At 47.6% G+C, this 142,749-nt stretch overlaps 5 protein-coding genes, 2 long non-coding RNA genes and 4 pseudogenes across 7 annotated transcripts; 5 read left to right on the forward strand and 6 right to left on the reverse strand.

Moving 5' to 3' along the window:
* Window positions 1–6,873: 6,873 nt before the first annotated feature.
* LOC129550273 (myeloid-associated differentiation marker-like) lies at window positions 6,874–8,158 on the reverse strand. Its single transcript, XM_055417792.2, has one exon. The coding sequence runs from the start codon at window positions 8,024–8,026 to the stop codon at window positions 7,088–7,090; it is 939 nt and encodes a 312-aa protein (XP_055273767.2). The 5' UTR covers window positions 8,027–8,158; the 3' UTR covers window positions 6,874–7,087.
* Window positions 8,159–15,401: 7,243 nt separating this feature from the next.
* Window positions 15,402–16,209, forward strand: LOC148774564 (myeloid-associated differentiation marker-like; annotated as a pseudogene).
* Window positions 16,210–25,955: 9,746 nt separating this feature from the next.
* LOC148774565 (uncharacterized) lies at window positions 25,956–50,018 on the reverse strand. Its single transcript, XM_088829635.1, has 2 exons — window positions 49,900–50,018; window positions 25,956–26,917 (listed from the first exon to the last, which is right to left on the reverse strand). Exons 1-2 carry the CDS (start codon window positions 49,938–49,940, stop codon window positions 26,611–26,613), a joined length of 348 nt encoding a protein of 115 aa, XP_088685761.1. The 5' UTR covers window positions 49,941–50,018; the 3' UTR covers window positions 25,956–26,610.
* Window positions 50,019–50,116: 98 nt separating this feature from the next.
* On the forward strand, window positions 50,117–85,735 carry LOC148774566 (uncharacterized). Its single transcript, XR_016035656.1, has 3 exons — window positions 50,117–50,427; window positions 75,136–75,226; window positions 83,400–85,735. It is a non-coding gene; the product is annotated as an uncharacterized LOC148774566 (long non-coding RNA).
* Window positions 50,422–52,242, forward strand: LOC129550272 (myeloid-associated differentiation marker-like). The gene has a single exon (XM_055417791.2). It carries the CDS (start codon window positions 50,662–50,664, stop codon window positions 51,637–51,639), a length of 978 nt encoding a protein of 325 aa, XP_055273766.2. The 5' UTR covers window positions 50,422–50,661; the 3' UTR covers window positions 51,640–52,242.
* LOC129550274 (myeloid-associated differentiation marker-like) lies at window positions 64,030–65,059 on the reverse strand. Its single transcript, XM_055417793.2, has one exon. It carries the CDS (start codon window positions 64,915–64,917, stop codon window positions 64,030–64,032), a length of 888 nt encoding a protein of 295 aa, XP_055273768.2. The 5' UTR covers window positions 64,918–65,059.
* LOC129550053 (myeloid-associated differentiation marker-like) lies at window positions 77,006–77,847 on the reverse strand (annotated as a pseudogene).
* A 973-nt stretch (window positions 85,736–86,708) lies between the features above and the next one.
* LOC148774567 (uncharacterized) lies at window positions 86,709–92,931 on the reverse strand. The gene is made up of 3 exons (XR_016035711.1): window positions 92,622–92,931; window positions 88,864–89,016; window positions 86,709–87,347 (listed from the first exon to the last, which is right to left on the reverse strand). It is a non-coding gene; the product is annotated as an uncharacterized LOC148774567 (long non-coding RNA).
* On the reverse strand, window positions 91,377–92,423 carry LOC148774568 (myeloid-associated differentiation marker-like; annotated as a pseudogene).
* A 2,545-nt stretch (window positions 92,932–95,476) lies between the features above and the next one.
* LOC129550052 (myeloid-associated differentiation marker-like) lies at window positions 95,477–96,445 on the forward strand (annotated as a pseudogene).
* Window positions 96,446–108,673: 12,228 nt separating this feature from the next.
* On the forward strand, window positions 108,674–111,304 carry LOC129550271 (myeloid-associated differentiation marker-like). The gene has a single exon (XM_088829638.1). The coding sequence runs from the start codon at window positions 109,420–109,422 to the stop codon at window positions 110,398–110,400; it is 981 nt and encodes a 326-aa protein (XP_088685764.1). The 5' UTR covers window positions 108,674–109,419; the 3' UTR covers window positions 110,401–111,304.
* The last annotated feature ends 31,445 nt before the right edge of the window (window positions 111,305–142,749 follow it).

Here is a 142,749-nt window from a genome sequence, read left to right on the forward strand (position 1 = left end):
CACAGGCTTTTCCTCCTTCCTCTCCTCCCGCTGCCCTCCTGCTGGGTCTATCCTAGTCTCCAGGGACTGGTTCCTACCACCCAGGACAGCAGAGTCACTCATGGAGCCTCCTGCCCTGCAGCAGACCATCCCCAGGATGTCGAGGGCTTGAGAAGGGCACAAGGGCAGGTGTTCTGTGAGCCGAGATGAAGGACAACCTGGGGACGCACACCCTCCCCCGGCCCAGGACAGGATGGCAGAAGCAACAGAGCAGAGAGAAGGTGGGGGCGGATGGCGGGAAGAGGGGCTGGGGAACTAACCTGGAGAAGCAGAGGGGGAAGCTAAAGGGCTTGGGAAGAAGAGACCGAAAGGCGAAGGGTGTTGAGACGCACAGCTCTCCCTTCTCCCTGTTGCCTGGGGTGGACCCTCACCTGCTCTTTTCAGAACTGAGGGCAGAAGAGCAGGGGGCAGTGACCTCCATGCGGATGCCTGAACAGGCTGGAGCATAGTTCACCATGAGCCCACTTGTTTCCATGATGGCTACGGAGTCGGGACTATTATCCCTATTTCACAGAGGAGACGACTGAGGCGGGAGTTGCCCAGATATGAGTAGAGCCATAGGTGACAGCAGGGCTCCTGGGTTGTCCCAGGTCAGTCTCTGAGGAGTTTCTCCCAGTGGTCTGCTGGGGAGGACAGAGCAGGGGCTCCGAAGCCAGGCTGGGGTCACTGGAGGACTGTGAAAGATGCCATGTGTGAAGCACGGAGCCCAGAACCAGTCACAAAGCAGCCCCTCAACAGACATCACCTCCCATGCCTCCTTCCATCACAACCTCGGTGCGAAAACCCAGCATTTGCAGCATCAACCCCAGGTGTGTGGGGACCCAGCTAGGTCAGGGGTCCAGAGGGGCAGCAGGGGCGGCTCTGCCTTTATTAGGAACAGGGGTGATGGTGCTGTTCATGCGTCCCACCACCCCTAGCCTGGTGCTGGGCACCTTGCCTATGGGGGACCTCAGCTCCCTCTTCAACACTTTAATGGATGGGACCCTGAGCTCACAGAAGCAGACATGGAGTCAGGTGGGCTGACTGGGGTCTCTCTAGAGCATCAGCCTGTGCTTCTCAGGTGCCAGCGCTTCACCCCTGAGAGCTGGCTGTGCAGGAGGCACAGAACTCATGTTTGAGAAGTGCTGCCTACATCAGGCGACTGTGCTGTGCAGCCACGGATGAGCCACTGGCCTAAGGGCTGAGCACCTCCAAGGGGACTCCAGTGACCGGTCCAGCCTCACCCCTACCATCTCCCTGGGCTGCCTGTTCACGCAGAGGGAGGACGTAGCCCTGCAGGACATGCCCTAAACAGCCCACTGCAGGGATGAGGGGCTCCAGGGGAGGTTAAGAACCCAAGGGATTGAAATCCAAGTTCAAACTTTGGAGAAGGAAATGGCAACTCACTTCAGTGTTCTTGCCTGGAGAATTCCATGGACACAGGAGCCTGGCAGACTACAATCTATGGGGTCGCAATGAGTCAGACACGACCAAGTGACTAACAGTTTCATTTTCACTTTCACGACATCAAACTACTGTGCTTTTCACTCGGGGGTGGCGGGGGACGTGGGCGTGGGAGGGGGGCGCTGCTTTACAACAGCAATGCCTGCTATTTGTACCACTGAACCAGGTGATGTAGGTGGTACCACCTGGGAACCAGGTCTGGGAGAGTGGGGATGTGTAGCCTGACCTCTCAGGGTTCTCTCCTGCTCTGGCTCTAGGGTTTAGGGTCATGACCTCTGTTGTTGTTATTATTATTATTATTTTAATAAACTTTGGAAGCTGTTGGGTTGGGTGGGGCTGCCCGAATGGCTGTGAGTGGCCACCAGGGAGAGCCCTTGGTGACAGGTTGTTGCTGAACCATGAAAAGACGTTGGGATTCTTGGCTTCTGGCAGAGAATTCAATCTGGGGCCAGAGACGAGGCTTGATCGCTCAGAGCTTTTGTGTAATAAAGTTTTATTAAAGTATAAAGGAGATAGAGAAAGCTTCTGACATAGATATCAGAAGAGGGCAGAAAGAGTACCCCGCTGCTAATTTTTAGCTGGATGTTATATAGTCACTAGCAGTCTGTTAATGAAAGAAAGGAATGTCTTAAAACTCAGAGAATGGCACCAGGCCCCTCATCCATAAGATGTATTTGGGGATAATCTTGGCACCACACGAGTCAGACTGGGCCATAAAATGATTGACTTGAATCTTATAGAGAGGCAGATTACCATACGAATAGTTTCATTTACATAGATTAGGGGAACAATGTCTGAGTGTAACATATGGTTTGTCAAGTGCTTCTGAGCCATTAGGCGGAACCCTCTTGAAGACAGAGTCTGAGGTAAATGAATAGTATATTAACATAGCTTAAGACAAACATTTCCATAAGAAAAATGCATTGGTTAACTCAAGGTCTGAGAATAGTTAACTTCAGGTGGAACCAGGTGTCATTATGGCAACACAGTATTTTAAGAGAAACCTCCTTTTAAATCTGTATAGAGAAGGAAAAAAATATATCATGTTTGTTTCCTCCTGCCGCTTAAGAGAGAGATAAAAAATGTCTGACACTTGCAGCCCATTTCCTCCGTTTGGAGACCCCTGGCCTTCCTGCCTGTTATCCTCTCATTGGGTCATCTCTCCCCCAGGCTGACTTGCAGGTAGAACCAGTTCTGGCAGGAGGTGTGAGGGGCTGGGTCTTTAACATGGGTAGGGGGTGGCCTAAGGAGCTTTAGATGCCCTCACTCAGCCACTGAGCTGAGGCTCAGGGCAGCTGGGGCAGTGCTGTGGCCTGGCCTGGAGGGTGACCCCAGGCTCCCTGACTCCTAGCCCCTAGTTCCTTCCAGGGCTTCAGGCTTCCTCAAAAGGACAGGAACCAGGATTCCCAAAGGAAAACCTTTCCCAAAGGAAATCTCTAACTCAACCTCCGGCTTTGGCTCTGGGGTTTTTTTGTCCCCAGGGGAAGGAAAAGCTAGGGAAGCCTCCTTACCTCCCAGGTAGGTGCTGAGGAGAGCGAGCTTCAGGACCCAGAGGGTAGCATGTGCCGTGGCACCAGCCCCATCTCGAGCTCCACGCCTCCTGCACAGCCAGCTCTCAGTGGAGGAAGCATGGTCTTGGGGGAGGCACAGGGGCTTCCATCTCCACGTCTGAGTCTCCAGGACTGGCAAGTCCAAGGGCTCCGGGAAGAGGGGGGCTGGGAGGGTCCAGGGTCTCTGGCGCCCCTCCCCCTCAGCAGATGAGAAAACGGACTCAGCAGCAGAGAGTGCCCTCCTCGGGGGGACGGGCAGGTCTGTGCAGGACGAGGGGGGACGGGGCAGAATCCCAGCCTGGAGGATGCTGCTGCCACACTTGTTCCAAGCAGCGTGCGGCCGTGGACGGACAGCCGGCCTGGGGACAGGACACCTGGGTCCTGACTCTGCCACACACAGGGTGACTCTGGACAAGTCCTGTCCCTCCCTGGGGTCCAGCTGCTCCTCCTCTATGACAAGATGGTTGGACTAAGCAGAGGACCTTTACACTCTCTTTTGAGCTCCACAGTGAGGGGACTGGACTAACCCTGGAATTATGATAAATGACCCTTAACCCCCCAGCAGCGGGGATGGAGCAGCTGCCCTCCTGAACCATGAGGCTTGGACAGTGAGTCCCTCAGGTGAGCCCACCCTGGGCAATTCTTTTACTAAAGCAGAGAGGTACCTTCATCTTCCTGAGAAGTGAGGTCCCAGGGTTGTTTTCAATTTGATTTAGGAAAATAGAAGAATGTGAAAATCCTGTACCTAGACTTACTGGGATAAATGCACAGTTGCTTTTCTCAATGAAAAAAAAAAATTAATCACTAGTCAATCTAAGGAAGAAACTGAAAACTTTATTCAAGCCCACCTGACAACTATAACCCAAGTCCCAGTTTTTCAGGAAACTATGAGAACTGTTCTGAAGACATAAGGCAGGAGCCTAGTAGGTATGTGATCTGGGGGAAGGGGAACATGCAAACAAGCACATGGCTTGGTAGAGGCTTACTGCTCTTCCTAAGGAAAAATACTTTAGCTAATGGCTTTCATGCTTTTCTAAGTATGAGAAGATGCAAGAAGAGAGTTCATAAAATTTTCTGCTAAAAAACTATCACTATCTGAGGGCAGGTTCTCCCGGTTTTCCCAGAGCACAAAATGCCTCATCCTGAGTTTCCCCCTGCATTCCTTCCAGGATGGACTGTAGGTCAGTGACCGCAGTGGCTAATGATTGATTCTTGTACAGCTGGGTGGTGGGTGCACAATCCCCTTCTTTTTGACCTTAATTTCAAACAAGCTTTGGGAGGCTTTTTGGCCAATTTGTCCCGGGGTTCTAGGAATGCTCATTCCAAAATCAATCCAGGAATTTGTCGTTAGGCCACTGAATGCGCCGTCACTCACCCAGTCCTGGTAACAGAAGCCAAAGCCTCTGGACCAGCTGCCTTACTAGTCTGTCAGCTCCGGGGAACAGCTCCCTCTTGTTGCCACTTTGCTTTCTGTATCCAGAGTCACACTGTTACAATCAGGGATGTTATAGAACTTTACATCAGATCAATTGTTTCAAGTCCCTTGTTCATCATGATTGTTTATTATAGGCTCAATCACTCATTTGTTAATGCAAGAAACAAGAGTCTTGTAAAATAAGCAGAATAAGTAACACAGCCAGTGACATTAATAAGGCCCTAAATAAGTAAGCAGCAGTACCTTCTAAGGAGTTGCATGTGTGCACCAGAGAAACTCAGCTTTGTGTTTCAGTAGGTATTTCTGCCCTTGCTAAGGGCTGGTTAGCACATAGTACAGATGCACAAAGCATGCTAGAATGGAGGGAAAAGGCCAAAAAAGACAGAGAGAGTTTCATCTTTAAATTTTTCTTATCTTGGTTTAAAATGCAAATTTTATTTCAGTCCTTCTTAGGATTTCCCCGTGATGTGGACGGCCTCCTGGGAGCCCTCCCCCACCACCCCACCTGCCTCTGGGTGGTGATCACACGCTTCACCCCAGGACAGGAGTGAGGGGCAGCAGAGGGGGTCCTTCCCCTCCCCTCCCCCACAGCTCTGCTTGCCTGCCTCCTCTGGCCCTGGTGACAATAGGATGCTGAGCTTGAGCCTTTGTGCTTGAGGCCAGGAGACTGAGGGGCCTTCACAGCCATCAGTTACTGTAAAGGGCTGTGGTCTCAATGCAGGGAAGCACATGGTCACACACGCATGGGCACACACATACCTGCACTGAGCATGCACACAGGCACACGCCTTTCTGGAGAGGCATCCAAGTGTTGTCATGGCCCCTTTAAGGGTTAGAGGAAAAGATGCTGGCACTGGGGTGGAGCCCAAGCTCTTGTGTCACAGGCTGGGCCACACCCCCAGGCTCTGTTCCAGTTGTGGATGGGAGTCAGAGGGAGGGGCTCCCAGAGACCTAGCTTTGGTGAGGGTGGGAATTGCCTAGGCCCTTCAGAGCTCTAGACAAATTTGGCGCAGTTGGAGTATGTGCATTTGGTTCTGGAGTTTTTTGTCTTGGTCTTTTTCTTTCACTTTTATAATGAGATTAAAAAGCTACGTTATGAATGTGGAAGAAGGGACAATGCTATTCTCAATGATTGACAGCAGGGACTGATGGGAACCAAAAGCTCTGGGAATAAAAAAAAAGAAAAGAAAAGAAATTGTATGCAAATTCGCTGATTTGCCTGAGTCCCAGAGAATCAGGAAGCAGCAGTAGAAAGCAACCAGCATACAGAAACACACATGTGGACTTCCCTGGTGCTGCAGTGGATAGGGTACACCTGCCAATGCAGGGCACATGGACTCGATCCCTGGTCTGGGAATATCCCACGTGCAGCAGAGCGACTAAACCCGTGTGCCACAACTACTGAAACCGGTGTGCACCGCGGTCAGTGCTCTGCAACTAGAGGCAGCCCACGAGCGGAGTCTCGGCCAGCTGAGCCTCAAGCAGTCAATAATTAAAAAAACTATAAAAGAAAAAGAAGACCTGTGCGTCACTGCACACTCAAGCAAAGCAGTTCTCTTGACGATGGGAACAGCAACTCCCTCCCCTCCTCCAAACAACCTGCCCAAGAAAATTTGAAAAGAAGCTTCCCCTTTAAGAACAGGGTCACCCAGTAATTTTTGCCCTCCCAGTCAGAAAAAAGAGCAGAAGAAAAAACAAAAGCAGGCTATCGTCACTTTAAGGCTGGCAGGGGCCATGTTCTTCTCCCTGCAGAGGAAGGGCTGCAGTTTTGATCACTGAGGCAGGAGGGCCACATCACTGCCCCTCACCATCACAAACCTAGGGTTCTTCACCAGCTCCTTTTGTGTTTCCCAGAGCATAGTTGGGATGGAAGGTATTGACCCCTGGCTTCCTCTAAGATGCCCTCTAGGGAGTGGGTGTTTAGTGAGCCTGCAAAAATTCTGGAGCCACTCTCAGGTGGGGCTGAGCACCAGGTGGGGCCCAGGGGCCCAGGGTCTCTGCTTTAAATCTCCTGCCAGCTGGGAATTACTGACCTCCACAGACTTTTTTTTTTTTTTTTTTAGTTTAAATGGGAGGCTCATTGCACACCACCCTCCAATGCTCCCTGGGAGAAAGTGTCCAGTGACTTGCCACCCACCTTCACTCTCTAAAAAACACACAGAAAATTACCAGCTAAGGCACCCCCAGGTGGACAGACACACTTTGGCAATGAGGCCCCTCCGGAGACCCAGGGTGTGAACAGCTGCACAGAGTCTGCGTGCTGTGGAGTCAGCACCTTAGGAGGTGGGAGGGGGCGGTGGGCAGAGGAGGAAGGAGTCCCAGGTCCTGACGGATCAGAAGAAGGAAGATGGGGAGAGGGGGTCATACACAGAAGGTGAGGAAACAGACACTCAGAGTGGGGGTAAAGCAGAAAGTGTAGAAAGGATGAGCGAGGCAAGAGGAAGAGGCAGAAGGGAACGGGGGCTGTCACACAAGACAGGAGGAGACAGAGCAGGAGGAGAGATGGGAACAGCAAGGAAAGGGAGACGACGGGGAAGGACGTGCGGAGGGAGAGAGGACGCCAGGAGGAGGGCTTCAGAGAAGGCAGCGCTCGGTAGAGACCCCCTGTGAGCAGAGAGGATCAGGAGTCTGTGGGTTGACCCCTAGTCCCTACAGAAACCTGGCGGGCCCAGTACCCCAGGTCGGCCACGTAAACCAGCAGGTTGATGGCTGTTAGGACGGCCACAGCCAGGCGCTGGTCCCAGGCGCACAGGCCGTTGGTAGTTCTATCAATGCAGTTCGCATCGCTGGACGGCTGGGGCTGCCCGCCGTACTTCTCATCAAACTGGTAGAGCAGCCAGAGGACCAAAGCAGTGAAGTGGAGGAGGGTAGACAGCAAGGTCAGTCCCAGATGAAAAACGGGGAAGGAGATGGGCAGCCTGTTCTCCCATTCATCCCGGTCCATCAGCATGGCCACAACTGCCAGGATGAAGCAGATGGAGTACATGGCCACGCACCACTCCAGGGCCAGCTGGTGCAGGTACAGGGAGGTGTTGCTGAGGAAGACAAAGATAACACAGGCCACGAAGGTCTCCAGCACCTTCAGCAGGCCTGGCATGGTGTGCACGTAGCAGGGGATCTCCTTGAGCTTGTAGCATTCCCATACGCAGGCCACTTCCATGACATAAACCACACATGCGATGCAGGAGAACACAGTGGCGCCAATGGCCCGGTTTCTGTTGGCATCATAAGGCAAGAACTTGATGTAGGTGATGGGGTAGAAGATCGAGGCCAAGAGGCAGATGAGGGCAGCGTAGCAGGTGTAGGTGATGGAGAAGTTGTACCAGCAGAAAGGAAAGTCGTTCGGGAACCTATATAACTCCAGTATGACGATGGTGAGGGTGCCGACGATACAGAAGCACCAGCTGAACATGATCCGGCTACTTATGTCCCCCCACCGAATCCCCATGTCGAGCACTAGGAAGAAGGCCGAGATGATGCAGACCAGCTGTGGCAGGCGGAGGCAGCTGAACATGATGTACAAGCCACACTTGTCTGGGGATGTCCTACCTGTGGACATGGTGTTGTGATGATCAGGCAAGTCACTGTCACCAATATGGCAGTGGTCTTCACTGAGGACCCACCAGCCAAGGTGCACGCTCTGGAGGCGGATTAAGTCAGATGCCTGAAAAAGTCTCGGGGGCCTGAGACTGCTGAGGCTCAGGGGCCTAAGACTGCTGAGGCTCAGGATCTGTGGAGTTAGAACCACTCACTCACTCACTTGGGCAACAGCACCACCACTCTAGAATGATATTCCCCACCCATCACCCTTGACCTTGTAACAAGACTATTCTATTCCAGACCTCACAGTCCAGTTGGTTTTGCCTCATGCCATAAAGACTTTTTATCTCTTTGGCTGTGTGCCATTATTTTTGGAGATACAGTGGAATGTGGCCCTTATCTGCAATCCCAATATTTTAAGACTCCAAAAAGAAAAGAAGAACTTTTATAAATTCCTTCGGCTAGAGAATCTGACCTGAACAGAAATGAGAAAATTTATTAGTTCAGTTCAATTCAGTCGCTCAGTTGTGTCCGACTATTTGCGACCCCATGGACTGTAGCACGCCAGGCCTCCAGTCCATCACCAACTCCCGGAGCTTGCTTAAACGTATGGCCATTGAGTCTGTGATGCCATCCAACCATCTCATCCTCTATCATCCCCTTCTCCTCCCACCTTCAATCTTTCCGAGCATCAGGGTCTTTTCAAATGAGTCAGTTCTTTGCATCAGGTGGCCAAAGTCTTGGAGTTTCAGCTTCAGTATCAGTCCTTCCAATGAATATTCAGGTCTGACTTCCTTTAAGACTAACTGGTTTGATCTTGCAGTCCAAGGGACTCTCAAGAGTCTTCTCCAACACCACAGTTCAAAAGCATCAATTCTTTGGCGCTCAGCTTTGTTTATAGTCCAACTCTCACATCCATACATGACCACTGGAAAAACCATATCTTTGACCATATGGACCTTTGTCAGCAAAGTAATGACTCTGCTTTTTAATGCTCTGTCTAGGTTTGTCATAGCTTTTCTTCCAAAGAGCAAGCGGCTTTTAATTTCATGGCTGCAGTCAACATCTGTAGTGATTTTGGAGCCCAAGAAAATAAAATCTGTCACTGTTTCCTTTGTTTCCCCATCTATTTTCCATGAAATGATGAGACCAGATGCCATGATCTTAGTTTTCTGAATGTTGAGTTTTAAGTCCACTTTTTCACTCTCCTCTTTCACTTTCATCAAGAGGCACTTCAGTTCCTCTTCACATTCTGCCATAAGGGTGGTGTCATCTGCTATCTGAGGTTATTGATATGTCTCCCAGCAATCTTGATTCCAGCTTGTGCTCCACTCAGCCCAGCATTTTGCATGACATGCTCGTATATTAAGTTAAATAATATACAGCCTTGACGTACTCCTTTCTCAATTTGGAACCAGTTCATTGTTCCATGTCTGGTTCTAACTGTTCCTTCTTGACCTGCACACAGATTTCTCAGGAGGCAGCTAAGGTGCTTTGGCATTCCCGTCTCTTTCAGAATTTTCCACAGTTTGTTGTGATCCACACAGTCAAAGGCTTTGGCATAGTCAATAAAGCAGAAGTTTTTCTAGAACTCTCTTGCTTTTTTGATGATCCAACAGATGTTGGCAATTTGAAACCACCAGAGTGGTTTCTCTGCCTTTTCTAAATCCAGCTTGAACATCTGGAAGTTCTCAGTTACATACTGTTGAAGCCTGGCTTGGAGAATTTTGAGCATTACTTTGCTAGTGTGTGAGATGCGTGCAATTGTATGGTAGTTTAAACATCGTTAGGTATTGCCTTTCTTTGGGATTGGAATAAAAACTGACCTTTTCCAGTCCTGCGGCCACTTCTGAGTTTTCCAAATTTGCTGGCATATTGAGTGCAATACTTTAACAGCATCACCTTTTAAGACTTGAAATAGCTCAGTTGGAATTCTATCACCTCCACTTGCTTTGTTTGTAGTGATGCTTCCTAAGGCCCACTTGACTGTGGACTCCAGGATGTCTGGCTCTAGGTGAGTGATTACACCATCATGATTATCTGGGTCATTACGTTTTTTATTGTAGAGTTATTCTGTGTGTTCTTGCCACCTCTTCTTAATACCTTGTTTTTGTTATGTCCACACTGTTTCTGTCTTTTATTGTGCCCATCTTTGTATGAAAATTTCCCTTGGTGTGTCTAATTTTCTTGAAGAGATCTCTAGTCTTTCCCATTCTATTGTTTTCCTCTATTTCTTTGCACTGATCACTGAGGAAGGCTTTCATATCTCTCCTTGCTATTCTTTGGAATTCTGCATTCAGATGGGTATAGCTTTCATTTTTTCCTTTGCCTTTAGCTTCTCTTATTTTCTAAGCTATTTGTAAGGCTTCTTCAGACAATCATTTTGCCTTTTTGCATTTATTTTTCTTGGGGATGGTCTTGATCACTACCTACTGTACAATGTCATGAACTTCCATCCATAGTTCATCAGGCACTCTATCAGACCCAACCCCTTGAATCTATTTGTCACTTCCACTGTATCATCGTAAAGGATTTGATTTAGGTCATCCCTGAGTGGTCTAGTGGTTTTCCCTACTTTCTTCAATATAAATCTGAATTTGGCAATAAGGAGTTCATGATCTGAACCACAATTAGCTCCCAGTCTTATTTTTGCTGACTGTGTATAGGCCTTCTCCATCTTTGGCTGCAAACAGTATAATCCATCTGATTTCTGTATTGCCCATCTGGTGATGTCCACGTGTAGAGTCATCTCTTGTGTTGTTGGAAGAGTAGAGTGTTTGCTCTAACCAGTGCGTTCTCTTGGCAGAAGTCTGTTAGCCTTGGCCCTGCTTCATTTTGTACTCCAAGGCAAAACTTGCCTGTTACTCCAGGTATCTCTTGACTTCCTACTTTTGTATTCCAGTCCCCTATGATGAAAATGACATCTTTTTTTGATGTTAGCTCTAGAAGGTCTTGTAGGTCATCATAGAACCATTCAGCTTCAGCTTCTTTGGCATTAGTGGTTGGGGCATAGACTTGGATCCCAGTGATATTGAATGGTTTGCCTTGTAAACGAACAGAGATCACTCTATCATTTTTGAGATGGCACCCAAGTATGGCATTTTGGACTCTTTTGTTGACTATTATGGCTACTTCATTTCTTTTAAGGGATTCTTGCCCACAGTAGTAAATATAATGGTCATCTGAATTAAATTTGCCCATTCCAGGAGTTGACAACAAGATGGTGGAGTCGAAGGATGTGCGCTCATTTTCTCCTGTGAGAACTCCAGAACTGGCAACTCATTGCTGAACAACCATCGACAGGAGAATGTTGGATCCAACCAAAAAAGATACCCCACGTCCAGGGGCAAAGGAGAAGCCCCAACAAGATGGTAGGAGAAAATTTAGAGTCTTTATTTATTTCACTTAGTGCGAATGTTCAAAGGTTCAGTGCAAAAACACTAATATGTTTGTTTATAAGGTGCTTTCAGACCCTCAGAAAAAAGGGTTTGAAAAAAGAGATTGTGGATTGTACTGTGGATGACTTCTATATTGTTTTCCATTCACATCTTTTTGTGGTTTACTTCTTCTCATGTATGCACGCATGCTAAGTTGCTTCAGCTGTGTCTGAGTCTTTGCAACCCTATGGACTGTAGCCCACCAGGATCCTCTGTCCACGGGATTCTCTAGGCAAGAATACTGGAGTAATAAATGCATTAAAAAAAATAATAATACTGGAGTGTGTTGCTCTCCTCTAGGCACAACCCATGCCTCTTATGTCTCCTTCATCGGCAGACGAGTTCTTTATCACTAGCACTGCCTGGGAAGTCCCTTCTCATACATAATTGACATAAAGTAGGACTATGATCATCTCCCATGTCCTGGGTTCCCCTCTTGGGCATGGTCAGGCTTCCTCCTGCTCACAGGCGCATCCACCCTTCCATCCATGTCCTCAACCTTGTGTACAGCCTTCAGCACATTTCAAAGTCTCTGAAATCATATGTAGAAACATGTGTTCAGTTCAGTTCAGTTCAGTTCAGTCGCTCAGTCGTGTCCGACTCTCCGCGACCCCATGAATCACGGCACGCCAGGCCTCCCTGTCCATCACCAACTCCCGGAGTTCACTCAAACTCATGTCCACAGAGTCGGTGATGCCATCCAGCCATCTCATTCTCCGTCGTCCCCTTCTCCTCCCGCCCCCAACCCTTCCCAGCATCAGAGACTTTTCCAGTGAATCAACTCGTCGCATGAGGTGGCCAAAGTATTGGAGTTTCAGCTTCAGCATCAGTCCCTCCAATGAACATCCAGGATTGATCTCCTTTAGAATGGACTGGTTGGATCTCCTTGCAGTATAAGGGACTCTCAAGAGTCTTCTCCAGCACCACAGTTCAAAAGCATCGATTCTTCGGCGATCAGCTTTCTTCACAGTCCAACTCTCACATCCATACATGACCACGGGAAAAACCATTGCCTTGACTAGACGGACCTTGGTTGGCAAAGTAATGTCTCTGCTTTTTAATATACTATCTAGGTTGGTCATAACTTTCCTTCCAAGGAGCAAGCGTCTTTTAATTTCATGGCTGCAATCAGCATCTGCAGTGATTTTGGAGCCCAAAAAAACAAAGTCTGACACTGTTTCCACTGTTTTTCCATCTATTTCCCATGAAGTGATGGGACCAGATGCCATGATCTTTGTTTTCTGAATGTTGAGCTTCAAGCCAACCTTTTCACTCTCCTCTTTCACTTTCATCCAGAGGCTTTTGAGTTCCTCTTCACTTTCTGCCATAAGGGTAGTGTCATCTGCATATCTGAGGTTACTGATATTTCTCCCAGCAATCTTGATTCCAGCTTGTGCTTCTTCCAGCCCAGCGTTCCTCATGATGTACTCTGCATATAAGTTAAATAAGCAAGGTGACAATATACAACCTTGACGTACTCCTTTTCCTATTTGGAACCAGTCTGTTGTTCCATGTCCAGTTCTAACTGTGTACATACATGCAAATATGGTTTTAGGCAGTATCTATATTTTTTTTCCATTTTATAAACATGAGACAATATCATGCACACGGCATCTTGCTTTTCCACCACACCCGACAGGTGCAGCTGGCCCTCTCCAGGGGCCCTAGTCCTCTCCATCCCCTTTACTTATTTCCTTCCCTCCTTGCTCCTGTGGGCGTTTGGACTGATCACCTTTCTCTAGATCAGTGGACCCTCCCCTGTGAGTCTCAGACACTGGGGGACACAGGATATGACCAGGAGTCCTGGGATCCATGTGACTACCATGCTCTAGAGCAGAAGGTCAGCAAGCTTTTCTGAAAACTTAAAAAATATGACAAAGAATATACTTTGTAATTTTGGAAATTCATCTTGATTTTCTAGGGTTACTGCAGTGAACTATCACAATCCTGGTGGCTTAAAACAATAGAAATGTGTTCTCTCACAGTTCCAGAGGTCAGCGTTTTGAAACAAGGTGTCAGCAGGACTGTGTTGTCTCTCATACCCCAGGGGAGGTCCCTCTTTGTCTCTTTTAGCTTCTGGAGGCCCCTTAGCCGGGTTACCCAACTCAGGCTTGTTTGCTCATTCCTCAAGAGGCCGAACACTGAGAGATGAACATTGGGCTTTGCCTGGGACAAAGTGCTGCACCTCCGCTGTGAACACAATCATCACCCACATCTGCGCATCAGCCCAGGATGGGCAGCGGGTTGAAAAATATACTAATAAACGTTTCCACCATTTTTTGTGGATAATCTCTGTAAAGAGGATTGGCAATTATCCAGTTTAGTAGGTCTGAGGTTGAAAACAGTGTAAGTCCAATAATAGCCGATGGGCTGTCCTCCTGCAGAGAACTGTCTTAGTGGAAATCCAACACTACCCACCTTCGAGGACACATTGAGGCCAAGCTGAGTGACCTGTAGGTCTTAAAAGGAGAGACTGCTTCAGACCCCCTTTTTCCTCATGCCGTGGTGACGCCAATGCTGTGCCCCACCCCCACGTTAGAACCCCTCCTCCTTCCAGAGACTCGGGGAGCCTGGCACAACCCTCAGGGCAGCCTCTACTTGGGGCTTCGGGATAGGAACCCCAGAGGTAAGGGTGGATTCAGTTCCCTAAGAAGCTGGCCCCCTCTTCACCCTCCTTTGCCTGCAAAGTCTCCTCTGTAAAGAGTGCAGGCTTTTCACACTTTAGTTTCCCCTTTGTACAATTAATTTAGTGCCGTTGTTGGAAAAATCCTTATTATGAGTAACAGGAAGGCTCAAATATGGAATAGCCTCCCACTTAACCAGATCTCTGACAAAACAGTTCTAACTGCAAAATAGGGAGTAATTTAGAGACCCACCTGGGACTACTGCTTTTCAAAATCAGAAACATATGTGAGACAGGCGGTATTATAATTTAAAAACCTCGTTTTTCTTGGTTACAGAGTTACAGCTCTGGTTTTGCCAATCTGTCAAGATGCATCCCAGTGAACTTCTAGAAGGGATGGATAAAGACACCCCTCCCCCACACCCCTGTCCATGGGATTCTCCAGTAAGAATACTGGAGTGGGTTGCCATTTTTTTCTCCAGGGAATCTTCCCAATCCGGGGATCAAACTCTCGTTTCCTGCATTGCTGGCAGATTCTTTATGTCTGAGTTCCCAAGGGCAAAGATTATGTCCAAATGGGTGGGAATGGGGGCTCCCGGGGCGCACGACCCTCTACTCACTCAGTCAAGAGCTCAGCTGCTCCTTCAGAAGCCAGTTTCCTTCTCTCAACAGAAAGTGAAAACAGGCTGTCCACAATGAGTGGGGCGGGATAGGGAAATTCCAGAAACTAACGAGTTTAGCAGCTATAAAACTTACCTGTAGATCCTCCCCACCTTCCCAGCAACAGCCATCTCATCAACCCAGTGTAGCTAGAGGGGCATAGACTAGGGGACCTGACTCCTGCCTGGTTGCACAAAGGCTTTGTCACCAGGCTCTGATTAGTCTGCTAAAAAGCCAATACAGAGAGGTAAGTGTTGGATGAAAGAAAAGTAACTTTATCTTAAGGAAGCCGGCAACCAGGGGAGAAGGTGGTAACCAACACCTAATACCGCAAGGTTCAACTGGGATTTATGCAAGAGAAACATGAAATGGTTGCAGGTTGCGTGCTGGGGGTGTGTCGTGCTTCTAGTTTTGAAGACTTTGCATTAAACATAAGGCGCCTTGGTGGACTGAGAACCTGAGTGTGTGGTCATTACATTGTCCAAATCAGCACATTTGCTCTAGGGGTGAGTGGTCATATATTCCTGGAAAAACAAAAACAAAGAAACAGAACAGGCAAAGTGAAACTGAACCAGTCCATCAAAACCCAGAGCTGTGTAGTTCACAGATTTTATTGTAAAATAACTGAGATTACAGTATCAGTGCCAGTGACCTGCCTGACCGTCAACGTCACCATGAGAGCGTTCCCAGGCCCAGGCTCCAGGACCAGCGTGGGCTTCTTCCTCCACTTGGGGCAGCTGCCCTCCCTCTGTGTGCCCTCCTTGCCGGTGGCCAGCATGGACACCTGGAGTGAGCGCACAATTAACCGGACCCCATTCCTGTGGGGCTTCTGCTTCGGTGGGACCCTCGCTGTCTTCATCGTGGAGTTGTGTGGGCGCCAATCCCGCTTCCCCTTGTCCTGCTATGGCGTTCTCTAACACTAAGCCTTCTGTTTACCCTTTGCTGCCTCGTTATTTTCGCCATTTACTATGCTCAGTTTTTGCTCCAGGGTCCCACCTGGAACCAAGCCATCGCCGCCACTGCCTTCTCCTTCATCAGTTCTGTGCTTTATGCCACCAAAGAGGCCTGGACCTGTGCCCTGACTGGACACATCTTGCTTTGTGCCCACTGGTCCAGGTGTGCTTGGGAGCCTGTTGATCTTCCTGGTCTGTGTCATTCTTGCCTTCATTTATAGCATCCTTATCAACTGTGACACCTGTTTCCAGTATACTTCTGCCATGGTGAGACAAATGATCCTGTGCTCCATCTGCTTCTACCCGGGGACCATGTCCACGCTGTTGTTCAAAGACGACAATAAAACACACATATTTGTGTATCATCCTTTACACAAATGGAGACCATGCTCTCCATCCTCCTCTATACCAGCTCTCTGGTCCTCTGGCCATTCTACCCCTTTGAAGAAAAGCTGGGTGGGAGCCCCTGAGGTCCAGCGATGTGAGCTGCTGTGATTAAAAGACTCACCTGCTCTGTGTGCATCTGGGATGAATGTTGAACAGTGGCCATCTTGACATTCACTAACCTGCTGATTTACTTGGCTGACTTGTTGTACTTGGCCTCGGAGGCTTTGTAGGGACTAAGGATGGGCCCCAGGGCTCCTGATTTCTCTTCTCACCTGCAGTTTCTTCACCGAGCTCTGGATGTTCTCTTCCTGGTTCCCTCTCGCCCTTCTCACATCCTTCCCCTTTCATCCTTCCCTCCCTGTCCATTTCCTTCCCTCCTCCTGCTCAGCCTTGTTTTGTTGGCCCAAGCCCTGTTTTTCTTCTTTCTTCTTCCGCTCTCATCTTTTCTACATTTTCTGCTTTTTGCCCCTTTTCTGGTCATCCTTGGTTTTCCCATCTCCTGTGTCCTGACCACCTCTCCCCATTTTCCTTCTTCTGATCCGTCAGGACCTGAGGCTCCTGTCTTCTCTGCCCACTTCCCCGTCCCCCTCCTGAGGTGCTGACTCCACAGCCCACAGCCCTCTGTGCAGCTGTTCACACCCTTGGCCTCTGGAGGGGCCTCATTGCCAAAGCGTGTCTGTCCCCCTGACGGTGTCTTATTTGGAGATGTTGGGGGAAGGGCTGGTGGTGAGGGTGGATAGCTAGAGATTCAGGCCCCCATCTCCCATGGTAGAGGAGTGTTCAGTGCACTTGCCTTTTAGCTTAAAATCTCTGGAGGTCTATAATTTTCACTGGCAGGAGTCTTGAAGCAGAGACCCTGGGTCCCTGGACCCCACCTGGTACTTAGCTCCACCTAGAACTGGCTCCAGAATTTTTGCAGGCTCACTAAACACCTGTTACCTAGAAGCCTTCTTAGAGGAATCCAGGGATGAATTCCTTCCATCCCAACTACTTTCTGGGAAATTAAAAAAAAAGAGCTGGTGAAGAACACCAGGATCTTGAAGACAGCTGTCTGCAGTGTTGGTGTGGGGCAGAGATGTGGCTCTCCTGCCTCAGTGATCAAAACAGCAGGTCTTGCTTCTGCAGGGAGAAGAGCATGGCCACTGCAGCCTTAAAGCTGATGTTGGCCTGGAATTTTTTCTTTTCTCTTTTATTGTGTCAAGGGCAAAATTTACTGGATGACTGTCTATTTATACAGAAAGTTTCTTTTCAGATTTTTATTGGGGGTGGTGCTGGGTGGGTGGGTATTGCTGATGCCACAGTGGAAGAGACTGCGTTGCTTGAATGTGTACTGAATACACGTGTGTTTCTGTGTGTCAGTTGTTTTCTGATGCTGCTTCCCACTTCTCTGGGACCCACATATCTTTTGATCTAAATAAATGTAAATACACATATATTTTTTAATTCTCTGGAATTTCTGGATACCATCAAACCTTGCTGTTCTTAGAGAGAAGGCTGTCCTTTCATATCTATAATGTTTTTTTTTAAATGTCAGTACAAATATAAAAGAAAAATATACAAACCAGCCATAGCCTAATTGTCCCAAATTTTCTTAGAACTCAAAAAAACTGAGCAGATTTTTATCTCATCTCTGGGAGTCCTTCCCAAAGTGTCTCCCATGTCCCACCTTTCCCCAGAACCTAGGGACATGGCCCAGCCCCAAAAGACTAGCAGTTGTGCCCCCAACACTAGATTTTCTGTCCCCTTAGCTCTTAAAGGGCCCCACCCTGGATGACTGTATTTAAAGGTGTTGTCCCTGCGTGCATGCCCAGTGTGTGTGTTTGCTGTGTATGTGCCTGTATGTCTGTGCTCCCATGTCCACTGGGACCAGCAGACTTTACAGTAGCTGGTGGCCAGGAAGACACCGCAGTCTTTCTCCCTCACCTGTTCTCAGCCACAAAGCCCCAGAGCTCAGCATCCTGGTGTCACCAGGGCCAGAGGGGCCAGGCAAGCAGAGCTGTGGGGGAGGGGAGGGGAAGGACCCCCTCTGCTCTCCTTCACTCCTCTACTGGACTGAAGCATGTGATCTTCACCTAGGGGAAGGTGGGGTGGATGGGGAGGGCTCCCAGGAGGTGGTCCTATGGCAGATAAATCTTCGGAAGCAATGAAATAAAATTAATACTTTCAGGCAAGACCAGAAACATTTTAAAAGCTTTCTCTGCCTGTTTTGACCTCCCCCCTCCCCTTTGGTGTGCAGCGTGCATCTGCGGTATGTGTTAACCAGCCCTCCTAAAGGCAGAAATACCTGAACTCCTATAAAGATCAATTTTTATTCCTCTGACCTCGGCCTTGTATCTTTATTATGATACTGCCTACCTATGACTTTATTAATGCCATTAGCTATATTACTTGTATTCTCCCACTTTACAAGAGCATCGTTTCTTACATTAACAAAAGTGTCCCTGAGCCTCTGACAAAAATGATAATGACCAGCTAACTGAAACACTTGACCTCATGTACAGTTCTATAACAACCATGATTGTAACAGGATGACTAGACTGGGGAAGAAGCAACAAGAGGGAGCCACTTCCCAGAGCCTGAGGGACTAGTAAGACAGGTGGTCCAGATGATTTGGCTCCTGTTAACAGGACTAGGTGAGTAATTGCACTTTTAGGGGTTTATCAATGAAATCCTTGCCCCGCCTGGGCGTGAGCATTCCTAGCACCCTGGGACAAAATGGTCAAAATTCCTCCCAAATCTTGAGTGAAATTAAGACAGAAATGGAGCAGATTGTGTGATGAAGATTGTTACCCACCACCAGATTCTACAAGAATCAGGTCACTAGCCACTGCAGCTCACTGACCTAAAATCTGCCCTGAGAGGAAGTCATGGAAAAGGTCAGGATGAAGTACTTTGTGCTCTGGGAACTGGCCTTCAGAAACGTAGATATTTTCAGGAGATTTTTTTATGAACCCAGTTTCTTGCATCCTCCCATACTGAGCAAAGCACTAAAACCACTAACCAAGATATCTGCTCCTCCTGAAGAGCAGTAACCTGTACCAAGCTGTGTGCTGATTGCATGTCCCCCTTCCCCCAAGTCACATACACACTGTCCTCCCCTCCTTATCTCCGCAGAAGAGTCCTCAGAGCTTCCTGAGAGACTGTCTCCCTAGTTACAATCCTCAGGCTGACCAGAATAAAATTTACATTTCTTTCTTAGGTTCAATATTGACTAATTTTTCATCCACAAAAATAAGTAGGCATTGATCTCCCCAAGTCTGCTGCAGGAATCTCATATTCTACAACTTCTCTGAACCAAATTGAACACACAGCCCAGGGACCTCACTTCCCAGGAGGAGGGAAATGCCTCTATGCTTTAGTAAAAGAATTGCCAAGTGCCAGCTCACCAGAGAGACTCACTGTCCAAGTCTGTGGTTCATGAGGGTGGCTGCTCCATCCCACCCATTGGGGAGTTAGAGGTCATTTGTCACAATTCCAAGACAAGGTCCAGTCTCTTCACTTTGGAGCTCAAATGGAAATTTAAAGTTCCTCTGTTTAGCATAGCCCTCCCCTCGGTCCACCCTCTCTGCTTGTTTCTTTCCTCTTGGCTGCTGGGTTTATTGGTCAGTTTATTGATTTATTGGTCACATCCTTCCTGATTACACAGACCCTCCTTCCCCATGACCTCTGCTTGGTGGTAAACATGTTTTTCTCTCATAACATGAGTTTTCTCAGTCACTTCCCAGTGGTCCAACTCTCCAGTGATGCTTTTCAAAAATAAACTGCTTCCAGGTGTCCCCTCCATCTGAGGTCTCCCAGACTCCCTTGTTCCTGGACACTCTTCAATTTCTCTTCTTCAGAATCCAGTTCAGCAGCCTAGATGCTCTCATCCTGTTTGCGGAGCTCCTGTTTCCTTTACGAAACACACAGTCTTTTCTGCTGAGAGAACAAAGGGACTGACCTCAGCAGGGGAAGAGGAAAGGGAAGACTAGGGTGAGAGCGAGGTAGATCAGGGGCCACAGCCGGGCGACAGTCACATGTGGTTCTGGCTCCAAAGCAGACTGGCTGGGGGAGCTGAGAGAGGCCCGCATAGGCCTGTCTCCAAAGGCAGAAGGAAGGGAGGCACCTTGGGTCCAGGAATCTGGGGAGGGGGAGCTGTGGCCCCCAAGCCCATCTGCTGCATGACCAGGGCCTCCCCCAGCCCTTTAGCACAAACAGTTGATGGAGAAGATCCCCTATTTGCCCAGTGCCCAAGCCTCAGGCCCTTTCCTTGCTCCCTTCCTGGCCTGGGCTCCCTGTCTCCCGGGGCAGCGGCCAGAGGCTCCTCCATGCAGGGTGACTCCAGCTGATGTCCCGCCAGACTGTGTCCTGAGCCCCATCCAAAAAAGAGCCCGGAAGAAAAAAAAAAAAAGAGCCCAGGGCACAGCTGTTCCCATCCTCTGGCTTTCTGTGGCAAATCATGGAGATAACTTCCTCAGTCGAGCTTTGAGTGGAGAGGAGAGGGACCCTTTTCTTCTGTGGCCTCAGGCACCTGCCTGTCCACCCTGGTTGGGGGTGGCAGTGCTGGCTGCCAATCCATGTGGCCTTTGTCTGTGTGGCTGGCTCCTGTGTGAAGGTGCCTGTAGGGAGTCATGTGAGCTGAGGAGAAGGCAGTGAGGCTCTGCTGCTGCTGCTGCTGCTAAGTCACTTCAGTCGTGTCCGACTCTGTGTGACCCCATAGACGGAAGCCCACAAGGCTCTCCCATCCCTGAGATTCTCCAGGCAAGAACACTGGAGTGGGTTGCCATTTCCTTCTCCAATGTGTGAAAGTGAAAAGTGAAAGTGAAGTCGCTCAGTCGCATCCGACCCTTAGCGACCCCATGGACTTCAGCCCACCAGGCTCCTCCATCCATGGGATTTTCTAGGCAAGAGTACTGGAGTGGCTTGCCATTGCCTTCTCCGAGTGAGGCTCTAATCAATGCCTATATAAGGTCTCCACACTCTGCCATGTTCCGGCTGGCTAGTCAACAGGAACTGGTCTGGCTGAGATGGCAGCACTGCTGCAGGACATCTGAGTGGGGCACTGCGATCAGAGCAGGACAGACAGAAGTCAGGAGACGATTCTCGGACTCGAGAGTAGAGGGAAGGGACTCAGCATTTCCTGAGGTAATTTCTATTACCTGCTGAGCTTTGCAGGCAGACAGATTTTTATTCAAATCCTGACACTGTCAGGGAATTGCTCTGTGACCTTGAGCAAATGATGGAATATACAACCTGAGCCTCAGTTCCATCAGCTTTTAAATGGGGATAATACTAATAATATCCCTTATGATGAAATGATGTGGAGGTAGTAACTCACCCAGTTAGTCTGTTGCTGCTTTGAAAATGTTGACTACTCTACCTTTCTTGGATATAAGGTACAAAGTCAATGCCAATCAGAAATTACTATCCTGAACTCAAGTGCCTGGGTTCAAATCCCAGCTTGGCCACTTACTCAATGTACGATCTTGGCCAGTTCAGCTCTTTGTACCTGTGAAAATGGAGACAGTGAGTACAAAATTCACGGGCTACTGGAAGGAACAAATGAGTTTAAAGCAGTACCTGATATGCAGTGAGAGCTACACCTCTTAAAACTTTTATGTCCATAACTACCCCATTGGCACATGGCAGGGGTTTGTTAAATGAGTATAACATAAACTTATAGCTCAGGCTCCAGGATGAACCTCCTGACTGGGAGACATTCCATCCTGCCATTTGGGGAAATTTTTTTGAATCGCTGAGTCATATTTAGTCTCATTTAATATTCCTAACAACACTTGGCCTTGTGTGATGGACGTTGCCTTGGAGGGGAACCACTGAGAATGTGAACTTCCTGCCATATTTGAGAACAAGCTCATTGTGTGAGTCCTGGCAAGAGACTGGGCCTCACCCTCAATAAGAATCTTAAAAGGCCAGATAAATATTTGACTTGCCCCATAGGTGGGTCCTGGACACGCAAGAACAGGTGATACACAGAAAAAAAGACAGATCAGAATTCCTTCTGCGGGGCCTGCAGTGGCATCCAGTGTGTGCTTCCAATGGCCACGGTGCCTGGACCAGCTGCCCTTGGCTGTGAGCTGGCTGCCCAGCACCCCTCCTTCCTGGTTTCAGCCTGTAGTCAGGCTGGTCCCTCCCTAATGAGTCTCCAAGCTATGCTGCATCCTTCTAGTACAGTTATTCTCTGCTTAAGTGACTGAGATGTTCTCTTCAGGGTGCAGTTAACAGCCTCTATGACTAAACGCAGGAGCTCTTATCTCCATTTCCTGGATGAGCAAGCTGAGGCTTAGAGCGGCTTTGACTGGGCACAGGACTGACCACTGTGAGCCGGGCTGAGTTCTCGTCTCAGCTCAGGTTTGGGTGGTGTGCAGACATGTGAGGTGAAAGGCCCTGAGATCCCAAAGAGGGATTGGAAGCACTTGTCAGTGGCTGGAGGGAGGGAGGTGAGGAGGCTGGGGAGGTAGAAAGGAGCCTGAACTTGCAGGGCTTTGGAGGTGACGTTTTGGAATCTGTTCCATCCTAAGGGAGCAAACAGAAACATTCAAAGTATCTTACTTTGACTTTACTCCAAGTCATACTTTGAGGGAAAGGATGGAAAGAGAGAAAGCAACTAGAAGCTTATGGCAGGAGTGCCTGTGAGGGGACGGACAGATGGCCTCAGGTGGCTCTAGAGATGAAGACGAGTGTGTGGGTTCACAAGTATTTTATGAAGAGCATCTGTGAAGGTGGTGCCATTGACTGAGACGGGAAGATGAGGAAGGATCGGTATGTGCTGGGGGTGGGGGTTGAAGAGGTGGGACTGGACGTGTTGAGCGCGACGTGTCCTGAGACATCTGGAGGGAGAGATCAGGAGGCGGTTGGCTGTGACTGTGGATCACAAGAGAGATCAGCTCCGGAGGCAGGAATGGGGAGTTGTCATTATACAGCCTATTCGCTTCATTCAGTATCTTCTTAAATGTCCACCCTGCCCACCCACCTAAAATAGCAGCCTTGCCCCCCACCCCCGCATAGGCACTCCAATAACTCTTCTCACCTGTGTTCCTTTCATGTGGCATTTATCCCTCACTGACTCGATGTTATATATCGATGTGCTCATCTCCTGTGCTAGAGTGCAAGCTCCATGAGGGCAGAACTCTCGGTTCTGTTCTCTGCTCTCTGTCCAGTGCCTAGATCAGCGCCTGGCACACAATCACTCGGTGCTCAATGGTATTTGTTGACCATGTGGAGTCTTAAAGTCATCTGACTGTTTATGAGGCTGAAAGGGCTCCCAGAGAAGAGGTGGTCTGGGCCCAAGTCCTGAGGAAATGGTTCCCTCCTGTTGCTTCTTCACATATCCATACTTGTTTAGTCACTAAGTCATGTCCAACTCTTTGCAACCACAATAACTGTAGCCCACCAGACTGCTCTGTCCATGGGAAACTTGTGGGGCCTTTATAGCCACCAGTTACTGTAAAGGGCTGCCCGTCTCAATGCAGGGGAGCAGTGGGCACATATACTCAGACACACATACAAACACACGCAGAAACACACACTGAGTGTGCACACAGGCATACACCTTTAAAGAGAGGCATCCGGGTGCTGTCGTGGCCCCTTTAAGAGTTAGGGGGACAGGATATTGGCACTTGGTGGGGTCCAACCTCTTGAGTCGCAGTCTGGGACACAACCCCTGGCTGTGGTCCCAGAAACCTAGGTTTGGGTGAGGGTGCACATTGGCTAGGACCCTTATGACCTGCTCTGTCTCTGCTGTGAGCAGATTTGGGGCATTAGTATATGTGAATTTGTCTTGCAGAGTTTTTTTCTTTTTTTTTTTTTGTTTTAATTTTATTTATTTATTTTTTTGCATTACAATAGTTTAATATGAACAATCAGAACTAATTAACAGTATAACAATATTTTACAACTGAAATAATTAAAATAAACTATAAAATTACTACATAAAACAGGTCTGATCTAGCTTATTTACTTTCTATAATCTCTTCAGTGCTGCAAAACCATTTATTTCTTTTTTTTTCATGTTTTAATAAACACTTCGTCTTTTTGTATTGCTTTTTTTTTTATCACAATAATAGAAATATAACATCATATATCACTGTAAAACACATTTCCACATAAATGCTGATAAGCACAAAATATTTTTCATCATTTACATTTTAACTGTAATAATATATGGCAGAATTAAAGCTGCATCCATCATGTGTCTAACTCACCTTGCTGTAATGAATTTTTAAATGTAATGGTTTCTGTCGCAAAGTAAAATCGTACATAATGTCTAGTGACACAGTACGCTGGTGGATGGGTGGATTTGGAAAATGGAAATGCAACTTCATTTTTAATTAGATTTATAAACTTCACCACCTCCAGCCAGCTTCCCAACCCTCCCTCCCACCACCATTATTTATTTATTTATTTATTTTTTTAAAATGAGGCTTTTAATTAATGTTTGACAGAGCTGATTCAGGTTGAATAGACTAAATTTCTTTAAACAAACTTACTTATACTCCAGAGTCCTTTAAAAACTTAATAGCATTTATACATTGAAGGTATTTGATTTTCTTGTAACTAGCACTTCAAATGCAACAAGCACTTGAAGCAACAAGCATTTGACCCAACAAGTAAAACTTTCTACAGTTCATAACTTTTATAAATAAAATAAATTAAATGTACAGTGAATAAGTTCTCTGAAATATTTCAATATTTCTGCAGGTTTAGTAAATCGTAAAATACATTTCAACTAAAATTCACAAATCTAAAAATCTGTTAGGCATTTTTAGGCGTTTTAAGTTGGAAATGAAGACCAATGTTACATTGTAATATGCCAATTACAAATTGTACTTCAAATAGCAAATACTACAGTTTGTCCCAAACTTTAAAAACTATTCATGAACTCAACACTGAACTATTGATGGCTATAAGAATTGTTTCCTAGCCTTTTTGAAAATTTCAACCCATTTACGTTTAAGGTAATTATTGATAAGTACGATCCCGTAGCCATTTTCTTTATTACTTTGGGTTCAAGTTTATACACTCTTTCTGTGTATCCTGTCTAGAGAAGATCCTTTAGCATTTGTTGGAGAGCTGGTTTGGTGATGCTGAATTCCCTCAGCTTTTGCTTGTCTGTAAAGCTTCTGATTTCTCCTTCATATTTGAATGAGATCCTTGCTGGGTATAGTAATCTGGGCTGTAGGGTATTTTCTTTCATCACTTTAAGTATGTCTTGCCACTCCCTTCTGGCCTGAAGAGTTTCTGTTGAAAGATCAGCTGTTATCCTTATGGGAATCCCCTTATGTGTTATTTGCTGCTTTTCCCTTGCTGCTTTTAATATTTGTTCTTTGTGTTTGATCTTTGTTAATTTGATTAATATGTGTCTTGGAGTATTTCGCCTTGGGTTTATCCTGTTGGGGACTCTCTGGGTTTCTTGGACTTGGGTGATTATTTCTTTCCCTATTTTAGGGAAGTTTTCAACTATTATCTCCTCAAGTATTCTCTCATGGTCTTTCTTTTTGTCTTCTTCTTCTGGGACTCCTATGATTCGAATGTTGGAGCGTTTAACATTGTCCCAGAGGTCTCTAATATTGTCCTCATTTCTTTTAATTCGTTTTTCTTTTTTCTTCTCTGTTTCATTTATTTCTACAATTTTATCTTCTAGTTCGCTAATCCTGTCTTCTGCCTCTGTTATTCTATTGTTTGTTCCCTGCAGAGTGTTTCTGATCTCATCTATTACATTATTCATTGTATATTGACTCTTTTTTATTTCTTCTAAGTCCTTATTAAATCTTTCTTCCATCTTCTCAATCCTTTTCTCCAGGTTATTTATCTGTAACTCCATTTTGCTTTCAAGATTTTGAATCATTTTCACCATCAAAATTTGAAATTCTTTATCAGGTAGATTCCCTATATCTTCTTCTTTTGTTTGTGTTGGTGGGCAATTATCTTGTTCCTTTACTTGCTGGGTATTTCTCTGCCTCTTCATCTTGCTTATATTGCTTTGCTTGGGGTGGCCTTTCCCTCTTCTTGCAGTTTGTGGAGTTCTCTTTATTATGTAGTTTCTTCGCTGTGTGTGGGGTTGGACGGGTGACTTGTCCGGGTTCCCTGGTTAGGGAGGCATGTGTCAGTGTTCTGGTGGGTGGAGCTTGATTTCTTCTCTTTCCTTTAGAAGACAATGGCTGCTTTTCTGGGAGCCTGATGTCCTCTGCCAGTATTCAGAAGTTGTTTTGTGGACTTTACTCCGCATTCAAATGTTCTTTTGATGAATTTGTGGGGAAGAAAGTGGTCTCGCCGTCTTATCCCTCTGCCATCTTGTTCCTTCCTCCCCAGAACACTGGATTCTTATATTCCACTTGATCGTGGAGTACCTCTTCCCAGCTGCTCCAGCAAGGCGCAGCCGCTGTACCTTACCTCGGACGAGGGGTATCTCCTCAAGGCTGCCCCTCCTGCTTTGAATGTGGATCAGCTCCTCTCGGCCCTCCGGTGCCCAAGCAGCCACCTCCTCCTGGATGTGGTACAGCTCCTCTCGGCCACCGCCCTAACCCTGGGTGCGGGGCAGCTCCTCTCAGCCACGATTCTGCACGTGGTCGGTTGCACCGGGAGCCGGGCGTCTCTCGCGTCTGCGCCGCCGGGAGCCGGGCGTCTCTCGCGTCTGCGCCCGCCGGGAGCCGGGCGTCTCTCGCGTCTGCGCCGCCGGGAGCCGGGCGTCTCTCGCGTCTGCGCCGCCGGGAGCCGGGCGTCTCTCGCGTCTGCGCCGCCGGGAGCCGGGCGTCTCTCGCGTCTGCGCCGCCGGGAGCTGGGCGTCTCTCGCGTCTGCGCCGCCGGGAGCCGGGCGTCTCTCGCCGCAGAGTTTTTTTCTTCCTTCCATCTTTCTATTGAGATTACAAAGGACATTATCAATATGGGAAAAGGGACAAGGGTTTTCTCTGTGATTAACTGCAGGGACTGATGGGAACCAGAAGCTTCAGAAATTTTTTAAAAATAATATACACTGATATAGATTGTAGTACGCTTGAGGCTCAGAGAAACAAGAAGCAGAAGCAGAAAGCACCTGGCACACAGAAATAAACATGCGTCACCTCACAGTCAGGCGCTGCAATTACTATGACGATGGAAGCAGCAAACTTCACCCCCTAAACCACCTGCTCAGGAAAATTTGAAAAGAGACTTCCCCTTTAAAAACAGGATCGCCCTGTTTTTGACTCCCTGAACAGGAGATAAGAAAAAAACTCCAGGCTAGCATCACCTTGAAGGCTGCAGTGGCCATGCTCTTCTCCCAGCAGAGGCAGGACATGATGTTTCTATCACTGAGATGGGGGGGCTACATCACTGCCCCTCACCAACACTGCAGACAGGTGTCTTCGAGACCTTGGGTTCTCTACTGGCTCCTTTTTTTGATTCCCCAGAGTATTGGGATGGAAGGCATTAACCTCCAGCTTCCTCTAAGATGCCCTCTAGGCAGCCAGTGTTTAATGAGCCAATCTCAGGTGGGGCTGAGCACCAGGTGGGACCCAGGGACCCAGGGTCTCTGCTTCAAGACTCTTGCCCACTGGAAATTATTGACCCCCAGAGATTTCATTTTAATGTAAAGGGGAGACACACGATACATCCCTCTCCTCTGAGACAGGGCCCAATCCCTATATATCCACCCCACCCCCAAAGCCAGACACAACCCCACACCGTCAGGGGGACAGGCACGCTTTGGCAATGAGGCCCCACCAGAGGCCCAGGCTGTGAACAGCTGCACAGAGGGCTGTGTGCTGTGGAGTCAGCACCTTAGGAGGTGGGAGGGGGCGGTGGGCAGAGGAGGAAGGAGTCTCAGGTCCTGATGGATCAGAAGAAGGAAAACAGGGAGAGGTGGTCAGGACACAGGAGATGAAAACACCAAGGATGACCAGAAAAGGGGTAAAAAGCAGAAAATGTGAAAAGATGGGAGCAGCAAGAGAAAAAGGCAAAACAGGGTGCGGGCAGCCACACAAAACAGGAAGGAGACAGAGCAGAAGGAGGGAGGGGAACAGAAAGGAGAATGAGGAAGGGCGAAGGAAGGGAGGGAGCCGTACGGGAATTCCTAATAATGTCCTTACCCAGCCTTGAGAGGTTCCACAGAAACAGAAGCTGGAAAAACAGCATGCATTAAGGAACTATACTAATGATTAGCTTTCATGTTTTTCTTAGAATAATACCCTTGCTACAAACCCCAAGGCCAGACGCAGAAGGGAGTATGACTGGGATCATGAAAGCATGGACCTTGGAACACCAGATCGGCACCAGGCATGAACGCTGCCTACGCACTTGCTCATTGTCCCCGAGACTGGCTCAGAAGGGAACGGCCTGGGGTGAAAACAAGGAGATCTGGACTATGTCAACGAAGTCCATGACATTTAGGAGAACGTGCTTAAAACAGCATGTGTCTTGAGAAAGATAAGATCAAAGCAAGTCTTGTAGTCTGCAATTTGGAATAAAAGCTGGACTCAGAGTGGACTCTGCACCTCAGTCCAGTAGAGGCTGCAGGTCCCCTGACCCATTGCACCGGATTTTGTGTTCTGTCTTCATTCTCGTGGCTCGCTCCTGGACCATTAAGGCAACAATTGGCACCCAGTGTGGCGCTGGAGCAAAAGGCCTTTACGAGTGCAAGTGAAACTACAGTGACACAGAACCTGGGACGGTTGAGAGGCCTCTGAAATCTCCACTGGTAAGTCTTTCAGGCATTTAATTGGGGTTAAAATGGGAAATGTTGAGAGTGCAGAACACTATTGCCCGTATATTTGTCTATTAAGACAGCTCTTGAAAGCGGGAGGAGTTTCTATTAGTGAAGGGCAATTATTAGAATTGTTACAAGCAGTGGATAAATGCTGCTGCTGGTTCCCATTAATAGGGACCTTAGCTTTAAAAGCCTGGGAAAAGGTTGGAGCTGAGCTGAAGAAAGAACATGCAAAAGGAACTCCGCTCCCTGTTTCTATTTGGAGTACGTGGGCATTGATCAAGTCAGTACTGGAACTTTTAGAGACTTCTGATTCTTTTGATGAAAGTGATGATGACTCTTTTGAAAAGCCTCAAAGTCCAGGGTATGTGAAGCCAGAGGGAAAGGGCAAGCCATCTGTAAAACCCGCTCCCTCGGCTCCCAAGGAGGGTGGTGAGGGATTTTTCCCTCCACCTCCTTCCCACAGTCCTCCACCCCTACCATCTGCTTTTGCAGGAAACATTTTCAGTCGAGAGTCTATGCCCAGTCCTCACCTTTCATCCATACAGAAAGGAATTTTACAAGCACAATGGGAAGGAGATTTAGAGGCTTTTCGTACTACCTTTCCTAGGACTGTTCGTGAGAGTGTAGCTCTTGGTATCAATCCTAACAACCCTAATGGAGTCTATGAGGGTGTTCGTGAGCCTTTTCCTTTTAAAATCCTAAAGGAATTAAAACAAGCAATACAAAATTATGGTGTGAATTCCCCGTTCACGGTAGAAATAGTTCAGAGTGTGGCGGAGGGCAATCGCCTCATTCCAGCAGATTGGTTGGCATTAGCAAAAACAGTCTTGGCCCCAGGGGAGTTTCTTCAATTCAGAACTTGGTGGCGGGATCATGCTGAGACTCTGGCTGCACACAATCAGACTCATAATATCCCTATTTCCTTGGAACAACTTATGGGGATAGGTCCATGGGGGAGAGTACAAGATCAAATACATATGAACGATCAGGCCATAAAACAATTGCGAAGGTGTTGCTTGAGGGCCTGGGAGAAAATAGAGTCAAAAAGCCAGACTTCTGTTTCCTTTCAAAAAATTGTCCAGGGGCCCAAGGAGCCCTATACTGAATTTATTGCCCGATTACAAGAGGCAATCGGCCAGCAAGTCACAGATGCCGAGGCAGCAGACGTCCTATTACAGTTGTTGGCTTATGATAATGCTAACATTGATTGCAAAAAAGTAATGAACCCTTTCAAAGGAAAAGCTAGTTTAAATGATTATGTTAAGCTATGCCAGGGAGTGGGAACCGAATCCTTTAAAGCGGATTTATTAGCTCAAGCTATGGCTAGATTACAACTTCCTAAATTCCCCAGCACTTGTTTTAATTGTGGGAAACCTGGACATACTAGGCTTGAATGTAAGTTCAAAAAAGGGAACTTTCAAAAAGGTAATTCACAAAAGGGGAATGTTCCCAGCCTCTGCCCAAAATGTAAAAAAGGAAATCACTGGGCAAATCAATGCCGTTCTAAATTTCATAAGGATGGCACCCCCCTTTTGGGAAACGGCTCCCAGGGCAAGCTCCCAGTCCCATCAAACAAGGGAACCTGTCCTGTTCAGACTCCACAGATGTCTTCCCCAACTACTCCTGCCAGCAACAATAACAGTCCGAATTGTGGTGACCCAAGGACGAAAGAGCAGATGAAACCAAGGAGGGTCTTGCAGTGCAGGAATGGAAAAACCAGACCCTTCTCGTCCTTCCCTCCCCCTTCTTGTAACTATTAATGGATTTTGGGTCCTCCTGAGCAGTATAACCTGTCTTCCCTCCTACCCCACAGGGAGAAGGTATTTGCCCTACTCTTCCCTCCACCCAGTATACGTGCCTCATCCAATCAGCAAATGACCCGCAAGACCCCTATCCCACTCCTTGGACCCTGGCATAAAAGTGGACTAAAGACCCCTGTTCAATGTCGGTTCTCCCTTGAGCCTGTCCACTGTTCTAACAGTGTCTCCCATTCTAATAAACTTTATTTCCCTCTCATTCTGCCTTATGTCTGGAAATTATTTTCCAACCCACACCTAGGCCACGACATTTTTGGTGGCCTATATGGGGACTTGGGGTCTCTTCCCCACCTCCTCCTTTCTCATAGGGACCCTCTGCGAACCGGCAAGTGCTGTGGAAGCAACTGAGGAACTCTGGCCAGGCTTACCCTCTGGTGTGTTCCAAAGGCCCCAACAGCTCACTGAGCCCCAGTAGCTGCCACCCGAATGGGTGAGGGTCTCTCCTTTGTCTTCTTTCTAGCTGAGGACTAGGCCAACCAATATTGTGTGGGCACAGCTCAGGCACTTAAAAGCCATTAGGGTGCCTACCACGTGAAGACTCCCGTGTGAGGATAAGGAGGACGTGGAACGGAGCAGGCCACACGGGCATCCGCCCCAGCAAGACAACTTCCGTGCATCGTGTCAGGCACATAGTGGTTGAAGCAAAACAGAGACAGACCATTGTCCCCTGGCCACCGCTCCCCCATAGCATTGTAAGGTGGCTTCTGCAGGCTTCTTCTCTGTCACTTTCCCTTCTTTCCCTTTTGGTCCGGATTGTTTTACAGGAGCCCGGGTGTTGCCTCTGAGCCATCCCAAGAGTGCCTTCCACGTTTCAGGGAATCGCCCAGTGGTGAGTCACCCAGCTGCTCCCAGGGACCTCTGTCTGTCTCTGCCCAGGTCACGTGGTGCCTTAGCCGCACGGTTCTCAGAGGTCACCGCTCACTGTCGGACGTGACTGTTGGGAATGTCGGCTATTTTTGTGTCAATAGTTGCACGGAGACGTCACTGAGGCCAAAAGGGACGACTTTTTGCCAGTCGGTGATTCTCAGTACCCCCGTCCTACGGCATGTAGGCTAAGGATGGCTTGTGGTGTGTCTTGGGAGCCTCTCTCAGACTCACCCCTTGGCTACATTCTCAGAAACTGGAAAATTTTGACCCTGCAAAAGGCCTGGCCCCAGTACAAACTAGGGGACCCCAAAAAAGTGGCCTCTGAATGGCACACTAGCTTTTGCCAAAAGCAGGGAAAGGACTCAGAATTTCCTTACGTTCAGTCCTTCATGGCCCTCAGTTAGAATCTGGATTTGAGGGACTCATGCCAAATGTGTCTTTCTGTTGCCTCCCTATCTCCTGTCCCCCTCTGTCTCTCTCCATCAGATTTCCTAGACAACCCCTACTCAGCCTTTCATAGCCACGTGATCTCTAGGAAAGAATTCTGAGGTTCCCTTTGATCCAGGTCTTTCTCCTAAATTCAAAAGCCTGAAGGATCAAAAACCCTCCTCTATGCTTCTCTCTCAGGTGGGGAGGGATCTAAGTCTCCCCCACTCCTAAACATCCTAAAAAGTTCCCTTCTAACTACTCCTGTTTCTCAGGGTGGGGAGGATCAAGCTTCCCCCACTCCTGCAAGTTTCCTTAACCCTTCAGATTCTTCTGATGGGACAAAGACCTCACTTCCCACCAGAGGGACAATCCAAGAATTTTATCAACTGATCTGCCCCTGATATCAGAGTCAATTTGAGCATATTTGGTCTATAATTTAGGTGTAAAACTCTGACTACAGAAAGGAAAAATGACTTTTTGACACAGGATGGCCATGATATTCTTTAGACTCCGGAGAAAACTGGTTAAAACAAAATTTTTTTCTTGGGAAGTGCAAAACCGGTTCTTTTTGCACGTGAAATTAGAATCGACTAGCTTGCTAAATGGCAGCCCACTCCAGTTTCTTGCCTGGAGAAACCCAGGGACAGAGGAGCCTGATGGGCTGCCGTCTATGGGGTCGCACAGAGTCGGACACGACTGAAGCGACTTAGCAGCAGCACCAGCAGCTTGTTAAAAGCCCTGCCTCGGGAAAAGCTTGAGGTTACTCTTTCTATATCCCTGAAATACACAGTCCACTTTGCTTGAGACTTCAGGCTTGGGCAAATTAGAACTTCAAGAAAAAAAAAGGAGGGGCTGTTTCAAAGAGACATTTTAAATCTCAAACAGAAAACTATGAAATCTCTGTCTGTCTGTCTGGATTTATGTATGTCTCAGTGTGTGTCTTTTGTTGTTGTTTTTTTTTTTTTTTTTGATAATATTGCTGAAGTTGTGAGTTCTAATTTAATTGGCCTAAAAAAAATAAGCGCTTACAAATCAGACAATTCTAAGTACGAGAGAAATTAACCTAACTGAATTTCAGATTCACCTGAACTGGGAAATATTCAATATTAAATATCTAGTATTAATGTTTGTTTGCTAATCTAATATAGACATGTCTAAGAGCCATTAACATTAAACATATTTTCATTGTACCTAAGTTTATTATAAGTTAAATATTGTTATATTGTTATATCTGTCACAAGTTTGTCAGCAAGGAAGGTACCTCGAGTGAAAAAACTTCCAAAAAAATGTAAATGAGATATGAACTTTTCGATAAACTCTATTAAGATTAAAAATATCTGTCTAAAACAGTTTCTCCAGATTTTGGTAGCTTGAATTTCTAGGGTTGTGCTAAACTAAGTAACAGAAGTTTATTGAATAGCTAGGTCATTTCCAAATAAAATAAGACTCTGAAACATTCATTACTGAATACTAACTTACAGAGAAACTAAAGATTGCGGACTATTAATAAATAATGTTTGATGCCATCCTGAGAAGTTCGATAGAATTTTTTTTAGAAATTATCACTGGTATTTATGTTCACCAATCTATAGAATGCTAATATAAAGGTCAATTCTTGGTTGCTTAAGGAAAGTAGGATGTGTGTGTTCAGTAAAGAAGGTATGAGGAATGAAGTTACATTTTATGAAGGGAAAAGGAAGTAGGTCTGACTTACCAGGTGGCTGTTCCAGGATGGGAGAACAAATGGGTACAGAAAGTGATAAGAAGGTTTTATGGAAAATGGACCCCAAGGGAAGAGTTTTGTGTATAAATAAAAGTTTTCTTGAGATGTTGAACTGCCTTTGATAATGGATTTTAAGTTTCTTTACCTCTGAAGAGATCTGTTCTATGTTTACCTTTGATCTTCTTTGTCACCTTGGCTAAGTGAATATATTATTTCACAGTGATCTATATGATTCTATCAGACTAAGTGTTATAAACCCTTTTGATATTTATTGACAAAACTGCCTAAATAGCTTTACTTCTAGCTGACTTTGGGATGCTTCAGAGGGCCCCTGAGACATCCCAAAGAGCTATTAAACTACCTGAGTTCATCTGACATGTTAAATTGCATGGAAAATATTGTTGGAGGAGTGATGAGTCTTCTCAGGTTATGCTGTATGGGTGATGTTACTTATATAGGTATCCTAGAAATTATGTGAAATTCATGAAAATCTGATATGTCCTGGTAAAGTGTTGTCAGTTATAATTCTAGTTATCATGTTAAAGTGTTACAAGTCACAGCAATGACCAGGCTGCTTTGTAAATTATAATTTAATTAGATTTTAAACATGCCTTGTACGGTTTCACTCTCATGCCTTTAGAAAAATACTGCTAGTTCTTCAAGATTTATGGAAAAGACTTTTATAAGACTAACTGATAAATTTTGTTTGTTTTCTATCTGGTAAATTGGTAACAGACTGGAATTTAGTCTACTGTCTATGTTAAGAGAACAAAGTTTTCTTTTTCTGTTTCTTTCAATAACAGATTATGAATTTCTTTGCCTTTAAGTGATTCATATTTGTTTTTAAAATCTTTTGTTACTTTAGTAAAGTAAATAAACGTTATTTAAGATTATGGTACATGTAAAAGCTCATTCTGCTTATACAAAAACTAACCCCTCACTGTTAGACTTGTGCTATCCTAATGTCCTTAAAACATGGCAACAGTCTACTCCTAAATTGGGGAATTAAAAATGGGTGAACAATAGCTGAAAATCAGAGTCAGGGCTATGGGAAATCCAAGACGGCCGCTTGGTTTTTCCCAGCTCCCTGACAAACCTCATTTTTATTTGATGGGTTAAAGCCTTCCTGGCTACAGGGTTAATGCCTCCATAATGAAAAATCACTGAATATTAAGTTTTGTAAATTGCTAAACTAAGTTTCTAGTTTTGTTAATTAAGGTCTAGTGTTTACTAAGACTCACTGCTGAGTCAGTTCCTTGTTATGTGATATTTCTAAAAGATTTAATTAAGTTATTAAAAAGGACACTCTAAGTTTGTTTCTAAGGCTTATCTCAGTAACCAATCTTCAGAGAAAGATCAGATGCTCCATAATGTACAACCAGGAGACTGCAATACTTTGGCCACCTCATGTGACGAGTTGACTCACTGGAAAAGACTCTGATGCTGGGAAAGGTTGGGGGCGGGAGGAGAAGGGGACGATGGAGAATGAGATGGCTGGATGGCATCACCGACTCTGTGGACACGAGTTTGAGTGTACTCCGGGAGTTGGTGATGGACAGGGAGGCCTGGCGTGCTGTAATTCATGGGGTCGCAGAGAGTCGGACACGACTGAGCGACTGAACTGAACTGATAGTCATTTAACAAATGAAGTCAGATGACTTGGGGTATACCAGGCTTTACCTAATGAAAGTTCTTGACTTATAATTCTTACTTATGACTTTACTAATAACTGCTAGCTATGGCTATATTATTTTCTATGTCACTTGTTTCAGAAGATTATTTCTTACTTTAACAAATGTGTGACTGAGCCTGTGATATAATGCTGATATGCAGTTCCATATAAGATCAATGATTGTAATAATGTAACTCTAGATATGGGAAGAAGCAACAAGAGGGAATATTTTCATGGACCAAGAGGCTAGTAAGACAGTGGTCCAGAGACTTTTGCTACTTGCGAGGCCTGGTCCAATTGTAGCACACTGAGTGGCCCATCGATGGAATCTTCCCTAGACCTGGGAATGAGCCTTCCCAGCACCGTGGGACACAATGGCCATGAGATGGCCCCCAAACATGGTCAAAAATGAGGCTATGAAGGGACCCTGCTGACTGGAAGTTGGTACTTGCCAGCTGTCTCTACAAAGATTACATCATGACCACTGCAAGCTGCTGACTTTCAACACCCCCTGAAAGGAGTTCAGGGTGGAGATCAGAAATAAGGCACTCTGTGCTCTGGGAAAAACCCAGAAGAACCAGCCTTCAGATAGTCAGATGTTTTCAGGTAAAAATGTTATGAGCCCAAATTCTTGCATCTTCTCGTACCTAGAGAAACATTAACGTCATGAACCAATGTCTGGTTCTGGTTCTCCTGGTAGCCCCTGAGCAGCTTTTCTACTTCTATTAATCTTTGGACCACGTACCTTTAACTTTCTTGTTAAGTTTGTTTCTTCCAGAATGCAACAAATCTCCAAGTGGTAGTATGACAAGGATATTCCCTGGCCAACACCTAGACAATGCTGAAACAAGTCACCTTATCATTCCATGGACGCTCATCTCCCTCTGTAAATGCACCCAGACAGAGAGCAGGCAAAGGGAACCCAGAACCCCACGACGCCCCTGTACAGCCTGAAGAAGCCAGAGTGGTCATCGCCCCTTTTCCCTTGAGACTGGGTTCCCAAATGCCTGAGAAGTGAAATAGGTAGACAAACATGAGCAGAGTATCAAAAGGGGCCAAAGAATTAGCCCTAAAAATAAAGAGAGGGTGGAAAGTGGTGACCCAAGGACAAAAGAGCAGATAAAAGCAAGGAGGGTCTTGCAGTGCAGGAATGGAAAAACCAGACCCTTGTCGTCCTTCCCGCCCCCATCTTGTAACTATTAATGGATTTCGGGTCCTCCTGAGCAGTATAACCTGTCTCCCTGCTGCCCCACAGGGAGAAGGTATTTGCCTTACTCTTCCCCCACCCAGTATACGTGCCTCATCCAATCAGCAAATGACCTGCAAGACCCCATCCCACTCCTTGTACCCTGGGCATAAAAGTGGACTAAGGACCCCTGTTCAATGCTGGTTCTCCCTTGAGCTGGCCCGCTGTTCTAACAGTGTCTCCCATTCTAATAAACTTGATTTCCCTCTCATTCTGTCTTATGTCTGGAAATTCTTTTCCCACCCGCATCCAGACCACGACAAGAATTCCCATGCTATGTCATGGAATTATACCCAGAAACCCAAGGAAACACAGCCCTTGATATAAGTAGCAGTCAGGATACTATTGTTACTCCTGGAGAGACACCAACTGTTATTTCAACAGGAATATTGGGACTGCTTCCACAGGGGTGGGATTATTGTTAGGAAGATCAGGGCTGACTTCCTGGGGAGTTCAAATTCATACCGGAGTTATAGCCAGTGATTATGAAGGAGAATTGAAGGTTGTGGCCTCTGCTGCTCTTCCCTGGAAGGTTTCTAAAGGGGAAAGAATTGCTCAGCTTTTAATTCTACCTTATGTGGGTATAGGACATTCGGACAAAAAGCAGAGCTCTGGGGGATTTGGAAGCACAGGAAAGGCTGGTATTTTTCTCACTGAAAAAATTGTAGAATCCAGACCCACCTAACAAGTCAATACAAGTGGCAAAAACTTTCAAGGTTTAATAGATACTGGAGCCGATGTTTCCTATCATCAGCTCTCAACATTGGCCTAAAGTATGGCTGACTAGGCCTGCTCCAATATCTATTGTAGGTCTGGGACAGGCACAGGGCCTAAAGCAGAGCGCTATGGTATTGTCTTGTTCAGGGCCTGGTAAATAACCAGCCACTATCCAACCTTATATTGCTGATACATCTGTCAACCTATGGGGTCGTGATCTCTTGGAACAATGACATGCTGAGATACATATTCCTCCAAATCAATATAGCGAGGCCAGTCGCTGAATTATGTTCAGTCAAGGTTATATACCAGGATTGGGGCTGGGCACAAATCAACAAGGAAGATTTATCCTTTGACTACTCAAGATTTCAAACCACCCCCTCTTCATTAGTGGCCACTGTTCATATTAATCTACCCACACCCATACCTCTTAATTGGAGAACTGATCAACCTGTGTGGATAGAGCTGCTGCTGCTGCTGCTGCTAAGTCACTTCAGTCGTGTCCGACTCTGTGTGACCCCATGACAGAAGCCCACCAGGCTCCCCCGTCCCTGGGATTCTCCAGGCAAGAACACCGGAGTGGGTGTGGATAGAGCAGTGGCCTCTAAAACAAGAAAAATCGGAGGCTTTACATGAATTAGGTAATGAACAATTTAACAAGGGACGTATTATTGAATGCTTTAGCCCTTGGAATTCTCTGGTGTTTGTTATACAAAAGGAATCTGGTGAATGGAGAATGCTTACTGATCTGAGAGCTGTTAAGGCTATTATTGTTCCAATGGGTGCTTTGCAGCCTCGCCTACCTAATCCTAGTATGATTCCAAGAAATTGGCATTTTTTTGTTATTGACCTTCAAGATTGTTTTTCACTAGTCCTTTACACCCTGATGATCAAAGTAGATTTGCCTTTTCAGTTCCTTTCATTAATTTAAAGGAGCCACAATACAAGATTTCAATAGACTGTACTATCTCAGGGTATGCTTAACAGCCCCCCATTTGTCAAAATTTTGTAACCAAGGCTTTACACCCAGTGTGACGACAGTTCCCTCATGCATATATCATTCATTATATGGATGATATATTATGTGCCTTACCTGAAGTTGATAGCCTAAAGGAATTGTTTTTAAAGCTAAAGGAATGCTTGGAGTGTGCTTGCTGGCTTGTATATAGCTTCTGATAAATTACAATACACTGAACCTTTTCAGTACTTAGGAAATATAGTCACCTATACTACAATCAAACCACAAAAGGTGCAAATACGCAGAGACTCAATTAAAACTGTAAATGACTTACAAAAATTACTAGACAATATTAACAAGATTCGACCTAAGTTAGGGATTCCAACTTATTCTTTATCCCATTTATTCTATTAAGAGGGAATCCAGAGCTTAATAGCTCTCGACAGCGAACTCCTGAGGCTGAGAAAGAACTATCAATTATAGAACAAGCTGTACAAAAATGCCAAATAGACAGAATAGACCCTTTGGCGCCTCTCCAGTTGTTTTTCTTCCCAACCTTTCATTGCCCCACTAGGTTGATTACGCTAACTCCTTTAATAGTTGAATGGCTATTCTTAGCCAATTCACAAACAAAATCTATTACCTCTTATTTAGATTTGATAGCCACTATAATTCTCAAAGGAAGAGGGCATGTTTAACAGCTTACTGGACATGATTCCTGCCTTATTTGCACTACACTAACTAAAGAATTAAAACATTCTCTTCACAAATTCATTATCTTGGCAACTTGCTTTAGCTGACTATGTTGGGCAAATCGACAGCCACTATCCTGATTTACTTATCTTATAGTTTTTTAAACAAACAAGATGGATTTTGTCTAGAATTACTAGTGTCAACCCCATTCCCTCAGCTCCTGCTATTTTTACAGATGGCACTAGCCGAGGAAAAACAGGATATACAGGCACATTTATGCTAGTTATTTAAACACCTGGATATTCTACACAACAAGCAGAAATTCTGGCTATTAAACACACATTACAAAATATTCCCCAAACAATTAACATCTTATCTGATTCTCAATATTCTATACATGTCACTAAACATATAGAAACAGCACCTATTAAGGATACTATCCCATCCACATTATATACACTTTTTACAAATTTACAAAAGGTGATTAGATACCAACAGTTTCCATTCTACATTACTCATACTCCAGCTCATACTGATTTACCAGGGCCTTTAACAGAGTTCAGTTCAGTCGCTCAGTTGTCTCTGACTCTTTGCGACCCCATGGACTGCAGCATGCCAGCTTCCCTGTCCAAGGCCTCCCTGTCCATCACCAACTTCCGGAGTTTACTCAAACTCATGTCCATTGAGTCGGTGATGACATCCAACCATCTCGGAAATGATCAAGCCAATGCCCTTTTATTTCTAGCCTTTACAGAGGCATCAGCCTTTCATGATCTGAAACATTGTTATTCAAATATTTAAAAACCAAGTTTCATATCCCTTGGGCTCAAGCTAAGCAGATTGTATGGACTTATCCTACATGCCAGACAGTTGTGATAACCACATCTCCAACAGAAGCCTTGGGAGTTAGTTAATCCCCGTGGCCTGAAGCCAAATCAGATCTGGCAGATGGAGGTAACTCACATTCCATCCTTGGGAAAGCTTGCTTATGTACACGTCATGGTTGATACTGACTCGAAGTTTATCTGGGCAACTGCTTGCTCTGGGGAATCTACAAAACATGTTATTTCACATTTGCGTAGTTGCTTTACGACTTTGGGCCTCCCACAAAATATAAAAACAGACAATGGCCCGGCTTACACTAGTTCTACTTTTGGGAATTTTTTAAAAGGTTTGGTCTATAAAACATCATACATGAACTCCCTATAATCCCCAAGGACAAGATATTGCAAAATGAGCTAAAAGAGCTCTTAAAGAAATGTTACAAAAACAAAAAGGTGGGAAATGGAATGTCACTTCCTCCACAGCAAAAATTATATAAAGCATTATTTATTTTAAATTTTCGCATCAAGATAATGATTTCACTGCAGTAGAATGACATTTTAAAAAGGAACAAAAAGAAATTAACCCCAAACCCCCTGTTTGGTGGTGGATCCAGTAACACGCTCATGGCACAGGGGGACTCTGACAACCTGGGGGAGGGGTTTCACTTGTGTTTCACCAGGTGATTCAGAAACACCCCTTTGGATTCCTTCATGTCATCTGAAACCATATCATGAGTGAACTGCCACGGAAAAGACGCTTTGCGTGGGACGTTGAGCCCCCAGTAATGAGTTTCAAAGGCCTGAGTCTGAAACAGACAAAGATAATGATTCCCCTCCCATTGACTTATCGGAACAAGATCCCCACTTGGGGATTAAAAAATTAAAAGATTAACACAGAAATCAGAAGAGATCTTAGAAAATAAAGGGAATGCTGTCACTCCTAACAATCTGGCTGTTGCCATGTTTGCTCTTATCACCACCACGGTGAGTATACCCTTAGCAACTGCTGAATCTAAAAATTAAACTTATTGGGTGTATATACCTAGCTTCCCATTACTAAAACCTGTTGACTGGGGGGATTCTATGATCTCCGTTTATGTTAATTATTTTTCCTGGATACCAGGACCTATAGATATACGCCTTCCTCTTTTTAAACAAGAGGAAGGGACTCCCTTCAGTGTTACTTATGGGTATGAATCCTGGCCAACTTGTATAGGACCAGCTACAATTGTCTATGCAACCTGGCTGTCCACTAGTTCTTTAAATAGTAACTATACTAAGGTTCAGCTACATCTTCTCTCTGGTCTGAGTTTTGCTTATAACAACTCAGAACCCAAAGTGAAGTTGCTCAGTCGTGTCTGACTCTTTGTGACCCCGGTGGACTGTAGCCTACCAGGCTCCTCGTCCATGGGATTCTCCAGGCAAGGATACTGGAGTGGGTTGCCATTTCCTTCTCCAGGGATCTTCCCTGACCCAGGGATCGAACCCGGGTCTCCTGCATTGCAGGCAGATGCTTTACCATCTGAGCCACCAGGGAACCCCATAATGACACCAAATTGGACAGACCTTTATGTGAGCATCAAAAGCTGTGGACTGAAAAACAAGATCGTATTCAGTGGGATAATTGCAGCGGGACTGAGGGAATAATTTTGATTAATGGTTCCTATGAAATTGTATGGGACTGGTCCCCTAAGGGGTATGCAGTCTCTAATTGCTTTCATCAAAAGCAGTTCTGCTATCCTCACAAAAGGTTGCATTGGCAGGTGCATCAAGTCTTTAACCATACTAATATTACCACTCTTCAGATCATCCAATTATATTGCATGGTAGTGGCAAGTCACCCCCTTCCCGCAATTAGATCAAGGAAGAGGGCAAGGAGGGATTTTGAAATTAGCTTTAAGTCTTAAAAAATTCCAAATTGGGGATGGATATTATTCAGATAAAATGAATTATTCATTGAATAATTTAATGAATAATTGAATTTAAAGAATAATTATTTAAAGAATTTAATTATTTAAAGAATAATTGAACTATTTAATACCAGTACAAACTGGACATTTTATATTCAGGCTTGCGTGAGAGATCCTTTTGTGCTCCTGAAAGGAACAATTTCTATCAGTGAAAGTGTACAGGAACTTCCTTGCCAGGACTGAAAATTGTATACCTGCTTAAATTCTTCACTTTCACTCATTTGTTATATTAAGAAGAAGATTGGGGATACGGCTTCCAGTAAACCAAACCAGTCGTTGGGAAGGCTCCCTTGAAACGCACGCTCTTTTAAAGATTATAAAGAAAGTACTGCAACGTTCCAAAAGGTTTTTTGGACTCCTTATAGTAGCTATTATGAGAACTATTGCTATAGCCATGACCATGGCAGTGGCCGGCATGGCACTTCCTCAAACTATACAAACGACTGCATTTGTACAGCAGTGGCACCAAAATGCGAGTTCTGCCTGAGGAAGTCAAACTCACTTAGCCCAAGAAATCAATGGACAATTGATTGATTTAGAAAATGCAGTTCTCCTACTAGGGGACAGAGTACAAAATTTAAAATTACAAATTCATCTTAAGTGTGATTGGAATATCTCTTCATTTTGTGTCACACTTCATAAATGTAATCCAAGTGCATATACTTGGGATCAATTATCTAAACATTTGAGAAGACATGTTTGTAATAATCTGTCCTTAGATATTTCCCAATTACAGGCTATTATTTCTAATATGCAGAATGCTCACTTATAGCTACTCCCAGAAACTTATTTTAAGAAATTGAGGAAGGTTTACATAAACTAAATCCCTTTAGGAGGAGGATTGCTTAGTACTATAATATCAGGATGTATATTTTTGACTGTTTTGTGTCTAATCCTCAGATGAATGAGAGAAACTGAAAGAAACCATCCAAGAACTGATGAGGAAAGAAGTTGCTCGATTGGTGTATCTACGCCTGCAAAAATAAAAAGGGGGATATTTACTGGGAATTCCTAATAATGTACTTACCCAGCCTTGAGTGATTCCACAGAAATAGAAGCTGGAAAAGCAGCATATATTTAGAAACTATGTTAATGATTATCTTTCATGTTTTTCTTAGAATAATAGCCTTGTTACAAACCCCAAGGCCAGACCCAGAAGGGAGTATGATGAAGATCATGAAAGCATGGACTTTGAAACACCGGGTAGGCTCCAGGCATGAATACTACCTATGTACTTGCTGATTGTCCCCGAGACTGGCCCAGAAGGGAACGGCCTGGAGTAAAAACAAGGAGATCTGGACTATGTCAATGAAGTCCACGACATTTAGGAGTACGTGCTTAAAACAGCATGTGTTTTGAGAAAGATAAGATCAAAGCAAGTCTTGTAGTCTGCAATTAGGAATAAAAACTGGACTCAGAGTGGACTCTGCACCTCAGTCCAATAGGGGCTGCAGGTCCCCTGACCCATTGCACCAGATTTCGTGTTCTGTCTTCGTTGTCGTCACTCGCTCCTGGACCATTACGGCAACAGGGAGCCAGGAAGAGAATATCAGACAACGTTGGTGCTGTTCAGTCACCAAGTCATGTCCGGCTCTTTGTGACCCTGTGGACTGCAGCACGCCAGGCCTCTATGTCCCTCACTGTCTCCAGAGTTGGCCCACGTTCACATCCACTGAGGATGTCAGAGGACGTCGGAGCTTGGTGAGGATACCTCCTATGAGTGGAGGGAATCAGGAGTGCTGGGCAGAGCCTTAGTTCCTACAGAGAGCTGGGGGCCCATTACCCCAGGTCGGCCACATAAACCAGCAGGTTGACGGCTGTCAGGACAGCCACACACAGTCACCGCTCCCAGGTGTACATGTACGAGGTGAGCCCATCAATACAGTCTTCATCACTGGACCGCTGGGGCTTCCCACCCAACTTCTCATAGAACTGGTAGAGTGGCCTGAGGACCAGAGCACTGATGTAGAGGAGGACGATGAGCAGGGTGAGCACAGCCTTGATGGGCAGCTGGATGTTGCACAGCTGGATGTGAGCTTGGGCAAACTCCGGAGACAGTGAGGGACATAGAGGCCTGGCGTGCTGCAGTCCACAGGGTCACAAAGAGCTGGACATGACGTGGTGACTGAACAGCAACTGGACAAAGGTGATGGAGTAGATGATGGAGGCCGAGAGGCAGAGGAGGGTGGCACAGCAGGTGTAGGAGTCGAGGAGGTGGTATGAGAAGAAACAGGGGGGGAACGGAGCTTACACAACTCAGCAACGAAGATGATGAGACTCACAGAGAGACAGAAGCACCAGATGGCCATGGACCAGTTGCCCACATCCCCGCTCCCAATGCCCATGCTGGCCACCAGCGAGAAGGCCACACAAGTGCAGAAGAGCTGCAGCAGGTAGAGGTAGAACCATATGGTGTCCAAAGAGGGTAAGATGGACAAAGTGAATGTCCTATTGGTGGACATGGTGCTGTGATGGTCAGGCATGTCACCAACACCAGTACGCAGTGGTCTTTGCTGAGGACCCATCAGGGAAAGACCTAGCTCCGGAGGTGGATTAAGTCAGATGTCTGGAAATGACACAGGGCCCTGTGATGGCTGAGGCTCAGAATCTGTGGAGTTAGAACCAGACACCTGGAAACAGCACAGCTGCTCTACTGTTACTCTCCCCACCCGTCACCCTTGGCTTTGTCAAGAGACTTGTCTTATCTCAAAGGTGGGTTGAGTCTAGCCACAAAGCCACGCACATTTTTTACCTCTTTGCGCTACATGCCATTATCTACAGCCATACAGGGTACAAGAATGTGCTCAGTCGTGTCTGATTCTTCGTGACTCCATAGGCTGTAGCCCACCAGGTTTCTCTGTCCCTGGGATTTCCCAGGCAAGAATACCGGACTGGATATAGCTGCTTCCTATTCCAGGATAACTTCTCCGACCCAGGGATCGAACCCCTGTCTCTTGCATCTCCGACACCGACAGGTGGATTCTTTGCCACCATTGCTATCTGGGAAGCTCTGGTTACAGTGATGGTTTTCTCCTGGCCAAGTTCAACTCTCTCCAAACTGAAAAAAAAAGTTTTTAATTGTTTAGTAACAAACTTTGACTTGAACAAAGTTGAGGCAATTTGTGTTGCCAAAGCACTAACATGTTTGATTATAATTCAGTTGCCAAAACACTAATGCGTTTTATTTCAAGGTGCTTTCAGACACAAGGCCTAGTGTTATGGCATATAGAGGAGATTCACCATGTACCTGTCTGACTTAAAAATTCTGAATAACGAGCACATCTGAGCCCATGAGTTCAGAAAAGAAGTAGTGGATTGTACTGTTGATGCAATTATTTTCAGCTGTGCTGCATGGTATGTATTTGAGCCTGTGCCCCATTCCATGAAACAACTACTGGACCACCAGGAAAGTCTGATAATCCATTATGGATGAGAAAACGAAGGCTAGGGAACCACGGTGAAAAGGCTGCTGCTGCTGCTGCTAAGTCACTTCAGTCGTGTCCGACTCTGTGTGACCCCATAGATGGCAGCCGACCAGGCTCCGCCGTCCCTGGGATTCTCCAGGCAAGAACACTGGAGTGGGTTGCCATTTCCTTCTCCAGTGTGTGAAAGTGAAAAGTGAAAGTGAAGTCGCTCAGTCATGTCTGACTCATAGCGACCCCATGGACTGCAGCCCACCAGGCTCCTCTGTCCATGCGATTTTCTAGGCAAGAGTACTGGAGTGGCTTGCCATTGCCTTCTCCGGTGAAAAGACTAGAAAGTGTAAACCCCAGATAAAAATAACGAAGCTGTGGGTGTGAGCACTTTGCTCTGCAGCCCACGTGTCAGCTGGTCCCCCGTGGGTGGGGCCTCTGGGACCCAAGACCCACCTTCAACCCATGGCCTCCTTCCACAGCAACCTGGAGACACGTGTCCCGGCCTGTCCTCCCTGAAGCATCACTAGAAGGAGCTGCCATCTGCGGGGACACAGCCCCACCTGGAGGAGGGCAGCTTCAGGTCTGAACAGGGAGGAGCCCATGGGGTGAGAGCAAGGCCGTGGGGACAAGATGACATGGGAAGTAGGGACTGTTGGGAATCCCCTCCCCCAATTCTGCCTTCACATGTGACTCTTCTGCATTGGGGAAGGGAGACCCCAACTCAGCAAGACTCCGAGCATCATGGAGCATCATGGAAGAAACACAGAATAAATTAGCATAATGTTGAGCTCTTAAGTTCCAAAACTGCCATCCAGGTGGGAGTCTGGAAAGATCTAGGAGTAATCCTACCTGTGAGGATTCTCCTGGCCTGGGAGACTGGTTAGCAGCTGGGAAGAAGGGATAGGAAATGAACAAGGATGCTGTGTCTGAGGCTGACGTGGAGCCTTTCAGGGCATCCCAGGGAGGGGGTGGGGATGGACGGATGACCAGCCCCCTTTTAAGGGCAGGAGCTGAAAGAGGAGGCCCTGCAGGATCCCTGAGAGGTGACAGCCCTGAGGATGCAGTGGGACTGGGGTGGGGGTGGGGGGAGCAGAGTGGAGATGACTGGGGAGGGGGTGGGGGCAGAGTGGGGATGACTGGGGGGATCCCAGGGTCCCAGTGGCCCTGAGGCAGCCCAGTAGGGGTCTTCTGACCCAGAAGGGATGCAGGCATGGAGCCAGCCTTCCGTGGAGGAGGGGCCTGGACTGGAGCTGAGGCAGGAGGATAGGGGCCTAAGGGTTTCGGGGCTGTTACAGGGACAGTTGCCCTGTTTCCAAGAGACTATTTGCTGAGAGGCCTCCAGGGCTGAAGGGCCAGCACCCTGAGCCCCAGCCAGCTTCCTGCCATCAGGGGCCTCGTCGCCTTTGCTGATAATAAACCCTGGGACAAGCTGAGGCTGGAAAGAGAAATATAGAGCAAACCTGAGAACCTCCCTGGACTCACAGAGCTCCCTGAACTCCAACTGCAGGGGAGCCCTGGAGCCTGTGGGCCTCCCAGTGGGCACTGCAGGGGTGAGGGAGGGCACTGGCGTGAGGGAGGCTGGGGGTGTCCTGCTCGCAGTTTGCCAGTCTATTCCCACCAACCTTCCAGAACCATCTTCAATTTCCTTCTCAGGAGAAATGACAGCTTTGGATCCAGGGACAGAGGGGGTTCCCTGGTAGTTCACCTGGTAAAGAATCCACCTGCAATGCAGAAGACCCTGGTTTGATTCCTGGGTCAGAAAGATTCCCCTGGAGAAGGCATAGGCTACCCACTCCAGTATTCCTGGGCTTCCCTGGTGGCTCTGATGTTTAAAGAATCCACTTGCAATGTGGGAGACCTGGGTTCGATCCCTGGGTTGGGAAGGTCCCCTGGAGGAGGGCATGGCAACCCACTCCAGTGTTCTTGCCTGGAGAATCCCCATGGACAGAGGAGTCTGGCAGACTATAGTCCATGGGGTCGCAAAGAGTTGGACAAGATTGAGCAGCTGTGTACACTGGGATAGAGTGAGTTCTTAGGGAAGGAGAGTCATGGGTGTTCTTGCTGTGTAGTCCTGGGTAAGGCATGTGCCCTCTCTGGGCCTCAGTTGCCCAACTGGGAAGCAGCAGGTTTGTTGAGTCTCCCAGCAGCCCCTCCTCCACTCTAATCTGTGAGCCTGGACATGGTGCTCCCGTCTGTGCACAGCCTGGATGTGGCTGAGCCCTGTCTGCCCAGCAGCCAGGTGTGTGGAGTAGAAGACAGTGAGCCGGTTTGGTCATGGCCAAGATGAAGGAAGGAGGAGGTGCCAGAAGGGCAGAGAAGGAGGAGGGGAGATGGTTATCAGAGTTACAAGGAGGCTCTTGACCTTTGGCAGACATTTCATAGCTGGATGATCCTGTGAAAGTTACTCATCAGAGCCTCAGTTTTCCCATCTGTGCAATGGGCTCAACACCTACTTTAATTAATAAAATCATGTGAATATCTTATCAGAGGGCCTGTCACATGGCACACTCAATCCATGCCAGCTACCTCTTCTCCTCTCTGTCTCCCTCACAGAGGACCCAGAAGGCCCTGGCCCCATTCTGGACATAGCACATACAAGCTTGATTTGCTCCAGATCAGAGGTTGCAAACCAGTTTGTTATGGAGGTGATCCAAGGATGTGTTTAGTGTCCCTTCACTGTTTTCAGAAAGAGATGGTATAGAATTGGTATTATTTATTTCTATTGTGTTTGGTTGCTGCAAAGTGTTTAATTTCACACGAAAATCCACATTTCCAGTTCCTTTTCAAGTCGCAGGAGATGTGGTGTCACTAGGCTATGTTCCCTTGGGGGAGGGGTGAAGCTGAGCAAATGCTCTGACATTTATATTATTTTCATATTATATCCTTTTCATCCCTGTTTAGTATTTTCTACATTTTTTTTCTTCTCATGTTTAATTGACATAGAGCAGGACTGATCATCTCAAGTGTGCCTCTTTCCCCTCTTGGGTGTGGCCAGGCTTCCTGCCTGCTCACAGGAGCGTCCACCCCTCCATCCAGGGAGCATCCAGGTCCTCAACTTCATGTACATCCTTCAACACATTTCACCAGTTCTGAAGTCACATGTAGACATGTGTGTACATACATTCACGCATGTTTGTAGGGAGTATTTGTATCTTTTTTTCCTGTTCTATAAACATGAGACCATATCACCACACACTACATCTTGCTTTTCTAGCACCCCCACAGGTGCAGCTGGTCCTCTCCTGGGACCCTAGTCCTCTCTGTCCCCTTTACTTATTTCCTTCCCTCCTCGCTCCTGTGGGCATTTGCACTGACTCCCCCTTCTCTAGATCAGCGGACCCTTCCCTGTGAGTCTCAGGCACTGGGGGACAAAAGGGATCCTGAGATCCATGTGACTACCATGCTCTAGAGCAGGAGGTCAGCAAGTTTTTCTGGAAACTGTAAAAAAATATATATATGACAAATAATATATTTTTCATTTCTGGAAATTCATCTTGGTTTCCTAGGGCAGTTCAAAAGCCTGGTGGCTTAAAACAACAGAAATGTATTCTTTCATAGTTCTGGAGGTCAGTGTTTTGAAACAATGTGTCAACAGGGCTGTGCTGTCTCTGATGCCACAGGAAAGGGTCGCTCTTTGCCTCTTTTAGCTTCTGGAGGCCCCTTACCTTGTGGTTGTGTTACTGAACTCAGACTTGTCTCTTCAGTCCTCAAGAAGCCAAATACTGAGAGACGAGTGTCGGGCTTTGTCTGGGACAAGGTGCTGCTCCTCCGCTGTGAACACAATCACCACCCATGGCTGTATCAGCCCATGTTGGGCGGTGGGTTAAAAAAATATGCTAATGAATATTTCCACCATTTTTTGTGAGTCATCTTGGTATGGAGGATTTTCTTTTTTCCAGATCTGAAGTGAAGAAAAGATTGCATGTCCAACAACAGCCAACTGGCTGTCCTTATGCATTCATACCTCCTGCAGGGAATTGTCTTAGCGGAAATCCACTTTCCCTCCCTCTCCCCTTGTAAGGGACACACTCCAGGCAAACTGAGTGCCCTGTGGGGTCTTAAAGGGAGAAGCTACTTCATACCACCTTTCTTTCTCATGCTGTGGGGGCGCTGAGGCTCTTCTTCCCACCCCTGCCTCTGCACTAGAACCCCTCTCCTTCCAGAGACTGGGGGAAGGGGGTGCAGACCCTGGCATCCCCTGCCTGGGGCACCAGGACAGAAACCATAGAGGTTGGTGTGGATTCAGTTCCCTAAAAAGCTGACCCCCTCTTCTTCCTTCCTTGCCTGCAAAGTCACCCCTGTAAAAGAGGCAGGCTTTTCAGTTTCATTTTCGTTTTGCCTTCAATTTGGTGCCCTTGTTGGAAGAATCTTTATTATGAGTAATAGGAAAGCCTCTCACTTATCAGATCATTGACAAAAGAATTCCAACTGGAAAATAGTAATTTAGAGACCCATTCCAGGGCCACTGTTCTTCAGAATCAAAAATATACATGACTTGGGCTATATTAAAATTAAAAAACCATTTTATTCATGGTTACTTACTGGGTAATAGCCCTAGTGTTGTCAATCTGCCAAGATTGTCCCAGTGGACTTCTAGAAGGGATGGATGTAGACCCCTCCCCCCCACTTCACTGGTTCCCCCAGAACAGATTTAAAGCAACCAAACCAATTCTTCCTTGGGAAGAGAGTGTTACAGAGTCACATATAGGCCATTACCTACTCCTGCAGCAACCAACTGACCCCAAAGCCCCAAAGAGCAAAGAATATGCCCAAACAGGGGGGAATGGGGGCTCGTAGGATGCATGCCCCACTACTCACTCGGTCAAGAGTTCAGCTGCTCCTTCAGAGGCCAGTTTCATTCTCTCAACAGAAAGTGAAAGCAGGCTGTGAGCAAGGAGTACGGAGGGGCAGCTAAGTTTTGCAGCTGCTAGAAAAATACCCACGGATCTTTGCTGGGAGCAGCGGGCACCTCAACTTTCCCAGCTGCATTGCCCCTTTCGCCCCAGGAAGAGGGAGAGGGGCGGGGACCCCGGGGACCTGTCTGCTGACCGGATGTATAACATTGTCACCCAGCTCAGGCTCGACTGCTCATCCCTGAAGAAGCCAGTACTAAAAGATAAGTCTTGGACAGAAGAAAAATAGCTTTATCTTAAGCAAGCCGGCGAGCAGGGAAGAAGGTGGATCACTGCGCAAAAGAACCACCTCCCAACACGGCGAGGCTCAGCGGGAATTTATACAAGGAAGGAAGCTGAAAGGGCCGCAGGCTGTGTGCCAGGGCTGCGCTGTGCTTCTATTTGGGGAGACTCTACATTATTAACCCCTGGGCCGCCTTGCTGGATTGAGAAGGTGAGTGTGGTCCTTACTTTGTTCAGATCAGCACATCAGTTCTAGGGGTCAGTGGTCATATATTTTCTAGAGAAAAAAGAACGGAGACAGAAACAGAGCTTAACCAGCAAAGCAAAGCTGAACTCAGAACGTCAAATCTGGAGCTGTGTTTTAACTGTTTACAAGCCTTTGGTTGAGAAACAAGCAAGGGTTACAACAGCGGTGACGTTGGCCCACCTGACCGTGACCATCGCCATGAGCTGGTCCTCAGGCCTGGCCTCCACGCCCGTCGTGGGTTTTTCCCTCCGCGTGGGGCAGCTGCTCTCCACCTGCGTGTCCTTCTCGCTGGGGGCCAGCCTGGGCATTTGGGAGGAGGGCATGGGTAACTGGTGCATGTTCATCTGGTGTCTCTGCTTTGCCATGAGCCTCATCATCTCCATAGTGGAGTTATGCGGGCAGCAGTCTCGCCTCCCTTGCTCCTGGGATGGGTTTCTTCATGCTTACTCCTTCTACTTCGCCATCATCTGCATCGTGACTTCCCTCATCTTCGGCACCTCCTACATCCAGTTCTTTTCTCCTGGCCCCGCCCGGAACCATGCCATCACCGCCACCGCCTTCTCCTGCCTGGCTGCTCTGCTTTATGCCATCGAAGTGGCCTGGGTCTGTGTCCGACCTGGTGACATGGTTTGCTTTGTGCCCACCTTCCCTGGTGTGCTCAGGAGGCTGGAGAACTATCTGGCCTGTGTCATCTTCGCCTTCATCAGCAACGCTGACCTGTACCAGCACCAGCCAGCCCTGGGGTGGTGTGTGGCCGTGTACTCCATCTGCTTCGTCTTGGGGGCCGTGAACTACTTTGTGAATGGGTGTGACTGTGACAACGACAAAAAGCTGCCCCTCCGCGTCCCCTGGTTGCTGTGGGTGCAGACTGTGCTCTCCGTCCTCCTCTACGCCACAGCAGTGATCCTCTGGCCCCTCTACCAGTTCCACGAGAAGTTGGGGGGACAGCCCCAGCGGTCCAGTGATATGAGCTGCAGTGATCAACTTACTACCCTTGTCTGCATCTGGGACCAGCGACTGGTTGTGGCCATCCTGACAGGCATCAACCTGCTGGTTTATGTGGCTGACATGGTGTACTTGGTCCGAGAGGCTTTTGTATGGACTGAGGCTCAACCCAGGGACTCTGGATTCTTCTTTTCACGTGCAGTTTCTTCACCAACTTCTGATGTCCCCTGATGCCCTCTTTTAGACTCAGATACCTGGTGTTGGTGGGGGAGGGGAGTTGAGGGGAAAGTGGATGGAGCCACAGTTAGAAGGGCAATTTCTCAGAATATGGCCTTTTTGAGCATTTTGATTTTGAAACATGTAAGCAAATTGCTTTTTTAAGAAAACAAAATTAAAGTTTGAAAAATATACCAAGTGGAAAAGAAGGGTCAGGGGAGGGATCGTTGGCCAGATGGTCTCCATATTCCCTGCAGCCTTGATGGACACCCTGGGGAAGAGCTGAGAGATGCTCCCACAAGCTGTCCCAGGGATCTGGATACAAGACAGGCTGGGATCTTGGACCCTTTGCTGCAACCCTTGCTTGCACCTGGACACACTTCTCCTGGAGCAACAAAATACAAAGAAACTATGTGGCTCTAAAAAGAAGTGCAAGCATGCACAATTGGGGCAAATTATGGACACCAAAAATACAAAGAGACCAAAAACCCCAACTGCCGCTTTAGAATAGCCTGGGGCAAAGGAGGGGCCACTGTGCATGCCCCCTGCACATAACATCACCTAATGGGTGGGCAAACCACTTAAGCCACCCCTCTGACCCAACCCCTGTACACACCCCCTACCCTCACCCCTTGTTAAGGAACAAGCTTGATGCCCTCAGGGAACAAACAAGGAAACATTGTTCTCACTCCCTCACTCTGCTGCAGCAGAGGCCCAACAAAGCCTTGCCTGAATTTCTTGTCTCAGTTCAGTTCAGTTCAGTCGCTCAGTTGTGTCCGACTCTTTGCGACCCCATGAATCACAGCACGCCAGGCCTCCCTGTCCATCACCAACTCCCGGAGTTCACTCAAACTCAAGTCCATCGAGTCGGTGATGCCATTCAGCCATCTCATTCTCTGTCATCCCCTTCTCCTCCTGTCCCCAATCCCTCCCAGCATCAGAGTCTTTTCCAGTGAGTCAACTCGTCGCATGAGGTGGCCAAAGTACTGGAGTTTCAGCTTCAGCATCAGTCCTTCCAATGAACACCCAGGACTGGTCTCCTTTAGGATGGACTGGTTGGATCTTCTTGCAGTCCAAAGGACTCTCAAGAGTCTTCTCCAGCACCACAGTTCAAAAGCATCAATTCTTCGGCGCTCAGCTTTCCTCACAGTCCAACTCTCACATCCATACATGACCACGGGAAAAACCATAGCCTTGACTAGATGGACCTTTGTTGGCAAAGTAATGGCTCTGGTTTTTAATATTTCTTATTTAGCACCAAATCAATTTCTATTGATTAAGGAGGCCAAGAACCCTGGTCTATAACATGGGGAGAAGGAGCTGTGGCCCCCAAGCCCACTTGTTGAGTGGCCAGGGCCAACTCCAGCCCTTTAGTACACACAGTTGATGGAGAAGACCCCGGGTGCCCAGGCATCAGGCCCTTCCCTTCCTCCCTTCCTGGCCTAGCCTCCCTTCCTCTCAAAGCAGTGGCCAAAGGCTCCCTCCTCAGCCAGCTAGCCAGAGCCTCCTGACTGACACCAGGCTCAGACTGTGGCCGGAGCCTGGTGTAGAACAGAGCCCAGATCCATTCTCTGACCCTGGAGCAGCTTCTTGGAAGGATCACAGAGTCAGCCTTCCTCTATCCACCTTTGAGTGGAGAAAAGAGGGTCTCTTCTCTCCTGTGGCCTCAGGCACCTGACTATCTGTCTTGGGGGCCAGTGCAGGTGGTCCATCCATGTGGCCCTTGTCTGTATGGCTGACTCCTGTCCCAAGGTCCCTGTAGGGAGGCTGGTGGGCTGAGGGAAGGGCAAGGAGGCTCCAACTGGGCCCTGCCTAGCACCTTGACCCTCTCAGGATATTTCTGGCAAGCTTGCCATCAGCAGAAGCGGGTGCTGTTGTAGGACCTCTGGATGGGGCTTCCTCTACTGAGAGTTGGCTGTGCAGCAGGCAGGGAGACCACGCTTTGAGAAGCACAGCCCGAGGGCCAGACGACTGTGCTGTGCAGCCAAGGATGAACCATTGGCCTAAGGGCTGAGCACCTCCAGAGAACTCCGGTCACTGTTCCAGCCTCACCCCTACCATCTCCCTTGGCTACCTGTTCATGCAGAGAGAGGGCACAGCCCTGCAGGATATGTCCTAACAGCCCACCGCATGCATGAAGGGCTCCAGGTGAGGTTAAGAACTCAGGGAATTCAAATCCAAGTTCACATGACATCATACTACTGTGCTTTTCACTCAACTTTACAGTGGCCATACCTGCCATTTGTACCACTGACCTTTGGGAACCTGGTCTGGGAGAGCAGGGAGCTGTAGCCTGACCTCTCAGGATTCTCTCCTGCCTAGGCTCTAGGGTTTAGGGTCATGACCTCTACTGTTAAACTATTTTCATGACCCGCAGAAGCTGCTGGGTATGGCTGCCTATCTGGTTATGACCGGCCACCAGGGGGAGCGCTTGGACTATCTCTCCTCCAGGCTGACTTGCAGGCAGAACCAACCTGTTGGATGCTCTGGCAGGAAATGTGAGGGGCTGGGTCTTTAACATGGTTAGGGGGCGGCTCCAGTGACCTCTCCAGTATTCTTGGGCTTCCCTAGTGGCTCAGACAGTAAAGAATCTGCCTGCAATGAGGGAGAACTGGATTCAATCCCTGCGTCAAGAAGATCCCCTGGAGGAGGGCATGGCAACCCACTCTAGTATTCTTGCCTGGAGAATTCCATGGACAGAAGAGCTTGGTGGGCTACAGTCCATGGGATCACAAAGAGATGGACATGACTGAAGCAACCTGAGTCACTTTCCAGGGACCCTGTAGATGCCCTCACTCAGCCACTGAGCTGAGACTGGGAGTGGGCTGGGGCAGCGGTGCAGCCTGGCCTGGAAGGTGACCCCCAGGCTCCCTGACTCCTGGCCCAAGTTCCTTCCAGAGGGTCAGGCTTCCTGTAAAGAAGAGGAGCCAGGATTCCCAGAGGAAAAGCTTTCCTAAAGGAAATCTCTAACCTGACGTCCTGCTCCTGGCTCTGGGGTTTGGATGTCCCAGGGCAGGGAAAATCTGAGGAGGCCCCCCCACCTCCTAGGTGGCCCTGAGGTGAGGATCAAGACCCCAGAGGACAGCGTGTGCTGTGGCCCCGCCCCCAGCCCGGGCCCCTGCTTCCTGCACAGCCAGCTTTCAGTGGAGGAAGCCCCGTCACAGGGAAGGAGAGGCTGATGCTTTAGGGATACCCCAGTTTCAGTCAGCCCTCCTGACTCTGTGTCTCCCTCTGTGGGATCAGGCTCTCCTCCATCAAAGGGCTGAGAATGGGACTGAGATCCCAGAGACAGGGCGCCCAGCACTGGGCTGGGGGAGGTGGGGACCCACAAACAGCACCGTTACCACTGGTCCTAACAAAGGAAGAGCGGCCCCTGCGGCTCGGCGGCTCCTCCCCCTTTCTCCCCCTCTTCCTGCTCCTCCCCATCATCTGAGGGTCTCAGGTCCTCAGGACTTAGAGCTAGATCACATCTTCTCTGTGTGCCGTGTCTTCCTCATCCAATCTGATGGCTTTAAGACTCCACTCAATAGACAGATATCCCTGTGCACCGAGTGTGTGCCAGGCACTGTTCTAGGTCTGGACAGAGTGCAGAGAACCGAGAACTCTGTCCTCATGGAGCTGACACTCTAGTACAGAAGATGGACCATGTGTAACCAATATACAGTATTAGGTCAGTGGATGATAAAAGCCGTGATAAAGGAAAAACTGGTGAAGAGTTATTGGAGTGTGTGGGTATGAGTGGCCAGGCTGCTCTCTTAGGTGGGTGGGCAGGGTCAGCATTTAAGAAGATACGGAATGAAATGAGCAGGCCGTGTGATGACAACTCCCCAGTTCCTGCCTCTGGAGTTGATCTCTGTCAGGATCCAGTATCATATCCAACTGTCTCCTGAACTGTCCCTCTGGATGTCTCAGGATACCTCACACTCAACACATCCAATCCCATCTCCTGAACTTCCCCCCCACCCCAACCTTCAACACACACTGATTCTTCCTCATCTTCCCCATCTCCGTCAACGGCACTGCCTTCCTGGATACTCTTCACAAAATACTTTGAATCCACCCACTCTTCATCTCTAGAGCCACCTGATCCAGATCTATCCATCCTCTCACCCACTCTAGCTGCTTTCTCTATTTCCATCAGTTCAGTTCAGTTAAGTTGCTCAGTTGTGTCCGACTCTTTGCGACCCCATGAATCACAGCACGCCAGGCCTCCCTGTCCATCACCAACTCCCTGAGTTCACTCAAACTCATGTCCATAGAGTCGGTGATGCCATCCAGCCATCTCATTCTCTGTCGTCCCCTTTTCCTCCTGCCCCCAATCCTTCCCAGCATCAGTCTTTTCCAGCGAGTCAACTCGTCGCATGAGGTGGCCAAAGTATTGGGGTTTCAGCTTCAGCATCAGTCCTTCCAATGAACACCCAGGATTGATCTCCCTTAGAATGGACTGGTTGGATCTCCTTGCAGTACAAGGGACTCTCAAGAGTCTTCTCCACACCACAGTTCAAAAGCATCAATTCTTCGGCGATCAGCTTTCTTCACAGTCCAACTCTCACATCCATACATGACCACGGGAAAAACCATAGCCTTGACTAGACGGACCTTAGTTGGCAAAGTAATATCTCTGCTTTTTAATATACTATCTAGGTTGGTCATAACTTTCCTTCCAAGGAGTAAGCGTCTTTTAATTTCATGGCTGAAGTCAGCATCTGCAGTGATTTTGGAGCCCAAAAAAATAAAGTCTGACACTGTTTCCACTGTTTCCCCATCTATTTCCCATGAAGCGATGGGACCAGATGCCATGATCTTTGTTTTCTGAATGTTGAGCTTCAAGCCAACCTTTTCACTCTCCTCTTTCACTTTCATCAAGAGGCTTTTGAGTTCCTCTTCACTTTCTGCCATAAGGGTAGTGTCATCTGTATATCTGAGGTTATTGATATTTCTCCCGGCAATCTTGATTCCAGCTTGTGCTTCTTCCAGCCCAGCATTCCTCATGATGTACTCTGCATAAAAGTTAAATAAGCAAGGTGACAATATACAGCCTTGACGTACTCCTTTTCCTATTTGGAACCAGTCTGTTGTTCCATGGCCAGTTCTGACTGTTGCTTCCTGACCTGCATACAGGTTTCTCAAGAGGCAGGTCAGGTGGTCTGGTATTCCCATCTCTTTCAGAATGCTCCACAGTTTATTGTGATCGACACAGTCAAAGGCTTTGGCATAGTCAATGAAGCAGAAATAGATGTTTTTCTGGAACTCTCTTGCTTTCTCCATGATCCAGCGGATGTTGGCAATTTGATCTCTGGTGCCTCTGCCTTTTCTAAAACCTGCTTGAACATCTGGGAGTTCATGGTTCACATATTGCTGAAGGCTCCTTTCCCTCAAAGACGGGTTTGGAATAAAGTCAAAGTGAGATATTTTGAAGGCTTCTCTTTGTTACCTTAGGATGGAACACAGACTCTAAAAAATCGCTTCCAAAGCCCTGCAACTTCAGACTCCTTTCTTCTTTTCCTGCCTTTTTGCCTCCCTCCCTCCAGGCACTGAGATCATCTTCCAGTTCCTCTTTGTCATCTCAGGCCCTTTCCCCGACATGTCTACACATCCCCTAATCCTCAACTGAGACTAGAGCTCAGCCTGGCACAAGGTAATCCTGTGCCCCGTCAAGGCCACTCCAAAGATCAGTTTGCTCATCCAGAAAATGGAGATAATGGCCTTCAGCAGCAACAGTCTGACAAGGTGACTTATTATCTCTATTTCATTTTAATTTCAGGGATATTATTATTGTCATCCCCATTTAACAGATGATGAAACAGGCTCAGAGAGTACATTAGATCATTTTACTCAAGGTCATATGCTTACTCCCTGACAGAGCCTGGATTTGAATAAACGTCTGTCTCCCTACAAAACTCAGCAGATAAAAGAACCTCAGGAAATGCTGAGATTTACTGAACCCTGACCCTCTTCTCTTGGGTCCAAGAATCATCTCCTGCCTCCTCTGTGTCTTGATCTGGCTGCAGTACCCTCTTCTTGTCCAGACTTCCTGTTGATAAGCCAGCCAAAAAATGCCAGAGAGTGTGGAGACTTAGAGAGATGCTGACTGGACCCTCACTGGATTCTCCTCAGCTCACTGGCCTCCCTACAGGCACCTTTAGACAGGAGCCAGACACACAGACAAGGGCCACATGGATTGGCCGTCTGCACTGGCCCCCAAGGCAGATAGCCAGGTCCCTGAGAGCTCAGGAGGGAATGGCCCACTTCTCTCTACTCATAGGAGGATTGAGGAAGGTCAGCTCTTCCAAGAAGCTGGTCCAGAGTCAGGGAAAGGAAACATCTCTGCCCCAGGCTCTGTTCTGGATGCGGCTCAGGACACAGTCTGGCGGGGGTGGGGCGTGCAGCTGGAGTCACCCTGCCTGGAGGAGGCTCTGGCCGGCCGAGCAGGGAGCCCCTGGCCGCTGCTCCGGGAGACAGGCAGCAAGGGAAGGGCCTGAGGCTTGGACACCGTGGGTCTTCTCCATCAACTGTGTGTACTAAAGGGCTGGGGGAGTCCTGGTCACAGTAGGTGGACTTGGGAACCACATCTGCCCCTCCCCAGATTCCTGGATCCAAGGTGCCTCCCTTCCCTCTGCCTTTGGAGAGAAGCCTGTGAGGGCATCTCTCAGCTCCTCCCCCAGGCTTTCTCCTTGGGAATCAGACCCACATGAGACCGTGGAACCATGGTGGACTCTGGGTCTGCCTCTCTCTTCACTCTGGGCTTCTGTTTTATCTTCCCCTGCTTATGGTCGACCCCTTGTACACCCTGCAGAAAGGACTTTGTATTCCCTAAAGGAACAAAGCTCCCCAAACAGGGCAAGACCACTTGGGCTGCTGATTTGGACTCTAAAGAAGTGAATAGTCAAGAATGTGCAGGAACAAGGGAGTCTGGGAGACCTCAGGCTGTGGGGGCACCTGGAAGCAGTTTGTGTTTTTGACAAGAATCACTGGAGAGTTGGGCCATTGGCAAGTGACTGAGGAAACTCAGGTTATGAAAGAGAAACATGGTCCCCACCAAGCGGAGGTCGTGGGGAAGGAGGGTCTGTGTAATCAGGAGGGATGTGACCAATAAACAGGACCCAGTGGCCAAGAGGAAGCAAGCAGAGAGGGTGGACGGAGGGGAGGAGCCGGCTTCCATCTCCATGTCTGAGTATCCAGGACTGGCAAGTCCAGGGGCCCTGGGAAGAGGGGGGCTGGGAGGGACCAGGGTCTCTGGCACCCTCCCCCCTCTAGCAGATGAGGAAACGGACTCAGCAGCAGTGAGTGCCCTCCTCAGAGGGTCGGGCAGGTCTGTGCAGGACGAGGGGGGACGGGGCAGAATCCCAGCCTGGAGGATGCTGCTGCCACACTTGTCCCAAGCAGTGTGGGGCCGTGGACGGACAGCCGGCCTGGGGACAGGACACCTGGTCCTGACTCTGACTCTGCCACACACAGGGTGACTCTGGACAAGTCCTGCCCTCCCTGGGGTCCAGCTGCTCCTCCTCTATGACGAGAGGGTTGGACTAAGCAGAGGACCTTTACACTCTCTTTTGAGCTCCACAGTGAGGGGACTGGACCTTGTCTTGGATTTGTGACAAATGACCCTTAACCTCCCAACAGGAGGGATGGGGTAGCCACTCTCACGAACCAGGAGGTTTGGACAGTGAGCCCCTCAGGTGAGCCAACCCTGGGCAATTTTTGTACTAATGCACAGAAGAAAGCTGATCGCTGAAGAATTGATGCTTTTGAACTGTGGTGCTGGAGAAGACTCTTGAGTGTTCCTTGGACAGCAAAGAGATCCAACCAGTCCATTCTAAAGGCGATCAATCCTGGGTGTTCATTGGAAGGACTGATGCTGAAGCTGAAACTCCAGTACTTTGGCCACCTCATGCGACGAGTTGACTCACTGGAAAAGAGTCTGATGCTGGGAAAGGTTGGGGGCGGGAGGAGAAGGGGACGACAGAGAATGAGATGGCTGGATGGCATCACCGACTCAATGAACATGAGTTTGAGTGAACTCCGGGAGTTGGTGATGGACAGGGAGGCCTGGCGTGCTGTGATTCATGGGGTCGCAAAGAGTCGGACACGACTGAGCGACTGAACTGAACTGAACTGAACTGAAAGCACAGAAGTATCACCATCTTCCTGGGAAGTGTGCTCCCAGGGCTGTGTTCTATGTTATTCAGGAAAATAGTAGAATATGAGATTTTTCCACCCAGACTTGTGGAGGTCAATGCATATTTGCTTTTGTCAATGAACAAATTAATCAATAGTCAAGTTAGAAAGAAAAGGAAAATGTTATTCAAAGTAACCTGAGGAGTAAAGCTGCTGAAACAGTCTCTCAGGAAGCTCTGAGAACTGTTGAGAAGAGTATGTGGGGAGCATAGGCGTATGACTTAGAGGAAGAGAGACGTGCAACCAAGCACACACCTTGTTACAGGTTACTGCTCTTCTGGGACAACAGGCATCTTGGTTAATGGTTTTAGTGCTTTTCTAAATATGGGATAAGATGGTTGGATGGCATCACCAACCCAATGGACAAGAGTTTGAGTAAACTCCGGGAGTTGGTGATGGACAGGGAGGCCTGCCATGCTGCAGTTCATGGGGTCGCAAAGAGTTGGACACGACTGAGGGACTGAACTGAACTGAACTGTACTGAACTTAATACAGGAAGATGCAAAAATGTATTATTGAAAATTCCTCTTGAAATATCTATCTGAGGGCTGGTTTGCCCAGTTTTCCCAGAGCACAAAATGCTTCATCCTAATTTTGGCTTTGAATACTTTTCAGGGTGGATTGTATGTCAGTGACCATTGTGGCTAATGGCTTCATGCTTGTAGAACTGGATGGTGGGCAGCATTCTTTATTACAGTCCCCTCCATTTCTGTCTTAATTTCAACCAAAGTTTGGGAGACATTTTGGACCAGTCTGTCTCAGGGTGCTAAGAATGCTCATTCCCAGGTCATCAAAGGATTTCTTTGATAAACCACTCAAGTGCTATTGCTCATCTCGTCCTCTTAATAGTGAACAAAAACATCTGGACCACCTATCTTTCTAGTCTATCAGGTTCCAGAAAAATGGTTTCCGCTTTCTGCTTCTTCCCATATCTATTGTCACACTATCACAGTCAAGGATCTCATAGAACTATACATCAGGTCAATTGTTTCAAGTAGTCTGCTGCTGCTGCTGCTGCTAAGTCACTTCAGTCGTGTCCGACTCTGTGCGACCCCACTGATGGCAGCCCACCAGGCTCCCCCGTCCCTGGGATTCTCCAGGCAAGAACACTGGAGTGGGTTGCCGTTTCCTTCTCCAATGTGTGAAAGTGAAAAGTGAAAGTGAAGTCGCTCAGTCATGTCCGACCCTTAGCGACCTCACGGACTGCAGCCTAGCAGGCTCCTCCATCCATGGGATTTTCTAGGCAAGAGTACTGGAGTGGCTTGCCATTGCCTTCAAGTAGTCTAGGCACCATTATTTTTTAATCACAAGGTCAATAACACATTTGTTAATGCAAGAAACAAAAATCTTGTAAAATAGGCAGAAAATAGCTAGGGACATTAATCATATAATAAGTAAGCAGTGTTATCTTCTAGTTACATGTCTGGGACCAGAGGAATAAAGTTATCTTTACGGCTGAGCAGGTGTTTCTGCCGTTGGGGTGGGCTGGTTAATACAGATGCACAATGCACATTAGAGGGGAGTGCAGTGCAAAGTGCAAGTCACTCAGTCCTGTCTGACTCTTTGCGACCCCATGGACTATACAGTCCATGGAATTCTCCTGGCCAGAATACTGGAGTGGGTAGCCGTTCCATTCTCCAGGGGATCTTCCCAACCCAGGGATCAAACCCAGGTCTCCTGCATTGTAGGCGGATTCTTTACCAGATGAGCTACAAGGGAAGTCCCTAGAAAGAAAGTTTTCCCTGACTGGGAATTGAACCCTGATTGTGGTGGTGAAAGCACTGAATCCTAGCCACTAGACCACCAGGGAGGGAGGAACCCAAATGGGCAGAGAAATATTTTTATATTTATATTTTTCTCATCCTAGCCTAAAAATATGAATTTTACTTCATTGTTTCTTAAGACTTTCCTGCCATGGGAACCTCCACCTGGGAGCCCTCCACCTCCACGCAACCTGCCACTGGATGAAGATCACGCGCTTCATCCCAGCACAGGACTGAGTGGCAGCAGTGGGGGTCCTTCCCTTACCCCTCCCCCACAGCTCTGCTTACCTGGCTTGCCTGGTGACACTAGGATGCTGGGCTCTGAGGCTCTGTGGCTGATAGCAAGAGAGGAAGAAGGCCTGTGATGCCGTCAAAACCACCAGTTACTGTAAAGGGCTGCTGGTCTCAATGCAGGCGGACACAGGTACACAAACACATACACACAAACGCACATATTTAGCGTGCATACAGGCACACAGTTTAAAGAGAGGTATCCAGATGTTGTCATGGCCCCTTTAAGACTTAGGGGACAGGATGTTGAAACTGGGGTGGGGCCCAACCTCTTGTGGGCCCACCCCCTAGGCCACACCCCCAGACTCTGGTCCAGGTATGGGCAGAGTCCCAGAAACCTAGGTTTGGCTGAGGATAGAAATTGGCTAGGACACTTCTGAGCTCTAGGCAAATTTGGGAAAATTACAGTGTGTGGATTTTGGTTTTGCGAAGGTGAGGGGGTGAGGAGGGCAGAGGGGGTGTTTATTTTCTTTTATCTTTATGTGTATGCTCAGTCACTGCTGTGCCCAGCTCTTTGTGGCTCCATGGACTATAGCCCGCCAGGCTGCTCTGTCCATGGGATTTCCCAGGCAAGAATACTGGAGTGGGTTGCCATTTCCTCCTCCAGGGGATCTTCCCGACCCAGGGATCAGACCTGCATCTCTTGCATCTCCTGCATTGGCAGGCAATTTCTTTATCACTGCACCACCTGGGAACCACCTGGGAAGTTTTTAATATTGAAATTATAAGGGCTTTATGAACATAGGCGAAGGAACAAGGCTGTTCTCTATGATTGACACCAGAGACTGATGGGAACCAGAAGCTCCAAGGGATTTTTTGAAAATTATATATATTTGTAGAGATTATATTGTGTCTGAGTCCCAGAGAAACAGGAAGAAGCAGCAGAAAGTAATTGGGACAAGAAGCATGTATGTGTCCCCTCACGCTCAACTAACACATTTCCTTTGACTATGAAAGCAACCCCACCACCCCCATCCACCTGCCCAAGAAAATTAGAAAATTCCCCTTTAAGAATAGGTACCCCAGTAATTTTTGACCTCCCGACTAGAAAAAAGAAAAAACGAGAACACCCAGGCTAACATCCCTTTAACGCTGCAGTGGCCATACTCTTCTCCCTGCAGAGGCAGGACCTGCTGTTTTGATCACTGAGGCAGGAGGGCCACATCGCTGCCCCTCACCAACACTGCAGACAGGTGTCTTCAAGACCCTGGCTTCTTCAATAGCTCCTTTTTTAATTCCCCTGACAGTAGTTGGCATGGAAGTCATCTCAACGTCCTCTAAGATGCCATCTAGGCCAGGAATCCCCAATTCTCAGGCCACGGACAGGTAATGGTCTGTGACCTGTTAGGAACCTGGCCGCACAGCAGGAAGCAAACGACGGACATGACCTGAACCATCCCCCAGCCCTACCCCAGGGAGAAATGGAAAATTTTTCTTCCAAAAAATTGATCCCTGATGCCAAAAATGTTGGGCTCTGTTGTTCTTGGCAGTGTGTTTTAGTAAGCCCACAAAAATTCTGGAGACAATCTTAAGTGGGGCTGAGCACCAGGTGGGGTCCAGGAATTCAGGGTCTCTGCTTTAGACTACCACTCACTGGGAATTATTGACCTCCAGAGATTTATTTTTTAAATAGATGAGAGGCACACTGTACACTCTCCCCTACTGGGAAAAACTGGGCCCAATGACTAGCTACTTATCCTACCCCCACACACACATACCAACTAAGGCACTGCCAGGGTGACAGACACGCTTTGGCAACGAGGCCCCTCCAGAGGCCGAGGGTGTGAACAGCTGCACAGAGGGCTGTGTGCTGTGGAGGGAGCACCTTAGGAGGTGGGAGGGGGCGGTGGGCAGAGAAGGAAAGAGTCTCAGGTCCTGATCGATCAGAAGGAAAATGGGGAGAGGTGGTCAGGACACAGGAGATGGGAAAACCAAGGATGACCAGAAAAGAGGCAAAAAGCAGAAAATGTAGGAAAGATGAGAGCAGCAAGAGAAAGAGGCAAACAGGGTGCGGGCAACCACACTAAGCAGGAAGGACACAGAGCAGGAGGGAAGGAAACAGAAAAGATGAATGGGGAAGGATGTGAGGAGGGAGAGAGGGGAGCCAGGAAGAGGATGCCAGAGGATTGCAGAACTTGGTAAGAAGATGGAATCCAGAGCCCTTGGGCAGAGCTCAGTGCCTGAGGAAAACGAAGTGGATCCAGTATGCCATGTCAGCCCCGTAAATCAGCAGGTTGATGGCTGTCAAGATGGCCACAGTCAGTTTTTGGTCCCAGATGCACAGTGTGGAGGGAAGCTCATCACTGCAGCTCGCATCACTGGACCGCTGGGGCTGCCCACCGAACTGCCCATTGAACTGGTAGAGTGGCCAGAGGACCAGGGCACTGGCATAAAGGAGGACAGAGAGCACGGTCTGCCCCAACAGGAAACGAGGGAAGAAGGTGTGAAGTCTGTTCTCAGATTTGATTAGCTTGAGCAGCATGGCCACGGCCCCCAGTGTGAAGCAGATGGAGTACACGGCCACGCACCACTCCAGGGCCGGCTGGTGCAGGTACAGGGAGGTGTTGCTGATGAAGGAGAAGATGATGCAGGCCACCAATGTCTCCAGAAGCTTGAAAAGGCCATGAATGGTAGCAAAATAGAAAGTGGTCTCACCCAGGAATAGTAGCCAGAGAAAGGCCCCTTCCAAGGCATAAAGCACACACGCGATGCAGGAGAATGTAGTGGCGGCGGTGGCCTGGTCCCGGAAGGGGCCATGAGGCAAGAACTGGATGTAAGTGATGGCGTACATGATGGAGGCTGAGAGGCAGGAAACAGCGGCGAGGCAGGCAGAGGTGAAGAGAAAGCTCTTCCCAGAAAAGGGGAGACTGGGCTGGTACTCGCCTAATTGGACTATGAAGGTGATGAGGGTGATGACAAAGCAGAAGCACCAGATGAACATGGACCAGTGACTTACAGCCCCCATTCCGGTGCCCAAGCTGGCCACCAGTGAGAAAGCCGCACACGTGGAGAACAGCTGCAGCAGGCGGTAGAAGCATAACCAGACTCTGTCAGTGTCCATGTCTGGTACACCACGTGGAGGTGCTGATGGTCAGGTCACGGTCACTGGTATGGCAGTGATCTTCACTTAGAATCCACTGGAGAAAGATCCAGGTTCCGAGGCAGATTAAATCAGATGCCAGGGAAAGGCTCAGGGCCCTGTGATGGCTGAGGCTCAGGATCTGTGGAGTTGGAACCAGTGGCCCAGACACTTGGGTAACAGCACAGACGCTCCAGAAGAATTCTCCCCACCCATTGCCCTTGGCCTTGTCAGGAGACTTGTCTCATCTCACAGCTGGGTTGGGTCTGGCCTCAAACCATGAACATTTTTTAATCTCTTTGTGCTGTGTGCCATTATCTACAGAGACACAGGGGAGGGTGGCCCTTATCTGCAATCCCAGTGCTTCAAGGATCTGAAAAAAAACATAATGTTTAAAAAATATCTTTGGGTAGAAAATTTTACTAAAAGAGACATGAGACTATTTGCAGTCTATATTTATTTCACTTAGTGTGAATTTCTAAAGTTCTTTTGCAGAAACAATAATGTATTTCATTACAAGGTATTTTCAGACACCAGTAGGGTGTCATGTCTCCCAGTAGGGAGAGCAGATACATCATTTCACCTGTTTGAGGCTGAAAACTTTTAACTTCTGGAGCATATCTGAACCCAAGGTTTTCAGAAAAGGGATTATGGATTGTCCTGCTGATCCCATTTTACAGATGAGAAAGTCCAATCAAGTGCCTTGCTTAAGGTCAAAGAGTGCAGAGTGGGAACCCAGATAAAAATGCTAAAGCTGTGAATTTGAACCCTTGGCTCTACAGCCCACACAACAGCAGGGCCTGGGGGTGGGAGCCCAGGACCAAACCTTGGGGCTCTGGAACCCAGGACCCGCCTTCAGGGTCATGGCCTCCTTCCGCAGCAACCTGAAGACACACGTGTCCTGACCCCTCCTCCTTGCAGCATCACTAGAAGGAGCTGCCGTCTGAGGGGACACAGCCCCACCCGGAGGAGGGCAGCCTCAGGGGTGAGCAGGGAGGAGCCACGGGGTGAGAGCAAAGTCATGGGGATGAGATGACATGGGAGTAGGGGCTATTGTGAATCCCCCCCGCCCAATTTTGCCTTCACATGTGACTCTTTCTCATTGCAAGGGATACTTCAACCCAATATGACCCCAAGAAGGAGTGTCTTGAAGAAACTGCAGAATAAATTAACATGTTTGTCTCTTAGGGCTTCCCTGGTGGCTCAGACGGTAAAGAATCTGCCTACAATGCAACAGACCGGAGTTCAAACCCTGGGTTGATCCCCTGGAGAAGGGAATGGCAACCCACTCCACTATTCTTGCCTGGAGAATTCCATGGACAGAGGAGCTGGCGAGATACAGTCCATGGTGTCGCAAAGTGCTGGACGTGACTGAATGACTAACAATTTCACTTACACTTCTTTCTGGCTCTTAAGCTCCAAAGCTATCATTCCGGTGGGAGTCTGGAAAGATCTAGGAGTGGTCCTACCTGAGCAGGATTTTCCTGGCCTGCGAGACTGGTTAGCAGCTTCCAAGCTGGGAAGAAGGGATTGGAAATGAACAAGGATGCTGTGTCTGATGCTGATGGGGAGCCTTTCAGGGCATCTCAGGGAGGGGGTGGTGATGGACGGATGACCGGGCTCTTTTAAAGGCAGGAGCTGAAAGAGGAGGCCCCTGCAGGACTCCTGGGAGGTGACAGCCCCGATGATGCACCGGGACTGGGGTAGGGGTGGGGGGCAGAGTGGAGATGACTGGGGTGGGGGAAGAGTGGAGATGACTGGAGTGGGGGGGCACAGTGGAGATGACTGGGGGGATTCCAGGGTCCCAGTGGCCCTGAGGCAGACAAATGACCCTTAACCCCCTGCAACAGGAGGGATAGAGCAGCCAGCTTCCTGAACCACCAGGCTTGGACAGTGAGCCCCTCAGGTAAGCCCACCCTGGGCAATTCTTTTATTGCCACCGAGGCATTGCCATCCTCCCGGGAAGTGAGAGCCTGGGTTTGGGCCCAATTTGATTCAGTAAAATAGTATAATATGGGATTCCTGCACCCAGACTTGTGGAGGTCAATCCATAGTAGCTTTTGTGGATAAAAAATTAATCAGTAGTCATTCTAAGGAAGGAATAGGAAATTTTATTCAAGCCAACCTGACAATTACAACTGGGGACACAGTCTTCCTGAGGAACAGGAATCTATTTAATGGTTTCAGTGCTTTTCTGAGTATGAGAGAATGCAAGAAACTGGATTCATAAATATTTCTCCTGAAAATATTTATGTGAGTTTCAGTTTCGCCAGTTTTCCTGGAGCACAGAGGGACTTATCCTTATCTTCACCCTGAATTCCTTTCAAGGTGAATTGTAAGTCAGTAAATGCAGTTGCTAATGACTTGATTCTTGTTGAACTGGTGGTGGGTAACATTCTTTACTCACAATCTTGTTCCTTTTGGTCTTAATTTCAACCAAAATTTAGGAGGCATTTTTCACCAATTTGTCTCTGGGTGCTAGGAATACTCATTTCCAGATCAGTCAAGGATTTTATTGATAGACCACTCGAGTGCTATTTCTCATCTTGTCTTGGTAACAGTGGCTTAATCCCGTGAACTATCTGTCTCAAAAGTCTGTAAAGCTTTAGAAAGTGATTCCCTCCTGTTGTTTCTTCCCATATCTAATAAATGTAAATACACAAGTAATTTTTACTTTCCTGGGATTTCTGGTTACCATCAAATACTGCTGTTGATCATAGAGAGAAGCCTTGCCCTTTCTCCCACATCTATAATGTTCTTTTTTAAACCTCAATACAAAGATTTAAAAAATAAAATAAAATTGACTTACCCTAATTGATCCAAATTTTCTTAAAACTCAGAAAAACTGAGCAGATTTTTGTTCACACACAAATCACCATCTCTGTGAGCTCTTCCCACAGTCTCCCCACTCCCAACTTTCCCCAGAGCCCGGGGACATGGCCCAGTCCAAGACAACTAGCAGTTGCACCCCTTAACTTTCTGACCCCTAGCTCTTAAAAGGCCCCCACCAGCACTTGCGTGACTCTATCTAAAGGTGTATGCCTGAGTGCATGTTCAGTGTGTGGCTCTGTGTGTGGTTGTGTGTTTGTGTTCATATATGCCTTGACACCAGAAGCCCTTTAAAGTAACTGGTGGCTGTGAAGTCATTCCAAACCTTCTTCCTTTCCTGCTCTCAGCCAAGCCCAGCATCTTGCTCCAGCCTCTTGAGCAGTCCTAGCTCGGTGAGCATAGAGCCAGAGAACTCACCAGTCCAGCATAGGTCCAAGCCACGTCAGTGGCATAAACCACAGATGCAGGAGAATGCAGAGGCAGAGCTGGCGTGGTTCCAGAAGATGCCTTAAGGCAAGGCTGAAGGTAGATAAGGGGGTTATTGATGGAGGCTGGAGGCAGTAGTGGGTGACATAGCAGGCCCAGGTGATGAGAAAGTTGTCCCAGGAGAGGCAGAGGTGATACTGGAGCCCAAATAAGTCAACTATGAGAATGAGGGGGGTCACGGTGAAGCAGAAGCACCAGATGAACATGGACCAGTTACTTAGGTCCACCGTCCAAGTGCCCAGTCTGGCCACCATGGAGAAGACCATGCAGATGGAGAGCAGCTTCAGAAAGTGGAGGAAGTAGCCCATGATGGTCAGAGAGCCCAGGCAGGAGGATGGTCAGAAGGAGGATGTGATGGTCATGTGGGTCACTGTCAGAGGACTACACCTTGATCCTTTGGAATAGACTCCTGAGAAAGATCTAGATCAAGAGGCAGATTAAGTCAGATGCCTGGAAAAGGCTCAGGGCCCTGTGATGGTTGAGGCTCAGGATCTGTGGAGCTGGAACCAATGGCTCAGACACTCGGGTAACAGCACAGCTGCTCCAGAATGATGGTTCTCCCCACCCATCACCCTTGGCCTTGTCAGGAGGCTTGTCTTATTCCGAACCTCACGGCTGGATTGGGTCTGGCTTCAAACCATGAACATTTTTAAAATCTCTTTGTGTTTTTTACCATTATCTATGGAGATGAAAGGTAGGATGCTCCTTACCTGAAATCCCAATTCTTCAAGGCTCTAAAAGTGAAAGTCGCTCAGTCATGTCCTACTCTTTGCGACCCCATGAACTATTCAGTCCATGAAATTCTCCAGGCCAGAATACTGGAGTGGGTAGCCTTTCCCTTCTTCAGGGGATCTTCCCAACCCAGGGATTGAACCCAGGTCTCCCACATTGCAGGCAGATTCTTTAAAAGCTGAGCCACAAGGGAATCCCCCAAGTATAGTGGAGTGGGTAGCCTATCCCTTCTCCAGTGAATCTTCCCAACCCAGGAATCAAACTGGGGTCTCCTGCATTGCAGGTGTTCTTTACCAACTGAGCTATGAGGGAAGAATACTTTAAAAACAGATTCCTAAGAAAATTTGACCTGAACAGACAGGAGACACTTCATAGTTTTTATTATTTTACTTAGTGTGAATACTCAGAAGTTCAGTGACAGAAACACTAATGTGTATGATTATAAGGTGCTGGCCTCCCACTGGGCTCTGCCAGGGGTGGGGGAGGGGCGCCAGCCATCAGGGATGCCGGCGAAGTCTTGCTGTCTGTCTGCAAATGTGTTCCCAACTTAACCTCCATGAAGTAAGCCTGTGATATATACTTACGGTTAAATGACAAGTTTGGATCCACTTAATGGCATAGAGTGAGTTCTTGGGGAAGGAGAGGCATGGGGGTTCCTGCTGTGCATCCCTGGGTAAGGCCTGTGCCCTCTCTGGGCCTCAGTTCCCCCACCTGGAAATCAGCAGTTTTGCCTGAGCCTACCAGCATCCTCTCCTCCACTCTAATCTGTGAGCCTGGACATGGTGCCCCCGTCAGAGCCCAGCCTGGATGTGGCTGAGCCCTGCCTGCCCAGCAGCCAGGCGTGTGGACTGGAAGACAGTGAGCTGGGAAGGATATGGCTGGGACGGAGGAAGGAGGAGGAGGTGCCAGAAGGGCAGAGGAGGAGGAAGCTAGTAGGAAAGACACTCAGAGTGACAAGGAAGCTGTGGGTCTGTCGGGGGACCTGCACTCAGTCATGCCTGCTACCTCTTCCCTTCCCCTCCCCCTCACAGAGGACCCAGGAGGCCCTGCCCCACTCTGGACACAAGCACACGCAAGCTTGATTTGCTCCATATCAGAGACTGCAAACCAGTTTGTACTTGAGGTGGCCCATAGGTGTGTTAGGTTTTCCTTCACAGTATATAAAATATTATTTCTTCACTAAGTGCTTGGTGGCTGCAGTGTTTTAATTTCACATGAAAATCCACATTTCCAGCTCCTTTTGAAGCCTCAGGAGATCTGGTGTCACTGGGCTGTGTTCCCTCAGGAAGGCAAGTAGATGGAGCTGAGCAGCTGCTATGCCATTTATATTGCTTTCCATTCTCATCTCTGTTTAATATTTTCTCTATTTTCTTCTCCTTACGTATAACTGACATAGAGCAGGACCGTGATCATCTCCCATGTGCCCCTTTCCCCTCTTGGGTGTGGCCAGGCTCCCTGCCTGCTCACAGTAGTGTCCACCCACCCACCCAGGGAGCATCCATGTCCTCAACCTCATGGACAGCCGTCAACACATTTCACAGGCTCTGAAATCATATGTAGACGTGTGTGTGCCTACATGTACATGTGTCTGTAGGGCATATCTGTATTTTTTTCCTGCTTTATAAACATGAGATTTTGTCATCACACATCTTGCTTTTCCACCACCCCTGACAGGAGCAGCTGGTCCTCTGCAGGGTCCTTCATCCTCTCTGTCCCCTTTACTTATTTCCTTCCCTCCTGGCGCCTATGGGCGTTTGCACTGACCCACTTGTCTAGGTCAGTGGATCCTCAGACACAGGGGGGACCCAGGATTTGACAAGGGGTCTTGGAATCTATGTGACTATCATGCTCTAGAACAGGAGGTCAGAATCCATTTCTGGAAACTTAGAAAAAGATTTGACAAAGACTCTATTTTTTACTTCTGGGTATTCATCTTGGTTTCCTTTACCTATAGCAAAAAATTTATTATTTTGATTGCTTAAAACAACAGAAATTTATGTCCTATAGTTCTGGAGGCCAGAAACCTAACGCCAAGTTGTCAGCAGGGCTGTGCTGTCTCTGATGCTCCAGGAGGGTCATTCCTTTGTTCTTTTAGCTTCTGCAGGCCCCTTAGCTTGGGCTTCCCTGATGTCTTAGATGGTAAAGAGTCTGCCTACAATGCGGGAGACCTGGGTTCGATCCCTGGGTTGGGAAGATCCCCTGGAGAAGGGAACGGCTACCCACTCCAGTATTCTGGCCTGAGAATCTATGGACAGAGGAGCCTGGCAGGCTACAGTCCACAGTTGGACACGACTGAGCGACTTTCACTTTCACTGGCTTGTGGCACTAGTGGTAAAGAACCAGCCTGCCAGTGCAGGGGACCTAAGAGAATTGAGTTCGATTCCTGGGTCAGGAAGATCCCCTTGAGAAGGCCACAGCAACACACGCCAGTGTTCTTACCTGGAGAATTCCGTGGACAGAGGAGTCTGGTGGGCTATGGCCCATAGGGTTGCAGAGTCAGACACGACTGAAGCAACTTAGCATGCACACATGCACAAAGGGAAAACAGGAGAAAAGAGTTATTGGAGTGGGGTGGGCAAGGCTGCTCTCTTTGGTGGGTGGAGATCAGCATGCTCGATGGATGTGACATTTAAGAAGATACTGAATGAAGCGAATAGGCTGTATAATGACAACTCCCCATTCCTGCCTCCGGGGCTGATCTCTCTTGGATCCACAGTCACAGCCAACCACCTCCTGATCTCTCCCTCCAGATGTCTCAGGACACGTCGCACTCAACACGTCCAGTCCCACCTCTTCAATCCCCCACCCCCAGCACACACTGATCCTTCCTCAACTTTCCCATCTCAGTCAATGGCACCACCTTCACAGATGCTCTTCATAAAATACTTGTGGACCCACCTACTCGTCTTCATCTCTAGAGCCACCTTCTTCATCTCCAGATCCATCCATCCCCTCACCTGCAGATTCTAGTTGATTCCTCTATTTCCATTCTTCCCTCAATGTCTGCTTGGACTGAACTCAAACTAAAACACCTTTGAAGGCTTTTCTTCACTCTCTTGGGATAAAATACAAACTCTAAAACATCACCTCCAGAGCCCTGCAAGCTCAGACCCCTTTCTACCTCTCCAGCCTCCTCACCTCCCCTCTTCCAGCCACCAGTTCCTCTTGGTCATCTCAGGGCCTTCCCCTGATATGTCTACACCCCCCCAACCCTGAACTGAGATCAGAGCTCAGCCTGGCACACAGTAGTCCTGTGCTCAGTCAATGCCACTCGAAGCCTCAGTTTCCTCATCCAGGGAATGGAGATAATAGCACCTGCTTTTGGACATGACAAATCCTAATTACATCCTGCAAAGAATATCACTGGCAACTTAAGCAGAGAACAACTGTCCTAGAAGCCTGCTGAGTAGCTTGGAGAATTACTGGGGAGAAATCAGGTTTAAACCCGGCTGGGCAGCCACAGCCTAGGGCAGTTGGTCCAGGCACTGTGGCCACTGGAAGCAGACAGCAGATGCTACTGTAGACCCCGCAGAAGGAATTCTGATCTGACCTGTGTCTGTATGTCACCTACTACTTATGTGTGTGTCCAGATACCACTTGAGGGGCAAGTCAACTATTTATCTGGCCTCTTAAGTTTCTTATGTGTCCGAGGCCTAGTCTCTCACCAGGACTTACATGATGAGGACATCTCTAAATACTGTCTTAGGTTCTCAGTTGTCCCCTCCCTGGAGATGCCCTTCATGCAAGGACTTGGGGTTGTTAGGAGGAATACATGAGGCAAAACATGTCTGGCAATTCTTAGACATTTCCCCTAAAGGCAGAAGAGTTGGAATGTATCTTGATTAGGAGGTCTAGCCTAGAGTTTGAGCCTGTAAGCTCCTGTAATATTCATTCAACAAACACCTCAATGTGCCATGCTCTCTTCTCAGCATTGGTAATACTTTAGTAGAGTCACCCACAGTAAGTGCCCTTCTCAGGGGGAGGGGGCATGTTTGTGCAGAATGAGGGTGGATGGGGCAGAATCCCAGCCTGGAGGATGTTGCAGCCACACTTGTCCCAAGCAGCGTGGGGCCGTGGACGGACAGCCGGCCTGGGGACAGGACACCTGGTCCTGACTCTGACTCTGCCACACACAGGGTGACTCTGGACAAGTGCTGCCCCTCCCTGGGGTCCATCTGCTCCTCCTCTGTGACGAGAGGGTTGGGCTAAGCAGAGGACCTTTACACTCTCTTTTGAGCTCCACAGTGAGGGGACTGGACCAGGCTTGGAATTGTGACAAATGACCCTTAGCTCCCAACAGGAGGGATGGAGCAGCCACCCTCATGAACCATGAGGCTTGGACAGTGAGCCCCTCAAGTGAGCCCACCCTGGGCAATTCTTCTGCTAAAGCAGAGAGGCATTTCCATCCTCCTGGGAAGTGAAGTCCCAGGGCTGTGTTCAATTTGATTCAGGAAAATATCAGATCATGAGTTTCCTGCACGTAACTTGTGGAGGTAAACACATACTTTCTTTTGTGGATGAAAAACTAATAGTCAATCTATTAGAAAAATAGATGGAAAATTTATCTCAAGCCAAGCTGAGACTTGCAACTGTGGAGAGAGTCTCTTTGTCTGTTCTGAGGATGTATGAGGGGACTTGGGGGGAGGGGGACATTGCAACCAGCACACAGCTTGGTAGAAGGTTACTTCACTCAGGCGGAACAGATATCTTGGTCAATGCTTTTAGTGCTTTTCTAAGTATGGCAAGATGCGAGAAACTGGGCTCATGAAAATTTTTCCTGGAGATACCTAAATATCTGAGGGCCGGTTCTGTCAGTTTTCTCAAACTACTGAGTGCCTCAGCCTGATCTTCACTCTGAATTCCTTCCAGGATTGATTTTAAGTCAAGGACTGCAGTGGTTAATGACTTGATTCCTGTAAAACTGGGTGGTGGGCAACACTCTTATATCACAGTCCCTTGCCTTTTGGTCCTAATTTCAACCAAGGTTTGGGAGACATTCATAACCAATCTGTCCCAGGGCACCATGAATGCTCACTCCCAGGTCAGGAGAAGCTTTTGTTAGTAGGCCTCACCTAGTCCTGTTAATAGTAACCTCAATCTTCTGGACCACAGGTTTTGCTAGTCTGTCAGATTCCAGCAAATACTTCCCTCCTGTTGCTTCTTCCCCTCTCCAGAGTCTTACTGTTACAACAAAGGATCTTACAGTACTAAACTTCAGGTCAATCATTTCAAGTCATCATTATTTCCATCTGAGGCTCAATCACATATTTTTTAAAGCAATTATCTTAGGAAAAGCACAGAGCACAAATAATATGGCCTATGACATTAACCCAGTCGTAAGTAAGTAGGGATGCCTTCTAAGGAGTTACATGATTGGGGCCTGAAGAAGAACATTTATCTTTATGGTGGAGCAAGTAGTTCTGCCCTTGAGGAGGTCAGGTAAACACATAATGCAGATAGATGCACGCTGCACACCAGAGGGCAAAGAGGAGACCCAAAGAGCAAAGTAAAAATTCTGTCTAAATTTTTCTTGTCTTGCCTTAAAATATGGAAATTACTACATCTTAACATTTTTTTGCCATGGGGATCACCTCCTGGGAGCCCTCCCCATCTACCCTATCTGCCTGTGGGTGAAGATCACACGCTTCATCCCAGTACAGGACTGAGGGGCAGCAGTAGGGGTCCTTCCCCTGCGCTCCCCCACAGCTCTGCTTGCCTGGCCCCTCTGGTCCTGGTGACACCAGGATGCTGGGTTCTGTGGGTTTGTGGCTGGGAGAGGAGTCTTTGGGACCTTCACAGCCACCAGTTACTGCGAAGAGCTGCTGGTCTCAGTGCCCAGGAACACACACACTTAGCATGCACACAGGCACATGCCTTTATAGAGGGGTCTCCAGGTGCTACCATGGCCCCTTTAAGAGCTAGGGGACAGAATGTTGGGCACTGGGGTGGGGCCCAACTGCTAGATCTCCAGCGCTGAGCCAAGCCCTTAGATTCTGGCTAATATGGAAATTGGGAGACAGTGGGACAGGTTTACAGAGATGGTGGTTTGGGTGAGAATGGAAGTCTGCTCAGTTGCTTCAGAACTCTATGCAAATACAGGTCAGTTAGATTGTTGATTTTGTGTTTTTTTTTTGCTTTTATCTTTCTATTTAGTTTTTTAAAAAAGACATTATGGATGAGCGAGAAGGAACAAGGCTTCTCTCTATGATTCAGAGCAGGGACGGATGGGACCCAGAAACTCCAGGTAATTCTTTAAATTTTATACATTTATGTAGATCACATTATATGTGAGTCCCAGAGAAACATGTAGGAGCAGCAGAAAGCAACTGGCACACAGAAACTTCCTTGTGGAACATAATCAAGCACTGGAATTACATTTACTGTTGAAGCAATAATATCCACCCACCCAACCCACCTGCCAATTGAAAAAGGGTTGAAAGACATTTCCCTTTAAGAATAAGGTCACATAGTAATTTTGGCCCTTGGTCAAAAAGAAAAGAAACAAACAAAAACAGAAAAATTATACAGGCTAGTGTGAAATGGAGTATTTCCTGCCTACCAACAGACAGGATGTCACAGTCATCAGGGATTCTAGCCCTCTAAACGTGAATTTCTGAGCCCAGGAAGAACAATGCCTTCTATCCAGCAGCTACTGAGTTGGCAACACAAGCTGCTGCCTCTCCCTACCGTGAATAAGGAACTAAGGATGTGAGTTATCAAATCTCTGGATGCTGGCCCCAGATAGCTGAGATGCATATGAAATAAATGGTTTTAGTAGGCCCAGACTCTTGCATCTTCTCATACATAGAAAAGCGATAAATTCTTTAACTTGAGATATCTGGCTTTCCTTAATTAACAATAATCCTTTGATGTTTAGACTACCTGCTCCTTGTTACAAGCTTCTGTATAGCCTGACTCTTGCCAAGCTCCCAACCCCGCCTCCTCAAAACATCTCTCTCAGGGTCACTTGAGATGCTGGCTGCCAGACTTGAAGTCCTAAAAACTCCCATCAAATAAAACATAACTCTAATCTTCTAGGTTGTGACTACTTTTTAAAGTCAATACTAGCTAACATCAGCTTTAAGTGGTTATTTTTCTTTAAGTGGCAGTTCTTCTGCCTGCAGAGGCAGGATATGCAGTTTTTAGTGCTGAGGCTGAGTCACATCCCTGCCCCTCTGAAATACTTCAGAGGTTGTCTTCAAGAAACTGCAGTTCTTTTCCAGTTCAATTTTTTACTCCCCATAGTGTTGTTGGAATGGAAGCCACCTACCTCTTGCTAGCTTTAAGATGAGGTCTAGGCAGAGGGTTTTAGTGAGCCCACAAAAATTCTGGAGCCAATCTCAAGTGGGACTGAGCAACAGGCAGGGCCTCTGGATCCAGGGTCTCTGCTTTAAGCTTGCAATTCACTGGAAACTATTGACCTCTGGAGTTTTTTCTTTTAACTTCAAGGGGAAGTGCACTGTACAAGACCCTATCCTGGGAGTTCAGTTCAGTTCAGTTCAGTCACTCAGTCGTGTCCGACTCTCCGCGACCCCATGAATCACAGCATGCCAGGCCTCCCTGTCCATCACCAACTCCCGGAGTTCACTCAAACTCATGTCCACAGAGTCGGTGATGCCATCCAGCCATCTTATTCTCTGTCGTCCCCTTCTCATCCCGCCCCCAACCTTTCCCACCATCAGAGTCTTTTCCAGTGAGTCAACTCGTCAGGGGGTCAAATCCCTAGCTACCTCCACACACACCAAACATACACACACCCACAAGGCACCATCAGGGGGACAGACACGCTTTGGCAACAAGGCCCCTCCAGGGTGTGAAGAGCTGCACAGAGGGCTGTGTGCTGTGGAGTTAGCACCTTAGGAGGTGAGAGGGGGCAGCGGGCAGAGGAGGAAGGAGTCTCAGGTCCTGATGGATCAGAAGAAGGAAAATATCCTGGTCAGGAAACAGGAGATGAGAAAGCCAAAGATGACTGAAAGAGGGCCACAAAGCAGAAAATGTGGGAAAGATGGCTCTGGGTAGAGCCTCAGTCACTGACCAGGGTCAGGATCACCAGGTCCGCCACATAAATCAGTAGGTTGAGGGCTGTCAGGATGGCCACAGCCAGTCGTTGGTCCCAGACGCACATGTAGGAGGTGAGCTCATCAATGCAGCTCAACTCGTTGGAGCGCTAGGGCTGCCCGCCGAGCTGCTCGTTGAACTGGTAGAGAGGCCAGAGGACCAGAGCAGTGGTGTCCAGGAGGACGGCGAGCACAGACTGCCCAAACCCCAAACAGGAGGAGGGCAGATTCTCGTCACAGTCACACCGGTGCCACAGCATAGCCACGGCCCCTGGGATGAAGCAGATGCAGTACACGGCCACACACCACACCAGGGCTGGCTGGTGCTAATGCGGGTAGGTGTTGCTGAGGAAGGCGAGGATGACACACGCCACAGAGATATCCAGCCTCCTGAGCAGGCCTAGCAAAGAGTAGGAGACTCACCAGTCTGGGCACAGGTCCAGACCACTTCAATAGCATAAGCCACAGAAGCGATGCAGGAGAATGCAGTGGCAGCAATAACATGGTGTCAGGGGGAGCCATCGGGAAAAATCTGAAGGTAGATGATGGGGTAAATGATGGAGGCCAAGAGGCAGAAAAGGGCACAGTAGCAGGCAGAGGTGATGAGAAAGCTGTCCCAGGAGAAGTGAAGTTTATCCTGGCGTCTACATAACTCAACTGTGAGGGTAAGAAGGGTCATGGCAAAGCAGAAGCACCAGACAAACATGGACCAGTTACTTATGTCCACACTCCAAGTGCTCTCCCTGGTCACCAGGAAGAAGGCCATACAGGTGGAGAGCAGCTGCAGGAAGTGGAGGAAGTAGCTCATGTTGGTCAGAGTCCAAGCCTGAGGACAATGACGTGGATGTCATGATGGTCATGTGGGTCTCCGTCAATGGAATGGCCGTGGTCCTTGCAAAGGACTCACCAGGTAAAGATCCAGCTCTGGAAGCAGATTAAATCAGGAGCCTAGAAAAGGCTCAGGGCCCTGTGACAGTTGAGGCTCAGCATCTGTGGAGTTTGAACCAATGGTTCAGACACCTGGGTAACTGCACAGCTGTTCCGGAATGGTTCTCTCCACCCATCACCCTTGGCCTTGTCAGACTTGGCTTTTCCCAACCTCACAGCTGGGCTGGATCTGGCGTCAGACCATAAACACTACTTATCTCTTTCAGCTTTTGCCATTACTATCAGAGACACAAGGTAGACTTGTCCTTATCTGTAACTTCAATCTCCAAGGCTCTGAAAATTGTAAAAGTTTTAAAAAATTTATTTCATAAGAATATTTGGCCTGAACGGACATGAGACAATTTATGGTCTTTCTTTATTTCAGTTAGTGAAAAGTTCAAATATTCAATTGCAAAAACACTAACATATTTGACTGGGTCTTCCCAGGTGGAGCTATGGTAAAGAATCCGCCTGCCAACGCAGGAGATGCAAGCGACATGGGTTGATCCCTGGGTGGGGAAGAATCCTTGGAGGAGGAAATGGCACCCCACTCCAGTATTCTTGCCTGGAGAATCCCATGGACGGAGGAGCCTGGTGGGCTACAGTCCATGAGGTTGCAGAGTCGGAGATGACTGAGCACACACACAGAAAAGAATGTGTTTGATTACTAAGTGCTTTCAGACCCCAGTAGGATTTTATCTCCTATAAAGTAGATGAACCATGTCACCTGTCTGAAACTGAAAAATTCTAACTCTGGAGCAGATCTGACCTCAAAGTTTTCAGAACAGGGATTGTATAAATACATTGTCCTCCTAATCATCTGACAAAGAGAAAATTAGGCTCAGGGAACCAAGTGCCTCAAATAACGCTCCATGGATAGGAGTGAGAACCCAGACAAAAATGCTAAAGCTGGAGTCTGAACACTTTGCTTTACAGCCCACATGTCACCAGGGCCCATGGGTGGGAGCCAAGGAAAAAAGGTTGGAGCTCTGGGACCCAGGACATGCCTTCAGGGCCATGGCCTGCTTCCACAGCAACCTGAGGACACACGTGTCCCGGCCTGTCCTCCCTGCAGCCATCACTAGAAGGAGCTGCCGTCTGAGGGGACACAGCCCCACCTGGAGGAGGGCAACTCCAGGGGTGAACAGGGAGGAGCCATGGGGTGAGAGCAAGGCCGTGGGGACAAGATGACATGGGAAGTAGGGACTGTTCTGAATTCTGTCCCCCAGTTTTGCCTTCACATGTGACTTTCCCATTGGGGAATGGAGACCCCAACCTAGCATGACTCCAATGTGGAGCATCATGGAAGAACCGCAGAATAAATTAACATAATGTTTGGTTTTTAAAGGGTTTCCCTGATAGTTCAGTTGGTAAAGAATCTGCCTGCAATGCAGGAGACCCCAGTTCAATTCCTGGATGGGGAAGATCCGCTTCTTGGGGTTCCCTCGTGGCTCAGTTGGTACAGAATCAGCCTGCAATGTGGGAGACCTGGGTTCAATCTGTGGGTTGAAGCTGCCATCCCACTGTGAGTCTGGGAAGATCTATGACGTCCCACCTGAGTGAAGATTTTAGGCCTATGAGGCTGGTTCAGCTGTGTTATGCTTATTCGTGTCTGACTCTTTTGGCCCCCATGGACTGTAGCCCTCCAGACTCCTCTGTCCATGGAATTTCCTAGGCAAGACTACCGGAGTGGGTTGCCATTTCCTTCTCCAGGGGATCTTCCCAAACCAGGGATCAAACCTATGTCTCCTGCTTTGGCAGGCGGATTCTTTACCACTTAGTCACCTGGGAAGCCCCACCCCCACCCCCAGCCCCCAGTTAGCAGCTTCCAAGCTGGGAAGAAGGGATTGGAAATGAGCAAGGATGCTGTGTCTGATTATGACGTGGAGACTTTCAGGGCATCCAGGGAGGGGGTGGGGATGGACGGATGACCGGCCCCCTTTTAAGGGCAGGAGCTGAAAGAGGAGGCCCCTGCAGGACCCCTGGGAGGAGACAGCCCTGAGGATGCTCTGGGACTGGGGTAGGAGTGGGGGCAGAGTGGGGATGACTGGGGTGTGGGGGGGCAGGGTGGAGATGACTGGGGTGGGGGGCAGAGTGGAGATGACTGGGGAGGGGTTGGGGGAGCAGGGTGGAGATGACTGGGGGGATCCCAGGGTCCCAGTGGCCTTGAGGCAGCCCAGTAGGGGTCTCCTGACCCAGAAGGGATACAGGCACAGAGCCAGCCTTCCGTGGAGGAGGGGCCTGGACTGGAGCTGAGGCAGGAGGACACGGCCTGCAGGGTTCAGGGCTGTGACGGGGACACGCGGCCAGAGGGGCCGGGACCCTGGAGACCACAGAATTGCCCAGGTCACCTGCCCAAGACCGTCCCGCCAGCCAGGGCTGCAGTCCTGCTCACACAGGGGCTCCTCCAGGGTCCAGTGTGGGGGGAGTGAGGCCCCTCCCCACCTGCCCCCTCCTCAGGGACAGCTGCCCTGTTTCCAAGGGACTATTTGCTGAGAGGCCCCCAGGGCTGAAGGGCCAGCACCCTGAGCCCCAGCCAGCTTCCTGCCATCAGGGGTCTTGTCGCCTTTGCTGATGATAAACCCTGGGACCAGCCGAGGCGGAAAGAGAAACACAGAGCAAACCTGAGAACCTCCCTGGACTCACAGAGCTCCTTGAGCCTCAGTTTCAGGGGAGCCCTGGAGCCTGCTGGCCTCCCAGTGGGCACTGCCGGGGTGGGAAGGGGCACTGGCATGAGGGAGGCAGGAGGGTCATACTGTCCCTGAAGGTTTCCCAGCTTACTGCCAAAATGACCCTATGATTCATCCTTAAGAGTAAATGACAACTTTGTGTCCATTTAATGTCACAGTCATGAAATTAAACGATGCTTACTTCTTGGAAGAAAAGCTATGACAAACCTAGACAGTATATTAAAAAGCAGAGACATTACTTTGCTGACAAAGGTCTGTATATCAAAATTAATGGCTTTTCCAGTAGTCATGTACAGGTGTGAGAGTTGGACCATAAAGAAAGCTGATCACTGAAGAACTGATGCTTTTGAACTGTGGTGCTGCAGAAAACTCTTGAGAGTCCCCTGGACAGCAAGGAGATCAAAACATTCAATCCTAAAGGAAATCAACCTGAATAGTCATTGGAAGGACTGATGTTGAAGCTGAAGCGCCAATACTTTGACCATCCGATGCATAGAGCCAACTCACTGGAAAAGACTGTGATGCTGGGAAATATTGAGGACAGTAGAAGGGGATGACAGAGGACGAGATGGTTGGATGGCATCACTGACTCAATGGATATGAGTTTGAGCAAATTCTGGGAAATTGTGATGGACAGGGAAGCCTGGCATGCTGCAGTTCATGGGGTCACAAAGAGTTAGACATGACTTAGTGACTGAACAACAACAGCATGTTTGGTTGCTGTACAGTACTTTAATTTCACGTGAAAATGTAGATTTCTACCTCCTTTAGAAGACTCAAAAGATCTGGTGTCACTAGGCTGCGTTCCCTTGGCGATAGATAATACGGTTGGGTGGCTGGAGCTGAGCAGCTGTTACACGCTCTGTACTGCTTTCCATTCTCATCTCTGGTTTTCTATATTTTTCTTATTCTCAGGTGTCATTGACATAAAGCAGGTCTATAATTATCTCACATGTTGCGGTTTCCCTTCTTGGGCTTGGCCAGGCTTCCTGCCTACTCACAGGAGTATCCACTCCTCCATCCAGGGAGCATCTGTGTCCTCAGCCTCATATACAGCCTTCAGCACATTTCACATGCTCTGAAATCATATATGGATATATGTGTACATACATGCACACGTTTGTATGGGGTACCTGTAGATTTTTTTCCCTACTTTAAAAACATGAGCTCATGTCAGGCACAGGGCATCTTGCTTTTCCACCGCCCCTGACAGGTTCAGCTGGTTGTCTCCAAGGACCTTGGTCCTCTCCATCCACATTACTTATTTTCTTCGCTCGTGCCTCCTGTGGGCGTTTCCACTGACCACCCTTCTCTAGATCAATGGAGCCTCCCCTGTGAGTCTCATATACTAGGGGACCCAGGATATGACAGCGGGTCCTGGGATCCTTGTGACCACCATACTCCAGAGCAAGAGTGGGGCAAGTTTTTCTGGAAACTTTTAAAAATATAACAAGGATTATATTTTTAATTTGTTATCTGGAATATAGAAAGAAATGTTGCAACTTAATAATAAATAGACAAACAACCCCCCAAAATGGACCAAACTTCCTAAGAAGTTTTAGTGTATTTTACTGACTTAAATGGGAGAATTTTTTTAAATTTCTATGTTTTTTTTATATTAGAGAATTCTAGCAACAAAATTTTCATTTGGCATTTTATCCTCTATACAAATTTAAGTCTTGCTCCCGAGATCTGAGTCTACGAGAATGGTTACTATTTTACAAAATTGAAAATTAATATAAGAGATAAATGATTTAGGTGGACTAAATTCACCTAATCACCAATTGTGCTCTTTTTGAAAAGTGTATAAATTGTGTTGACCGATAGTTGCACTGTGTTGGAAAAATGAGAGTTCATATAAGAAATAAGTCATGTAGTTCAAATGGCATAGCTAGATTGCAAAAATAGACTGAAATATTTTATAAAGACTGATATCTAAATGGTAGGTAAACACATTAAAAAATACTCAGACTTATTAATAGTGAGGAAAATGCAAGGTATAACCTCAATGAGATATCGCTACACACCTTAACCAATGCAATGATTATTTTTTAAGAAACAGTGAGCAATAAGGCAGAAAACACAAGTCAATGCCAACTGAAGAGGATCTAAAGGAGAAGTTTGAGTTTTATCTTTTAAAAGAAGTTTGAGATTTTTGAGAAGGGTAATGATATGATTTTAAATAAGTTTCAGTGGACCTCCCTGGTGGTGCAGTGGTTAAGACTGTGCACATCCAATGCACAGGACACAGGTTCAATCCCTGGTCAAGCAATGAGATTCCACATGTTGCATGGTCCTGCCAATTAAAAAATAATATAATAAATAAGTAAAACTGGCATACTGTAACTGTTTAAAATTAATAAAAATAAAGTTTTAGGAAGATTAATCTAACACATTCATAGAATGGCTAATTTAATAAAATGATGTAACATGAAAAAATCTAATAAAAACATAGTATTTCTTTTAACAGAAGGTAAGTATTAAAGTCATTAAAAATCTGATGATGTAAGATAAATAAGCAAATCTGATTGTCCATATGACATGTTTAAAAAGTTGGGACCAAACTTATCTTGCAGAATCTCCAGGAGTTTGTTCTATTGTTTGAATATTTTTACATTCTAATTTTGTATAAAACAATATTTGTAGACAATTAGCTGGAATATTATCACATAATAAAAGACAATAATGCATTAGTCTTTCTATAATTCACTCATTTTAACTCTTCACTATCTAACTATTCCAGATGTTCAAGCTGAATTTAGAAAAGGCAGAGGAACCAGAGATCAGATTGCCAACATCTGCTGGATCATACAAAAAGCAAGAGAATTCCAGAAGAATATCTATTTCTGCTTCATTGATTAACGCTAAATAAGGCCTTTGACTGTGTGGATCACAACAAACTGTGGAAAATTCTTAAAGAGATGGGAATACCAGGCCATCTGACCAGCCTCCTGAGAAATCTGTATGCAAGTCAAAAAGCAACAATTAGAACCAGACATGGAACAACAGACTGGTTCCAAATTGGGAAAGGAGTACATCAAGGCTGTATATTGTCACCTTGCTTATTTAACTTTTATGCAAAATACATCATGTGAAATGCCAGGCTGGATGAAGCACAAGCTGGAATCAAGATTGCCAGGATAAATATCAATAACCACAGACATGCAGGCGACACCACCCTTATGGCAGAAAGTGAAGAAGAACTAAAGAGCCCCTTGATGAAAGTGAAAGAGGAGAGTGAAAAAGCTGGCTTAAAACTCAACATTCAAAAAGTTAAGATCATGACATCTGGTCCCATCACCATGGCAAATAGATGGGGAAACAATGGAAACAGTGGTTGACTTTATTTTGGGGGGCTCCTAAATCACTGCAGATGGTGACTGCAGCCATGAAATTAAAAGACGCTTACTCCTCGAAAGGAAAGCTGTGACCAACCTAGACAGCATATTAAAAACCAGAGACATTACTTTGCCAACCAAGGTCCGTCTAGTCAAGGCTATGGTTTTTCCAGTAGTTGTGTATTGATGTGAGAGTTGGACCACAAAGCTGAGTGCCAAAGAGTTGATGCTTTTGAACTGTGGTGTTGGAGAAGACTCCTAGGAGTCCCTTTGACTGCAAGGAGATCAAACCAGTCAATCCTAAAGGAAATCACTCCTAAATATTCATTGGGAGGATTGATGCTGAGGCTGAAGCTCCAATACTTTGGCCACCTGATAAGGAGAACTGACTCCTTGGCAAAGACTCTGATGCTGGGAAAGGTTGAAAGCAGGAGGAGAAGGGGACAACAGAAAATGAGATGGTTGGGTGGCATCACTGACTTGATGGATGTGAATTTGAGCAAGCTCTGGGAATTGGTGATGGACAGGGAGGCCTGGTATGCTGCAATCCAGGGGGTTGCAAAGAATCGGACACTGCTGAATGATTGAAGTGAACTGAAGCTGGCTATTTAGTTTTGCACAGTTAATTTTTTGTGTTTGGCAAGATATTCTTGATGAAGGAAGCAGTGCACTGATTTGCTGGCCCAGCCCCCTTCATCTGGGTCATGTCTGTTCTGCCACTGCAGCTGGACCATCAGCACAAACTCCAACACTAAACTTAAACTCCAGGTCCCATTGCCTGGCACTGGTCATACCCCTGTATCTTTGGACAATGTCAATTTACTATAAAATTTGTAAATGTTCACTCACTGTGTGTACTTATCTCACTGTGGACCAGAAACAGTTTGCAACTGGTACTACTCCACAAACTGCATTTTGAGGAGCACTGTACAGATCTGTCTCTGGGAAATGATGGATGAGCTCCAGGCTGGGGTATAATGTAGAGAGATGAACTAAAGTTCTGAAGAGGTCCCTCCACTAAGGGATTCTCTGATGCTGTGCTTTGGGAAGGAGACAAGCTGGGGAAATTAAATGCTCAGAGAGGGTACCAGATCTTTCTGAACCTGCTTCTCCCGATGCCAAGAAAGATCACTGCCCCAGACGGGCAATCCGGAGAGATCTCAAGTCCATGCTCCCTCACTTACTCAGTTTGGTTTAGGAACATTGGCAGAGCCTACTTCTTTGGAGTCACGCGGGAACCACCCAGAGACTCTTTAATATTTTCTGCGTGTCAATCCCTTTGACTCTATGATTGTCCCAGGAATATGCATTCACATACATTGGAAATGTTGCATTCAGTTTCAGGGCTCTTGTAGACCTCCTAGAACCCATTCCAGGACATCAGTGGACCCATGGGCCTCAGGGTAGGAAGCAGCCTTGGAGAAGTAAGTCAGGTGATTCTGCACTACCTTTCCTTCAGGTGTGGGTGAGCAGAATCCTGGGCTCATACTTAGGGCTCCCCCTTGTGGTTCCTCCCCACAAATACCAGAGGTCCCCAGATAGACAAGAGGCAGACCAAGGAGTCTGGGTCCTGACAATGATGCCCACACGCACCTTCATAGTCTCCTTTTCCTGCTGTGATTCAGGAGTTTTGGGACCCCCATCACAGGACCCTCAGAAGGTAACTATTTAAACCTTTGGGGAAGGTGGAGTGCTGCTGGATTCTCTAACATTTGGATCGAACGCTTAAGAGCTGATTGTGGTCTGGAATACGCATCCTCAGGGAATGAGGGGCTCCTGAATGAGGGCCTTATTGGGGGAGGGGTAATTCTCACAGGAGAATCCAGGGACGGGAGGACTGAGCAATGTTTATGAGAGAGAGAAAGAGAGAGAGAGAGACTCGACTCTGGCAAGGAAAGGCCATCCCACCCCTGGGTGCCATATTAAGTATGTGGGACTCAGTGGGAAGCCATGCTGAGATGCAACCAGATGTTTACTTACAGAGAAGCCTCTGGATTTCCGCTCAGAGAGCAAAATGGCAGATATGCAATAGGGTGGGGGGAGGGTTCAAAAAGTGAGAGGGACCCTGAGCTCAAACTAGCAGGCCTTCCAAAACCCTGGGCAGGTGCAGGCACATGCTGGGAGCTGGGAGCTCACCCAGGTAGAGGGGCCCAGCGAGGCGGGCTGGACACTAGGAACTGTGGCCACACGTGGGCCCTTCCAGCTCAGTAGATGTTTACGAGGCACCTGCTCTGGGCCAGGCTGGACCAGAGGCTGAGGACACAGGTGAGCAAGGCCCGGCCCATCCTCATGAAACTCTCAGATGAAGGAAGGGAGACCTATGACCGACCATCAGCACATCCGCGGGGCATGTTCACAGAAGGGAGGGCAGGTGTCCTGACACCAGTTCTGAGTGGAAGGTGAAGGGTGTGTCTTAGTGGAGGAGGCAGAAGAGGGGGCCCAGGAAGGAGAGAGCCCAAGCCCCAGGCTGAGGAGTGGGGGGTGGCTTGTCTGGGGAGCAGGAATGTGCAAGAGGCAGGGGATGGGGCTGAGTTTGGGCCCCTCAATAGGGCTTGTGGCACCAGGGACCCAGGACAGAATGTTAGCACCTGGATTCACTGAAAAGCCCTGTTCTCAACGTGCTGAGCAAGGAGACTTGTGGAAGTCAATGCGTAGTTGCTTTTGTAGATAAAAAGTTAATCAATAGTCAATCTAAGAAAGAAACTGAAAATTTATTCGCGCCAGCCTGATGATTATACCTGGGGAGACAGTTTCTCAGGAAGCTCTGAGAACTGTTCTGAGGAGGTAAGACTGGAGACCTTAACGTGTATGTGACTTGGGAGGAGGGGGACATGCAACCGGCACACATCTTGGTAAGAAGGTAACTTCACGCAGGAGGAAGAGATATCTTAGTTAATGGTTCCAGTGCTTTTCTAAGTATGGGAAGATGTGAGAAACTGGGTTCATAAAAATTTGGCCAGAAAATATTGACCAGAGGGCTGGTTCTGCAAGCTTTCTCAGAGCACAAAGTGCCTCATCCTGGTCTTCGCACTGAACCCCTCTCATGGTGGATCATAGGTGACTGCAGTGACTAATGACTTCATGCCTGTAGAGCTGGGTTTGGGCAACATTCTTTGTTACACAGTCCCCTCCATTTCTCTGTTATTATCTGTTTTCAGGGGCATTTTTGACTGGTTCGTCCCAGGGCACTAGGAATGCTCCTTCCCCGCTCAGAAGACAAGCCTGCTGATGGGCCGCTCAGCGTGCCATCACCCCTCCAGTCCTGGTGAACAGCAGCCGAAAGCCTCTGGACCACTCGTCCTTCTCGTCTGTCAGCTCCAGGAAATGGTTTCCAGTTTTTCTCCTTCCCATGTCTAGGGTCACAAGATTACAGTCATGGATCTTATAGAGCTAAATATTATATGAATAATTTCAAGTACCCTAGTCATCATTAAATTTCATCACAGACACAATCACAGAACAGTTAATGCAAGAAACAATCTTATAAAAATAGGTGGAATATAAGTAATAAATGTAGTGACATTAATCTGATCCTACTACATGTGTGTTAAGCCGCTTCAGTCATGTCCGACTCTGTGTGCATCTATGGACTGTAGCCCTCCAGGCTCCTTTGTCCTTGGGATTCTTCAGGCAAGAATACTGGAGTGTGTTGTCATGCCCCTTCCAGTGGATCTTCCCGACCCAGGGATTGAACCCACATCTGGCAGATGGGTTCTTTAGCACTAGTGCCACCTGGGAAGCTGGTCATAAGTGTCAGGTTGGTACAAATATAACTACAGTTTTTGCATTATTGAAATTTGCCATTTGGTATTGGAATACATTCTAAATAAACGTGGTTATGCTATATATCATTTTAATTGCACATTTCTCATTCTATGTTTTTTGCTAATGACTAACTACTTGTTGTTTATTTTAAATTTATTTTAGAATATGGAAATGCTGTTAGACAAAAAGCAAATTCAAATGATTTTGTTATTTGAGTTCAAAATGGGTCTTAAAGCAGTGAAGACAATTTGCAACATCAACAACACATTTGCCCCAGGAATTGCTGACACACAGTGCAGTGATGGTTCAAGAAGTTTTGCAAAGGAGACAAGAGCCTTAACGACGAGGAGCATAGTGGGCGGCTATCAGAAGTTGACAATGACAACTGAGAGCCATAATTGAAACTGATCCTCTTACAAATGTACAAGAAGTTGCTGAAGAAGTTGACATCAACTGTTCTAAGATCAAATGCCGTTTGAAGATATTGGAAAGGTGAAAAAGCTCTATAACTGGATGCCTCATGAACTGACTAAGAATCAAAAAAATCTTCTATCTGAAAAGTCTTCTTCTCTTGTTCTATGCCACACAGCACTGTTTCTCAATCAGACTGTGGCATGCAACAAGTGGATTGTAGGGGAAGTGGGAGGGATGTTCAAGAGGGAGGGGTCATAAGTACACTTGTGGCAGATTCATTATTGATGTATGGCAGGAAGCAACACAATATTGTAAAGCAATTATCTTTCAATTAAAAACAAACATTTTTTTCTTAAAGTGGATTGTATATGACAACCAGCAATGACCAGCTCAGTGGTTGGACTGAGAAGAAGCTGCAAAGCACTTCCTAAAGCCAAACTTGCACCAAAAAAAGGTCATGGTCACTGTTTGGTGGTCTGCTGCCCGTCTGATTCACTACACCTTTCTGAATCCCAGCAGACCCAATACGTCTAAGAAGTATGCTCAGCAAATCAATGAGATGCCCCCAAAACTGCAACACCTGCAGCTGGCATTGGTTAACAAAGAGGACCCAATTCTTCACAACAACACCCAACTTCACGTCGCACAAGCAACGCTTCAAAAGTTGAACAAATTGTGAACAAGTTTTACCTCAGTCGCCATGTTCACCTGACCTCTTGCCAACTGACTAACACTTCTTCAAGCACCTCGACAGCTTTTTGTAGAGAACACACTTCCATAACCAGCAGGAGGCAGAAAATGCTTTCCAGGAGTTCGTCGTATCCTGAAGCATGGATTTTTATGCTATTGGAATAAACAAACATTTCTCATTGGCAAAAATGCGTTGATTGTAATGGTTATTATTTTGATTAATAAAGATGTGTTTGAGCCTAGTTATAATGATTTAAAATTCATGGTTTGAAACTGTGATTGTGTTTGCACCGACCACTCCAGTACTCTTGCCTAGAAAATCCCATGGATGGAGGAGCCTGGTAGGCTGCAGTCCGTGGGGTTGCTAAGGATTGGACACGACTGAGCGACTTCACTTTCACTTTTCACTTTCACACATTGGAGAAGGAAATGGCAACCCACTCCAGTGTTCTTGCCTGGAGAATCCCAGGGACGGGGGAGCCTGGTGGGCTTCCGTCTATGGGGTCACACAGAGTCGGACACGACTGAAGTGACTTAGCAGCAGCAGCAGCAATACGTAGGCAGCATTATCTTCTAAGGAGTTATTAAAAAAATTAACCTTTATGGTGGAGCAGGTATCTCTGCCCTTGGGAGGGCTGGTCTGTAGTAATGCAGATGCACGATGCACACTAGAGGGGAAAGAAGCGGCCAAAACCGGCAGAGAAAATTTTTGTTTAAGTTGTTCTCACCTTGTCTTAAACTATGAATTTTATTTCATTCCTTCTATGATTTTCCCCAATCCAACAAAGGCCGCTGGTGCTGGTCACTTGATTCATTCCAGTGCAAGAGTGAGTGGCAGCAGCGGGGGTCCTTCCCCTGCCCCTCCCCCACGCTCTGTTTTCCTGGCCCCTCTGGCCCTGGTGAGGCTTTGTGACTGAGAACAGGAGACTGAAGGTACCTTCCAAGCCACCAGGTACTGTAAAGGGCTGCTGATCTCAATGCAGGGGAGCAGTGAGCACACACACACACACACACGCATGCACTGAGCACGCACCCAAGTACGCACCTTTCTAGAGAGGCATCCAGGTGTTGTCATGGCCCCTTTAAGAGCTAAGGGACAGAATGTTGGCACTGGGGTAGGGCCCAACACTTTTTGTCACAGGTTGGGCCGCAACCCCCAGGCTCTGGTCCAAGTTGGGATGGGGAATCAGAGGGAGGGGCTTCCAGAAACCTAGGTTTGGGTAAGGGTGGAAACTGACTAGGGCTCTTTTGAGCTCTAGGCAAATTTGGAACAATTAAAGTATGTGGATTTGATTAGGGTAGTTTTTAAAATTTCTTTTATTTCCTGTTTATATGGAAATTGAAAAGAATATTATAAATGTGGGAAAAGGGACCCAGCTTATTTTTATGTTTGATAGCAGGGGTGGATGGGAACCTATCTAAAATTTTTAAGATTATATACATTGATCTAGATCATATTACGCCTGAGTCCCAGAGAAGCAGGAAGCAGCAGAAAGCAACCGACACAGAGAAACGCACGTGGGTGTCACCTCACACTCAAGGAGTGCAATTCCTTTGACAATGGAAGCAGCAGCCTCCACCTTGTATAAACCCTCTGCCCAAGAAAACTTGAAGAGAAACTTTTTCTCTAATAGGGTCACCCAGTAATTTTTGGCTTCCTGGCCAGAAAAAAATTAAAAGGAAAAACTCCAGACTAACATCACTTTTAAGGCTGGCAGGGCCATGCTCTTCTCCCTGCCAAGGCAGGACCTGCAGTTTTGATCACTGGGTCAGGAGGACGACATCACTGCCCCTCACCAACACTGCAGACAGGTATCTTCAAGTCCCTGGAGATCTTCACCAGCTCCTTTTTTGATTCCCCAGAGACTGGTTGGAGATGGAAGTCATCCTAGATTCCTTTAAGATGCCCTCAAGGCAGCCAATGTTCAGTACCTAGGAAAAATTCTGGAGCCAACCTCAGGTGGGGCGGAGCACCAACTGGGGCCCAGGAATCCAGGGTCTCTGCTTCAAGACTCCTGCTCAGTGGAAATTACTGAAGGCCAGAGGGTTTCTGTTTGTTTGTTTGTTTTTAGTTGAAGGGGAAGGGCACTATACACCGCCCTCCGCTGGGAGAAAGGAGCCACAATCCCTCATCACCCACTCCACTCCCAAAACCACACACACACACACACACACACACACACACACACACACCCCAACTAAGGCACCACCAGGGGGACAGACACACTTTGGCAATGAGGCCCCTCCGGAGGCCCGGGGTGTGAACGGCGGCATAGAGGGCTGTGTGCTGTGGAGTCAGCACCTCAGGAAGCGGGAGGGGGCGGTGGGCAGAGGAGGAAGGAGCCTCAGGTCCTGACGGATCAGAGGAAGGAAGATGGGGAGAGGGGGTCAGGACACAGGAGATGGGAAAACAAAGACACCCAGAAAAGAGTAAAAGAGCACAAAACGCAGAATAGATGACAGCAGCAAGAGAAAGAGGCGAGACAGTGTGGCCACCACACAAAATGGGAAGGAGAGCAGTAGGAGGGACGGAAAGAGAAAATAGAGGGAGACGAATGGGGAAGGATGTGAGGAGGGAGAGAGAGCCAGAGAGGACGTCAGAGCTCGGTGAAGAGACTGCAGGCGAGAAGGACATAGGGAACCCGGGGCCCATCCTTAGTCCCTACAAAGCCTCCGAGGCCGTGATCAGCAGGTCAGCCAAGTAAATCAGCGGGTGAGTGGTTGTCAAGACAGCCACAGTCCCACATTCATCCCAGACGCACACAGAGCAGGTGAGGGTTTTTGTTCCTGCTTTTTTATCACGGCAGCTCACATCACTGGACCACAGAGGCAGCCCACCCATCTTCTCACAAAAGGGGCAGAGTGACCAGAGAACAGAGCGCTGGTATAGAGAAGGATGGAGACACGGTCTCCCTCTACGGTAAAGGACAGTAGACAGGTGTCTGTGTTTCATCGTCATCTTAGAGCAATGCAGTGGACGTCATCCCCAGGTAGAAGCAGACGGAGCACAGGATCGTTTGTCTCACCGTGGCAGATGTGTACTGGAAACAGCTATTGCAGACAATAATGGTGCTGAAAATTAAAGCCAAAATGACATAGAGCAGGAAGATCAACAGTCTCCCAAGCACACCTGGACCAGTGGGCACAAAGCAGGATGTATCCAGTCAGGGCACAGGTCCAGGCCTCTTTGGTGGCATAAAGCACAGAACTGATGAAGGAGAAGGCAGTGGCGGCGATGGCTTGGTTCCAGGTGGGACCCTGGAGCAAGAACTGAGCATAGTTAATGGTGAAAATAACGAGGCAGCAAAGGGTAAACAGAAGGCATAGTGTTAGAGAACGCCATAGCAGGACAAGGGGAAGCGGGATTGGCGCCCACACAACTCCACGACAAAGAAGGGGAGGGTCCCACCAAAGCAGAAGCCCCACAGGAATGGGGTCCGGTTAACTGTGCGCTCACTCCAGGTGTCCATGCTGGCCACCGGCAAGGAGGGCACACAGAGGGAGGGCAGCTGCCCCAAGTGGAGGAAGAAGCCCACGCTGGTCCTGGAGCCCAGGCCTGGGAACACTGACGGTCAGGCAGGTGACTGACAGTGGTGTTGTAACCTTACTGGTTTTAAAACCAAAGGCTTGTGAATAATTAAAAAACAGCTCCGGGTTTTGATGGACTGGTTCAATTTCACTCTGCCTGTTCTGTTTCTGTCTTTGTTTATCCAGAAAGATACGACCACCAATCCTAACAATGTAAGGGCCACACTCACGGTCTCACTCCAGCAAGATGGTTTCTGGTTCCTGGTTACTGTCAAGTCTTCAAAAAAAAAGAATTGAATCACACCCCCAGCATGCAGCCTGCAGCCATTTCTTGCTCCCCTCCGTGTAAGTTCCCCCGGCTGGGAGTTGATTCTTCTGAGCAGTAAAAACCTTCTCCCCTGGTGGCTGGCTTCCTTAAGATAAAGCTACTTTTCTTCTACCCAACGCTTGTCTCTCTGTGTTGGCTTCTTAAGCAATGCTCAGTCGAGACTAGCTAGGGGACAACACTGTGCATCCAGGCAGGAGTCAGGTCCCCTAGGGTCGGCCCCTCCACCTCCTTCTGGGGCAAGGCGGGGGGTGAGGCTGAGAAGGTTGGGGAGGATCTATAGGTATTTTCAAGCAGAAGCAGAACTTGCTAGTTTCAGGAACTTGCCTGTCCTTCCCCATTCCTTGCTCTCTGCCTGCTTTCACTTCTGTTGAGAGAAGAAAACTGGCGTCTGAAGGAGCAGCCGAGCTCTTGACCGAGTAAGTAGACGGTGTGCTCCCTAAAAGCCCCCATTCCCACCCATTTGGGAATAATCTTTGCCCTTTGGGACTTTGGGGTCAACTTGGACATACAGGAGTGGGACGTGGCTTGCTTGGAATTCTGTACAAGTCTCTCCCTGAGGCAGAATTTCTTTGTTTGAATTCTGTTCTGGGGGAGCAAGTGAGGTGCTTTCCAGAACTTCACAGGGAGGCAACTTGGCAGGTTGGCAAAACTAGACTATGACGCTGTAACCAAGAAAAAAGTGTTTTTTTAAATTATAAGCCAGGCTGCCCATGTATGTTTTCAGTTCTGAAGAATGGTGGCCCCTGAATGTGTCTCTAAATTCCTCTGCTATTTTGCAGTTAGAACTGACTTGACCATGATCTGGTAAGTGGGAGGAAATTCCATGTGCAGGCCTCCTTGTTTCTTATACTAAGGATTCTTCCAACAAGAGCCCTAAATTAACGGTACAAGAGGCTGGGGCTGCCCCGGGGTCTTTCTCTGCGCACTGCTCCCCCCCCCCCCCCCTCCGCTGACCAGTCTCTGGAAGGAAGAGGAGTTCTAGTGTGCGGGCAGGGCAGAGCCTGAGTGTCCCCCAGCAGGAGGAAGAAAGGGACTCTGAAGTAGTCTCTCCCTTTAAGACCCCACAAGACACTGAGTTTGCCTGCAGTGTGTCTCCTATCATGGAGAGGCAGGGAGGGGATGGATTTTCACTAAGACGACTCCCTGCAGGAGGTTTGAGGACAGCCAATAGGCTATTATTGTTCTTATACCGTGTTTTCTACCTCAGACCTGCTAAACTGGTCAACTGCCAACCTTCTACATGGAGATAATCCATAAAAATAGTGGAAATGTTTGTTAGGATTTTTTTTAAACCTAGGCATCAGCCCAGGGTTGGGTGATAATTTTGTGGAGACCTGATGAGAGGTCATCTGTCCCTCCACACCCTCCCTGGGATGCCCTGAAAGATTCCACGTCAGCATCAGACACAGCATCCTTGTTCATTGCCAATCCCTTCTTCCCTGGTTTGGAAGCTGCTAACCAGTTTTCCAGGCCAGGAATATCCTCACTCAGTTAGGGCTACTCCTAGGTCTTTCCAGACTCCTACCTGGATGGCAGCTTTGAAGCTTAAGAGACAGACATTATGTTAATTTATTCTGTGGTTCCCCCATGACACTGTACCTTGGAGTCATGCTGGGTTGGGGTCTCCCTCCAAAAAGGGGAACAGTCACATGCTGAGGCAAATTGGTGGAGGGGATTCACAACAGTCCCTACTTTTCATGTCATCCTGTCCCCACGCCTCGCTCTCACCCCATGGCTCCTCCCTGTTTACCGCTGGAGCTGCCCTCCTCCAGGTGGGGCTGTGTCCCCTCAGACGGCAGCTCCTTCTAGTGACGGCTGTAGGGAGGAGAGGCCGGGACCTGTGTGTCTTCAGGTTGCTGTGGAAGGAGGCTGTGGCCCTGAAGGTGTGTCCTGGGTCCCAGAGCCCCGAGTTTTGGTCCTGGGCTCCCACCCACAGGCCTGGTTGACCTGCTAGGCTGTAGAACATAGTGCTCAAACCCACAGCTCTTTTATTTTTATCAGGGATTTCCACTCCTACCCTTTCAAACTAGGGAAGGCATTTGACTCCTGGAGCCTTGGTTTTCCCATCTGTAAAATGGGGTTAGCAGGACAATCCACTGTCCCTTTTCTGAAACCCTTGGGGTCAGATTGCTACAGAATCAGAATTTTTCAGCATCAATCATGTAGCTTGATGCATCTTTTCTATTGGCCCTAACACCCGGCTGGTGTCTAATGCACCTTTTAAGCAAAGACATTAGTGTTTCTGTAACTGTGCTTTTGAACATTCACACTAAGTAAAATAAACAAAGACCATAAACTGTCTCATGTGTGTTCAGGTGAAACTTTGTTACCAAACAGCTTTTTAAAGAATCTTTTTCAATTTTGAGTATAATGAAGATTTGTTGTTGTAGGAAACCACCAGAGTACCTTGTGTCTCTGTAGATAATGGCACAAAGCGCGAAAAAATGTGCGTAGCTTTGTGGCTAGACCCAACCCATCTGTGAGATAAGAGAAGTCTCCTGACAAGGCCAAGGCTGGTGGGTGGGGAGAATAACTGTGGAGCAGCTGTGCTGTTACCAGGTGTCTGAGTCATTGGTTCAAACTCCATGGATCCTGAGTTTCAGTCCTCACAGGGCCCTGAACCTTTTCTAGGCGTCTGACTCAATCCACCTCTGGATCTGGATCATTCTCTGGGTGGTCCCCAGTGAAGACCACTACCTTACCAGTGACTGTGAGCTGCCTGACCGTCATAACACCATTCCACCAGGTTGACATCCCCACACCTTGGACACCATTTTCCACTTCCTCTGCCTGCTGCAACTATTCTCCACCAGTGTGGCCTTCTCGTTGGTGGCCAGCATGGGCATTGGGAAGCGGGGGGCGGGAGTGGGGGGAATAGGTAACTGGCCCATGGCCATCTGGTGCTTCTGTTTTGCCATGACTCTCATCATCTTCATTGTTGAGTTATGTAAGCTCCGGTCCTGCCTTCCTGTGTCTGGTACCACCTCCTCGACACCTACGCTTGCTACGCCGCCCTCCTCTGCCTCTCAACCTGCATCATCTACTCCATCACCTACGTCCAGTTCCTGCCTTATGTCCCTTATCAGGACCGGGCTAACGCTGCTACTGCTTTTTCCTGTCTCGCATCTCTGCTGTGTATCTTAGATGTGGCCTGGACATGGGTCTGCTATGTGTTCAAGGAGATTTCCAGCTACATGCACACTGTGCCAGGCCTGCTGAAGGTGCTGGAGACCTTCGTGGCCTGTATCACCTTCGCCTTTGTCAGCAACACCTCTCTGTACCTGCACCAGTCGGCCCTGGAGTGGTGCGTGGCCGTTACTCTGTCTGCTTCATTCCAGCAGCCGTGGCCACGCTGCTGAAGCTGGATGCCTGGGAGGACATCTACCCATCCCCCTCCTCGTCTCCCAGGTTGTGATGAACTTGCTCTCTGTCCTTTTCTACATTTGCGCTCTCGTCCTCTGGCTGCTTGATCAGTTCAGTGAGGAGTTTGACAGGCATTCTCACTGGTCCAGCAATGAGGACTGCGTTGATGACCTCCCCTACAGTATGTGCACCTGGGACCAGCGCCTGGCTGTGGCCATCCTGACCGCCATCAACCTGCTGGTTTCCGTGGCTGAGCTGCTGTACTGGGCCCGCCAGCTTTCTGTAGGGACTGAGGATGTCTCCAGTGCTCCAGACTCTGTTTGGTCCCATTCAGTATCTTCACTGAGTTTGGACGACTTCTGATGCCCTCTTCTGCTCTGTCTCCTTCCTGTTTTATTTGGTTGCCTATATCCTGCTTTGTCACTTTCTCCTCTCACCTTTTCTACATTTTCTGCTTTTTGCCCCTTTTCTGGTCATCCTTGGTTTTCTCGTCTCCCGTGTCCTGACCACCTCTCCCCATCTTCCTTCTTCTGATCCGTCAGGACCTGAGACTCCTTCCTTCTCTGCCCACCGCCCCCTCCCACCTCCTAAGGTGCTGACTCCACAGCACACAGCCCTCTGTGCCGCTGTTCACACCCTGGGCCTCTGGAGGGGCCTCATTGCCAAAGTGTGTCATCCCCCCTGGGGATGCCTTAGTTGTATATGCATCTGGGGGTGGGGGTGGGTAACTAGTCATCGGGCCCCCTTTCTCCCAGTGGAGGGGGATGTATAGGCTATGTCTTCATTACGTTGAAAAAATTCTCTAGAGGTCAATAATTTCCAGTGGGCGAGTCTTGAGCAGAGACCCTGGATCCCTGGGTCCCACCTGGTGCTAAGCCCCACCTGAGATTGGCTCCAGGATTTTTGCAGGCTCACTGAACACTCGCTGCCTAGAGAGCATCTTAGAGGAAGTCAGGGGTGAATGCTTTCAATCCCAGCTACTGTCTGGGGAATTTAAAAAAGGAGCTGGGAGAACTGCATGGTTGTGAAGACACCTGTCTGCAGTTTTTGTGAGGGGCAGCGATGTGGCCCGCTTGCCTCAGTGATAAAACAGCATTTGATCACTGTTGGGACAGGGGCATGGTCACTGCCAGCCTTAAAGTGATGTTAACCTGAGTGTTTCATTTATGTATTTATTTTTACTATCTTCTGTTCAGGAGAGCAAAAATTACTGAGTGACCCTGTTTTGGGGTCTCTTTGATTAAAGATTTTTTATCTGGTTTCTTTTCTAAAGGTGTTTTTTTGTTGTGGTAAAAGTCACATAGCATAAAACATGTGACTTTAACCATATTTAACTGTACAGTTCAGTGGCACTAAGTGCATTCACATTGTGCAACTCTCATGATCATCTCGCTCCCAAATTTTTCAACTTCTTAAACTGAAAGTCTCCCCTTTAAGCACTAATTCCCATCCACCTCCTGCTCCTGGCATCTACCAAGGCACTTTCTGACTCTATGAATTTGACTCTTCTAGGTACCACATTTGAGTGGAATAAAATAGTATTTGTCTCCACCTATTGCATATTGGAATGCATTTTTAAAGTTAATACATGTAAGTTACCTTGTTCTTAAAGAGGAAGTTTCTTTTCAAATTTTCTTGGGCAGGTGGTCGGGGATGGGATAGGGGTTGCTGGTCCCATTGTCCAAGGAACTGGATTGCTTGAGTGTGAGAGTTCACACTCATGTGTGTGTGTGTGTTTCTGTGTGCCAGTTGCTTTCTGTTGCTGCTTCTTGATTCTCTGGGACTCAGACACAATGTGAGCTAAATCAATGTACATAATTTAAAAAAAATTTCTGGGGCTTCTGTTTCCTATTAGTCCCTGTTGTCAATCATAGAGAAGACGGTTCAACATTCTCCACATTTATAATGTCCCTTTCAATCTCAATTCAAAGATGAAAGAAAAGAAACAAACAGACAAAAACCCAAAACAAAGCCCACATATTCTAATTGCCCCAATTTGCCTAGCACTCAGAAGAGTCCTAGTCAATTTCCACTATCACCCAAACCTGGGTTTCTGGGAGCCCCTTCCACTGACCCCAATCACACCTGGACCAGAGCCTGGGGGTGCAGCCCAGCCTATGATGCAAGATGTTGGGCCCCACCCCAATGCCAACATCCTGTCCCCATAACTCTTAAAGGGGCCATAACAGCACCTGGATGCCTCTCTATAAAGGTGTGTACTTGCATGCAAGCTCAGTGCACGTGTGTGTGTACATGCCCACTGCTCCCCTGCAGTGAGACCAGCAGCTCTTTACTTGTGTGGCTCTGAAGGCCCCACAAGTCTCCCGGTCTCAGCCACAAAGCCAGAGTCTAGCATCCTAGAGTCACCAGGGCCAGAGGAGCCAGAGAAGCAGAGCTACGGGGGAGGGGAGGGCAAGGACCCCCTCTGCTGCCCCTCACTCCTGTACTGGGGTGAAGCGTGTGATCACCACCCAGGGGCAGGTTGGATGGAGGGGAAGGGCTCCCAGGAGGTGGTCCTCGTGGAAGGAAATCTTAAGAAGCAATGAAATAAAATTCCTATTTTAAGACAAGACAAGAACAATTTCAGTATAACACTGTTTGCCTGTTTTAGCCTCTTTCCTCTCCTCTAGTATGCATTATTCATCTGCACTGTGCCTTAACCAGAATTCTTCAAGGGAAGAAATACCCATTTCACCATAAGGGTGACATTTTCTAGAGGAAGCCATGTAACTCCTTAGAGATAAAACCGCTAACTTACTTAGGACCTGATTAATGTCTCCAGCTGTATGACTTGTGCTCTGCCTGTTTTAAAGATTCATGTCTTGTTTCTTGTATGAACAGATGTGTGATTAAGTCTGTGATGAAAAATAATGGTGACTAACTCCAGGAGTTGGTGATGGACAGGGAGGCCGGGCGTGCTGCGATTCACGGGGTCGAAAAGAGTCGGACACGACTGAGTGACTGAACTGAGGCATCTTGAAATGATTCATATAATATATATAGTTTGTAAGATCCGTGATTGTAATACAGTAACTGTTCCCATATGGCTCAGTGGTAGAGAACCTGCCTGCCAATGCAGGAGACTCAGGTTTGATCCCTGGGTCTAGAAGATGCCCTGGAGAAGGAAATGGCAACCCACTCCAGTATTCTTGCCTGGGAAACCCCATGGACAGAGGAGGGTGGCGGGCTACAGTACATTGGTCTGTAAACAGTTCGAGACGACTTATTGACTAAACAGCAACAACTATGGACATGGGAAGAAGCAACAGGAGGGAACCATTTCCTCAGGGCTTTGGGCCCAGACCACCTTTTCCTCCTCATCAAATCCAGTGACTTTAAGATTCCACTCATCAGTGAATGCTCTTGTTCACCAAGTGTGTGTGTGCCAGGCCCTATTCTAGACACTGGACAGAGAGCAGAGAACAGAACCAAGAGTTCTGCCCTCATGGAGCTTGCACTCTAGCACAGGAGCTGTGCACATCAATACATAACATCAAGCCAGTGGGTGATAAATGCCACGATAAAGGGAACAGGTGAGAAGAGTTATTGGAGTGTGTATGGTGCAGGGGGGGGCAAGACTGCTCTTTTAGGTGGGGGTCAGGCTGCTCCATGGGTACGACATTTGGAAAGATACTGAAGACAGTGAACAGACCGCGTGATGACAACTCCCCAGTTCCTGCCTCTGGAGCCGATCTCTACTGGGACCCAGAGTCACACCCTACTGCCTCCTGATCTCTCCCTCTGGATGTCTCAGGACACCTCACACTCAACACGGCCAGTCCCACCCCTCAAACCCCTCAGCCCCCAACACACACTGATCCTTCCTCATCTTTCCTGGCACCACCTTCCCAGATGTTCTTCACAAACTGCTTGTGAATCCATCTACTCTTCTTCATCTCGAGACCATCTAGTCCAGATACGTCCATGCCCTCACCTGCTCTCCTGCCATAAGCTTCTAGATGCTTCCTGTAGTTCCATCAGTTCAGTTCAGTTGCTCAGTCATTTCTGACTCTTTGTGACTGCAGCACGCCAGGCTTTCCTTGTCCATCACTAACTCCTGCAGCCTGCTCAAACTCATGTCTATCATGTCCGTGATGCCATCCAACCACCTTATCCTCTGTCGTCCCCTTCTCCTGCCTTCAATCTTTCCCAGCATCACGGTCTTTTCCAATAAGTCAGTTCTTCGCATCAGGTGGCCAAAGTATTAGAGCTTCAGCGTCAGCATCAGTCTTTCCATTGAATATTCAGGACTGATTTCCTTTAGAATTGACTGGTTTGATCTTGCAGTCCAAGGGACTCTCAAGAGTCTTCTTCAACACCACAGTTCAAAAGCATCAATTTTTCAGCGCTCAGCTTTCTTTAAAGTCCAACTCTCACATCCATACATGACTACTGGAAAAAACATAGCCTTGACTAGATGGACCTTTGTTGGCAAAGCAATGTCTCTGCTTTTTAATATGCTGTCTAGGTTGGTCATTTCCATCTTTTCCCACAAAGACTGGTTTGAAGTAAAGTCAAAGTAAGATACTTTGAAGGCTTCTGTTTGCACCCTTAGGATAGAACACACATTCCAAAACGTCATCTCCAAAGCCCTGCAAGTTCAGGCTCCTTTCTACCTCTCCAGCCTCCTCACCTCCCTCCCTCCAGCCACTGACAAGTGCTTCCAATTCCTCTTTGTGATCTCAGGGCCTTTCACCTCACATGTGTGCACAGCACCCAAACCTGCACTGAGATGAGAACTCAGCCCGGCTCACAGTGGTCAGTCCTGTGCCCAGTCAAAGCCACTCTAAGCCTCAGTTTGCTCATCCAGGAAATGGAGATAAGAGCTCCTGTGATTAGTCATAAAGGCTGTTAACTGCACCCTGAAGAGAACATCTCAGTCACTTAAGCACAGAGAACTGTACAAAAAAGATCTTCACGACCAAGATAGTCACGATAACGTGATCACTGACCTAGAGCCAGACATCTTGGAATGTGAAGTCAAGTGGGCCTTAGAAACCATCACTATGAACAAAGCTAGTGGAGGTGATGGAATTCCAGTTGAGCTATTTCAAATCTTGAAAGATGATGCTGTGAAAGTGCTGCACTCAATATGCCAGCAAATTTGGAAAACTCAGCAGTGGCCACAGGATTGGAAAAGGTCAGTGTTCATTCCAATCCCAAAGAAAGGGAATGCCAAAGAATGCTCAAACTACCGCACAATTGCACTCATCTCACACACTAGTAAAATCATGCTCAAAATTCTCCAAGCCAGGCTTCAGCAATATGTGAACTGTGAACTCCCAGATGTTCAAGCAGGTTTTAGAAAAAGCAGAGGCACCAGAGATCAAATTGCCAACATCTGCTGGATCATGGAGAAAGCAAGAGAGTTCCAGAAAAACATCTATTTCTGCTTCATTGACTATGCCAAAGCCTTTGACTGTGTGGATCACAATCAACTGTGGAAAATTCTGAAAGAGATGGGAATACCAGACCACCTGACCTGCCTCTTGAGAAACCTGTATGCAGGTCAGGAAGCAACAGTCAGAACTGGACATGGAACAACAGACTGGTTCCAAATAGGAAAAGGAGTACGTCAAGGCTGTATATTGTCACCCTGCTTATTTAACTTCTATGCAGAGTACATCATGAGGAACGCTGGGCTGGAAGAAGCACAAGATGGAATCAAGATTGCCAGGAGAAATATCAATAACCTCAGATATGCAGATGACACTACCCTTATGGCAGAAAGTGAAGAGGAACTCAAAAGCCTCTTGATGAAAGTGAAAGAGGAGAGTGAGAAGGTTGGCTTGAAGCTCAACATTCAGAAAACAAAGATCATGGCATCTGGTCCCATCACTTCATGGGAAATAGATGGGGAAACAGTGGAAACAGTGTCAGACTTTATTTTGGGGGGCTCCAAAATCACTGCAGATGCTGATTGCAGCCATGAAATTAAAAGACGCTTACTCCTTGGAAGGAAAGTTATGACCAACCTAGATAGTATATTAAAAAGCAGAGACATTACTTTGCCAACAAAGGTCCGTCTAGTCAAGGCTATGGTTTTTCCAGTGGTCATGTGTGGATGTGAGAGTTGGACTGTGAAGAAAGCTGATCGCCGAAGAATTGATGCTTTTGAACTATGGTGCTGGAGAAGACTCTTGAGAGTCCCTTGGACTGCAAGGAGATCCAACCAGTCCATTCTAAAGGAGATCAATCCTGGGTGTTCATTGAAGGACTGATGCTAAAGCTGAAACTCCAATACTTTGGCCACCTCATGCGACGAGTTGACCCACTGGAAAAGACTCTGATGCTGGGAGGGATTGGGGACGGGGGGAGATGGGGATGACAGAGAATGAAATGGCTGGATGGCATCACCGACTGATGGACATGAGTTTGAGTGAACTCTGGGAGTTGGTGATGGACAGGGTGGCCTGGCGTGTTGTGATTCATGGGGTCACGGAGAGTCAGACACGACTGAGCGACTGAACTGAACTGTACTAGAGGAGAAGGCAATGGCAAGCCACTCCAGTACTCTTGCCTGGAAAATCCCAGGGATGGGGGAGCCTGGTGGGCTTCCATCTATGGGGTCACACAGAGTCAGACACGACTGAGGTGACATAGCAGCAGCAGCAACTGTACTAGAAGGATGCAGGATAGATTGGAGAAGGAGCAGCCTGACTACAGGCTGAAACCAGGAAGGAGGGGTGCTGGGCAGCCAGGTCACAGCCAGGGGCAGCTGGTCCAGGCACCATGGCCATTGGAAGCACACGCTGGACGCCGCTGCAGGCCCCGCAGAAGAAATTCTGGTCTGTCTTTGTTTCTGTGTATCACCTGTTCTTGCATGTCCAGGCCCCACTTGTGGGGCGGGTCCAGTATTCATCTGGCCTTTTAAGATTCTTATTGAGGGTCAGGCCCAGTCTCTCCCCAGGTCACACACACGATGGGATTGTCCTCAAATACAGCAATGAGTTCACGTCCTCAGTGGTTTCCCTCCATGGAATTGTCCATCACACAAGACCAAGGGTTGTTAGGAGGATTAAATGGGAGAAAACATGACTCAGTGATTGTCAAAAATTTGCCCAAAAGGCAAAAGGGATGGAATGTATCCAAGCTGGTAGGTCCAGGCTACAGTCTGAGCTGTAAGCACTTTTTATATCCATTTAAGAAACACTTGCCATGGGCCAACAGGGTAGTTATGGATATAAAATTTTAAGAGGTGTCACCCACAGCCCTCACTGTAGGTCAAGCCCTACTCAGGATTCATTTGTTCCTCCCAGCAACCCATGAGCTATGCACAAAGTGTCCCCATTTTTACAAGAACACAAAGGGTAACGAGCCCAAGATCACACAAGTAGGAGGTGGCAGAGCTGGGTACTGGACATGTACCCAGTCATGTGGGTACAGGACCTTAAACTCTGATTGGCATCGATTTGTACCTTATATTCCAGAAAGATAAAGCAGCCAATATTTTTTTGAACACCAACAGTCCGACAAGGTGTCTTATTACCTTCATTTCCTTTCATCTTCAGGGATATTATTACTGTCATTCCCATTTAACAGATGATGAAACTGAAGCTCAAAGAGTATGTTATGTTTTTAGCTCAGAGTCACACAGTTACTCCCTAACAGAGTCTGGATTTGAAAACAGATCTGTCTCCCCTAAAGCTCAGCAGGTAAAAGAACCTCAGGAAGTGCTGAGCCCCTTCCCTCTTCTCTCAGATTCAGGAACCAACCGCACAGACAAGGGTCAAATGGATCGGCCATCTGCACTGGCACCCAAGAGAGATAACGAGGTGCCTGAAGACCGCAGGAGGGAATGGCCCCAGTACTCCCCACTCAGAGGAGGGCTGAGGAAGGGCAATCCCTGATTTTTTCAAGAAGCTGCTGCAGGACCAGAGAATGGGAACATCTGTGCCCCAGGCTCTGTTCTGGATGTGGCTCAGGCCACAGTCTGGAGGGTGTCAGCTGGAGTCACCCTGCCTGGAGGAGGCTCTGGCCTGCTGAGGAGGGAGCCTCTGACCGCTGACCCAGGAGACAGAGAGCCCAGGCCAGGCAGGGAGAAAGGGAAGGGCCTGAGGCTTTTGCACCAAGGGGGAGGGCTTCTCCATCAACTGTGTGTGCTAAAGGGCTGGGGGAGGCCCTGGACACTAAGTAGGTTGGTTTGGGGCCACAGCTCCCCCTCCCCATCCAAGTTGATTGAATGGCACCACCGACACAATGGACAGGAGCCTGAGCAAGCTCCGGGAGTTGGTGATGGACAGGAAAGCCTGGCGTGCTGCAGTCCGTGGGGTCACAAAGAGTCAGGCCCCTGAACCCAAGGCACCTCCCTTCTCTCTGCCTTTGGAGACAGGCCTGAGTGGACATCTCTCAGCTCCTCCCCTGGCCTGTCTGCTTTGGAGTCAGAGCAGATGTGACTGTGAATCCAGTCGCAGACCCCAGATCTGCCTGTCTCTTCACTCTGGGCTTCTGTTTCATCTTCCCCTGCTTATGGTCAGCCCTCTACATGCCCAGCAGAAAGGAATTTCCTTTTCCTAAAAGAAACATGAGCTCCCTAAACAGGGCAAGAGCATTCGGGCTGCTGAGCTGGACTCTGAAGAAGAGGAAAGTCAAGAATGTGCGGCAACAGGGGACTCTGGGAGACCTCAGACTGCGGGGACGCCTGGAAGAGGTTTGTCTTTTGACAAGAATCACTGGAGAGTCAGACCCCTGGGAAGTGACTGAGGAAACTCAGGTTATGGGAGAGAAATGAGTTCCCCTCCAACCAGAGGTCGTGGGGGAGGAGGGTCTGTGTAATCAGGAAGGCTGTGACCAATAAACAGGACCCAGCAGCCCAGAGGAAGCAAGCAGAGAGGGTGGACGGAGGGGAGGAGCCGGCTCCCATCTCCACGTCTGAGTCTCAGGACTGGCAAGTCCAGGGGCTACAGGAAGAGGGGGGCTGGGAGGGACCAGGGGTCTCTGGCACCCTCCCCCCTCTAGCAGATGAGGAAACTGACTCAGCAGCAGTGAGTGCCCTCCTCAGGGGGTCGGGCAGGTTTGTACAGAACTAGGGTGGACGAGGCAAAATCCCAGCCTGGAGGATGCTGCAGCCACACTTGTCCCAAGCAGCGTGGGGCCGTGGACGGACAGCCGGCCTGGGGACAGGACACCCGGTCCTGACTCTGACTCTGCCACACACAGGGTGACTCTGGACACGTCCTGCCCTCCCTGGGGTCCAGCTGCTCCTCCTCTATGACGAGACTACATTTATCTCTCTCAGTCATGTCCAACTCTTTTGCGACCCCCTGGACTGCAGCCCGCCACGCTCCTCTGTCCCTAGGATTTCCCAGGCAAGAATACTGGAGTGGGTTGACATTCTCTTCTCCAGGGAATCTTCCCAACCCAGGGATCAAACCCATTTCTCCTGCCTTGCAGAAGGATTCTTTACTGTCTGAGCCACCAGGGAAGCCCCTGTGATGAGAAGGTTGAACTAAGTACAGGGTGATTACACTTTCTTTTGAGCGCCACAGTGAGGGGACTGGAGCAGCCTTGGAATTGTGACAAATGGCCCTTAACCTCACAACTGGAGGAATTGAGCAGCCGCCCCCATGAACCACGAGGCTTGGACAGCAAGCCCCTCATGTGAGCCCACCCTGGACAGTCCTTTTACTGAAGCAGAGAGACATTTCTGTCCTCCTGGGAAGTGAGTCCCAGGGTTGTGTTAAATTTGATTTAGAAAAATATAAGAATATGAGGTTCCTGCACTGAGACTTGCAGAGGTCAACACATACTTGCTTTTGTGGATAAAAAATCAGCCAATAGTCAACCTAAGAAAGAATTGGAAACTTTATTGGAACCAACCTGAGAAGTGTAACTGGGTGACAGTCTCTCAAGAAGCTCTGAGAACTGTTTCAAGCAAGTTAGGGTTGGATGTCAGTGTGTGTGTGATTTGGGAAAGTAGGACATGAAACCAGCCCATGTCTTGGTAGAAGGTTGCTTCACTCAGGAAGAACAGATATCATGGTTCATGCTTTTAGTGCTTCCTAAGCATGGACAGATGCAAGAAACTTGGTTCATAGAAAAGTCTCCTGAAAATATCCAAGTATGTGAGAGCAGGTTCTGCCAGTTTTCTCAGAGTTCAAGTACAATCCTGACCTTTTCCATGACTTCCTTTCAGAGTAGATTGCAGGTCAGTGAATTGCAGCAGCTAGCGACTTGATTCTTGTAGACCTGGGTGGTGAGCAACATTCTTTATCACACAATCTATTTGTTTCCATCTTAATTTCAATCAAGGTTTGGGAGGACTTTTCCCAAGTCAGGTGAGAGTTTCATTGATAGGCCACTCAATGTGAAATTATTCATCTAGTCCTGCTAACAGTAGCCAAAATTCTCTGGACCAATTGTCTTACTTGTCTGTCAGGCTCTTGGAAATGCTTCCCTCCTGTTGCTTCTTCCCATATCTCGAGTCACCTTATTACAGTCATGGATCTTATAAAACTGAATATTAGGTCACCTGGTCATTATTGTTTTTATCAGAGGCTCAATGACACATTTGTTAATGCAAGAAACAACACTCTTGTAAAGTGCTGGACTACCAGTAATATAGCTAGTGACATTAATAAGGTCACAGGTAGGCAGTGTCATATAAAGTCACAAGACTGGGGTTAGAAGAACAAAAATTGGTGTTTATGTTGAGTCAGGTGTTTCTGCCCTTAGGAAGGTCTGGTTAACACACACTGCAGATGCACACTGCACGCTTCAGGGCAGGGAGGAAGTCACAAGAGGGAGAGAAGAACTTTGTTTAAATTTTTCTTGTCTTGCCTTAAGGTATGAATCTTATTTCATTGTTTCTTGAGATTTTCCTCCTGGAGCCTTCCACATCCACCCCACCTGCCTCCAGGTGAGGTATTCATGCTTCATCCCAGTACAGAGTGAGGGGCAGCAGGGGATTGCTTTCCCCTGGCCGCCCTCTGCCCCCACCACAACTCTGACGTCTGACTCCTCCAGTCCTGGTGACACCAGGATGCTGGACTCTGGGGTTTGTGGCTGAGAAAGGAGACTAAACACAATATTGGTGGCTTCCTGTCCACCAGTTATTATAAAGGCTGCTGGTCCAAATGCACCTATGAGCACAGACATACATATGCAAACACAGATGCTGGGCATGCAGCCTGGGACACACCTTTAAATACAGTCAACCGGGCTCTGGTCCATTAAGAGCTAAGGGGACAGAAAGTCTAGTGTTGGGGACACAACTGTTAGTTGTCTTGGACAGGGCCATGCCCCCAGGTCCTGGAGAAAGGTGGGAGTGTGGAGACAATGGGAAGGGCTCCCAGAGCCCATCCCAGAGATGGGGGCTTGGATGAGAATAAAAATCTGTTCGATGCTTCTGAGCTCTGAGAAAATTTGGGGCAATTAGCATATGTCATGGAGAAGGAAATGGCAACCCACTCCAGTGTTCTTGCCTGGAGAATCCCAGGGATGGGGGAGCCTGGTGGGCTTCCGTCTATGGGGTCACACAGAGTCGGATGCGACTGAAGTGACTTAGCAGCAGCAGCAGCATATGTCAGGTCTGTGGGTTTTTTCTTTTATCTTTGTATTGAGGTTAAATAAGACCCTTACAGTTGTCGGAGAAAGGACAAGGCTTCATCTATGACTGGTAGCAGGGTTCGATGGTATCCAGAAATTCCAGACAATTAAACAATCCATGTATACTTACATCTATCTAGATCATGTTATGTGTGGGTCCTGGAGAAGCAGGAAGTAGCAGCAGAAAACAGCTAATACATAGAAAAACACATTTGTGCAGCACAAATTCAAGCAATACAGTTTCCTCGACTGGCATCAGCAATACCCACCCATACAACACCACCCATCAACAAGCTTTGAAAAGAAACTCTCCATGTAAAAATACAGTCACCCAGTAATTTTTGCCCTTGAGACAATAAAATTTAAAGAAAAACAAAACACCCAGGCTAACATCATCTTTAGCTGGCAGTGGCGATGCCTTTCTCCCTGCAGAGGCAGGACCTGCTGTTTTGATCACTGAGGCAGGAGGGCCACATCACTGCCCCTCACCAACACTGCAGACAGCTGTCTTCAAGACTTTGGGTTTCGTCACAGTCCATAGTTTATTCCCCAGAGAGTGGTTTGGCTCGAAAACACAGGCTGAGCCCACCCTAGATCAATACCATTAATTTAGTGCCCTTGTTGGAAGAACCTTTATTATAGAGTAACAGGAAAGCTGCCCATGGCATTTCCTCCCACTTACCAGATCTTTAACAAATCAGGTCTAACTGCAAAAGAATGGAGAAATTTAGAGACCCATTCAGGGGGTATACTGTTCTTTAGACTAGAAAACACACATGGGTTAGGATGGATGAAAATTTAAAACTCATTTTTCTTCTTGGTTACAGAGTCATACTCTAGTTTTGCCAATCAGCCAAGATGCGTCATAGATATGGCCCCCTTGCTTCACTTTGCTTGCTCCCCCAGGACATATTTCAAATAAACAAATACTTCTTCAAGAAGAGGCACACACAGAGATACAAACAAGCCATGTCCCACTCCTGCAGTGTCCAAACTGACCCAAAGTTCCCAAGGGCAAACGATTTGCCCAAACAGGAGGGAATGGGGGTCCCGGGGCGCACACCCCTCTCCTCACTCAGTCAAGAGCTCAGCTGCTCCCTCAGAGGACCGTTTGCTTCTCTCAACAGAAAGTGAAAGCAGGCTGTGAGCAAGGGGTGGGGAGGGACAGAGGAAATTCTGGAAACTAACAAATTCAGCAGCTGCTGGCTCAACCCTCTAAATCCTCCCTGGCCTTCCCAGCCGCACTCGTCTCCTTATCACAGAGGGAGCTGGAAGGGCTGGAGCCCCAGGGACCTGCCCAACACTGTCCCCCAGCTCAGGCTCAGGCTGCTCTTGGTTGAATAAGCCAATACAGAGAGACAGGCACTGGGTAGAAGAACAGTAGCTTTATGTTCAGGAAGCCAGCCACCAGGGGAGAAGGCAGATCACTGTGCAGGAGAGCCAGCTCCCAGCACTGCAAGGCTCAGCCTGCATTCATACAAGGAGGGCTCAGGAAACGGCTGCAGGCTACACGGTGTTGGAGACTTGACATTAACCACCGGGCGCCTTGCTGGGGACTGAGAACGTGAGTGTGGTCCTTACTTTGCTAAGATCAGCGCATCTGTTCTAAAGATCAGTGGTTGTATACTTCTGAAAAATCAGAGACAGAGGGAGAGCTGAACCGGCCCAGTGAAACAGGAAACAAAATCAACTCCGGAGCCGTGTTTAACTATTCACGAGACTTTGGGTGGAAAGCAAGCAAGCTTATATACAGCACCGCTGCCCGGGACCTGCCTGACCATCAGGACACTATGAGCTTGCTCTCAGGTCTGGACTGCAAGACCATCCTGAGCCTCCTCCTCCGCCTGGGGCAGCTGCTCTCCACCCTCGTGCCCATCGTGCTGGTCAGTGAGGACGCTCTGAAGGAGGGTGTAATCAACTGGTGCATGTTCATCTGGTGCATCTGCTTCGCCCTGACCCTCCTCGGCTTCATACTGGAGTTGGGCAGTCTCTTCAAACTGCCGTTATGTAACATCCAGTTCCTCCTCCGCTTGTCTGATAAGTTCCAGTACCACCTCCGCTTGTCTTGGGATGGCTTTCTCCACGCCTTTGGCTCTTACTTCGCCGTCGTCTGCCTCGCAGCTACGGTCATCTTCGGCTCCACCTACATCCAGTTCTTTTCTCCAGGCGCCGCCCGGAACCGCACCATCACCGCCACCGCCTTCTCCTGCCTGGCTGCTCTGCTTTATGCCATAGAAGTACCCTGGGTCTGTTGCCGACCAGGTAACATGTTCTGCTTTAAGCCGACCTTCCCAGGTGTGCTCAGGAGGCTGGAGAACTACGTGGCCAATATCATCTTCGCCTTCATCTGCAATGCTGAACTGTACCAGCACCAGCCAGCCCTGGTGTGGTGTGTGGCCGTGTACTCCATCTGCTTTGTCCTGGGGGTCGTGAACTTCCTTATGAATGGGTGTGACTGTGACAACGACAAAAAGCTGCCCCTCCGCTTCCCCTGGTTGCTGTGGGTGCAGACTGTGCTCTCTGTCCTCCTCTACGCCACGGCAGTGATCCTCTGGCCCCTCTACCAGTTCCATGAGAGGTTGGGGGAGCAGCCCCAGCGGTCCAGCGATATGAGCTGCAGTGATCAAGTCAAGATCTTTGTGTGTATCTGGGACCAACGACTGGCTGTGTCCATCCTGACAGGCATCAACCTGCTGGTTTACATGGCTGACCTGGTGTATTTAGTCCGAGAAGCTTTTGTAGGTGGCTCAGATGGTAATGAATCTGCCTGAAATCAGGGAGACCTTTCACTCACTGTGTCAGGAAGATCCCTGTGAGAAGAAACTGGCAACCCACTCCAGTGTTTTGCCGAGGAAATCCCATTAAAAGGAGTCTAGCAGGCTACAGTCCATGGGCTTACAAAGAGTCAGCCACAACTCAGCAACTGACACTTTCACACAAGGCTGGCCCGGGGATCTTAACTCTCCTCACTGCATTTCCGCCCCAGTTTCTGACGTCCCCTAACGTCCTCTCCTGCCTCCCTCCCTCCTCTCACACCCTTCCCCATTCGTCTCACTCTTTTCTCTTTCCTTCCCCTCCCAGCCCTGCCAGTGCCCCTGGACTTGTCGTTCGTGGGGATTCAGACGTGGAGATGGCAGCCGGCTCCCTCCGCTCTGTCCATCCTCTCTGCTTGTTTCCGTTTTGCTGAAACTCCTGTTCATGGGTCACATCCCTCCTGATTTGAAACATTCTGGGACCTGAGACCCTTTGCTGCGATGCTTGCACATGGACGCATGTCTCCTCCAGCACCAAAAGCAAAGAAATTGCATGGGCCCCAAAAATAATTCTGTGCATGTGCAGTTGGGGCCAACTCCAGACAGAGATACAAAGAGACCAAAAAAACCAAATATACAAAAATCCCCAACTACCACTTGTGAAGAGCCTGGAGTAAAAAGAGGGACTTGGGAGAAAATCAGGGTGTTGAGCATGCCCCCGCACACACCAACACCCAAGAGCTGTGCCAACCACCTCTGCCACCCGTCCATCCTGACCCCGGGACACACCCCGACCCTCACCACATATCAGGAGCAAGCTTTCCCACCTCCTCTGTCTAATGGGGCGAGCAAGGGAATCTGTTGCTTGTTTTCACTTCCTCCTTTTTCTACAGGGGTCCCAATAAAGTCTTGCCTGAATTTCTTGCCTGGCCTCTAGTCAGTCTCCATTGATTGAGGGGGCCAAGAACGCTGGTTGGTATATATTTTGTGGCGCCCAACATGGGGCATGTCCCCTTCTGGGGAGAAGATTTGGCACCTTCTAGACCACCAAAAGTAGCTTCCCTGTGGGTGACAGGTGGCCGTCTGACCCTCCTGTTTCAACGTCACCGAGTCTGGTAAGTCTGTTCCTGGCCCCTGGGGGCCCTCAGACCCCTCATTCAGCAGCTCTCTCCCCGCCCTTTCCCTCCCTCTTTCGAGCTCTTTCCACCTTTCTCTCTGCCCTCTCCCTTCTCTGTCCTCTCTCATGTCTGTCCTGTCCTTCCAAGAGAGCGGACACCAGGCCGCTACAGCTGCCTCAGCTCCTCCCAGTCATGAGACCCGCTCCCTCCGGCCGGCAGTGGCTCACCTTGACAGGTGACGAGAGGAAGTGGGAGCGGCTCACTGCACACCGTGCAGATGGGGCTCCACGGGCTCTGCCTGACCGGAGGCTGCTCAGAGAGAGAGGTTCGCCCCTCATGCGTGTCGCGGCTGGAAGTCCAATCATTTCACTCTTCTCCCCTTTATTTTCCTGCTGATGCAGGAGAGAGAGGCATTTTCGACTGGTTTCATTTCTTGTGGACAAGAACAAGTTGAACTTCAGGCTGGACCCTTACAACTGGCCTCCTGTTCGCATTTCCTGAGCCTCCTGTTTGCTTTCTGAAGTGGAAGTAACAGTAGAAGCAGAGTCAGCAGCGTTGTCTCCGGTGGACACCTGAAGGTGATAGTCACGGCAGGAACAGAGAGGGGCTAAACCTTGCTCGAGTAAAGCAGCAAGAGCTTTTCCCCCTCTTTGGGACAAGAGAGACCCTAGACACGCGCAGAAAGGTTCCTTGGGGGCCAAAACTCAGGGGACAACGCCAGGCCATAAAGAGCCTTGCTTCTCCCAGAAGCCTTTGTATCAAGATCCCTCTTGGTGAGAGGTGTGTGCGCACTTGGGGGCGAGGTTCTGAGACAAATCAGCCAGGGGTCAGAGCAGGATGTCTGGTGGAGGGAAGACAGAGAACTGCCCTACAGAGCTGGTTTAACTGCCCTTCCCTGCGCTCCTCCTCACCAGGGGGCCGCCGACACCCTTCCTCTCCGAGTGATCCTCTCTGCCTTGCTCTGTCTTGGCTACACTCACCGTTCCTCAGAGCACTCCTCCACGTCTTGCTCTGCTATGTCTCCAATAATACACTTTGTGCCTGCATTTAGAATTTTTGCTTCCATGAGAAATGCATTTTTCACTCTGGGCAGAGGCAGGGAAAACTAGCTTTTAGTCTCTAGCCCTTGCTGGTCAGGTGGCTAGGATTCCTGGCTTTCATCAGGCTGTGTGTGTCTGCTCAGCTGCTTAGACATGTCCAACTCTGCGACGCCATTGACTGTAGCCACCAGCCTCCTCTGTCCATGAGATTATCCAGGCAAGAATAGTGGCGTGGGTTTCCATTTTCTACTTCAGGGGAACTTCTAGGGGATTGAACGAGTGTCGCTTGCATCGCCTGCATTGGCGGGTGGATTCTTTACCTCTGGGAAGCCAGGTTGCTGCTAAGTCGCTTCAGTCGTGTCTGACTCTGTGCGATCCCATAGAAGGCAGCCCACCAGGCTCCGCCGTCCCTGGGATTCTCCAGGCAAGAACACTGGAGTAGGTTTCTAATTCCTTCTCAATGCATGAAAGTGGAAAGTGAAAGTGAAGTCGCTCAATTATCAGCAACCCCATGGACTGCAGCCTACCAAGCTCCTCCATCCATGGGATTTTCCAGGCCAAGAGTACGCAGGTTACGCAGGTTCAATTCCTGGGCAGGGAATTAAGATCTCACTTCACACCACTTCTCACTGCTGCCTCACTGAGAACAGAATTGTGTGATAGGCTGATTGTGAAGTTCCTGAGGATAGTACAGCTGGACAGGTTAAAAGTTTAAGAAGAGGCTAGTAAGTCATGAGGCTTTCCAGGTGACACTAGTGGTAAAGAACCTTCCTGCCAGTGCAAGTAGCCCTAAGAGACCCAGGTTCAATCCCTGGGTAGGAAAAATCCCCTGGAGGAAGGCATGGCAACCCACTGCAGTATCCTTGCCTGGAGAATCCGATGGAGAGAGGAACCTGGTGGCCTACCATCCGTAGGGTTGCACAGAGTCAGACACCACTTAACCGACTTAGCAGGCACGCATGCAGTGAGTCATCTCCTTAAGGAATAATTGAAGTTACCAACTTGAGTACAAGTTCCCAGGAAGACTGGGCAGAGTGAGAAGGAGAGATGGCTGAGATGGGAGAACTAAGAAAACACTGATACCTGAGCAGCAGGCAGATGAGGAATCTGCCAAGAAGTAGGCAGGATAGAGAGAAAAAGATCAAGAGGCTCCTGTCATTACAATAATAATAGTTAAGAGAGTGTCAGGAGGATGTGGTCAACGTGGTTACATGCTGCAGAGGTGAGCAGAGTTCATGAGGGATCAGCACTGAAAAGTGTTCATTGGATGTGACAATTTGAAAATCTTTGAGCGCCTCAGGACAGAAGCCAGTGCATTTGAGACTGAGAAGGAGAAGAAAAGACTGTAAGTACAGGTTTCTCCTGGGGCAGCTAGTGTCTGTGAGGGCAAGGAAAGATAGGGTCATAGTGGAGATGAGCCAAAGGTCAAGGGAACCTGCATGATAAGTTTGCAGAAGGCCATTTACTGTAGCTTAACTTCAACCCAATGGAACATCCAAATATTGACCCTAGGTCCACAGGGCAAAATATTTTTTAAAGCCGAAAACATGACAAAACATGAATCATAAGGATAGTGGATGAAATCTGTTTGTAAATAATGAATATGTTATTCAATAGTGAGAACATTCAACTCTTTTCAAGTGAAAACAGGAAATGAAAAGAAGATGGTCAAAGTTCTTATTGTGGCGAAACCTGTGGCTACCACCTCAGAGCTGCCGTTCTTGTTTCCTTCATAAACCCATTTCTGAGAGGAGCACACGAATATTTCCAGATACTGTCATTGCTTTATATATGTCGCCTCACAATTCTTCTAGTTCTTGTTTTATCCACACTGTCCAATATGTTAATAGTAGCCAGAAGATATGCTTGGCTACTTAATTTTTAATGCATTAAAATTAAGCAGAATGAAAAATGCAACCCCTCAGTCCTACCAGACACATTTGAGTATCTATTCCCACATGTTGTTGCAAGTTACTGTATGGGACTGGAGGAGGAAATAGCAAACCATTCCGGTGTTCTTGCCCGAAAAATGACAGAGGCCTGGTAGGCAACTGTCCAAAGGGTTGCAAAGAGTCAGACACGACTGAGCGACTGAAGATGCACTGTATTGGACAGGGCAATGATAAAATTCTTCCACCATTGTAGAAAGTTTACTGGGCTACCCTGCTGCATAAATTGCAAGGCTATATTGTTAGATGCATATATGTTTGTGTTTGTCATGTCTTCTTCATCTATCTTCATTTTATCAATTCATAAAATATTTCCTTGTCGCTTATGATGCCTGTTACCTTAAACTCTATTTGTCAAAATTTAAATTTGTAACCAGGCTTTAGTTGATTTACATTTTCCCAAAGAATCTTCTCAACATTGCTTTATTCCTTGCCACATCTGAAATTTTCATAATCTACACAGATGTTCCAGGTTTCTGGCCAATCAAAGTGATAGGGAAATCACTGAAAATGAGATTTTTTTTTACTCAAAATGGAGCCTATCAACTTTGTTGAGCAAGTCCACTAAAAAATTCATGCTTGTTGATTCAAGTCAGTTTCACTTTCAGATTTATTCAGCAATTTCTTTCCTGCTTTTGTTGATTTCTTATTGAATTGTTCCCGTCCCTTGGTGAATAGTGAGAAAATAAACTATTTCCTTAAATTCCATCAGTTCCTGTTTTAGGCTGACAAATATTCTCTGGAGAGATTTCCAGGTCAAATTCCTGTACCTTGTGAATGTGACTTTCTTTGGGGAAAAGAACATTGCAGATCTGATTAAGATAAAGATCTTGAGCTAAGAAGCTAATCCTGGATTTCTGGGTGAGCCCTGAATGAGATAATAAGTGTTCTTTTCAAAGAGATGCAGGACTCTCCCTGGTGGTCCAGTGGTTAAGACTCTGCACCTCCACTTCAGGAGGTGCGGGTTCAATCCCTGATTGGCGAGCTAAAATCCTGCATGCCTCAAGGTGTGACCAATAAAGACGGAGGTCACAGCCCAACACACATGGAGGAGATGGTGGTGTGAAGATGGAGGCAGACATAGGAGTGATGTTGCCAGAAGCCCTGGAGCACCATGGAAGACCAGCAGCTGCCAGCAGCTGGAAGGGCAAGGAATAGATCCTTCCTCAGGTTTTCCAGAGGAGTGTGGCCCTGCTGATATCCTGAGTTCAGATATCTGGCCTCCTGAATGGTGAGAGAATAACTTTCTGCCATTTTAAGCCATCAAGGTTATGGGAACATGTTTCAGCAGCCCTAGGAGACTACAGTAAATCTCCAACATATAAATGAACTCTGTTCTGAGAGCACATTTTAAATCCAATTTGTTTGTGAGTCCAGCAAAGTTAGCCTAGATACCCAACTAACGCAATCGGCTATATAATACTGTACAGTAACAGGTTTATAATACTTGCCACACAATCATACATGAAAAAGCAAACATAAGCATTTTTAATCTTACAGTACAGTATCTTGAAAAGTACTGTAAAACTTGAAAAGTTCAGTACAACAGCTGGCATTAGAGAGGCTGGCATCGACTGGTCAAGTACCAGCTACATCTTTGCTGCATTTACGCTTGCTTTTGGACATCCTGGACTTGAAATAAAGATAAGGTACTACTGGACCTTGGGCTTCCCTGGTGGCTCAGCAACAAAGAGTCCACCTGCAATGCTGGAGACTCAGATCCTATCCCTGGGTTGGGTAAATCCCCTGGAGAAGGAAATGGCAACCCACTTCAGTATTCTTGCCTGGGAAACCCCGTGGACAGAGGAGTCTGGCAGGCTACGGTCCCTGGGGTCACAAGAACTGACACGACGTAGCTACTAAACCACCACTGACACCACTCCTGTACCCTGTACAGTATTATACAGCAAAGCACACAAAAGCACAAGCCCTTGGAGAGGAGGCAAGATGTGACAGTATACACCAGACAATGAACTAACTTTTGTAAACGTACATTCGTATCTTTGAGTAAACAACATAAAGCTTCATACGTAGTGGACTTCCTATAACACATTCCCATAACTCTCCTCTCTTCTGCTGAAACCCAGAACTCCAGCTGTATTCCTGCAGCGGGGTTTGTAATTTCTCAGCTTCTCCCAACTATAATTCAAACCATCTCTGCACCTCCACCTTTTCTAACTCCTCTTCTTCAGGTGTGGTCATATCCGTCCTTCCTTCTGTCCATGACTGACTTCTGTATTCTTACGCTCTGCCCTGTCTCCTACACTCCACAACCCTGGACCGTCAGCTACCCTCTCTGAACAGCATCGCTTTGCAGTTGCTGTTTCATAATAATTATAAAATATTTTAGATATTCAGAAGCATATAAATAATGTAACAATCACTTGTGTACCTGTCACCTGACAAAGGTGAAGCTCCCTGTGTCTCTCTCTCCAATGCAGTTTACCTATCTGCCCCATTGCACTTTAAGTTCTTCTAAAAATAACACCCAAACAATTTTTTAAAAGTAAATAACGTCCAAAATCACAGCAGATGCTGATTGCAGCCATGAAATTAAAAGATGCTTACTCCTTAGAAGGAAAGTTATGACCAACCTAGACAGTATATTAAATAGCAGAGACATTACTTTGCCAACAAAGGTCCGTCTAGTCAAGGCTATGGCTTTTCCCGTGGTCGTGTATGGATGTGAGAGTTGGACTGTGAAGAAAGCTGAGCGCCGAAGAATTGATGCTTTTGAACTGTGATGCTGGAGAAGACTCTTGAGAGTCCCTTGGACTGCAAGGAGATCCAACCAGTCCATTGTAAAGGAGACCAGTCCTGGGTGTTCATTGGAAGAACTGATGCTAAAACTGAAACTCCAATACTTTGGCCACCTCATGCGACGAGTTGACTCACTGGAAAAGACTCTGATGCTGGGAAGGATTGGGGGTGGGAGAAGAAGGGGACGACAGAGAATGTGATGGCTGGATGGCATCACCGACTCGATGGACATGAGTTTGAGTAAACTCCAGGAATTGGTGATGGACAGGGAGGCCTGGCGTGCTGTGATTCATGGGGTCGAAAAGAGTCGGACAAGACTGAGCGACTGAACTGAACATACCAAAGCTTATAATAGAAAACCAATGTTCCCCTGGCCGAATCCCCTGTCCTTAACAATTATTACCCAAATGTAGGCAGTTTCAGCTCACTTAATTCTCTTTTATGGTTGTCACCGATAATTTCAATATAGCATGCTTATATTGGTGCTTGTTTCTTTTCTTATTTGGAATATTTTTTACTGACTCCTTCCTATGAAATGTAAAGATAAGAGGTAGGGACTTCCCTGGTGGTCCAGCAGCTAAGACACCAAACACCCAATGCAAGGGCCCCAGGTTTGATCCCTGCTCAGGGAACTAGATCCCACATGCTGCAACTAAGAGTCACATGAAGCAATTGAAAAAAAAAAAAAAAGATTCTGCATTCAGCAACTATTACCCAGCATAGCCTAATAAATTATTTAACTAAAAAAATAAAGATAGGAAGTATGCCCACTCTTTTCCTGTCTTCTCAGAACAGTTATTTCATGATTTTGGATGGTTAAATCCATGCTCAATATTTATATTGGTATGACTACAGAAATACTGACAGAAGGACGTGTTTCTACTATTTGTGTGTGTTTCTTAGCATCTGTAACCGTCTCATATTTTCTTTTGCTTAGTTTTCTCTGTGCTGATATCAACTAACCAGCAGAACTACACCTCTCCTTTTGGTGTGATTCTCTGTGTCATCTAAAGAGATCAGCTGTCCCTGGGTTCTGCTGCAGTCTGAGTTTCCTCTTCTCTGCCCTCGATATACACTGTTGCCTGGAGATGCCCCTTCCACATCCTCCTTGGAGCGTCCTTTGCCCCTCACACCAGTTCTTCTTTTTCTGTTTGTGTCCTCCTGCATTTGGATGCACAACATCCTTCAGAGGCTTTCAAAAAAATAATTTTGTTTCTTTCTTTATTTTTGGCTGTGTTAGGTCCTCATTGCTGCACAGGCCTTCCTCTGCTTGCAGCAAGCTGAGGCCCACGTCGAGTTGCAATGCACCGGCTTCTCATCGCAATGATTCCCTTGTTGCAGAGCGTGTGCTCTAGGCTGTCCAGGCTTCACTAGTCATGGCGCACAAGCTTAGCGGCTCCACAGCATGTGGGATCATCCCACATCAGGGATCGAACCCGTGTCTCCTGCATTGGCAGGCGGAGTCTTTACCACTGAGCCAGCAGGGAAGCACTCTGATAGCTTTTTTAGCAAGAAATATAGCTGATACATTCTTGAAAGTGTAGAATTTTTACACTATCTTTATTTTGTCTTCAGATTTGATCTGTAGTTTGGCAAGGTGTAGCCACTCCAGTACTTTTGCCTAGAAAATCCCATGGATGGAGGAGCCTGGTAGGCTGCAATCCATGGGATCGCTATGAGTCGGACGTGACTGAGCGACTTCACTTTCACTTTTCACTTTCACACATTGGAGAAGGAAATGGCAACCCACTCCAGTGTTCTTGCCTGGAGAATCCCAGGGACAGGGGAGCCTGGTAGGCTGCCGTCTATGGGGTCACACAGAGTCGGACACGACTGAAGTGACTTAGCAGCAGCAGCATTTTCAAATGGGAATAACTTTCCCTCCAAATTTTGAGGCATGCACCATTGTCTTCAAGCTTCTAGTCTTGACTCCTGGTCTACAATGCATACCTTATCACACTTCTCTGAATGTCTAGGGTATTGTCTTTATGTCCAGTGGTTTAATTTCTACAGTGATGTGCCTTCCAGTGGGTCTTCTTTTAGATCTCTGGCCAAGGGTGCAGTGAGCCCTTTGTCCTAGGAAATTCATATTCTTCAACTCCCAGAAATTTTCTTCCTCTGTTTTCTTTCTTCTCTCCAGAAATCCTATTTGTTAGAAAGTAAATTCCTAGACGGAACCTATAATTTTCTTATCTGTTCTATCCTATGACTCTATACATGTCAGTCTATTTTCTGAAAGATGGCTAAAAGTTCATCTCCCAATATTTCTATTAAAGTTGAAATATATGCCATGGTATTTCTATTGTGATGAGCTCATTTTGCTCTTTGAACATTCCTTTTAGAGTAACGTTCTTATCCACCATAGAACATTCCAAGCAGTGAGAGCTGCGTTGGCAAAGGCCCTGCGATGACGAAGAGGAACCAGAAGAAGTTCTTGGTGGATGGAGGGAGGGCGGTGAGGAGGCCAGGGAGGTAGAAAGGTGTCTGAGCTTGTAGGACTTTGCAGGTGACATTTTGGAGTTTGCATTTTTATCCTGAGGGAACAAAGAGACTTCAAAGATTTCTTACTGTGAATTTTCCCCAAGCAGATATTGAGGGAAAGAATGGAAATAGAGTTATCAGGTAAAAGGATGGGTGGATACAGAGTGGTGGCTCTAGAGGTGAGGAAGAGTGGGTAGATTCACAAGTATTTTTTGAAGAGCATCTGTGAAGGTGGCGCCATTGACTGAAACGGGAAAGATGCGGAAGGGTCCGTCTGTGCTGGGGGTAGAGGTTCAAGAGGTGAGATCGGACATGGCGAGTGTGAGGTGTCCTGAGTCATCCAGAGGGAGAGATCAGGAGGCAGGTGGGTATGACTCTGGATCCCAACAGAGATCAGCTCCAGAGGCAGGAACTGGGGAGTTGTCGTCATGCGGCCTGTTCACTTCATTGGTATCTTCTTAAATGTCACATCCACAGAGCAGCCTGTCCTCTAGCCTAGTCCTGGGGAGGGGGATGATACCACCAGGTGGGCAGCCCTCATTATTCTTCAATTCTCCTGGAGAAGCGGTAGAGCTCCATGGCTGCCCTTGCATCTTCCACTGAGTTGTGTCCCAGGACGCTGTACTGCACTCACAGCACAGAGAGGGGACTGGGGGCTCAATCCAGGCACCAGGTGACCTGGGCCTTCCTTGTTCATCCTGACATCCAGGGCTGAGGTGGGTCAGGGGTGAGTCTCCCAAGGCCTCTGACACCCTGGACTTGGCAGGTGTCTGGAGCAGGCCTGGCTTCACCCATGAGCCCGGGCCCAGGCAGGACCAGGCACAGAATCCAGGTCCTGAGGCTAGGTGTGCCCTCCAGGGGCTCCCATCTGCCAGGTGGGGGCAGGGCACTGCAGACTTGGTCTCAGACCCAGAGGGGCTGGAGCAGTTCCCACAGGAGCCCAGGGCCCGGGGAACATGGACACAGATATTTCTAGAGTGCTCCTTGCTCAACACCTTGAGAACAGGGCTCTTCAGTGAGTCTACAAGCTGTCACTCTATCCTGGGTCCCTGGTGCCACAAGCCCTACAGAGGGGCCCAAACTCAGCCCCATCCTCCACCTCCTGCATATTCCTGCTCCCCAGACAAGGTGTCCCCTACTCCTCGGGCTGGAGGTCCATATCTCCCCAACCTCGCCCCCCATCTCGAGTCCTTTTCTGCTAAGACACACCCTTCACCCTCCACTCAGACCTGGTGTCCTGCCAGCGCCACCCTCCACTATGCTCCAGACACCCGCCCTCCCTCTGTGGACTGCACACGCCCCGCAGATGTGCTCATGCTCAGTTCATGGCTCTACCTCCCTTCAACAGAAAGTTTCTCAAGGCCAAGCCCAGCTTTGCTCACCTGGGTCCTCAGCCTCTGGTCCAGCCTGGCCCCAAGTGGGTATTTCTTAAATACCCGCTGAGCTGGAAGCGCCCATGTGTGGCCGCAGCTCCCAAAAATAGCCCACCTCCCGGGGCCCCTCCACTCTGGTGAGCTCCCAGCCCCAGCACATGCTTGCCCCTTCTGTGGGGTGGGGCAGAAATGGGGGATGCTGTTGGGCCTGTGGGTTTGAGTTCAAGGTCCTTCTCTCATTTTTTTGAAATGTTTCTGTTTTGATATCTGCCACTTTTCTGTCTGAGGGAAATTCCAGAGGCTTCTCTCTAAGTGACTGTTAGTCCCCTGGGTACATCTCAACCATGGCTTTCTACTGAGCCCAAATGCGTAATGTGTCCGCCTGGTGCTTCAGATGGTAGAGAATCTGCCTGCAATGCAGGAGAACTGGCTTCAATTCATGGGTCAGGAAAATCCCTACAGAAGGAAATGACTGCCCACTCCAGTATCCTTGCCTGGGAAATCCGATGGACAGAGGAGCTGGCGAGCTGCAGCCCATGGGGTCGCAAAGAGTCAGACACAACTGAGTGATGCTCACTCCACGGGGCTGTGAAAGCCTGTCCCTGCTGGATTCTGCCTCTCTCTCATCCGTCTCTTCCTCTCTCTCTCCCACACACACCGACACACACACACACACACACACACACAGGGCCCTGGGCTCCCTGCCCAGGCTTCTTCTGTTTACTGTGAAGGGCACACTTCCCCCAGCACAGCACTGCTTCAGGAGGCCCTCATTTCCTGAGGATGTGTATCCTAGATCACAATGAACTCTCTGGAAAGGGTTTAACCCAAACAGTGGAGAACCCAGCAGCACTCCACCTTCCCCAGAGACTTCAATAGTCACCTTCTGAGGGTCCTGTGAGGGGGGTCCCAGAACTCCTGAGGCATAGAAGCAAAGGGGGACCATGATGATGAGTGTGGGCATCATTGTCAGGACTCAGACCCCTTGCCCTGCCTCCAGAGGACTCTCTTGTCTACCTGGGGACCTCTGGCATTGTGGGGCACCACGAGGGGTAGCCCTGAACCTGCCCAGGACTCTGCTCTCCCACACCTGAAAGGAAGCTGGTGCAGGAATCACCTGGCTTCCTTCTCCAAGGCCACTTCCTATCCTGAGCCCAGTGGGCCCATTAATGACCTGCAATGGGCTCTAGGAGGTCTGCAAGAGCCCTGGAACTGAATGTAACATCTGAGCGTACGTGCGTGTATTTCTGGGATAGTCATATTCTCAAAGAGATTTGCGTGCCTGAAAATGTTTGGCATTTCCGAGAGGCTCCCCCTTAGATCCCAAAGAAGTAGGCTTTCCTAATGAGAGATCACCTCACACCAATCAGAATTGCCATCATCAAGAAATCTACACACAGTAAACGCTGGAGAGGATGTGGACAGAAGGGAAATCTCCTCCCTTGCTGGTGGGAACGTAAACTGGTGCAGCCACTGTGGCAAACGGTATGTGCTTTGTGCTGATCGCTTCAGTCATGCCCAGATTTTTGTGAACTCCTCTGTTCATTGGCTTCTCCCGGCAGGAACACTGGAATGGGTTGCTGTGCCCTTCTCCAGGGGATTTTCCTGACCCAGGGATCAAACCCGAGTCTCTTATTTTTTGTATTGGCAGGTTGTTCTTTATCTTTAGCACCACCTTGGAAGCCCAGAGAACAGTATAGAGTTTCCTTAAAAAAACTAAAAGTGTAACGTCCATATAGTTAAAGCTATGGTTTATCCAGGAGTCATGTATGGATGTTAGAGTTGGCCCATAAGAAGGCTGAGTGCCAAAGAATTGATGCTTTTGAATTGTGGTGCTGGAGAAGACTCTTGAGTGTCCCCTGTACAGAGGAGTGTAATCAGTAAATTCTAAAGAAAATCAACCCTGAATGTTCATTCGAAGGACTGATGCTAAAGATGAAGCTCCAATACGTTGGCCACCTGATGTGAAGAACTGACTCATTGGAAAAGACTCTGAAAGATTGAAGGTAAGAGGAGAAGGAGGAGACAGAGGTTGAGATGGTTGATGGCATCCCCGACTCTATGGAGATGAGTTAGAGCAAGCTCTGGGAGGTGGTGAAGGACAGGGAGGCCTGACCTGTTGCAGTTCATGGGGTTGGGAAGAGTTGGCTATAACCGAGCGACCGAACAACAATTCAAGGACATTTGCCATCTGCCTCTGGGGAGGTGAATCCTGCCCTGCTGCAGCTGCTGACCTTCAACACTCCCTGGTGAAGGACAGGAATGCCTGACCTGTTGCAGTCCATGGGGTCACAGAGAGTTGGACACAACTACCAACTGAACAATAACAATGACCCTGCAATGTCACTCCTGGGCACATACACTGCACAGAACTGACTCATCGGAAAAGACCCTGATGCTGGGAAAGATTTAAGGCAGGAGTTGAAGGGAACCATAGGGGATGAGATGATTGGATGGCACCTCAGACTTGATGGACATGAGTTTGGGCAAGCTCTGGGAGTTGGTGATAGAGAAGGAAGCCCGGTGTGCTGCAGTCCATGGGGTTGCAAAGGGTCGGACACGACTGAATGACTGAACTGAGTATTCATGCTGCACTGTTTACAGCAGCCAAGATATGGACGCAGCCTAAGGATCCCCGTCACACCCCAACCCCTCAAGCCCTGTCCTCCTGCCTCAGCGCCAGTCCAGGCCCCTCCTCCACGGAAGGCTGGCTCCGTGCCTGCATCCCTTCTGGGTCAGAGGACCCCTACTGGGCTGCCTCAGGGCCACTGGGACCCTGGGATCCCCCCAGTCATCTCCACTCTGCCCCCCACCCCAGTCATATCCACTCTGCCCCCCACCCCTCCCCAGTCCTGGGGGCATCCTCAGGGCTGTCACCTCTCAGGGGTTCAGCAGGGACCTCCTCTTTCAGCTTCTTTAAAGGGGGCCGACCATCCATCCATCCCCACCTCCTCACTGGTATGCCTGAAAGTTCCCACGTCAGCGTCAGACACAGCATCCTTGTTCATTTCCAATCCCTTCTTCCCATCTTGGAAGCTGCTGACCAGTCTCCCAGGCCAGGAAAATCCTCACTCAGGTAGGACTTCTCCTAGATCTTTCCAGACTCCCACCTGGATGGCAGCTTTGGAGCGCAACACTATGTTAATCTATTCTGTGGCTCCTCAATGTCGCCCCACCTTGGAGTCAAGCTGGGTTGGGGTCTCCCTTCCTTAACGAGGAAGCGTCACATGTGAAGGCAACAATGGTTGCAAGGGATTCACAATGGTCCCTACTTCTCACGTCCCCGCGGCCTTGCTTTCACCCCAGGGCTCCTCCCTGTGACCTTCATGGCCAGTTATATCTTCAGCTTCATCATCAGCCCCTCCCTGTACCTGCCCCCGCTGGCCCTGGAGTGGTGCGTGGCCGTGTGCTCCATCTGCTTCATCCCAGCAGCCCTGGCCGTCCTGTTGAACCTGAGCAAATGGGAATGCAGGCTGCCGGGCCCTTCCCCATCTTCCAGCTTGTGCTCACCCTGCTCTCTGTCCTCCTCTGTGTCAGCAACTGGTCCTCTGGTCACTCTACCAGTTCAGCGAGGAGCTCAGTGGGCAGCCCCAGCGGTCCAGTGATATGGGCTGCATCAGTGGGCTCACCTACAACCTGTGCTTCTGGGACCAGAGACTGGCTGTGGCCATGCTGACAGCCGTCAACCTGCTGACTTTCGTGGGGGACATGGTGTACTGGGCCTGCCAGGTTTCTGTAGGGACTGGGGTCAGTCCAGTGCTCCCGATCCCTCCCGCTCACAGGAGGCGCCTCTACAGAGCTCTGTCAGCCCCTGATGGCCTCTTCCTGGCCCTCCTCTCTCCCTGCTCGCATTCTGCCCCACTCATCTCACACTCTTTTCTGTTTCCTTCCCTCCGGCTCTGCCTCCTTGCTGTCTTGTGAGGTTGCCCACATTCTGTTTTCCTTCTTTCTCTTGCTTCTCTCAATTTTTCTACATTTTTCTACCTTTTGCCCCTTTCCTGATCATCCTTGGTTTTCTCATTTCCTGTGTCCTGACCACCTCTCCCCATTTACCTTCTCCTGATTAGAAGAGCCTGGCATAAATCAAGCTCCAACTCAGGATCAAATTCAAAAGTCAGAAAAGATTGAAAATAACCCAGGTGTTCATCTTTAGGATGCGGATTAATAGATGATCGTGTAGTGCAAAAGGGATTACTCTGCAACTGCTGCTGCTGCTGCTAATTCACTTCAGTCGTGTCTGACTCTGTGCGACCCCATAGACGGCAATCCACCAGGTTCCCCTGTTCCTGGGATTCTCCAGGCAAGAACATGAAGTGGGTTGCCATTTCCTTCTCCAATGCATGAAATTGAAAAGTGAAAGTGAAGTTACTCAGTCGTGTCCGACTCTTGGCGACCCCATGGACTGCAGCCTACCAGGCTTCTCCGGCCATGGGATTTTCCAGGCAAGAGCACTGGAGTGGGTGCCATTGCCTTCTCCGTACTCTGCAGCAGTGAAAAGTAAATATCTCCAGGATGCATGAAATAAAAATAGTTAAGATAGAAATCAACATAGATCATACTATATTTTATATAACAAAAATGAGGGGAAATACTATTAAATACAGCTGTATGTGCTTGATTTGCATCAAGAAGCACAGGAATGACTCCCCTGAGTGCATTGGAGTAGGTGCCTGGTCTGGGTGGGGCAAGGGAGCTGAGGAGGGAGTGGATGGAGCCACAGGTAGAAGTGAGGTTTCAGGGTATGGCTTTTTCAGAATATTTTTATTTAGAACCATGTAAATACTCCCTTCTTAAAAAAATAAAATTTATGTTTCAAAAATATAACAACTGGAGAAGGGTCAGGGCACGGATAGTTGGCAGATGGTCTCCATGCTCCCTGCAGCTTTGATGGACAGGCTGGGGGAGGAGCTGAGAGATGCCCGCACAGGCCTGTCTCCAAAGCAGACAGAAGGGAGGCACCTTGGGTCCAGGGGTCTGGGGAGGGGGAGTTTTAGTACTCAGTCCCCCCTGCTGAGTGGCCAGGGCCTTCCCAAGCTCTTTAGCACTTTTTTTATTGCTTATGACTTGCTGAGCTTTGCAGGGAGACAGACCTGTATTCAAATCTGGCTCTGACAAGGAGTAACTATGTGAACTTGAGCAAAAATCTCTCTGACCCTCAGTCTCATCATCTGTACGATGGGGATGACAATAATAACATCCCTGAAGCTGAATGAAATGAAGGTGATGTCATCAAGTCAGTCTGCTGGTGCTGAAAAAATATTGGCCACTCTCTCCCTTTGAGTCTAAGGTACAAATCAAACCCAAGCACATTTTAAGGTCCTAAACCTGTTGTAGCCACGCTTTCCGGGAAACAAACTCACTCAGAAGCACAATGCAGATAGTGGAGTACAGTTTATTACACAGGCGGGCCTAAGGCAGAGTCTCCTCTTAGCCAAGGACCCCGACCAGCTTTTGTGAAAACTTTATATACCCTAAGCGTACATGCCCAAACCCACCTCCCCAAAATTCCCTGAAACTAGTCTGAACAAATGAAAAAGAAAGATACAATCAAAGTTAACCTGCGATCATATGCCTTAAGCCTAGGTAGTTAACAGTGGACAATTATCAATAGGCTTGTGGTCATACCCCAATAAGCATAATAGAATATGTGATTCTATTCGGTTACACAGATAATTAGGGTATTCTTTTAGGCGATGGAGAGCCCTGGGTCTCTTGGATCTTCCTTCCGGGGGCCTGGCTTTCCAGTTGGTATGTCATTTCCATAGATACTGGGCATATAACTCAAAGTCCACAGTCCGGCCCAAGATGGAGTCCTGCTTTCAAGATAGAGCCTGTTCTGTTTCCTCCTTCAGACCCACATGACTGGGTTCAAATCCCAGCTCTGACACCTAAACCTCTGTAATCCTGACCGGCTGACCTCTCTGTGCCCGTGAAAATGGGGACACTGAGCACACAGTTCAGGGGCTGCTGGGAGGAGCAGATGAATCAGAGCAGAGCTTGACCTGCGGTGAGTGCAACTCACACGGCCTCTTGTAACTGTTGCGTCCACAGCAGCCCCGCTGCAGCCCAGTCCTCAGGGCCCCTTTCTCAGCTGACAGAACCTGTGAGTTGGCACCTGAGGTCTCTTCTGGAGCCAGGCTGGGCTGGTGAGGGTTTGTCCAGTTGCTCTTTTCTGGACCTGCTTCTGACCAGAGATAGAGAAGTGGTGGGTGTAAGGTCAAAACGGCTCGATAATGTTAGGTAAAAATAACTCAGACACCAGGTAAGTGGTGCAACAGGCTTTAATGGGGAGGCGCCCCCGGGTGGGATTCCTGGACCTAACAGAACGATAACAGAACGAGGTTGGGAAGTTCAGTTCAGTTCAGTTCAGTCGCTCAGTCGTGTCCGACTCTCCGCGACCCCATGAATCACAGCACGCCAGGCCTCCCTGTCCATCACCAACTCCCGGAGTTCACTCAAACTCATGTCCACAGAATCGGTGATGCCATCCAGCCATCTCATTCTCCGTCGTCCCCTTCTCCTCCCGCCCCCAACCTTTCCCAGCATCAGAGTCTTTTCCAGTGAGTCAACTCGTCTCATGAGGTGACCAAAGTATTGGAGTTTCAGCTTTAGCATCAGTCCCTCCAATGAACATCCAGGATTGATCTCCTTTAGAATGGACTGGTTGGATCTCCTTGCAGTATAAGGGACTCTCAAGAGTCTTCTCCAACACCACAGTTCAAAAGCATCGATTCTTCGGCGATCAGCTTTCTTCACAGTCCAACTCTCACATCCATACATGACCACGGGAAAAACCATTGCCTTGACTAGACGGACCTTGGTCGGCAAAGTAATGTCTCTGCTTTTTAATATACTATCAAGGTTGGTCATAACTTTCCTTTCAAGGAGCAAGCGTCTTTTAATTTCATGGCTGCAATCAGCATCTGCAGTGATTTTGGAGCCCAAAAAAACAAAGTCTGACACTGTTTCCACTGTTTTTCCATCTATTTCCCATGAAGTGATGGGACCAGATGCCATGATCTTTGTTTTCTGAATGTTCAGCTTCAAGCCAACCTTTTCACTCTCCTCTTTCACTTTCATCAAGAGGCTTTTGAGTTCCTCTTCACTTTCTGCCATAAGGGTAGTGTCATCTGCATATCTGAGGTTATTGATATTTCTCCCAGCAATCTTGATTCCAGCTTGTGCTTCTTCCAGCCCAGCGTTCCTCATGATGTACTCTGCATAGAAGTTAAATAAGCAAGGTGACAATATACAACCTTGACGTACACCTTTTCCTATTTGGAACCAGTCTGTTGTTCCATGACCGGTTCTAACAGTTGCTTCCTGACCTGCATACAGGTTTCTCAAGAGGCAGGTCAGGTGGTCTGGGATTCCCATCTCTTTCAGAATGTTCCACAGTTTATTGTGATCCACACAGTCAAAGGCTTTGGCATAGTCAATGAAGCAGAAATAGATGTTTTTCTGAAACTCTCTTGCTTTCTCCATGATCCAGCGGATGTTGGCAATTTGATCTCTGGTGCCTCTGCCTTTTCTAAAACCTGCTTGAACATCTGGGAGTTCACGGTTTACATACTGCTGAAGCCTGGCTTGGAGAATTTTGAGCATGACTTTACTAGCGTGTGAGATGGGAAAGTCCGCGCCAAACAAAGGCAACAGGCAACTTATATAGCTTTAGGCAAGATTTGGAGTGGTGGTCCCTCATAGGTCAGTTAGCCCCGGGGGGAAAGACTGGGTTGGTTGCCTGATCTGCTCAAGGTTGTGCTGACGCAGCAGAATAGTTCTTGCTGTTTCTGGGCAGAATGCTATTTCTGGACAGGAGGTTAGGAGGGGGAGGTTAGGAGAGGGTTGATTTCTACCAGGAACTGATACATCAAGGACACTCCAGCAGTGGGGGAGGGAATGAGAGAATAGAGCACAATAGTCAGAGTCCGGTGGGGCTTTTTCCCACTGGCGGGAAAGGGAAGAGGAGAAGGAGAAGCCAAGATGGCCACCGGGGTCCAGCCTTACAGTGGGGTGGGGGAGCTTAGTTCAAGCCCATCTCCTCACCCCTTACTCCAACCAACATCTGTTTCCATGAGTCCCTTCCGTGCTTTGCCTGGAAGGAGGGTGAGCTTCCTCAGGGAACAAAGTTCCCCCAAACCACCCATCTGGGCCACCAGTCTGCTCATGGGGTGAGGGGTCCCTCAGGCCTCCTCTCCTTCTACATTGACCCTGACAAGCCTTAGGGCCAATGACACCCTCTCAGAACTACTGTCAAGGGAAATCACTCCCTGGTCTCTGCTACAGCCCCCCTGGCCCTCGGGGGGGCTCAGAACCCCAGAACCCTCCATCATCTCTCTGACCCTCTGTTCTCTTCCACAGGGTCTTGATTTCTACTCCCCAGTTTTCTACTCCCCCATCACATGAACTCAGATCCAGCTTTGTTCACGTGTCAACCAGAATGTGCTTCTATATAGACACATGAAGACACCGTTTTCTGTATCTTTAAGCAAATAGGATGGCTCAGCCACCAGCCCATTAGTACGAAGTCATAACTTTTGTATTGAAACAGGCCTGATATGTTATGAGTATATTATTTTGGGGTATTATAAAAAGGAATGCAATACCGCACCTTTCAGTTCAGTTCAGTTCAGTTCAGTCGCTCAGTCGTGTCTGACTCTTAGCGACCCCATGAACCACAGCACGCCAGGCCTCCCTGTCTTTCATGTAAAACATGAGGCTTCGAAGATAAACTCTAGAATATAGATCCACAAAGTAGAGGGATCTTCTCCTTTGTTCACTGATGTTTTCCCAGTGCTGAGAAGGACTGGTACATTGCAGGAGTTTATTGAATAAGTATTAACATGGGCTTACGACCTCAGGTTCCTTCCTGCTTGGACCTCCTGACCAGACATTCCATCCCTTCTTCCTTTAGGGGAAAAGTTTGAGAATCATTGATTCCTTTGTTTTCGCATTTAATTCTCCCAACTTTCCCATGGTCTTGTATGATGAACATCTCCAGGGAGAAAAACTGAGAACCTGAACTCCACGCCCCCACCTCATATTTGAGGATGTCTCCATGGTGTGAATCTTGATGAGAAACTGTGCCTCACCCTCAATAAGAAACTCAAAAGGTCAGGTAAATATTTGACCTGCCCGCATGTGAAGTCTGGTCCACACACTAAAGGAGCAGGTGAAACAGACACCAGGTCAGATCAGAATTCCTTCTGCTGGGGCATGCAGTAGCATCCAGAGTCTGCTGCCAGTGGCCCTGGTGCCTGGGCCAGCTGCCTTTGCCTGTGCCCAGCTGCCCAGCACCCCTCCTTCCTGGTCTAAGCCTGCTCTCAGGCCCATCATTCCCTAATAATTCTCTAGCAGCCTTCTAGTACAGTCGTTCTCTGCCTAAGTTGCTACAGGTGTTTTCTGCAGGATGTAATCAAGAATCTTCACCTTTAAAAACTGGCGCTATCTGTAAAGCAATTATATTTAATAAACAATAAATAAATTTTTAAAAAAACTTTTGCTATTATCTCCATTTTCAGGATGAGAAAACTGAGGCTCAGTGTGACATTGACTGAACACAGGACTATTATGATCCAGGCTGAGTTCTGGTCTCCGTTCAGGGTTCAGGCATGTGTAGACATGTAGCAGGGAAGGCCCTGAGATAACCAAGAGGAACGGGAAGTAATTCTCAGCGACTGGAGGGAGGGAGGCGATGAAGCTGGAGAGGTAGGAAGGGGTGCGAACCTGCAGGGCTTTGGAGGTGATCTTGTGCAGTTTGAGGGAGCAAAGAAAAGCCATCAGAGGTAACTTAGTTTGAGTTCAGCCCAAGCCAACTTTGAGGGAAAGAATGGAAATAGAGCAGGCAGTGAGAAGCTTATGAGAAGAGCCGAGGTGAGAAGACTGGATGGACCTGGAACAAGATCAAGTGGATGCTCTAGAGAAGAGGAAGAGTGAGTGAGTGTGTGTGTGTGTGTGTGTATTCACAAGTATTTTGTGAAGAGCATCCGTGAAGGTGGTGCCATCAACTGAAATGGGAAAGCAAGGAAGGTTCTATGTGTGTCAGATAGGGGGGTTCAGGAGATGGGACCGGACATGGTGAGTATGAGGTGTCCAGAGGGGGCAATCAGGAGGCAGTTGCATATGACTCAGGGTCTCTGTAGAGATCAGCTCTGGAGGCCAGAATTGGGGAGTTATCATCATACAACCAATTCACTTCACTCGGCTCCAGTGAATCAGAATCCCTTGGTGGGAGTGAGTCACATCCATAGAGTGGCCTGACCTCCACCCACCTAAAATAGCAGCCTTGCCCACCCCTACATTCCAATAACTCTCTTTTTCACCTGTTTTCCCTTTATCATAGTATTTATCACCCAGTGACCTGATACCCCTTGTCGAGGGTAAGGTGCAGCGGCTGTGCTTTGCTGGAGCAGCCGTGAAGAGCTATCCCACGACCAAGGTAAGAGAAACCCAAATAAGATGGTAGGTATTGCAAGAGGGCATCAGAGGGCAGACACACTGAAATCATAATCACAGAAAACTAGTCGATCTGATCACATGGACCACAGCCCTGTCTAACTCAATGAAACTAAGCCATGCCGTGTGAGGCCACCCAAGACAGGTGGGTCATGGTGGAGAGGTCTGACAGAATGTGCTCCACTGGAGAAGGGAATAGCAAACCACTTCAGTATACTTGCCTTGAGAACCCCATGAACAGTATGAAAAGGCAAAATGACAGGATTCTGAATGAGGAACTCCCCAGGTTGGTAGGTGCCCAGTATGCTACTGGAGATCAGTGGAGAAATAACTCCAGAAAGAATGAAGGGATGGAGCAAAAGCAAAACCAATACCCAGTTGTGGATGTGACTGGTGATAGAAGCAAGGTCCGATGCTGTAAAGAGCAATATTGCATAGGAACCTAGAATGTTAGGTCCATGAATCAAGGCAAATTGGAAGTGGTCAAACAGGAGATGGCAAGAGTGAACGTTGACATTCGAGGAATCAGTGAACTAAAATGGACTGGAATGGGTGAATTTAACTCAGATGACCATTATATATACTACTGTGGGCAGGAATCCCTTAGAAGTAATGGAGTAGCCATCATGGTCAACAAAATAGTCCGAAATGCAGTACTTGGATTCAGTCTCAAAAATGACAGGAGGATCTATGTTCGTTTCCAAGGCAAACCACTCAGTATTACAGTAATCCAAGCCTATGCCCCAGCCAGTAACGCTGAAGAAGCCGAAGTTGAACAGTTCTATGAAGACCTACAAGACCTTCTAGAACTAACACCCAAAAAAGATGTCCTTTTCATTATAGGGGACTGGAATGCAAAAGTAGGAAGTCAAGAAACACCTGGAGTAACAGGCAAATTTGGCCTTGGAGCACAGAACGAAGCAGGGCAAAGGCTAATAGAGTTTTGTCAAGAGAACGCACTGGTCATAGCAAACACCCTCTTTCAACAACACAAGAGAAGACTCTACACATGGACATCATCAGATGGTCAACACCGAAATAAGATTGATTATATTCTTTGCAACCAAAGATGGAGAAGCTCTATACAGTTAGCAAAAACAAGACCAGGAGCTGACTGTGGCTCAGATCATGAACTCCTTATTGCCAAATTCAGACTGAAATTGAAGAAAGTAGGGAAAACCACTAGACCATTCAGGTATGACCTAAAACAAATCCCTTATGATTATACAGTGGAAGTGAGAAATAGATTTAAGGGACTAGATCTGATAGATAGAGTGCCTGATGAACTCTGGACGGAAGTTCGTGACATTGTACAGGAGACAGGGATCAAGACCATCCCCATGGAAAAGAAATGCAAAAAAGCAAAATGGCTGTCTGGGGAGGCCTTACAAATAGCTGTGAAAAGAAGAGAAGCGAAAAGTAAAGGAGAAAAGGAAAGATAGAAGCATCTGAAAGCAGAGTTCCAAAGAATAGCAAGGAGAGATAAGAAAGCCTTCCTCCAAGGTCAGTGCAAAGAAATAGAGGAAAATAATAGGATGGGAAAGACTAGAGATCTCTTCAAGAAAATTAGAGATATCAAGGGAACATTTCATGCAAAGATGGGCTCGATAAAGGACAGAAATGGTATGGACCTAACAGAAGCAGAAGATATTAAGAAGAGGTGTCAAGAATACACAGAAGAACTGTACAAAAAAGATCTTCACGACCAAGAGAATCACGATGGTGTGATTACTGACCTAGAGCCAGACATCCTGGAATGAGAAGTCAAGTGGGCCTTAGAAAGCATCACTACGAACAAAGCTAGTGGAGGTGATGGAATTCCAGTTGAGCTATTTCAAATCCTGAAAGATGATGCTGTGAAACTGCTGCACTCAATATGCCAGCAAATTTGGAAAACTCAGCAGTGGCCACAGGAGTGGAAAAGGTCAGTCTTCATCCCAATCCCAAAGAAAGGCAATGCCAAAGAATGCTCAAACTACTGCACAATTGCACTCATCTCATATGCTAGTAAAGTCATGCTCAAAATTCTCCAAGCCAGGCTTCAGCAATACGTGAACCGTAAACTTCCAGATGTTCAAGCTGGTTTTAGAAAAGGCAGAGGAACCAGAGATCAAAATGCCAACATCCGCTAAATCATGGAGAAAGCAAGAGAGTTCCAGAAAAACATCTATTTCTGCTTCATTGACTATACCAAAGCCTTGACTGTGTAGATCACAATAAACTTGGAAAATTCTGAAAGAGAAAGGAATACCAGACCACCTGACCTGCCTCTTGAGAAACATGTATGCAGGTCAGGAAGCAACAGTTAGAACTGGCCATGGAACAACAGACTGGTTTCAAATCGGGAAAGGCATATGTCAAGGCTGTATATTGTCACCCTGCTTATTTAACTTATATGCAGAGTACATCATGAGGAACGCTGGGCTGGAAGAAGCACAAGCTGGAATCAAGATTGCCGGGAGAAATATTAATAAGCTCAGATATGCAGATGACACCACTCTTATGGCAAAAATTGAAGAGGAAGTAAAAAACCTCTTGATGAAAGTGAAAGAGGAGAGTGAAAAGGTTGGCTTGAAGCTCAACATTCAGAAAACAAAGATCATGGCATCTGGTCCCATCACTTCATGGGAAATAGATGGAAAAACAGTGAAAACAGTGTCAGATTTTATTTTTTGGGCTCCAAAATCACTGCGGATGCTGATCACACCCATAAAATTAAAAGACGCTTACTCCTTGGAAGGAAAGTTATGACCATCCTAGACAGTAAATTAAAAAGCAGAGACATTACTTGGCCAACAAAGGTCAGTCTAGTCAAAGCTATGGTTTTTCCCGAGGCCATGTATGGATGTGAGAGTTGGACTATGAAGAAAGCTGATCACTGAAGAATTGGTGCTTTTGGACTGTGGTGTTGGAGAAGACTCTTGAGAGTCCCTTGTACTGCAAGGAGATCCAACCAGTCCATTCTAAAGGAGATCAATACTGGGTGTTCATTGGAAGGACTGATGCTAAAGCTGAAACTTCAATACTTTGGCCACCTCATGTGACGAGTTGACTCACTGGAAAAAGACTCTGATGCTGGGAGGGACTGGGGACGGGGGGAGACGGGGACGACAGAGAATGAGATGACTGGATGGCATCACTGACTGATGGACATGAGTTTGAGTGAACTCCGGGAGTTGGTGATGGACAGGGAGGCCTGGTGTGCTGTGATTCATGGGGTCGCAAAGAGTCAGACATGACTGAGCGACTGAATTGAACTGAACAAGACAATACCATAGCACTCTGCTTTAGTCCCTGTGCCTGTCCCTGACCACCTACAATAGATATTGGAGCAGGCCTAGTCAGCCATACTTTAGGCCAGTGTTGAGAGCTGATGATAGAAACATCGGCTCCAGTATCTATTAAACCTTGAAAGTTTTTGCCACTTGTATTGACTTGTTAGGTGGGTCTGGATTCTAAAATTTTTTCAGTGAGAAAAATACCAGCCTTTCCTGTGCTTCCAAATCCCCCAGAGCTCTGCTTTTTGTCCGAATGTCCTATACCCACATAAGGTAGAATTGAAAGCTGAGCAATTCTATCCCCTTTAGAAACCTTCCAGGGAAGAGCAGTAGAGGACACAACCTTCAATTCTCCTTCGTAATCACTGGCTATAACTCCGGTATGAATTTGAACTCCCCGGGAAGTCAGCCCTGATCTTCCTAACAATAATCCCACCCCTGTGGAAGCGGTCCCAATATTCCTGTTGAAATAACAGTTGGTGTCTCTCCAGGAGTAACAATAGTATCCTGACTGCTACTTATATCAAGGGCTGTGTTTCCTTGGGTTTCTGGGTATAATTCCATGACACGGCATGGTAATTCTTGTCATGGTCTGGATGCGGGTGGGAAAAGAATTTCCAGACATAAGACAGAATGAGAGGGAAATAAAGTTTATTAGAATGGGAGACACTGTGAGAATAGCAGGCCAGCTCAAGGGAGAACCAGCATTGAACAGGGGTCCTTAGTCCACTTTTATGCCCAGGGTACAAGGAGTGGGATGGGGTCTTGCAGGTCATTTGCTGATTGGATGAGGCACGTATACTGGGTGGGGGAAGAGTAAGGCAAATACCTTCTCCCTGTGGGGCAGCAGAGAGACAGGTTATACTGCTCAGGAGGACCCGAAATCCATTAATAGTTACAAGATGGGGGCGGGAAGGACGACAAGGGTCTGGTTTTTCCATTCCTGCACTGCAAGACCCTCCTTGCTTTTATCTGCTCTTTTGTCCTTCGGTCACCACTTTCCACCCTCTCTTTATTTTTAGGGCTAATTCTTTGGCCCCTTTTGATACTCTGCTCATGTTTGTCTACCTATTTCACTTCTCAGGCATTTGGGAACCAGGTCTCAAGGGAAAAGGGGCGATGACCACTCTGGCTTCTTCAGGCTGTACAGGGGCGTCGTGGGGTTCTGGGTTCCCTTTGCCTGCTCTCTGTCCGGGTGCATTTACAGAGGGAGATGAGCGTCCATGGAATGATAAGGTGACTTGTTTCAGCATTGTCTAGGTGTTGGCCAGGGAATATCCTTGTCATACTACCACTTGGAGATTTGTTGCATTCTGGAAGAAACAAACTTAACAAGAAAGTTAAAGGTACGTGGTCCAAAGATTAATAGAAGTAGAAAAGCTGCTCAGGGGCTACCAGGAGAACCAGAACCAGACATTGGTTCATGACGTTAATGTTTCTCTAGGTACGAGAAGATGCAAGAATTTGGGCTCATAAAATCTTTACCTGAAAACATCTGACTATCTGAAGGCTGGTTCTTCTGGGTTTTTTCCAGAGCACAGAGTGCCTTATTTCTGATCTCCACCCTGAACTCCTTTCAGGGGGTGTTGAAGGTCAGCAGCTTGCAGTGGTCATGATGTAATCTTTGTAGAGGCAGCTGGCAAGTACCAACTTCCAGTCAGCAGGGTCCCTTCATAGCCACATATTTGACCATGTTTGGGGGCCATCTCATGGCCATTGTGTCCCACGGTGTGGGAAGGCTCATTCCCATGTCTAGGGAAGATTCTATCGATGGGCCACTCAGTGTGCTACAATTGGACCAGGCCTTGCAAGTAGCAAAAGTCTCTGGACCACTGTCTTACTAGCCTCTTGGTCCAGGAAAATATTCCCTCTTGTTGCTTCTTCCCATATCTAGAGTTACATATTACAATCATTGATCTCATATGGAACTGCATATCAGCATTATATCACAGGCTCAGTCACACATTTGTTAAAGTAAGAAATAATCTTCTGAAACAAGTGACATAGAAAATAATGTAGCCATAACTAGCAGTTATTAGTAAAGTCATAAGTAAGAATTATAAGTCAAGAACTTTCATTAGGTAAAGCCTGGTATACCCCAAGTCATCTGACTTCATTTGTTAAATGACTATAGCCTGGTGTTAATCTCCTGGTTGTACATTATGGAGCATCTGATCTTTATCTGAAGATTGGTTACTGAGATAAGCCTTAGAAACAAACTTAGAGTGTCCTTTATAATAACTTAATTAAATCTTTTAGAAATATCACGTAACAAGGAACTGTCTCAGCAGTAAGTCTTAGTAAACACTTGACCTTAATTAACAAAACTAGAAACTTAGTTTAACAATTTGCAAAACTTAATATTCAGTGATTTTTCATTATGGAGGCATTAACCCTGTAGCCAGGAAGGCTTTAACCCATCAAATAAAAATGAGGTTTGTCAGGGAGCTGGGAAAAACCAAGCGGCCATCTTGGATTTCCCATAGCCCTGACTCTGATTTTCAGCTATTGTTCACTCATTTTTAATTCCCCAATTTAGGAGTAGACCATGTTTTAAGAATATTAGGATAGTACAAGTCTAGCAGTGAGGGGTTAGTTTTTGTATAAGCAGAAGGAGCTTTTACATGTACCATAATCTTAAATAACATTTATTTAATTTACTAAAGTAACAAAAGATTTTTAAAACAAATATGAATCACTTAAAGGCAAAGAAATTCATAATCTGTTATTGAAAGAAACAGAAAAAGAAAACTTTGTTCTCTTAACATAGACAGTAGACTAAATTCCAGTCTGTTACCAATTTACCAGATAGAAAACAAACAAAATTTATCAGTTAATCTTAGAAAAGTCTTTTCCATAAATCTTGAAGAACTAGCAGTATTTTTATAACGGCATGAGAGTGAAACCGTACAAGGCATGTTTAAAATCTAATTAAATTATAATTTACAAAGTAGCCTGTAACACTTTAACATGATAACTAGAATTATAACTGACAACACTTTACCAGGACATATCAGATTTTCATGAATTTCACATAATTTCTAGGATATCTATATAAGTAACATCACCCATACAGTATAACCTGAGAAGGCTCATCACTCCTCCAACAATATTTTCCATGCAATTTAACATGTCAGATGAACTCAGGTAGTTTAATAGCTCTTTGGGATGTCTCAGGGGCCCTCTGAAGCATCCCAAAGTCAGCTAGAAGTAAAGCTATTTAGGCAGTTTTGTCAATAAATATCAAAAGGGTTTATAACAGTCAGATAGAATCATGTAGATCACTGTGAAATAATATATTCACTTAGCCAAGGTAACAAAGATGATCAAAGGTAAACATAGAACAGATCTCTTCAGAGGTAAAGAAACTTAAAATCCATTATCAAAGGCAGTTCAACATCACTGACCTAGAGCCAGACATCTTGGAATGTGAAGTCAAGTGGGCCTTAGAAAGCATCACTACGAACAAAGCTAGTGGAGGTGATGTAATTCCAGTTGAGCTATTTCAAGTCTTGAAAGATGATGCTGTGAAAGTGCTGCACTCAATATGCCAACAGATTTGGAAAACTCAGCAGTGGCCACAGGACTGGAAGAGGTCAGTCTTCATTCCAATCCCAAAGAAAGGCAATGCCAAAGAATGCTCAAACTACCGCACAATTGCACTCATCTCACATGCTAGTAAAGTCATGCTCAAAATTCTCCAAGCCAGGCTTCAGCAATATGTGAACCGTGAACTCCCAGATGTTCAAGCAGGTTTTAGAAAAGGCAGAGGCACCAGAGATCAAATTGCCAACATCTGCTGGATCATGGAGAAAGCAAGAGAGTTCCAGAAAAACATCTATTTCTGCTTCATTGACTATGCCAAAGCCTTTGACTGTGTGGATCACAATAAACTGTGGAGCATTCTGAAAGAGATGGGAATCCCAGACCACCTGACCTGCCTCTTGAGAAACCTGTATGCAGGTCAGGAAGCAACAGTCAGAACTGGACATGGAACAACAGACTGGTTCCAAATAGGAAAAGGTGTACGTCAAGGCTGTATATTGTCACCTTGCTTATTCAACTTATATGCAGAGTACATCATGAGGAACGCTGGGCTGGAAGAAGCACAAGCTGGAATCAAGATTGCTGGGAGAAATATCAATAACCTCAGATATGCAGATGACACTACCCTTATGGCAGAAAGTGAAGAGGAACTCAAAAGCCTCTTGATGAAAGTGAAAGAGGAGAGTGAAAAGGTTGGCTTGAAGCTCAACATTCAGAAAACAACGATCATGGCATCTGGTCCCATCACTTCATGGGAAATAGATGGAAAAACAGTGGAGACAGTGTCAGACTTTATTTTTTGGGGCTCCAAAATCACTGCAGATGTTGATTGCAGCCATGAAATTAAAAGACGTTTGCTCCTTGGAAGGAAAGTTATGACCAACCTTGATAGTATATTAAAAAGCAGAGACATTACTTTGCCAACCAAGGTCCATCTAGTCAAGGCAATGGTTTTTCCCGTGGTCATGTATGGATGTGAGAGTTGGACTGTGAAGAAAGCTGATCGCCGAAGAATCGATGCTTTTGAACTGTGGTGTTGGAGAAGACTCTTGAGAGTCCCTTATACTGCAAGGAAATCCAACCAGTCCATTCTAAAGGAGATCAATCCTGGGTGTTCATTGGAAGGACTGATGCTAAAGCTGAAACTGCAGTACTTTGGCCACCTCATGCGACGAGTTGACTCACTGGAAAAGACTCTGATGCTGGAAAAGGTTGGGGGCGGGAGGAGAAGGGGACGACCGAGAATGAGATGGCTGGATGGCATCACCGAATCTGTGGACATGAGTTTGAGTGTACTCCGGTAGTTGGTGATGGACAGGGAGGCCTGGAGTGCTGTGATTCATGGGGTCGCAAAGTGTCGGACACGACTGAGCGACTGAACTGAACTGAACTCAACATCTCAAGAAAACTTTTATTTATACACAAAACTCTTCCCTTGGGGTCCACTTTCCATAAAACGTTCTTATCACTTTCTGTACCCATTTGTTCTCCCATCCTGGAACAGCCACCTGTAAGTCAGACCTACTTCCTTTTCCTTCATAAAACGTAACTTCATTCCTCATACCTTCTTTACTGAACACACACATCCTACTTCCCTTAAGCAACCAAGACTTGACCTTTATATTAGCATTCTATAGATTGGTGAACATAAATACCAGTGATAATTTCTAAAAAAAATTCTATCGAACTTCTCAGGATGGCATCAAACATTATTTATCAATAGTCCACAATCTTTAGTTTCTCTGTAAGTTAGTATTCAGTAATGAATATTTCAGAGTCTTATTTTATTTGGAAATAACCTAGCTATTCAATAAACTTCTGTTACTTAGTTTAGCACAACCCTAGAAATTCAAGTTACCAAAATCTAGAGAAACTGTTTTAGACAGACATTTGTAATCTTAATAGAGTTTATCGAAAAGCTCATATCTCATTTACATTTTTTGGGAAATTTTTTCACTCGAGATACCTTCCTTGCCGACAAACTTGTGACAGATATACAAATATAACAATATTTAACTTATAATAAACTTAGGTACAATGAAAATATGTTTAATGTTAATGACTCTTAGACATGTCAATATTAAATTAGCAAACAAACATTAATACTAGATATTTAATATTGAATATTTCCCATTTCAGGTGAATCTGAAATTCAGTTAGGTTAATTTCTCTTGTACTTAGAATTGTTTGATTTGTAAGCCCTTATTTATTTTAGGCCAATTAAATTAGAACTCACAACTTCAGCAATATTATAAAAAAACAAAACAAAACAAAAGACACACACTGAGACATACATAAATCCAGACAGACAGACAGAGATTTCATAGTTTTCTATTTGAGATTTAAATGTCTCTTTGAACCAGCCCCTCCTTTTTTTTTTGCTTGAAGTTCTAATTTGCCCAAGCCTGATGTCTCAGGCAAAGTGGACTATGTATTTCAGGGATATAGAAATAGTAACTTCAAGCTTTTCCCTAGGCAGGGCTTTTAACAAGCTGCTGCTGCTGCTAAGTCGCTTCAGTCGTGTCCGACTCTGTGCGACCCCATAGACGGCAGCCCATCAGGCTCCTCTGTCCCTGGGTTTCTCCAGGCGAGAACACTGGAGTGGGTTGCCATTTAACAAGCTGCTGCTGCTATGTCACGTCAGTCGTGTCCGACTCTGTGTGACCCCATAGACAGAAGCCCACCAGGCTCCCCCGTCCCTGGGATTCTCGAGGCAAGAACACAAGCTAGTTGATTCTAATTTCACATGCAAAAAGAACCGGTTTTGCACTTTCCAAGAAAAAAAAATTTTGTTTTAACCAGTTTTCTCCGGAGTCTAAAGAATATCATGGCCATTCTGTGTCAAAAGGTCAGCTTTCCTTTCTGTAGTCAAAGTTTTACACCTAAATTATAGACTAAATATGCTCAAATTGACTCTGATATCAGGGGCAGATCAGTTGATAAAATTCTTGGATTGTCCCTCTGGTGGGAAGTGAGGTCTTTGTCCCATCAGAAGAATCTGAAGGGTTAAGGAAACTTGCAGGAGTGGGGGAAGCTTGATCCTCCCCACCCTGAGAAACAGGAGTAGTTAGAAGGGAACTTTTTAGGATGTTTAGGAGTGGGGGAGACTTGGTTCCCTCCCCACCTGAGAGAGAAGCATAGAGGAGGGTTTTTGATCCTTCAGGCTTTTGAATATAGGAGAAAGACCTGAATCAAAGGGAACCTCAGAATTCTTTCCTAGAGATCACGTGGCTATGAAAGGCTGAGTAGGGGTTGTCTAGGAAATCTGATGGAGAGAGACAGAGGGGGACAGGAGATAGGGAGGCAACAGAAAGACACATCCGGCATGAGTCCCTCAAATCCAGATTCTAACTGAGGGCCATGAAGGACTGAACGTAAGGAAATTCTGAGTCCTTTCTCTGCTTTTGGCAAAAGCTAGTGTGCCATTCAGAGGCCACTTTTTTGGGGTCCCCCAGTTTGTACTGGGGCTAGGCCTTTTGCAGGGTCAAAATTTTCCAGTTTCTGAGAATGTAGCCAAGGGGTGAGTCTGAGAGAGGCTCCCAAGACATACCACAAGCCATCCTTAGCCTACATGCTGTAGGACAGGGGTACTGAGAATCACCAACTGGCAAAAAGTCATTCCTTTTGGCCTCAGTGACGTCTCTGTGCAACTGTTGGCACAAAAATAGCCGACATTCCCAACAGTCGCGTCCGACAGTGAGCGGGGACCTCTGAGAACCATGCAGCTAAGGCACCACGTGACCTGGCCAGAGACAGACAGAGGTCCCTGGGAGCAGCTGGGTGACTCACCACTGGGCGATTCCCTGAAACGTGGAAGGCACTCTTAGGATGGCTCAGAGGCAACACCCAGGCTCCTGTAAATCAATCCGGACCGAAAGGGAAAGAAGGGAAAGTGACAGGGAAGAAGCCTGCAGAAGCCGCCTTACAATGCTATGGGGGAGCGGTGGCCGGGGGACAATGGTCTGTCTCTGTTTTGCTTCAACCACTATGTGCCTGACACGATGCACGGAAGTTGTCTTGCTGGGGGCGGATGCCCTTGTGGCATGATCCGTTCCGCGTCCCCCTTATCCTCACATGGGAGTCTTCATGTGGCAGGCGCCCTAATGGCTTTTAAGTGCCTGAGCTGTGCCCACACGATATTGGTTGGCCTAGTCCTCAGCTAGAAAGAAGACAAAGGAGAGACCCTCACCCATTCGGGTGGCAGCTACTGGGGCTCAGTGAGCTGTGGGGGCTTTGGAACACACCAGAGGGTAAGCCTGGCCAGAGTTCCTCAGTTGCTTCTACAGCACTTGCCTGTTCGCAGAGGGTCCCTATGAGAAAGGAGAAGCGAGGAGGTGGGGAAGAGACCCCAAGTCCCCATATAGGCC

Source organism: Moschus berezovskii, chromosome 21 (assembly GCF_049115385.1).
Source record: "Moschus berezovskii isolate FMDL1 chromosome 21, NW_MosBer_1.0, whole genome shotgun sequence".
NCBI lineage: Eukaryota > Metazoa > Chordata > Mammalia > Artiodactyla > Moschidae > Moschus > Moschus berezovskii.

Coding starts and splice junctions, on each gene's coding strand:
- LOC148774565 (XM_088829635.1), bottom strand. CDS start 49,940: ATGAAACTGGCCTCTGAAGGAGCAGCTGAACTCTTGACCGA. Junction 26,918..49,899: donor GCAGCTGAACTCTTGACCGA/GTGAGTAGTGGG, acceptor TAATCTCAATAG/AAAGATGGAAGGAAGAAAAA.
- LOC129550274 (XM_055417793.2), bottom strand. CDS start 64,917: ATGGACACTGACAGAGTCTGGTTATGCTTCTACCGCCTGCTGCAGCTG.
- LOC129550273 (XM_055417792.2), bottom strand. CDS start 8,026: ATGTCCACAGGTAGGACATCCCCAGACAAGTGTGGCTTGTACATCATG.
- LOC129550271 (XM_088829638.1), top strand. CDS start 109,420: ATGAGCTTGCTCTCAGGTCTGGACTGCAAGACCATCCTGAGCCTCCTC.
- LOC129550272 (XM_055417791.2), top strand. CDS start 50,662: ATGAGCTGGTCCTCAGGCCTGGCCTCCACGCCCGTCGTGGGTTTTTCC.